At 34.7% G+C, this 144,179-nt stretch overlaps 2 protein-coding genes across 2 annotated transcripts in view; one reads left to right on the forward strand and one right to left on the reverse strand.

Moving 5' to 3' along the window:
* Nucleotides 1–316: 316 nt before the first annotated feature.
* spel1 (DNA mismatch repair protein spel1) lies at nucleotides 317–90,198 on the reverse strand. Its single transcript, XM_090378568.1, has 27 exons — nucleotides 90,077–90,198; nucleotides 81,490–81,539; nucleotides 77,572–77,607; nucleotides 77,378–77,465; nucleotides 76,859–77,001; nucleotides 73,921–74,034; nucleotides 71,133–71,219; nucleotides 66,812–66,935; nucleotides 65,773–65,859; nucleotides 62,397–62,455; nucleotides 56,235–56,355; nucleotides 55,204–55,314; nucleotides 49,659–49,795; nucleotides 43,357–43,473; nucleotides 36,441–36,555; nucleotides 33,930–33,985; nucleotides 32,404–32,493; nucleotides 28,253–28,424; nucleotides 24,378–24,503; nucleotides 18,578–18,673; nucleotides 16,427–16,491; nucleotides 16,100–16,267; nucleotides 15,037–15,128; nucleotides 13,709–13,863; nucleotides 6,842–6,909; nucleotides 5,995–6,093; nucleotides 317–475 (listed from the first exon to the last, which is right to left on the reverse strand). Exons 1-27 carry the CDS (start codon nucleotides 90,126–90,128, stop codon nucleotides 317–319), a joined length of 2,787 nt encoding a protein of 928 aa, XP_090234694.1. The 5' UTR covers nucleotides 90,129–90,198.
* Nucleotides 90,199–98,600: 8,402 nt separating this feature from the next.
* Nucleotides 98,601–144,179, forward strand: part of IntS10 (integrator complex subunit 10) — an 86,963-nt gene continuing 41,384 nt past the window's right edge. The window contains exons 1-8 of the mRNA XM_090378570.1: nucleotides 98,601–98,756; nucleotides 109,167–109,234; nucleotides 115,091–115,194; nucleotides 117,443–117,499; nucleotides 119,733–119,815; nucleotides 126,023–126,104; nucleotides 132,496–132,637; nucleotides 139,986–140,277. Coding sequence (XP_090234696.1) covers nucleotides 98,601–98,756; nucleotides 109,167–109,234; nucleotides 115,091–115,194; nucleotides 117,443–117,499; nucleotides 119,733–119,815; nucleotides 126,023–126,104; nucleotides 132,496–132,637; nucleotides 139,986–140,277 — 984 coding nt within the window. The remainder of the gene's footprint in view (nucleotides 98,757–109,166; nucleotides 109,235–115,090; nucleotides 115,195–117,442; nucleotides 117,500–119,732; nucleotides 119,816–126,022; nucleotides 126,105–132,495; nucleotides 132,638–139,985; nucleotides 140,278–144,179) is intronic.

The following is a 144,179-nucleotide window of genomic DNA, read 5'->3' on the forward strand; positions in this document are numbered from 1 at the left end:
AAAATTTATTTGATTTGCTTGGTTTATAACTTCATTTTTTATTATTTTGTGGGATGTCTATAATTCACAGCTGCACTGACAAATATGCCTTGTTTGAACCATTACATAATTTAATAACTGAAGAGTGAAGAAAATAAAATTACCTCAAGATCTGAGGTAAGCAAGCAGCATCTTATTATTTCTTAAAACTTGCAAACAATTAGTAAATAATATTAATTTTTTAGCAAAAAGATTTTATTTCTAAAAGAAAAGACAACACAAACAGTATATAATACATGACTATTATACAGATTTTTTTTCTTCCCCATAGACACTTTTAGCACCTTGCAATCAGTGTAGAAATATGGGGATTATTTTTCATTTGGACTTCTTCCTTTAGTTTACAAAGAGCTGCCATAGCTTCTTCAGATGACAACTCATCACATGGTATTTCCTTGGCTTTTGTCAGAAACTCTTTAATGATCTGCTGGGCTTCCTGTAAGAAATATTTTCAAAACAGTTCAATGTCTCAGGATTATTCTCAATGTGAATAAAAGTATGGGAGGGGAAACAGTAAGAATACATCATCTGTTTCTCTTTATACATAAAATCCATCTGATGCTAAGCATGGACAGTGTTTAATCTGTTCTAAGTGTGAGGATAAAAAAAAAAAAAAAAAAAAAAAAAATATATATATATATATATATATATATATACACACACAGTAAACCTCCGCTATCCGTGGTATCTGTATTCGCGGTTTCATGGTCGCTGATTTAATATAAAATGAAACCTAAAAAAATGTGAATTTTAAAGTGCCATGAACATTTTCCGCCATATACATATATATATATATATAAAAAAAAAAAACATGGGCGTGGCTAAAATTATCTTTCCCGGTCAAAACAGCGCTTGGTGGGTGGGGGAGAGAGGTGCCAAAATTGCGAGCGTGGATGTTTCTCGCTAATACTTGTTCAGTATGTGTTATGCGCTTGTCATGGAAGGTTTCGTCGTTTGATTTTAATTTATATGCTTATAAATTGAATAAATTTATCAATTTATAAATTGATATGCTTACAAAAGCGATAAATCTACCGTTTTGCAGTGTAAAACAGACTTTTTTGAGTGTGTTAACGGAAGAAAGTGACTTTATTGTGGACAAGTTCTTTCTAACCCGTACAAAAATATGGCTACGAATAACAAGGGAAATGTGAAAAGATTAAAGAAGGTGATGACATTAGCGAATAAAACTGAGTTATTAGACAAAATTTCTAATGGTGAAAGTGTCTCCTCAGTGGAAAAACATTATAAAATCAATGAGTCAACGGTACGATCAATCAAGAAATCGGAAGAAAAAAATCCGCCGCAGTGTCCGTGAAAACGGGCTAATTGCTTCAAAAATGTGCTCTGTAACTCGTGATGTTAAATTATAAAAAATGGAAAAGCTTTAAATCTGTGGATAGAAGACTGAACTCAAAATAAAATTCCCTTAAGTTCACTCATCATTCGTGAAAAGGCAAAACTCCTTTATCAACACTTTAGCAAAACTGGTGATAGCACTGGCGGGATAAGTTTTTTAGCTAGCAAAGGCGCTGGTTTGAAAGATTTGTTTGAAATTTCTAATTAATATTACATTTAATATTAAATTGCTTCTTATTTTAATTTCTATACCATATGCTTGCATTTCACTATGTACTGTCTATGTACATAGTCATATTATGAAGGTACATATAACACATACAAAATTTTAGACTAGTTTTTTCTTATATAATTCATACTTTGGAACAGAACCCCTTTATTACTATGGGAGCCATAACTCAGTATTCGCGGAATTTCTCAGGAACATAACCCCCACGAATAGCATGGGTTTACTGTATGTATATATATATATATAAATTTAAAAACAAATTATTGTAAGAGGGTAACACTAAGACATTTAAATCAATTTTATTTTTGTCCCCCGTTAATCCACAACCTAGTTAAACTTCCCCCCGATAATAGGGAGTCTAATGTATTTAAGTTATTTTCTATTGAACTTAATTGTACTAATGCATATTTTAAAATAATCTTTAAAATAACAGTAATTGGCCTTAGGCGTGACATTTTAGAATGAATCTGGCACTTAACTTAGAAAGTTTGCCAACCCTAGATATAACTGCTGCACAAATGGGTTTAAGCAATTCACTACAATACAGACCCCACTGTGCACCTTACTGTTTGTGTGTTTTTCTATAGTACTCCTACTAATTGTTATTTTATTGGCACATTTCTCTGGTCACATAATCTTCATTATACTGCTGTCACAAATGTCCATGATGCTCAAACAAGTTATTGTGATAATTTATCTTCAGCTGTTCAATCTTTTACATGTAGATAAATACATAATCTTTATTGTGGTAAGAAAAATTATATACAAATCCTTTCACGGCACAGGAATGCCAAGGAGTATATGCTGATATGCCAGTGAATGTTGGACTCCTATAGACAAGGTCAACTTCTGCTTGTCACTTTCATTTCAGAAACCTTCTGCCTTTGCAATGCACTAAGAAGGGATCACAGTGCATTTGACCTAGCCAGGGAGCACTGTCCACTATAGACTATCAAACCTTTGCACTCACTTATGGACATGATCTTTAGTCAATCAATACCCCAGATGACTTTTACTCTATGATGAATGTCTAGTTCATTGCCACCTTCACCTGGTAAAATTAATTTGCACCTTGAATCTTCACCTTGGTGTATGATACAACCCATTAATCCGAAACTGTGATGTAATGAATATGGGCATGCTACCAGTCCAATCTTATTTTGCACGTTTTAAGTCAATTTTAAACATCATCAGTCATTTTCAATCCACTGCAGGATGTAAGTCTCTCCAGCAAATTTCCAGTTCCTTCTGTTTTGTGCAATGGCCATTCATTTACTACCCACGAGCTCATGAATTTCATCTGTCTATCTTTGTTGTCTTCCAGGTTTTCTTTTAGCTCCTCCTGGATACCATTCTGTTATTTTCTTAGTCCATCTGTCATCATGTCTTCAAGTATGCTCAAGACCATTTCAGTTCTTTAGTTTTGATAAGATTGTCCTTTATTTGTGTTTGCTGCCTAATCCACGTGTTTTTCTTCTTATCTAACAGTCTGATTCCTAATATAATTTGTTCCATTCTTTGCTGTATAGTTTTCAGCTTCTCTTCCATTCTTTTGGTGAGTGTCCAAGTTTTATTTCCATAAGTCATGGTGGGGAGTATACATTGGTTCATTATTTTATGTTTCAGACAAATTGGGATATTGCTCCTCAGTATGTGACTTTCCTGAATGCTATCCATCCAAAATTTATTCTTCTCTTGACTTCCAGCCATTTATCATTATTACAGCTAATGACTTGTCTCAGATAAGTAAACTTGTCTCAGATAAGTATACGAATCCACCTTTTCAATTACTGCTGCTTAAATTATTATATCCCTTTCTGTGGCATACTTGTTCATCATTAACTTTTGTTTTATGATCTGCAAATTGTAAATGGTTTAGGTACTCTCCATTCACATTGACTCCTTTCTGTAACCAGTCCAATCTTCTGAAAGCTTCTTCAAGGGCAGCAGTAAACAACTTCGGAGATAGTGTCTCCTTGTTGAACTCCTTTCTCAATTTTAAATTTGCTACTGTCTTTGTCTAGTCTAATAAAGGAGGTAGGGTTCTCATATATTTTTTCATGTTTTATATTAATTTGCTTTCTCTATTAGCAGTGATATTACGCGAAGGTGATCCATAGTTGAGAATCCTGTCCTAAAGCCAGCTTGCTCTTTCAGTTGATTCTCGTCAAGTATTCTTTCTAATCGGTTAGTAATGACCCCTGTGAACAACTTGTAGATGTGGGAGAGTAAGCTAATTGGTCTATAATTTTCAATTTCTGATTTATCTCCTTTCTTATGCAGCAAAATTATGATTGCATTATTCCACTCCTTATGCATCACGCCTTTCCTAATGTAGTTTGTGAAGAGTCTTGCTAGTTTCTGTCATGTCTCTTCCTCCCAATTTTAACAACTCTACAGTAACTTCATCTTCACCCCAGGCTTTCTGATTCCTCATTTTCTTCAATGCATATTCTACCTCATCAGGAAGGATATCAGGTATGTTGTATGTGTTACTAATTTGCGGTCCATCTTCCCCACTGCTGGCATCATTCCCTCGCTCCTTGTATAATTCTCTATAGTAGTCTTCTGCTATTTATAAGTACACCAACGCTGTTCTTCAGTTTCAGTATCATTTGTCTTTCTGTATTACTGCTCATGGCTGCTGATTTAAATCCTTTGTTTTCCCTTAATGCTTGTTCTACTTTTCTTGTGTAAAATCTTATGTCCTCTCTGAGTCTCTTTCTATCTTTCTAATGGCTTTGCATGACAGACAAAAAGAAAAATTCTGGTCTGAATGTATTACAAAAAAATGCTTTTATATGATTCATTCTCACAAATTCTCATTATCCATATGGAAAAAAACAGCAACATTTGAGTTAACCTATATTTTGTTTTGATACTTAGAAAATAATAGCCATGTGATTTTATTAAACACAATTAAACAGGTAACAGAATAATTTAATGTTCAATCCTGTTTTTTGGTCAGTGAGTTCTAAAGAGTGGTTTGACAGACAGATAATTCAGTTTGGTAATGTTCCTGGTAGAAAAATGTCACGTTCATCAGGAACTATTTTGAAGAGCAATATCTACATAATAAGAGGTAAGAATGGCACTATATGGCAAACAATGGCACTATATGTAACCTGAAATAGTGTTGAGATAATCAATGCTCATTTAAAAAGGGTTTCTGAAATTGTTCAAATAATCAGTATTTCAGATGATCAATATTCAGAAAATGAACACAATTATTAAAAGTCCTACAGGTTTGTAATATGAAAAAGAACTTGAAACTTCACACTTTCACTGTTGATGTAGGCTTGGGTTTAATCCTTCCATGTTGGATACCAATTGGTACTTTCTATACAATCATTGTTTACTGTGGTCATATCAATTCTACCATGGTTGGGTGAGACTCGTTTTATCTGCCAATAGTTAAAGGTATAGCAAAATAATTTATCAGTTAGTTAGAATATTTTTGGTTAAAATTTATTGTGTTTACAAGAAAAAGAAAAAGTTGCCAACATAAGAAACTAAGCAATATGTGGCAAAATACAAATTCAGTTAATGGAGAAATAGAAGATCCTTTTTATGAAGGTTGCAATAATAAAAAATTCACTTGGATTGAATATGAGAAAGAATTTCTGGTTGCTGCCAAATACACCAAATATTGATTTCATTTTTGTTGCTAACAATCTGTTGACACTGCCAAATAGTGGCCTAATGTTTTTTTTTTGCTACTAATTAGTGCTGGGACTGAACCGGAAAGATATTGAGAAAAACCTTGGATGGCCTGTGTTTCCTTTGGTAAAATCATTACTACATGTATTAAAAGACCTACTGATACAAACAAACTCACAGATCCGAACAAAAAGTACTTTCATTTTCTCAGGTGCTTTCCTTTCTCCCTCTCTCCCAGCCTGATTCCACCCCTAATCTGCTGATGTTATCAAATGATAGCTGCAAGTTTTTTGCTACTAAATCAGCACCAAACCAGACCAGGAAGATACTGAAAAAATTCTGAGCAGCTCTCCCAGGTCACTATTTCCATAGAGATCCAAAGGAAGGTATTTCTGTTTTCTTGGGGAACCTTTTCTTTCCAGTCTGACTCCATTACCAATCCACTGATATCACCTCCATCACAGACCCTTTGCTACTTACTAATCTGCTGTATAGTGCTGATATGATAATACGAACAGCACAGGTATGCTAAATAATACTAAACAGTGAAAGTGTTACCTTTGCAGAAGCTGAGTTTCTTTATTTTTTTTAAAATTAAGGAATACATGCTGATTCAGAACATCTATGAAAAAAATTTCAGAATGTGGGACTAGTGTAAATTCCATAGGTTTGATTTCAAGTTTAATCTTGTTACAAAAGATACTTGCCTCATATTCCAGCTTTTGTTTCTTAGCATCTGGTTCATCATCTGCTGATGGTACTTGTACTCTGAATTCTTCAAATTCTTGGACTTTTTGCTTAGCAAACTTAAAAAAAAAAAAAAAAAAAAAAAAAAAAAAAAAAACTGATTTCAGAACAGAAACGTTTCTTGCATCTGCACCATCAAGGAAGGAAATACTAATTTATTTGTGTCTATTTACATGTAGGTAAACCTTTAATGAGTAACTTTGCCAAACATGTAATTTTTTTCTTATTTAGATTTTTACTGCTTAAACACTAGAGTAAAATTGTTAGAAATCAAATTAAGATTAAGGGGAAAAAAAAAGAAAAGAAAAGTAAATAATAATAAATAAAATAAAATAAAATAACAGTAGGAACTCAATTATCCAGATTGCTTAGGATAAATACATAATAATATACTACGTTATATAGAAAAATAGATGTCACTTGGGATACCTTAAATTTTCTCCTAAACAATGCTTCTTTGAACTATTTTGAAAATGGTTGGAGAGAGCTTTTGAACTAGATGAGGGTTATATCAGAGAGGGGAATAACCATCAGAAGCTCATTGTAACATTTTATATTTTGTCCCAATCTTACTTAAAAAAAAATCGTTTCCTCTTAAATTAATTTTTTCATATATAAATTTTAATAAATATATGCTATCTATGACATTTTGAAATATCATTACCAGGCCAATAAAATCATCATATGCCTTGCAATAAAAATTGTTGTTCAGTGAAGGCAAAGAGCTAGCGTAAAATGAAGCAAAAATTCCTTCATAACATTATGAAACTCTAAAAGAAATAAGTAACATCTGAAAGACTTTCATACCTCTATTATGTGCTGCGGAAAATGGGCCATTTCTGCTACATGTATTCCAAAGCTCTGATCACAAACTCCTATAGAATGAATCAACAAAAAACCAATTGTTATGGATAGTGACATGTCAGCTGAACAAGAAAATGTAAACATACATACACCCTACAAAACGTAATATACCCTACGAGTATGGACTTTTGTGACACAGGGTGTCACAAAAGTCCATACTCGTAGGGTATATTATGTTATTATTGATATATTGTTAATAAACATTATGATTATTATATTTTAATTTTATTTTGTAGATATTGAAAAATGAGTGACTATACACCACACGAGAAGGTAGAATTGGCGTTCTTACACGTAACGGGCAAGAGTCAGAGGGAAGCATGCAAAATATTTCACCAAAGGCATCCTGATAAACATAAACTATCAGCAATTTGTTGGGAAACTATTTGACCATTTGAAGACTGGTAGTTTTTTTTTTTTTTTTTTTTATATGTGAACCCCAAACACGAGAGGTATTAGAACCTATAGTACTTAATACCGTGCTTGGGTTGGAGGTTGAGAAGACGAAAGAAGATATTTGTTGACATTGGACTTGAACGTCAGTAGATTGTAATTTTCAGGAAATACATATGAAGGAAGGTTGTTCCAGAAAACGGCAGTTGAATGAATAAATGAGGAAGATGAAAAGTTGGTTCTGTGGGTTTGAAGTTGGACAGTAAATGGATGTTGGCTGGTGGCGGCACGTGTTCGGACTGTTTTGAAAGAGAGAGCGGGAATTATAGAAGCCAATTCAGAAGAACGGTGCCCATGGAAGTATCTGTAGAAGAGGCATGCAGCAGAAACAGTGCGTCTATGAGAAAGCGAGTGGAGAGACTCTGTTAGAGATGAATCATTAATTAACCTAACTGCCCTCTTCTGAATGGAATCAAGAAGCCTGAGAGAGGTTTTGGGGGCACTACCCCAGATGTGGGAACAATATTCCATGGCAGGGCGGATTTGCGATTTATACAGAGTAAGTAGCTGTTTGGAAGAAAAGTAATGCCGAGAGCGAAAGAGAAAACCAAGTTTTTTAGATGCAGAGGAAGCAATATTTGTAATGTGTTTGTGCCAAGAGAGATTAGAAGTCAGGGTAATCCCCAAAAGAGATATATCATTTTGCCTAGAAATCGGAGTGTCACTAAAGATAAGCATAGGAGCAGAAGAATCCTTTTTGCGAGATATGAGACAAGACTGAGTTTTAGAAGGGTTGAAATCAACTAAGTTGTCTTTGCCCCACTGGAGAATTACCTGAAGATCGGCATTTAAGGAATTGGTAGCAGATTTTCGAGAAGTTGAAGCTGATTGAGCAGGACAAGGTTTCTCAAAATGAAAAGTTGAATGCAATGTGCTATCATCGGCAAAACTATGGATAGGATTTCCAGTCAATGGAAGAAGGTCATTGATATACAAGAGGAAAAGAGTGGGGGAAAGAACTGAACCTTGAGGGACACCGGCATTAGTAGAGAAATTAGAAGACAGAGAGCCATCTACCATCACCCTCAGTGAGCGATCAGAGAGAAAACTGGATAACCAATTACTAAAAACAGTTGGCAAACCATAAGATGGAAGCTTGTTTAGAAGACCTTTATGCCAAACACGATCAAAAGCCTTTGAGATGTCAAGAGCAACTACTTGTGTTTCACCGAACTTTTCCATTGAATTAGTCCATAAATGGGTAACATAAGCCAGAATATCACCAGTGGATTGACACTGACGGAATCCATACTGGTGATCGTTGATCAGACGGAAGGTTTCTAGGTAGTTTAAGAGTTGGCGGTTAACTGATTTCTCCATTACTTTAGAAAGAGTAGAAGTAATTGCAATGGGACGATAATTGGATGGGAGGGATTTGTCACCCTTTTTAGGAACTGGCTGGATATGAGCAAATTTCCAAGCAGAAGGAAAAACACCTTTGGAATAAGAAAGTGAAAAAAGGCGGCAAAGAATAGGAGTAAGTTCAGGAGCACAGGTTTTGAGAACAAGTGGAGAAATACCATCAGGACCTGGAGCTTTCTTAGCATCAAGATTCATCAAAATCCTTCTGATATCCTTTTGACGGAAAACCACAGGAGGCATTGAATGGAGCATGTTGGGAATGGTGGGAGGTGTTTTACCAAGATCATTAATACAAGAACTAGAAGAAAAATGGGATGCTAGCAGGTCAGCTTTATCCTTGGCTGAAGTGACAACAGAACCATCTGGTTTGGACAGAGGTGGGAGCAGAGATGGGCAAAAGTTGCGGCCAATAGCTTTGGCAAGAGACCAGAATGCTCGGCTACCATTAGGGCAAGAAGCAAGTTTTCTACTCTTAGCCTGTTCAAACTCTAGTTTGGACTGATTAATAACTGCTTTACAATTGTTGCGGGCTTTGGTGTAGGCAGAAAATGAAACTGAAGAATTAGAAACAAGCCAATTACGGTATGCAACATTCTTCTCTTGGACAGCCTTAGCACATTTATTGGAAAACCAAGGTTTAGATAAAGGACGAGATTTTAAAGTGGAGTGTGGGATAAAGGATTCCATTCCTGCAAGAATAATTTCACTGACACGACCTGAGTAAACGGTGACATCGGAAGTTTTGAAACAGTAATCCGACCAAGGAAAAGAAGAAAAGAAGTCTCGCAGGTCATCCCATTTTGCATTATTGTAATGCCAAACAACACGAGGTTGGGAATAGCCATGAGATAAAGGTTCCATTGGAGAAGAGACAATCACCAAGTTGTGATCTGAAGTGCCTAAAGGACCTCTCACTTCGACCGTATACTTAGAAGGGTTGTTTGTGAGAAAAAGATCAAGCGTATTGGCTGTATGATTAGGATTGTCCGGTATTCTTGTAGGTAAATGAACAATCTGTGCTAGGTCATTACTAATTGCAAAAGCCTCAGCATCTCGACCTGCTGGGTCGGTGTGACTAGAAAACGGAAGCCAGCTGGAGTTGTGAACATTAAAATCACCAAGGAAAATTACCTCACTGTTAGGAAAGTTGGACTGGAGAAAGTCAAGTTGCAAAGAGAGGAAGTCAAAGAGCTCCAAGTGATTAGTGGAGTTGGGAGAACGGTACAACAGATGAATTTGACACAATGAGGTAGAGAGATTTTAAGCCAGAGAAGATTAAAGAGAGGAGATTCCAAATTGCCAAGTCTCTGACAGGGAATATCAGAACGGACATATGCACAAGTACCACCTTTGAGGCGAAAGGAATCATACAGCAAATAATTTGGGCATCTTAGATGAGCAGTAGTTGAATCAACCGATAACTGAGATTCTGTCAGAAAAAGTACATGGGGTTTGGCAGACTGCAAGTGGAAATGGACATCGTTGAGATTAGAATTGAGACCACGTATATTTGTGAAATGAATTAGGAAGTCCTTGGGAGGTTTAGATCTTTTCGCAGATAAGCTTGCTCTATTAGTTTGACAATTCATGGTGTATTCAATAGTAAGAAAAAGTAGGTGGGACATGCTGTATGAAGTAATGAAATTTTTGGATATGGTGTACATGTGGTAAGAATATACCCAGATCCTTGACATAACGTGGCCTCGACAATGCTCCCGGCATACACACTACTCGGACTCCCTCCAGTAACTATCTGGCAGAGTAGAGGTAGCAAGATTATACACTAGCTGATCCGGAAGCCTCCTAGAGAGTTACCAATAGGTTCGGTCCGGTGTACTAACTAGCGGCCAGCCTGCGAACACCGTTTTAGAGCTGTACCCTCGAAATGTAAGGAATATTGGATCTCGCCACGACATTCATCAATTCATAGTATTTTTGCTGAGCTATGTAGTGGTTGTCCTTGGACATCTATGGTGTGTAAAGTGTATTGATGTCTAGCGGCACCAGGGGTTTCCCCCATTCCCACATTGCTTTCATTGTTGGTGTAACAGTTCGCTGGGAAGGCCAGAGATTTAAAAGTGTGTGGATTTTGTATACTTGTAGTGCTGTGTATCATACTTCATCTGGCTGTTTAGCCACTGGACCCCTGCTGAGGCCCAACGCATTGCCCACTCTTGGCCCTGTGGAGGCAGATCAGGTACCCAGTAGTTTGAAGTTTTTATTCACTCTGGCAGGACATGCCAACTAGTTTACTGAGATTTCAGTGAATAGAGCCTTAAAAAAAAAAAAAAAACCACCCCAGTAAAAGATGAGCACTGGAATTAGAAAAGCCAAATGAGGTTTATGCGGTTTAATTTGGACAAAATTAAGTTTTTGCAGTTTGTGTGGGGTATATGCTGGCATATTAGGCAGAGTCGGGGGAAGACACCTATGGTGATGAAGCCTCTGCTATTACTCTTGAAACCATTAACAGGTATTCCCAAAAAAATCTTTGAGGAAACTTGGCCAGGAAGTTGGCATTAGCCAAATGTCTGTTGCAAGGATTTTGAAATGAAACAAATTCCATCCTTTCAAAGTACAATTGCTTCAGGAATTATAAGAATATGACACCAACATATGGGTGGAATTCTGTGAGTGGGTATTACAAACCTTACGTGTGCATCCCACTTTGCTGTCAAATGTTATGTTCAGTGATGAGGCCTGATTTTACTTGAAGAGTTCTGTTAATTGACATAATTTTCAAATTCTATGTTGATGATTTTGTTCTGCACACGCACACGAGTAAGTGCCGAATATGTGATCATGTTTGCAAATCGAATTTTGATTCTAATAAGCGAAAATCAACGAATATTATCCAAAGGCTATAAAAATAAAGACAAAGCACAAATTTACACTTTATTACCAAAAGTTGATCACCAATTAAATGTGTGAAAATCAAAACAATATTATGCACAGGTTAGCAAAATAAAAATAAATTTATACTTATATAAATAGCTTAATTAAACATAACACTCTGCAAAATAATTATAATTTAAAATAGTCACTTATTTTAGATTTCTTTAAATTATCACCACAAAGTTTATTTATAGATTTTTTCAATATTATATAACAGTCTATATTCACAATCACTTGCACCAGTTTCTTCCAACGTTCTCCTCAGGATGGCTATAGCTTCACGAGTTTGTCGTTTTGAAACTGGAATTTGTTCGGGATAATCTTCATTTTCCTTCTCCTTGGCGAAATTATCAGTAACATACTGGACAATTTCTTCATCTGTTAAAGCTGTAGTAATTTGTAGGTCACCATTTATGTCCACCCAATCATTAAACTCCTGTTCACCCATGTCTTCAGGCTTTTCAACGTGATCAGTATCGTGACTTATCTGACCATCATGAATAATTAATCCACATTTTTTGAAACAGTTGCTAATGCAGGTTTCGGTACCTTCATTCCAGGACTCACTGTCATATTAAGTGCATCTAGAACAGTTATCTGCTTTGTAATATCGGATGTTTCCAAACCATCATCTATAAACTGGATGATTCTTCGCCTCATATCCGATCTATAAAAGGTCTCAAAGGTTGTCATTATTCCCTGGTCAAGAGGTTGAATTAGTGATGTGGCATTCGAAGGTAGAAAAACTAATTCAACTGGGCAGTTGTCCAAAACCAATGCAATTTTGTTTTGTTTTTCATATTCAATTGCAAATCCCATTTACAAAGATAATCTTCAAATAGAGAAGCTGTCACCAAAGTGTTGGCATTATTGGCATATTCAACAGGCAGCTGTTTTAATCCTTTAAAACATCTAGGTGATTTATTCTTGCCTATAACTAATGGCTTCATCTTAATGTTGCACGTTAATACATGTTGCACAATATGAGAGATGCCAAAAGGTGTATGTGATAATGTTTAAGTAAGACTAAATGCAGTTGGGCATAATACACCGATATTACATAGATAAATATAACTCTTAAAATATTATGCCCAGATGCATTTAGTCTTACTTTATAAACATTATCACGTGTACTCTTTGGCATCTTTCATATTGTGGGATTATCTTCACAACTGGGTTGTCATGTTTGCAATACCAGGGGGCCTGCCCACCCACCGATGAAAGGCCAACAAGCCTTGAAATGGTGCCATCTGGATGGTGGTACCAGTCCACCGAGAATAGTCTTCTCTATTAGTGAAGCATCACTTATTCGAGGCAGTGCAATACATGGTAACTCGTTGTGAAGGGTGTGCACAATATGAGATACAGTTGAAATGATGCCCATTACACTACTATCATAATTTTCCTTTAAGAGTTGTCTATGGTGTCTTTACACTGATATTATATAGATATTACACTATTATATAAATATAACTCTTAAAACATTATGCCCAGCTGCATTTAGTCTTACTTAAATGCTATATATGTTTTTGTAGAATGAATGTTCCACATAAAAATGAGATTTAACAAAGATATTCACAAAATTACATGAATCAGTTATTTATTTTGACTTTGCTGTTCCTATCTAAAATCCACTTATCAGCAAACATCTAAATCCAACATAAGAACATCTGACTTTTCAGTGTTCTTAGTTAAAATCTAGATGGCTTAGTTATAAGAAAGATATGGATTTAGATAGGAAATCCAGGGACAAAATACTCTCTCTCTCTCTCTCTCTCTCTCTCTCTCTCTCTCTCTCTCTCTCACACACACACTACAAAAAACCTTGAACAATTGAAACAAATATATATGGTTACTAGAGATTTTTAATTAAAGTACCTAAATTCGTCTATTCTGTTATGGCACATGGTGAATGTTATTAGTCATTATTACTTCAGTTCAAAAATTTGGACATTTTACATTCTACTTCCCTAACTTTAAATCCCAGTTATAACAATTTATAAACGATAGTTTTAAAAATTTTCCTATATTTTACATGAATTGCTAACTTGATTATGTTTATTAAAAATATACTTTATCATAATGAAGGAAGGGGAATACCTGGTTTAACTTTATAAAGAAAAGTCAGATTATCTTCTGAAGTAAGGGCAGTAACATGGAGATTATTGACATTTTTAGCTTCTTCAGCTAAAGCTGTTAGCTCATGAAAGTGGGTAGCAAATAAGCAACTGGCCTTAATTTTTGTAGCTATATGCCTACAAATAAATGAGGAAAAAGAAAAATAAGTCTATAATGGTGTTGGTAAAAATCTGACACAGAAAACAGCATGCTCTATTTCCAGGCATGGCATTAAATACTGCTCAACCTATTAGTCATCGGAAATAGAGAATGATTATTAATAATTTTTATTAATTTATCTTTAATTTTAGATATCAGCAAAAACAGCAAATCATAAATAAGGGCTGGCCAACATCTCAACACAAGGGAGCCAATATCACTTATGAGCCTTGATACTAAAATTGCAAATAGAATATAATGATATTCATAAAACAATTTTTGGAACTCTCCTAAAACTGCACATGGCTGTTGACCACCAGTTGGACAGCCCTATCATAAATAAATAAAATTAAAGGAATTAAAGACTGGTTAAAATTACAAAGAACTAAAAGGGCTAACTTTTAACCATGTTACCACATATATGATAACTGAATGATAAGTTATGACAGCTGCAAAAACAAAACAGCAACTTTTGTACACACAGTACATTATGTATCATGGTACAATTGAATTTCTTCACAGTAAATGTTCTGTAAATTGATAAACTGCACACAGGTTATTCCTTAAGAATAATGGTTAACTTTTTTGTCCTGCACTGTGAACTTATTTTTTCTCTAAAGCACATTCACTGATATTCTCTCTCTCTCTCTCTCTCTCTCTCTCTCTCTCTCTCTCTCTCTCTCTCTCTCTGATACTGTTCTAGGCATGCATTTAAAATTGAATTACAAAATATAACATTTGCCATGACTTTGTTTATTGTCATTTGTTTACATTTAACAAACTGAACTGTTATTTGCCTTTTTAACCGCTAACTCAACCTTTTAGTCATCATAAATGTTACAGGTATAAATAAGCTCAGTTACTGCTTAACAGCCAATTAAATATGCTTCTCCAAAGCTACTCAACCATGAAGTACACCTCTCTGAAGTCCATAAAATTTTAAAATCAGAACATCTCAATCCCTGAAGGTGTTGGATTTTAAAGCACTTTCCGTATATAAAAATAATAAAGTATTTGTCACTTCTTTACTGGGGTATGAATTCCATGTTAAACATTTCAGTTAAGGCAAAAATTATTTCTTCCTCCAGTAAAATTACATCAGTTATTACAATAATTGGATTGAATACAAAATTATGTTGCTAGATACTTACTCTGAAATGGCCCAAGCCAAACCAAAACCATCATATGTAGAAGTTCCTCTTCCTAATTCATCAATAATGATCAAAGAATCTTGAGTTGCAGACTAGGAAAAATCCACACATTTACGAATTAGTATATGAGGCAATTATTTAAGTTTGAGAAAAAGAAATGAGTAGAAAGTGCATTATTGGCTGGGTATGAAAATAATGTCAGACTATTTTTATTTATAATCAGTGAGTTTTCAGAGTACAAAAGTTTTAGTGCAATTTTTATCTAGACTACTTGATAAAATCTTTTTGGAATGAGACGATCAGTTCTACTACTTCTAGGTAGATAGGAAATTACTCCCTCCCTCAATATTAACATATAATACTCTCAGGAAACTGTATGTGCCTGTGTGTTCTTGACAATTGGGTCATGTCCGTTAGTTGAGATGAAAACTTTCAAGGTTCCTGTCTAAATCTGCTAGAGAATCAAAGCATCTCATATTGGGTAATGAATGGCCATTCATTACTCAATATGAATTCATAAATTGAATTCATTACTGGGTAACTAGGAACCAATCAGTATGCACGCTTTGTCATCTCAGTGATGATTTCTTTTTGCAGTATGGAAAACACCAAAAAAAGGTATGGTAATTCAGAATGCAGAGCTATACTGAAACAATATAGCTATGTACAAAAATAATGTATTTGCTCTACATGTACACAATTATATAGCTGTGTACATGTAGAGCAAATACATTATACCTGAAGCTTATTAATAACTATGAGATTTGATTATCTACATCTTTTGGTATCTCTCATTTGTAGAAATGTGCCATAACTGGATCTCAAGTGTGCATTAAGATAATCTGTGAAATAACCAGCTGGATAATGGCATACATTACAAATAAATGAAGTGTACTCCTTTTTAGAGAGTAGCGCTATTTATTTATAGTGTAAAACTGGGACAATTTTTGGTGATTTCCTTCATAATGAGATGTTGCTTTTGTATATTTGCCCTATCATATAATATTTACAACAAACCCAAAGATTGTAATTAAGTAGTTGAGTTAAAAAAAATTATCTTCACCCTCAATATTGATGATGTTTCCAACATCTCTGCCATGAAAGTGGATACTCCCTTTAGTTGCTTGTCACCTGCTCCCACTCTTGTTAACACTGCATCCACTAGAGATATTGTGGCTTCATCACATGCTACAAAGCTACCTATCTGAGCCATCAACACATTTAATGCTACCTGGAAAATAACCCAATACATAAACATAGCACACAATATAAGTATGTATATTATATAGCTAAAAAATACATTTATAATTTTACCTTTCAAATTCAATTCATAAATTATAATATTCTGCAAGAAAATCATTAAGCATTTCGTACATTTAAACATACTTACAGAACGAATGAAAGTTGATTTCCCACCCATGTTTGGTCCTGTTATGATGTGGAATGTCTCTTTACCTGTACATAAAAATATACATATATTGAAAAAACCCTGGAGATACAAACTGAAACACTTATAAAAATGCAATATTTAATAATAATATGTAAAAAATACTATGTTGTTAATATGTTAAAGAAAAATTTTTCAAATCAAGCATTAGTCTATTAGGTTTATTTATAGATGTGCAACAGTCAAGTTAATTTAATTAGATGCAAAATTCTTATCTAAAATCTTATTCTTATTTTTCATAGGAATTTTCCTTCATATGAATTACTCAATATAGCATCATTCAATATAATACGATATAAAGTTGCTTCCTTTTGCCATTATAATAAAATATTGTGTATACAATTTATAATAGCAGAACTGTTCCTGAAAGCAAGAATAACTTATTTAATTGATATCTACCAGAGAAGTCATCATCATTCAACATAATTATATACAAATGAGGTGAGTGTGTGTGTTTCTATATGTTTGTAAAAATCATTGAAGAAAATTAGAATCTAGTGACATTTAAGAAATATTTATTAATTATTATTAAGCAGTTTATTAGAAAGTAATTATTATTATTATTTTTTTTTTACTAATGAACCAAGTAAATATTTTGTAAAGAATTCACAAAATTCAGTGGCAAACCAGGAAGTAAAAGTTAAGTGTTTAGAAATAATGAACATGTTTATAGAAACCAACCTATTTGCAGTACTGAATCAAAATGATAATTCAAAATATAATGACACTGATAAGGGTGTACAGGGGAAGCTGTCAAAATCTGCTGATGATTTGAAGGATGGTTAACAACCCGAACCAGACAATATTGTTTCAAAAATGATTTAGACTGGTTATGAATATAATAGCTAAGGTTTAACAGTTTAAAACGTGAAGTCTTATCCGGAGAAAAATTCAGACTGAAGGGGGGAGGGTAGAGGAGTTAAAGATGAATCAGGATGAAGAAAATTTAGGAAGGTTACAATTCAGTATAATATGAAGTTTGCCATGCTGTGTAAACAAGTAGCCAGAAAGGAAAATGGTATCCATAAAATGATTTATTAAGCTTTTGCAATTAGGGAGAAAGATGTTATATTTTAATATAAAATAATGGTGGGATTATCTTGGAATGTTGTATATAGGTCTGGAGGCCACACATACTCACATGAAAATATTGAAGAGGTATGGATATTCAAATGCTGAGATATACTGAAAAATACGGCTGCATACAAAAATAATGTATTTGCTCTACTTGAGAGAGAAAAAAAAAAAAAAAAAAAAAAAGGAACCTCCAGAGAAATTTCAAAGAAGTTCAACTGGCTAGATTGGTAAGGCCAATTATTTTTATTATCATGAGGAATGGCTTAGAACATGTTTCTCAACTTTTTTTTTTTTTTTTAAACATTATGACCTAGGGGCATAGAAGAAATTATTTTGATTTAAATTTTCCACATTCAAAGTATAAATTTAATTAATGTAAAAGTACTTTATCCATTAATTCATATATTTTATTCAATTACTCAATTTTCCATATTCATATTATCAATATAATTTACAAAAAAAAAAAAAAAAAAAATACTTATCACGGAATACACCATCCTAAGGTGGTTTAAGCAGCAGGTTTAGTACAATCCAAGTAAGAATTGGATGATTACTTTTTGGTGATAGGTATGATGTGCATCCAAAATTTTTATGCAGATGCAGAAAAAATTTGCTTCCTTGGATCATCTGGCTATTCTAATACTAATCTATAATATCTAATACATAATACTAATATGAATGAGAAATATAATATTTTTCAATGGACAAAGGAGAAATTTTTATAATGGAAAAATTTACATCCTCATAAAGCATATCACTTCTACATATAAAAATACTTGATTTTGAAAGCTAGAATTGAACTTTCCAACATTCAAATCTTTTTAATTAAAAACATTTTAACTATTTTAATGCTATCATTAAATAATGCCTGAAATATCAATAGATGACCTCAGCTGATGACAACAATTGCAATGCATGTAGAATAGAAACTTGATTTGTTTTGTTCTAATATGCCCTGGAGAATTAAATATATTTCTCAACTTCCCTTTTCTAAAAATTATGCTTTAGCTTTCTTACCCTGCTCTAAATTTATACTATTTGGAATAAAGTCCACCATCTCTTGCACTTCTAAGCATGGATGACGTGCTTCTTTCAGACATATAAGTCCTGTTCCTAATATATATAAAAAAACAAAAAAAAAAAAAAAAAAAAAAAAAAAAGAAATATGAAAAATTTAAATTATTTGAAATGGTCTCGTACTCAACAGATTGTAAAACAATGTCAGAAGAACATCATGTAAAGCTATGATGCTGAAATCTTTTGCCTGCATGCCAAAAATAAGTTGAAACAAAACCAAAAAATAAAATAAAATAAAATAAATAATAAATAAATAAAAATTAAAAATCACATGCTGTTGGATGCTAATTATTGTGTCCAACAGCACTGATATAAAATGGTAATGAGACTTCAATGTTTCTAAGGAGAATTTTGTTGATGCATATCTCTGTGCACAATTACACTTACAGTTTTCATCACCAGATATTGCTGATAGACCATACAACAAATTTGTCTTCAAATAAAAAAAAAAATATATATATATATTCTATAATTCAACTTCAAACAGCAGTTGTTGGCCATGTTGCACCAGTGCACATCTTCATAAGTACATGTTTATAGGTATATCTGTGAGCTGAAAAACATGAAATAACTCATGGGGAAAATCTCACTGCTAACATGAGATTGGATAACTATAAGATTATGAAAAGGCCTTCAAAGAATTTCTCCAGTCTCTAGATTCAGATACAGATCCTCTAAACAAGTGACTTCTACACTGTCAGTAATAATTATGGAATGATGAAAGGTTATTATTGTTTTTACAGTGCATGTTGTGCAGGCTGAAAAATCCAAAATAACTACTCTCTCCACATTTAAGATCGGCTAACTACAAACCTTATTGAACAGTTTTTTAAGAATTTCTCCTATCTCTGATGGGATGCCCCAGGGGCTAATCTTGGGGCTTCGAATAAGTGACTTATCTGAAGTGTGATTTTGAGAAATTTGACAATAAATTTCCTTATTTGATTTGTTACTTTTTGAAGTTTATTGTTGCACTAAGTGCATAGATTAGCTGCCCTACGTTCACGACGTCTGGGGTGAGCGGTTAGGGGTTTATTCCCCTGACCGGCCAAACGGGTAATTGATTTGATTGTGGCAGAGTGAATTTCGTTTTAAAGTTTGCATTTTTTGTGCTAAATTGAATTTGTTTATAAATTTTTGTTTAACGTTTAAAAGTTAAAGTTGTATATAGTTTCTGATATGAATCGGAAAAAGTCGAACACTGGCTCTCTTTCCAAGGGAAAAGCTATTGTGCAGACAGAATCAAGTGATGATTCAGAAAGTGAAAGTTTGGAGGTAGAGATGGAAGAAATGGTGACTGAAAAAACTATAAGAACTGGGAAGTCACAGGATCCTTCTCGTAAAAGAAAAGAGCAATTATTATGGACACCTGAAAAGTCGTTAAAATCTATGAGATCTTTATTGAGTGATGTGGTTGCAAGCAGTGGACAGGAATCAGGTTCAACTGGTCTAGATAAAGTATTGAAGGCAAGAGGGAAATTAAGGTCTCTTTTGCTGCAAAGAGAAAATAGGGTATCTGGAAGTGTAGCGACTAAAATAATGGAAATATGGGATGAACTGGAAATGGCTGTAATTGAGCTGGAGATTGTATCTCAAATTAGTAAAGCAGAAAAGAAAGAAGCTCAAGAACAAAAGAAGGATTATGCAACAGTAGTTAAAGAAAAGTGCGTTGCAAGGCCCAGAGTGGCTATAGTTTCCACTAAGAATAGTAAACATAAATGCAGCGATGACATTAAAAAAGACCTGATTAGTAAAGTTAGACCTGAACTTCTCGATGTAAGAGTACAAAATATAAGAACTGTACAAGATAAAAAGATAGTCTTAGAAGCAGAGACGGAAAATGATATAGACAAGTTGATGAATTGTCCAAAATTTAAAGAACTAAAGTTGAGTGTTGACAAGATTAAGAAAAGGAATCCCAAGATTCTGATCTATGATGTGCAACAAGATATGAACAAAGAAGAGTTGAAGGAACAGCTGTGGATCAGAAATTTAAAAGATTATGGAGTTAGTGAGGAAGCTTACCAAGAAAGCTTTACTGTAATATCTGTGAATAAAGCCAAGTCCAAGAATTTAAATAATTGGATAATACAGGTAGCTGGCCCAGTTCATAAGTGGTTAATAAGAATAGGAAAGGTGTTCTTGAATTGGTCTGCCTGTCGGGTTCGTGACATTATCACGGTGGCCCAATGCTATAAATGCATGGCTTTTGGCCATATAGCCAAGTTTTGTAAAGCGAAAGTGTTTTGTGGCTATTGTTCTTTGGAGGGACACTCTTATAAAGACTGTGTTAATAAAGAAAAGTCTCCCTGCTGCATTAATTGTAAGCGCAGTAAAGATACAGATGGACATACTGCTGTTGATCATAAATGTCCTGCATATGAAAAAGCAATGGCCTTGAGCCGGAAAAGAACAGACTACGAATAATTGCATCTAATGTTATCAGTGGTTGTGGTTTATGGCTGAGGGCGCCGTGGCTTGTCTCTGATTCGTGGGTAAGGGGCCAATATGAGAGAGCTGTACTTGGAAAGAGATTTAGTGTGAGACTGCAGTCTAACTTGTTTTTTATAAAGGTAAAATTAACAAAATTTTAAACTTCTTACGAGTAGAGGTCTTCCTCCTCGAGGAAGGGGCGGTAACTGTTGTCACACAGGATATTTATTTATCTCTGTGTGACAACAGGCTAAAGACCGAAAATAACGAGTCATTTAACCAACAGAAATGTCTAGAAATATATTTTGGCGTGAGTACTAGTATAGTGATGATAAATCACAAAAATATAATTGCATGAAATTCTAAATTTAAAGTCTTTTGCGCATATGGGTAGATTGCCCAGGTGGCGCACTGAAGGTTCTGTTGTTTATATGATGATCTCTGATGGGATCTGAACCCAGCCTCTCTGAAACAGTGACAAGTGGAGGACATGAAATAATAACAAAAAATGAAATATCTTCTGTTGGATTAGCCAGTCACCATAGCTAGAAGATATTTTTCACTTGCATATACTAATCAGTTATGTTAAGAATTAATCAACTAAAATAAATTAAAATTGCTCTAATTCCTATTAGACTGTGTTATGAGCATATGGTGGAGCAGTCCTACATAATTATTAACACAAGGTCTTATATCAATTGAACATACCAAAATAAAGCCTCACAGTAATTTCTGAAATGTTGACCATGTGACTCAAATTTTGCCATTTTCATTCATATTACAATTTTGCCATTCTGATTTCTTTTTTCTCTTTAACATATCTGCTTTTTTGAAAGAAATTTTTAATCATGATAGCATTTTTCAATTGTTCTGAAGCACATGTTCAGTGGAATGATGTGAGATTGAATTCATATGATACAGAAAATGATGGCTGTCCTAAGTAATTATCAAAACTGTAAATTCTTTTTGGAGAGAATTCTGCCAAGTTTTCTGGTTTCTTTCATTATATAAGTTTTATGTAAATTTGGGAGAGCACTGCAGGTGCCAAATTGTGCCTTATGTTCCCTAATAATTTCTAAAGAATTTACATATTGACCATATGCAATTGTTAGTATGTATTTCAATGCATAAATTCATTCATTTTGTTATTAGTATAGCAGTATGTATTTAGTTTTTAAAGTGATTCAATTCCTGAAATTATATTGCACTATTTACACCTTATATTGAAAAAAAAAAAAAAAAAAAAAAATGGACAACTCTAACACCCACACTAGAGGTGGAATTTGAAAACACAGTAACTTTTATTCCTCAGGCAGGTACATTACCTACTGGACCAATTCAGCCGTACTGGTTAATATTTTGACTTAATGCTGGTGACTGTCATTTTGTGGAGATTATGGGGATCAGAGTTATTGTATTATGTAATAAAAATAATGAATTACCCCTGAATACTTAGGCTATGTGCATAACCTTAAAAAAAAAAAAATTGGAAGGTTCAAAAATTTGGAACATGCTATGTCTCTTTGGATGCTGATTTATGAGGTTCTACTGTAGCTAGAGGTTAACTATTGTGTTTTTTTCCCCCCTTCCAAGTAATTCTTTGAATGTATTTACGTAGTCATGTCCTTTTCTGACCATGTCAGATTGAAGGTACACTTCTCCCACACTATTATATAAGAGTGCATACTTGTATTTTCCAAATTTATTGCTTGATTATAATAAAAGTAACAAACTCAAGAATTAATATAATGCATTCTACACTACACTGGATAAACACAAATTTTGATGCATTTTTGTTTCAAAAATTATAATACATATTCTCAATGTCAGTTTGACCAAGTTATTCTGATGATGAGCGTTGCTAAACAAGTTAGTTAATGTATGTAGGTGTATCGCATTTAAGGCATAATAGCAATTAACGATTTATTTATATATATATATATATACACACACATACAGGCTGGCCTCGATTAACACAATTAATTCATCCCGCGAGCGCATCGTGCAAAACGAATGTAATAATCAATAGGAAAAATTATAATTGGTCTTTGACCTTCTGGAACGTCCATAAAGAATTTTAAAAATACCTTTTAAATAACTTTTTAACTGTATACAATGTAAAAGATAATGAAAATAATTATGGAATTAAATGTTTATTGCATAAAACAGCGGTTCCCAAACTGTGCACTGCGGAATATTTTAAATTTTCGAGGGAAACACAGCATTACTCGACATCTGTTGGACACTGCACGAACTACTAGCTCGAGGTAGTTCACAGTTTCAGCATTTCTTATTAAGTTGTTTGGATCTAACTACTAAACGGAACTGTTAGGTATTTCTTTTGGTCTGGGTGCGCCTTGAAAAAATTACTGAGGCACTAAGGGCACCGTGAACTGAGAAAGTTTGGAAACCTCTGACATAAAATACACAATGAAGAAATGACTGTTGCGGAAATATTTGAACAGTGTTGACTTTCTCTTTTCGTCAATCAATTTCCGATAGCCGACAACAATCTTTTCTGGGCGAAATAAATATCGCAGAGAACCTCAAACCTTTTGTTTGAGGTTCTCTGCGATATGAAAGATTTCATCTAGTTCTTTTAGCGTTATCTCCTTCACGGTAACATTTTCATCTGGCTCATTTAAAAATTTGAATTTTTATGCAAGTGTGCATTGACTTTATTAGCAGGAGACAAACAAGTAACACGTCTTCTTCCGATGGTTGATGGAACACACCAAGGCGGGCAGCAGGCAAACGTTTGTTTATTGACCGTACAACTCGCGGTAAGCTTAACGCCCGATTCAAATCTTTTTCAACTATCGCATAAAAAAAAAAAAAAAATAATAATAAAAAAAAGATCGCGTTAACTGGAAATTTGCATCGTGTAAAGTGAAAAGTGGTATAATTTTTTAAATAGCGTTAACTGAAAATCGCGTTATGCAAGGCCTGGCTGTATATAAAAAAGTAATAAAGTTATTTTTGAACATTAGAATCAGTATAGTACAAGTTTCTTGTTAAAAAAAAAAAAAAAAAGAGAGAGAGAGAGAGAGAGAAATGGAAAAAATTTTCAAAAAGGGATCCACTGTAAGCATTTAAAAAGGGTGAGGGAGATTTCACTGATCACCACAGCACCTGCTTAGGCAGAGTATTTAATGCATGATTGTGAAGAGAATGCTAGAAAGAAAGGAAAAAAATAAAAATAAATGTAACAACAGTTTTAAGGTCATTATGTGTAATGATCTGATTAACTAAAAAAAAAAAAAAAATGGATAAAATCACACTTGTAGAAATTTAACATTGTGCTTACCTTTCTCCATAAGCTTTGGACGAATATAAGGTTTTGGAGCACTGACTGCAACAAATGCAAGTGCAACTAGTACATCCAGTTTGGCAATAATGTCACTCAACCGCTGCATTGGTTCAGAATAACCAGCTAAGGAAGACAAAAGCATAAGTACACATTAAAAAAAATTATTACCAAATTTAAACTATATTTATTGTAATGAACAATTTTGTCTTTTAAAAGTGTGGTGTCTTCTGTATTTTGTAAAAAAATAAAAATATATATAAATAAATAAAAATAAACAAAATTTAAAAACTGATATTTTTGTCCAAATGCTACAGTCTTAATAGGAATAAGGGCTGTCGCATTCATCCACTCTTTGAAGCGCTTATCCTAAGAAGAGATGAACGGTTTAGAGTGGCCTGTCCAATGCACCAGAAGTGGACCGTTGCCATAGTTCGCGTAGCGGACCTGCTGAGACGTATGTATATGTGTGTGTGTGTGTGTGTGTGTGTGTGTGTGTGTGTGTGTGTGTGTGTGTGTGTGTGTGTGTGTGTGTGTGTATATATATATATATATATATATATAGATTGTCGGTAAACCTGTAATCATTATTGCTGATGAAGGTGGCTGCCGCCGCCGAAAGCTCCTATTTTAGTGGTTTTTAGTGATTTTAACTTTTATATTTTATCACATCATTTTATTATATTTTATTTTATTATTTTAAAATACAGTTCATACAATCAGTACGCATATATTTTATTATAATTTTATGTTATTTTATATTATTATAATAAAGGCATTTTATAGAGTTGAGTCAGTGTTTTTAGTAGCATCACAGATGAATTATAGAGTTCCTGACTCCAGAGGCCTCTTCAATGAATTAAGTGGTTATTACTTATTAGGCAGTTCCAGCTGACAGATGAATCCCATCATCTGGTGGAATACTCTGATCTTATTTGCTGCAGGCCTGAGGTGTCCAAATCCATTTTCTGCACTCCAGAGTAAACCTCTGCTTTTCTTCATTTTTTTCCACCATGAATTCAAAATGACTCAGGTTATTTATAACAAGCATTTATTTATAAACAGATTCACAGATCGCCACAAAATAGTATACTGGACTAAACCTAATGGTTCAGTACTGTCCACTATCTAATCACAGGTTTTTATGTTAATGCTTTTGATGAGATGATGAGGCTATACTTTGTTAAGTATGGCCTCATCATGTCACTGCTGTGCAAATTGGAGCAGTGTGACATTAAGGGCAGAGTACTGCTATGGCTAAAGGGATGATTGAGTGGTAAGAGAGAGAGAGAGCAGTTATCAATGGACACTGCTCATTGTGGACTAATGATATTAGAGGAGTGCCCCAGGGACTAGTGTTGGGCCCATTGTTTTTTTCTGTATTTCTTAATGATACTGATGAAAGTATATCAGGCTTAATGTCTAAGTTTGCAGATGATACAAAGGTTGGCAGGGTGGTTAATGACAGTAATCAAGGGATGCTATTGCAACAAGATGTAGAAAAATTAAGCAGATAGGTTGAGAAATGGCAGGTGAAGTTTAACATTTGACAAATGTAAAGTACTGCACATGGATAGCAGTAATCCTAGATTAACATACCAACTGTATGTACTCAGGGTAGTGGAAAATGAAATTCTCTGAGCAGTGCAGGCAGACTGCCAGGGCAGCTCATGGGGTTTTGTCAATAATACACAGGAATTTTGCTAGCAGGGATAAAGAGGTGATTATTTCCCATTGTATAAGGCAATGGTTAGGCCACATCTTGAATACTGTACAGGTCTGGAGGCATAATTTTATGAAGGATGTAGAGCTGCTGGAATGGGTGCAGAGAAAAGCAACAAGACTGGTGAGGGGAATAAAGGGATGCTCTTACCAAGAAAGGCTTCAGTTCTGCAAATTGCAGAGTTTGAAGACCAGGCACCTGAAAAGTGATCTGACAAGCTCAATGATAATGGGATTCTTCCTCTTGCTCAAACTACACAAGGCATTGCATAAATGTGAACTGAGGAAGGATGGTTGTTTGTTGGAACAAAGTTCCATTGTTAATTGCAGAAGTGGACAGTTTGAATAAATTCAAGGAACTAGACAGACTACTGGAGGGGATGGATGATGTTGGAAGGGTCTTGTTTTCTTTCATCATTTCACATACTAAGTACTATCCAAAAATTTGATCACGATTACACTTCAAATTGTCAAGGTGTATATGCAATGCTTCAATTGGTTCTTGCCTATGTATCTGAATTATATAACACTGGTATCAAACTCATGCTAGTATATGGACCAAATGTATTTAAAACACTGCATTCATGAGCCCTTGCATGCTGCTACTACTATTCAAGACCTTTGAGCTTATCAATGAACACACACACACACATACTATTATCAGGGTCTAACTCAAACTCAGAATGTAATCATTACTTATTTCCCAATGTTAGATTTTACTTTTCTGATTTCAGAAGCAGTAGAAAGACAGAGTCTGGGGCACTTTTTTCTTTTTGAATCCTTCCAAAAGCAAGAATGTGTATGACTTTGGAACAGTGAATTTTCCCCTCTGTAGTGAGTGAGTTGATTCATGAAATTTTGTAAAAATGGAAACTTTGTACATAAAAACTTTAAAATATCAATGTTATTATTTTAACTCAACTGTAATAGTGGCATGTGATGCAAGAAAGCAAGTGTATGAGCTTATGTAGCATCAGCCAAAAAAAAAAAAAAAAAAAAAGATTCACACAACCATTCCCTCTAAATGCTTGTCCAGTTCCTCCTTGAATTTATTTAAGCTATCAACTTCCACAATGACAGATGGAAGTTTGTTCCAGCAATTAACCACCCGCTGGCTAAAGGCAAATTTCCACACATTATTCTACAACTGTCTTTCCTCAATTTGAATTTATGCTTCCTTAGGTTCATAATCTGAGCAAGTGGAAGAATTGCATTAGAATTCAGCGTGCTCAACCCATTCAAGGCCTTATACACCTCATCAGAAGATCACGTCGCAGGTGCCTAGTCTCAAGCCACTGCAATTTGCAGAACTTAAGCCTCTCTTGTTAAGAGGATCCCTTCATTCCCCTGTCTTGATATTAGATTGAAATCACCAAAAATCAATTTTAAAACAAAAATATATTGTAAAAAAAAAAAAAAAGTTTCTTCAATTTATTGAATTTTGGGCTGAAATAGACAACTGAAGCTAACAACTGCAATATCCACCTCTTCTCTGATTTTCTTATCTGCAATCATACAATAAAAGGATTGTATGATATCACATAATATATAGTGATACATTACAATTCATTAAAGATTGGGTTGAAATGTTCAGGACATCTGTTGCTTGGCGATTACTGGCATGGTAATCATTGTGCTCATGATTATTGTAATATTGTCTTATCAGTTTTTGAGGTAAAAGGTGATTTATCTTTTTTGTAGGTTCATGAATGCTGCTCATTCCTCTTTCAGCACATTGCCAGCTTCTGGATGGATCTCCTAGTCAACATAACTAAGGTAACTTAAATTATGTGCATAAGGTATGCCTGTAAGAATTATTACAGGCAGTAGCACTGTAGACTTGTATATTTTTATGGGATGAAAAACCTGAGTTTATAGGAGGAGAAACCTATAATTATCTACCACTTCCAAGTCTCTTGAAACTCCTTCTGATCGTGATGGGAATAAACCATTTTTGTTGGCAATGGTTATCAAACCTAGATCTTTCCAAACTGGTACAATACTTCAGGCCATGTAGGACAGAGCATTTAAGAAAATGGTTAATTCAAATGAATATAAATTACTGAGCACATATGAAAGACAATGTGCAAGTAATGAAAATAAATAAAAATTTGTACAAAAAAAAAAAAAAAAAAAAAAAAGCTATAACTTACCAGAAATTTCAATAATTAGCTTCACAACAGATTTTTGATGGTCTTCATAATCATTTCGCAAGGCTACATATTTCTCATTTAAGTGACGAAGACTTTCATTACGAAAACGAACACCACTTTGCTTTGTGTCAATAGTAAAGTAATTCTTTTTATTTCTTAATACTTTCTCTTCCTATACATAAAAATCAAGAGCTTTATACACACACACACACATACAAAATACATGCAAATCACAAAAATTTATTCTCAGCTTTTCTTGGACATTATTTTTAACCCCTGCCCTCAACCCTTAAAATACAATCATAAAAGCTAAAAAATGCATAGGCCTATCACATAGCACTATTATACATCATGCTATCACATTTTAGATACTATAGTGTAGATAATTTTTGATATGACAGTCTAGTATTGCAAATCTGAAATTATGTCCAGCAAGAAATACACTGCCTTGTCATATGCATGTGAAATAGCTCATTATGTGTTAGATTGTGTGGTATAATAGCCCCGTAAGAAGAGCTGCAGTGATCTCAAGAAAGCATGATCATAGGTGATCAGTGGAAGAATTGTTACAGGCAGTAGCAAGTTCATCCATGTCTCAGCAAACAGTATTCAAGCTCCTCAAGCAGCAGCTACTGTGATATTGCAGTCCTTCAAACTGTTCAGTTTGAAGGAACCTAATCTCCAATCCTAAGTCTATTGCAAGAACAGAACAGAAGGATCTGTTTGGAGTGGTAATGGCAATGGCATTAGTCAGAGAATTGGAAACAGTTCAACACTGATGGATGAATGGGTAGAGAAAATTGCATGAAGTAATCGATCCCAAATCCATTGTGCACTCTATGAAGGGACTGTTTCAATGGTGTGGCATGGGTTTTCTCATATTGGCAGGCCCTGCCAACCAGAGAATGTACAGCATCAGCATTATGGTATGAATTTGGTTTTCAAACTGAACATTGTAAACCAAATTTATACCATAATGTAGATACGGTATACACTGTTCCAAGCCTGTGTGATTATCTGGCATGCACCAAAGATAGGCCTAAGCAGCTTGATGAACCTAGAAGAAATTCTTAAATAAGAATGGAAAAACACTACCAAGGACACCTGTGCATTCCTAGTTAAATTCATGCCATGCAGGAATGCTACTGTCATTAAAGGTAGACCTATATGCTACTAGTTCTGTCGTCTAGTATTGTAGTAGGATATTTATGTTACATCATTACCCCTAACTAGAACAGAACGTTTACAAGTAATAGGCATAAGCAATTTAAGGTAAGAAACAATATTAATCTACCCTATATATTCAATTATTTAAGCAATTTAAGGTAAGAAACAATATTAATCTACCCTATATATTCAATTATTATGCAGAAAATTTATGCATTCTCTTTAGTTTTTCCACCGGTTCAATTTCTCTGAATCATTTTTTTCCCACACTATGATCCACATAGATAAAGGCACAAAACAAAGTCAGCAGAATAGCTTCATTTTATGCCTTTACCAAATTTATTTACTAACAAGTAAGCTAAATACAGATGTTTCTCACTTTAAAAAGATTTGGCATTACATGCACTAAACTGACTAAAAATAAATAAATAAAATTAATAATGCCACCATGAACAAGAATCACAATTATAATGTATATATAATTAAGATTAAGTAACAATGCACACTTGAATATATATCTTTTTTAAGCAGGAAAATTTTAATATCACATTCAAAACTCAATCAGTTTTAAATAAATGATGCAATATAACTTTGCAACAGGAATTCAAAAATTAAGCCCTCCCAAAATTTACTGTGTGCAAACATTAATAGCACACAAGTTTTCAAAGCAAGCTAATACCAGCCATCAGAAAACTGTCTTCTATGGCAGCTTAGTCAGCATGTCACTGTCTCCCACTCACTTGGAGAAGCTTGGGTTTGATTCCTGTCAATGACTCAAAGAATCTCTAAAGTCCTCTTCAAAAGAGGGAGATAGTTAGCCATCTTCAAGCAGAGGAAACCCTGAATAACTCATGGGTTTTTCCCAGTGAGTTATTCTGGGTTTTTCAATCTGCAAAACATGCAAATTGCCCTGTGAACATATTCTATCTACATAAATGGTATACAATGCATGTATACAGTCAGTCCTCGTATAGCACGATAGTTTGTGTTCCTAGAAACCCTCGTGCAATGCAAAATCGTGCAATATAAACAATAGGCCCTATGGGAAAAATAGGGTTAGGTGCCGACCACCCAAGATTGAACACACATTTGTAACCAAAACATTACCAAGCACAATAAATAATCGTAATAAAATACTTACGTATTTTATTACAACTATTACGTAATAAAATATTGCTAATGCTTTTGCTTCTATCGTAAGCAAACTTGTTTTTTGTTTGATTTTCTATCCAAATAGATGACAGCAATTCCATCTCTTCCAATTCTTTGTGTCTTAATCTAATGGATTTTAATTACACTGAGTTGTTCCTGCTATGAAAGTTGTTTTTATTTTCTCTGCATTCTTTGTAATTCTCGGGGTTGCCTCATTTAGGTCTGTAGCATGTGCAATATCACATGGTCTTTCATTTCGCTCAAAACGTTTCACAATTTCATATTTTTTCTCTATCGACAAATGCGGACTGGCTGTAAGCTTTACCGGGGAAACCCTGGTGGGCCGGAGGGATTTTGGCCATAAACCATAGTATGAGGCCACTATAAATTTTCCCGGGTAAGAATTTTTGACCCAGTCTGCCTCTGTTTATCGATATTGCTTTTCTCTCTCTCTCTCTGAATCTGTAGTGCCTTCACCAGGACGCTTCCTTTTCATACCTTTTAAGTATTTTACTCATTTTTAGGGAATAAAGCACAATTACAAAATGAGGAGGCGCGCTTGATACACGTAAACAAAGCTGTGCGCATGTAGCAACTGAATAAACAACACCGTAAAGGCAGAGATACACTATTAACACCTCACATTCACCAAATACGGAGGATGCGGAAAGGTCAGGGAATGACCACCACATATCCCCGGAGCAATATGGCCTTAGTTGCTAATGCTCCTAAAAACCAAATAACAACAACACCTCACATTTTACTAAAGCACATTTCTAGGGGTTACTACCATAAAACAATAAAAACAATTTCCAGTTGCATTGCTGCTAGTGGAATCTGTTATAAACTGGTAGTAAACTCGATCTAATTTCATTTTCAATTATACCGATAGCTGGAATTGTTGGTTTTTACGTTATTATGGTGAAATGTGTTTCCCCTTCACTGATATGAAAAACATAAATAAATTTTCAGAATCTTCTCTTCATTCCTATCGTGTTGCGTTCGGTTGGGGTGATTCTGCGTTTGACTGCCATTTCTTGTAAACGCAAATCGTGCATAAGCGAATTCGGTTCGTGTTATATAAGATATTGTTCCCCTATTTATAAATCGTGTATGATTGAATTTGCGTAGTGTAAACACATGTTATACGAGGACTGACTGTACTACATATGTAGACAGTATACAATTTCTGCACCTTTGGCAGGACTAAATGTCACTGACAGAAATACCCATCAATATATCCCATGTTATTATTATTACTATTGGAACGCTGAAATTCTATTAATAAAACAAACACATTTTTGTGCAACGATGCAAACAATTTTTACATATTCAATCCTACTAAACTTAGACTTTCTCTGACATCAAGATAAATTTTGCGGGACTGACTGAAAATACACCCAAATACTTAATACATAAAAAAAATATTCAAAACTGCATATCTACTTTTGGTACCAAGTTTTGCCTTGATGCAATCAAGCACAGACTATGGCAAATACCAGAGTATCAGGATCTCTGCATGGGCATGCTAAGCAACTACATTTGTGTGCAGAATGTGCATGATTAGAAGATATTATGTTCTGTTATTTCCAATTCAATTCCTTAGTACTTCAATGATCGTAACATTGTTAACATGTCATTTGTTTTGTGCAGTTTCATCATAATGAACAAGTTTCACCCCTACCACCATGGACTGTTTATATCAAGTAGCAATTTAATTACTTTGATATATACACCATGTCAGTTCTGACGATGGATATATCAGTTCCATTTAGAGCAGAGAGTAAATGAAGTAAAACAAAAAATGAAAGCATATATTTTAAAACATATACCTTTCTTGTCACTCTAAAATAATAACCAATTTGACTACAGTTTTCCAGCTTCACACTTTTATCAGCTTCTAATCCTAAGTCTTTGGCAACCTAAAACCAGACAGAAAAAATAGTTACCATTTTTAAATGTTATCATCAAGGATAATAAATTTAATCAAAAACTTATAGTCATTTAAAATGGAAGCAAAAATAAATGGAAGGCAGACATTAATATCAATTTCTTTACTTAAACTTACTAAACTCTGTTCTCTTCCACTGAGCAGCAAATGTCTTTGCTGCACACTGATAATACTAATTTGGGACAATCTAAATACCAAGATCTTGGTGGAATGGGAAAGGCTAGGGAGACCTTAATTCTCCTTATCAGTTCTCAAAATTACTTGTTCAGATCAGGAAAAAATAGTGTTATATCATTTCAATAAAGTAACATGTAGACAAAAAAAAAAAAAAAAAAAAAGTAAATTATTATGAGCTTAATTGCATGATTCTGATCAAAAATTATGGGGGGGGGGAACACCTTTATACTATTTTTCCTGAAACTTCCTCACCATAACTCCAGACCGACAATCAGCCTGTGATCCCCTTCTTTGAGCAATGTCAAGAATTTTAATTCATAGCAAACTTTACCATTATACCTCATTTTGGATGTTTTTTGATTGTGAAGCATTTTTTACATTATGTAAGCAATGGCAGTATCATTTTCCACTTGCTGATTGCAGCAGCCAATTTTCCCCAATTTTCATTTTTGGGGAAAGAAGGCTGCTATATTGTGCAATATTCTTACTTAAAAGTAACATCATTATTATAAGTAGTAGAGGCAAATGATGCAAGAAAGGAAGCTTATACACTATCAGCAAAAAAAGCCAACTGTTCCCACTTCATATGCATCACAGATAAAAATCCCATAATCACCTTACACTGACAGCCTGTATTGCAATTACTGCTAAAATATTTTTCATTATCAACACCTTTAAATTTTATCCACACTTCAGTTTCAATGGGCATAATTCTAAACTGCTTTCTCAGAATGAGTACGGCTGTTCCAACTGACTCTCACAAATTTACAACATAAATGGGCTTTATTATTGTTGAAAAAGGCAGGAATTTTAATCAAACCATTATAAAAATAATAAAATGACATCTATAAGGGTTTAATATAATTTACTATAACTGAGCTTATACCCATCATCTATCGGCATTCGATGTTATCTCTATGAATATAGATATGTACTGTAATCATATTATTGTTGGAAGCATTAAAATCCTCCTCCTGCACAAGACACTAATTTGTCACAGCCTGGTTAAGCAAGCATGGGCAGAGAAGTAGAATGCTGGTTTGTTGCTCTCAAAAAAACATGCTGTCTGATGAATGAATCTGCTAAATGAAACCAGGTTAAACAAGGTGTTTTTTTTTAATCCATTCTCCAAAACACAGAGATAAATGAATGGAGAAAATTTTTTTAAAGAAAGTATAACTGACCTTCACAGATTATTTCACAGACTAACAGATTATTTTAAAAAATTACCTTACTTAGCTGTTTACGAATGTCCTGCTCAATTTCTATCATTTGGTCTTTAAGATCTGAAATTATATAGATTTGCAAGTTATTTCACTTAAGTTTATATTGAAACATTCATTGAATTCCCATTAAAACTTCAATAATCTTGATTTAGTTAAACGGTATTAACGTGCATATATATCAAGGGCAACAGCCTCAATTTTGTACACGGCTATGAGAAAGTTACATTTTATGCACTGATTTGAATTCATAACAGAATTTAAAATTAAACATGACAACATATGTGATCAAATTTCTACAGTTAACATAAAAATCATCTGTTGCAATTCCAAATCTTGGCACAAAAAAAAAAAAAAAAAAAAATCACAAGCTAAAATACCTTATTTACTTTAGGTTATAAATGTTCTAAATAACCATCCCAAGGAAGTGATTATATTACTAAATACCGAAGGAATTTCACAAGAAAACTGAACTTTTAACGTACTCAAGGAATGTGTTATCCAAGTTTTGGACACTAACAAAGATTCGGTGGTGTGTAGGTAAATTGTCTGTTTATACTCCGGCACGACAACCAAGTCAGTAGAGTTTACAATAAATCGTCAATACAAATATTTATCGTATTTAGTAGTCACGGGCTTGAACCCCGGTCCACTCAAGGAACGCGTGCTCTGCACTCTCGCTCCTGACCACTGGGCTACGTCAGGCCTAGTAGTCCTATACAGAGGCCAACATCAAATGAACCTTGTGATTTCATTGGTGGCATGCTTTGTTAAAGGAAGATCATAACTGACTAATCTAATTAGTTAGTATGAGGCTATCACTAAACAACTGGATGAAAAAAATTGACATCACTTATTCAGACTTCAATGAAGCTTTTTATATGGTTGCACATGTACAATTTACTATATAAATTGGAGCAATGTCTTATTAGGGACAAAATACCCACTGTGGATAAACAAAGACAGGGATAGTTAAAAAATGACTATTACTCTTCTTCATGAGTGGAGTACTACATGTTTCAGTGCTGGACCCCTTACCGATTTTAATATTTATTGATATTCATGTAGGTATTTCAAGTTTACTATACAAAGGTGAAGTAGCTTATCCTAGCTTGTGGCTGCTACTAGGATGGCAAGGCATGGCTTTGCCATCCTAGAAGCAGCCATAAGCTAACTAAAAATGGATTAAGAAGACTGCTAGAAGATTAAATATTATGGGCTGAAAATGGCAATCAAGATGTAAGGTGATAAATGCAAGGTACTGTACTTGGGTAATAGTAATCCAAATTTTATATACCATTTGGGTGGCACCAACCTCAAGGTGAAAATTATCTGGGAGGTAATTAAATAATACAACATAAAAGTCTGAGTAGTAGATTGGCTGCCAGGACCTCTCATGGGATTCTGTCAATGAAATACAGGAACTTTGTGAGCAAAGATAAAGATGTGTTATCTCATTGTGTAAGGCCAAATCTGTAATGCTGAATACAGATTTGAAAACCTCAATTTAGTAAGAATGTAAATCTGCAGGAAAAAAGGTGCAGAGAAGATCAACAAAATTAGTTGAGGAGCACAAAAAAATTCTTACCAAGACTGGAGTTCTGTAAATTACAGTCTCTGGAAACTAGACACCTGTTTGGTGGTCTAAATGAAGTATGTAAGGAAATAAAAGAGTTAAGTAAATTAAATGCTGATGGCATCTTTAGTGTTTCTCAGGAGACACACAAGTAGATATAAATTTCAATTGCAAAAAGATGGATGTAGAATAGATGTGTGCTATGAAGTAACTTAACCATAACATTCATCTGCTGGAATAAACTTACATCTAGTATTATAGGGATAGAATTATGAATAAATTTAAATACATTTTCAGAAAGTTCATTCCAGGTGCCAAAATTTAACGTACTAATATCTGGATTTGCAACACAAAATAAAATATACAATAATTCGCAAAATTTCAATCTCATTTTCATGCCCATATTACATTATTAATGATGCTAATATGAATTGTTTACACTTTGTTTGGCAATTTACTTCTCAGAATATTGCATCTCTTCTTAGTAAATTAATGTATAGTCCACTATACATTAAGCTTTAATTTTATGCTGTGAGTTGGTTCATTTATATCTTCAAGATAATGTTGAAAAGCAAACCCATATAGTATTCTTTAATCATGGAAGGTCACAGATGATCTAACTGATTGATTGATTTATCTAACTGATAAATATTACTTCCCGGATATAATTTCTGCACAAGTATGGTTCTGGAGAAAATTAGGAAGAAGAATAATTATGTATTCTCTTCTTACAAAGTGGCTGGAAATTTCACTTTCATGCCTATACAGCAATTTATTTAGTGGCTAAACAGTTTTTCAGAGTTCGGTCAGTTCAAAATTAAGCATCAAAATAAATATGGTACATTGTCCACAGTTACTGTTTAATATAATTAATAAAATAAAAGCGGGACATCTTTTTTTTAAGGAATATTATTCTAAAAACAGATAATAATAAAAAGCAACCTTTTAAATCTTGATCAAATTCAGCTTTGACTAGAAATTCTCCATTCTCAATTTGATCCATGTCAAGGGTTGTTTGCACCATCTCCTGGAATTTGGAGAAATCTTCTTGAAGTTCCTTTCAAAGACAAGTAATAAAAAAATGCATTAATAAAATAAGATCACCATTTAAGAAAAAAATTTCTTTTCAAATGTTATGTAAAATTAATTTTTTATAATTATATATAAAATAATATATAAAAACTTAGTTCTGCTTATTTATGTCCCATTTCAATTGCTTCCTCATTTCTGAGACTAATAGAGAAGAAACTACTCCTATCCTTAACAGACCATTCTTCCATGCTGTTCAGGGCTATACAGAGACCACAACCAACTCACTTTTGTGTTCTATAATTGAGATACGGAACTGAAAGAGAGAATATAGGAAAACATGGATATCTTTGTTTGCCTTTGATGTCACTGACCTCAATGCAACTCAGATTCCACAAAGCTTCTTTAAAATGGATAAACTAATAAAATTCTCTAAAACATCTGTTAGGAATGTGTATATTCAATATCACAAAATAAGGATAAATCTCCATTTTATGTATAAAGTACCATGAAGAACACTCTTGGGTTTCATCTCTTCTCTTAAAGTATATTTAAATTATTTGTGAAGCAAAGTGAAGCATTCATATTACATGGTAATTATCCAAAAATATTGATAGAGATCACAGGATAATACACAATAAGATGTTAAAATTACATATCATACACAAAATTTACTTTCATAGTATAGGAAGTTGAATGAATCCTGGTACATATTAATTATCATTTGGACTTCTTCCAAGAGTCTCACTCAATCTGATATATATTAACTCACCAAGTAGCTTGTCACTAAAAGGCAGGTTACCCATCTGCCAAATGTAACACAGAAAAATTCTGGATTTTTACTTTAAATTTTTATAGATATACAGGCAACCCCCATATAACACGGTACTTCTATAACACAGTTTTGCTCTAACACGATTGATAAATTGCAGTAATCTTCATACAACACAGTATATTTGATCTTTTGTGCTAAGAAAACCCTGCTAATATGTTTAGATGTAATTTTCAACGTTTCCGTTCCTTTTTGTGAATTCCTACCATTGACTCACTAGTTGTTATCGCCTTCATGGTATTTTCCAAAGCACATTTCTGGAGGTCGCTACCATAAAACAATAAAAGCAATTTACAGTTTCCGGTTTATTGGTCTTTTCTGTTAGTGTAATCAATTATAAATGGGTAGTAAACTAGACCTTCTTGCATTTGCTATAGTACCGATAGCAGGAATTCTGTGGGTTTTCACGTTATTATGGTGAAATGTGTTTCCCCTTCCATGAAATATTCAATCATATAAAAAACAAACTCATTACTCCATATCTCACTTGTGCTTATCGTGTTTGTTGCAACTTGTGCATGTCGTGTTCTTTAATTAAATGAACGTACATTATCTGACATATAAGTATCACAGTTTGCAAGGTAAGACATTTGTTCAGTTATTACTACTTTAAAAATTAAGTTTCCGATAGTTATATAAAAAAAATGGTGTATTTTTGTTAGCTTTTGGAACATAATCCCCCCTTTTTTTTTTTTTTTGATTTGGTAGTTGTTGGCGCATCGGCTTCTGTGGCCATATTGCACCTCCCAAGGTTTTTGCAGTACTTTGATCCAAGCCCGAGGCGGGAATCGAACCCACGACCTTTGGGTTGCCGGGCAGGTACTTCACCCACTCGGCTAGCCCGGTCGGCTCCCCTTTTTGTACTGGTTCTTAGTCCCATATAACACAGTTTCGCATTACATTACCTGTAAATTACTAGCTGAAAAAAAAAATATATATATATTGCCACCCACCAGAACAATAATGAAAATGACAACTGGGGACAAAGTTCAGTGTTGTTTGTGATTATGGCAGTCTCCAGAGTTTCCCCTATATGCCACTGTCGCATCTGTAAGGCAAGTGTGTGTTAAGTGTAGGTGTGTTAGTATTTGTGTAGGTTATGTTGTGTGTTGGTTGTCGGCTCCTGGAGTCTTTACAGCAGGGAGACACAAAGTTTCGGGCCTCCTGACTCCTGTCCCTAGCTGCATGGAGGCGTTCCAGGGACTACTATCTGGACCATACAATTGGGGACAGTGACCCTGAATGCATGGGATGAAGAAATTTGGCATATACAATCACCAAAATTTTTTAAGTTCTACAGGACAATATCAAACCAAAGCCAACTTAAAATAAATATGAAAAAAGTTGAGTAAGTTTAGAACTTACTGGTTTCACATCAGATAGTAGGTGGCCTTTATCAACAAAATTCCCAGACAAATTTACCAATGTTTTTGTTACGAAATTATCACTAGTGACCTCCTATTATCTGATGGTGGATAGGCCCCAAAATAGCTATTTCTGGTCAATGTTCCTTTTAAAAAATCAGCGTAATGGTGATGTAATTTGTTTAAAGATAGTGCAATATTAATACAACTCATGGCAAGGGTAAAGTCTATTCTGGCATTAGACCACTGCATTTACTAGGCAGTTTAACTCCTGCAAACCACAAAGATGCAAGAGAGAAGTCCTACTTTTCATAATTAAGAAAAAGTTCTGTAAGAACAGGTCGAAAGTGACCTCTTGTTCAGTTTAAACTTAACAACAGTTCACAAGGACATAATCCTCCACTCTCCAAAAAGTGCAATGGTTTTATTTTTAGATTGAGAGTAGTCCTCTACTCAAAGGAAAGCACAATGCTGTGCTCTGGTTCAAATATGGAGCAGCTACAAAGAGAATCTTGGGAAGGCTACCATACCTGATAAATTTTGTACCAAGGCAACTAAGGCTATTAGGTGTAAGCATATTGCTGCACACTATATATTTGAAGGTCAATTTTCATAATGAAAAGCCATGTAACCCTTATCTGAGAAGACCAACTAGACCAGTGGTGGGCAACAAACTAACAACCAAGACACGCTTTCAACTGATCTTCCAAATTTACAGCCAAATCTTGGAATCTTCAAACAATTGTTCTCAGACTTAGTTGAACATCTTGCACCTTCTGCATGATACTAGCTTTCACTTCTAGTTCGTAATCCTGTATCAAAATTCCTATAACTAAGATGATTTGTTTCACCAATTCTGCATCCACAAATGGTGGTTTTTCTTTTTTCAGCCAGAATAAATGCAGCTTTAGAGTTAGAAAATGTTACCAGTTCAGACGATGAAAGGAAGTGTTTCAGGTTGCACTGCTGCTCAAGAACAGATGGTTTCAATCAAGCAATTTCCTGGAATGTTTTTGAGTACCAGGTCGTGCACCTTTTTGAAACTGCTCAACATTGTACTTCTTGTTCTCTGGAAGCACTTTCTTGCAAAGAAGGCACACCGGTTTTTCTTTCATTTTCATTACTGCATAATAAACTCACAAGCTCCCTGAAAACTTTGTGGAACAGTTTTCCAATTTTTTTTCTTTGAAGAACTGTCCACTGTTGAATCTGCTTAGTTGTTAATTTTTGGAGCACTTTTTATCAGACTCCTTCCGTTTTGCAGTTCTTAGCGAAAGTTTATCCATGTCTGAAAACAAGAATGACTAAGTTAATGTATCACAATTTTTGCCTATATTGGCTGCTAATTCATCATCATCAAACTCTAAAGGCTTCGCCTTGTCGCTGCAACCATACATCTCTGTCTTCTGCTGAATGTTTCATTTCCTCATATCCCCTAAAGTTCATTTTCCTCAGCAGGTTTTCCAGAATTTTCTTCCTTGGTCGTCTCCTTCCTTTCTTTCCCAATATTTTTCCTTCTGAGCTATTCACTAAAAATTTGTTATGTCTTAGGGTGTGTCCTAAAAATTTAGATTGTCTGTTTGCTGCAGTTGTGAGTAGCTGCCGTTTTTCTTGTATCTCGTTCAAGACAGATTCGTTGAATCGTCGCTCAGTCCAGGTAATCCTCAACATCCTCCTCCAGACCCACATCTCCAAAGTCTCCAGTCTCTTGATATCTTGCTTGCATAATGTCCAGGTTTCACTTCCATACAGCAGCACACTCCAAATGAATGACTTTAGCAAACTTTTTCCTGGTCTCCCTGTCGATGTGTCTGCTGGTTAGAATATTTTGCTTGTTACTGAAAGCTTGCTTGGCAAGGGTGATTCTTCTTCTGATCTCTGCAGCGCACCGGTTGTCCTGGGTAATGAAATTCCCCATATAAAAAAACTGTTTTACTTGTTCCACTTTGTTGTTCCCCATTTTGATGTTTGTTTGAGGTTGTTCATCATTCTTGGTGACGACAAGTATTTTAGTCTTTAGATGTGAATCTCATAGCCTTAATGATAGCCTTTCCAACATCTTACACAGCTCCTGCTCTGAGTCAGCTAATAATGCTATGTCATCTGTGAATCTGATGCAGTGAATCTGTTGTCCATTAATTTTGATACCCTTTGCTTCCTGCTTCATTTTTGTTATGGATTCCTCGATGAACACGTTGAAAAGGTACAGGGATAAAGAGCAACCCTGCCTCACACCTCTCCTGATCCTTGCTTCCTTTATGGTACCATTAATATCTATTTCAGTACGTTGTCTTGTACAGATGCAGCCGTCTGTCTCTCCAGTCCAGGCCAAAGTTTTTCATGACTTTGAACAACTTCTTCCAATTTATGGTATCAAAGGCTTTTTGTATATCAACAAAAACAATGTATATTCTCCTATTCATTTCCATTCTTCTTTCAAGGATTGTACTCGTTGCTAGAAGTGCCTCCCTTGTCCCACATCCAGTTCTGAAGCCAAACTGATCTTGATCGATGACCTTTTCAATCCTTTTCTTGATCCTGTTCTTTACTACATTCAAGGTGATTTTGGATGCATGGGACAGTAGGGTTATAGTCCTGTAATTGGCACAGTCATTAGCATTTCCTTTCTTTGGAAGAGTGATTGTTCTGCTTTTATTAAAGTCATCTGGGATTTTGCCACTTTCAGAGATTTTCTGTATCACTTGATAAAGCCTATCTTTCACGTCTCCTCCCATATTCTTGAGTTGCTCCACCTGGACATTGTCTGGTCCTGCTGTTTTCTTGTTTCTTAATTGACTTAATGCTAACTCAAATTCACTCCTTGTAATTGTCGGGCCTTTGGTGTCCTCTTCCACCTTGTCTTCTGTTTCAATATAGTCATTCTCATTGATTGTTTCTTCTCCACAGTAGAGTTCTTCTAGATATTCCTTCCAACGCTTGCCAATTTCCTCTGGGTCCACCAGTAGGTTCCCTTCTTTGTCTTTAATCATCGTGCTTCTCATTTTGCAATGACTTAATCTTCCTATACACTTTGTCTGTTCTTCCCTTTGTCGAGTCCTCGTCAATGTCTTCTGCCATTTTATTCGTCCAGTCTTGTTTTGTTTCCCGACATTTGGTTGTAATTAGGTTCTTTGTATATCTATAGTTCTCCTGACCTTTCTCTGTGGATATTTTTCTATATTTGTTATGTCTTTGTATGAGTTCTAGTATTTCTTCCGTGATCCAGTTTCCTTGGACCAAAGCTCCTCCTTCCTAATGTATCCTGCGTTACTTTTAATATACCTTGCTTTATCAAATTTCTTTCTAATTATAGCATCAATATTAGTAATACTAAAAGGTATACTAAACTTAAACGTATTTCACCTTGTGAAAAATTGCAATTTTGCTTTACAAATGTACAACATTCTTTGCATCAACAGACGAAATACATAATAAAAAGCAAAAAGATCAAAACTGTAATAAACAACTTACTGAAAAGCTCTTGGCTGGAGCACATCGTCTATGGTGTTAACATTTAGCTTCATGCCAAGCAGTCAGATGGCAGTACTACTGAATGTAGGTGTGCCCCAGTGAAAAATAAGTTTTTTGAAAGCCGTGGATAAGTAGTCTGATAAACAATCCTACAATGACGTACACTCATACAGTAATTGAAAAATATTTAAACCATAATAATTCAGTTTACCTAAATCGAGTTAGCCACACATTTTTACAAAATAGTCACTTGTGGACAATGGGCTGCCCACCCACCACTGAACTAGACCATAGTGTGAAAAATGCCCATAAACATTCTTCCTGTCTAGTTTTGAGATTGGGTCTCAATCTCAAACTAGGACAGGTTGCTGACTTGCTGAAATTAGTTTCTTAATAAACTAATGCTGTTCTTATAATATATATATAATGTACTTTTTTTTTTTTTTTTTAATGAAAACCCCAGACACGAGAGGTATTAGAACCTATACCTATACTACTTAGTACCGTGCTTGGGTACTGTTTTCACATTTTATCTTAAGCTCCTATAAGATAGTAATAATGTCTGCTCAAAGAAGGGAAAATAATGTTAAAATAAATTTGTACGAATGGGAAAAAATCTAAAAGAAAATACCTTAAATTTGTTGTACTTATTAGTTTTTTCAGTATTTTTCAATTTACCAAAGAGAGGAGTAATTTTTAGACAAGTGCACACGAAGAACACTATTGGCTAAGTGTATTTGTTGCTATGAAAGCTTTACTTCTATCATATATAACATGGTGCTCATCTTTGATTACCAGTCTGAGCTCATATTTCATTTGTTAAATATGCCTGAAATATAACTAAAATTTACTTATAAAACAGAAGTTGATTTATATTTTTATTTATATTCTGAGGTGACTCTAACTGGCTGAGATTTGAATTGATGTAAGCAAGGAAAAACTAAAAACATGAGGAATCACTATACCAATGTTTGTAAACTGTGTATATTAGCATATGGTGCAAGGAAGTCCTGGACTTTTGCTGCACCAGAAAAAATAAATAAATAAATAAATATGCAAACTCATCACAAGCTCAATAGTATAAAAACTGACAAGAATATGAAACAATAAAATTATATGGCACATTTAAAAAAAAAAAAAAAAAATTAATAACGAGTTTTACCTGTAAAGGAGAGCAGAAAGTCTCCTGAATAGCCAATTCATGATCACCTTTGTGTGCTGCCAAACATTTGTGTAGATGTGGCAACTGTCCAATCATTAAGTATATTCGATAGCAATCCTGCAAGTAAGTAATAACACTCTGCTTTAACTAAATGATTGTGCTTATTAAGTATGAAAAAATTAATACTTCTTTGGGGAAACCCTCAAGCTTCATTTAAAATTCAATATTAATAATTATGGTAAAACCTTATTCCATTTCTGAAATTATGCTTTGTAAATGAAATTACAGCTTATACAATAATTGTTAGTTTGAATGCATTTTATTAATCGCATTCTTTATTAATAAAGAGTTTTAGATTTATTTACTCTTAAAATATCAGTCTTAAATTATTAGTTAACTATAAACTACTAATTATATTTTTGGATATTATAATTTCATAATATTCAAAGTCTAACTTTGGATATTATTAAAGAAACTGCTCTCTATAACAATTTGAACATCAAAAGATTATTATAGTATTATTTATTATTAATAATATATTATTCTATCATAGAAAAGTCTGAATTTTTTTAGCTATTAGTCATCACCCTTATGTTCCTTACAATGAATCAAAAATGGCTGATTTATGTGATAAAAATGTATTGCAATTAAGGCATATTACGCACATTTTTTCTGCTCCTTCTGAAATTGTTAATGTACATAGTAGATTCCACAATTCTTAATTTTTGTAATCTTCATTCCCATTAAGATCAAAATGTTACATTTTGTGTGTGTGTGTGGGGGGGGGGGATATTTCACAAAAAAATAATCACGAAATCCTAACTCTTCACATTTATTTGAAGGTAACTATCTGCCTTTATAATCTGTTACAAAGAAAACCAGTACTATATATTATAACACGATTTTCACGCCATTTCTTATTTAACAAAGCTGGCAATATTTTTTTTTGCTTTGCTAGCTACATGTAAATTCAGAACACAGCGGCTTTGAATGTTCAAAAATGCAGACTTTTTTATTCTTGAAAATTTGCACATTGCAAAATGTTGTTCTGACATTGAAAGAAGATGGCCAACACTGAAATGACTACTACACATTTAGAATGCTTGCATGTGAAGTCTGATCTATGTACCTTGAGAGGAGTATTTTTATATATTATTTTAAAATGTGTCAATTATAAGCACATCGCCACTGATGACTCATGTTTAGAGTACAGTTCAAATTAAGCTGCCGACCGGGCTAGCCGAGTGGGTAAAGTACCTGCCCGGCAACCCAAAGGTCGCGGGTTCGATTCCCGCCTCGGGCTTGGATCAAAGTACTGCAAAAACCTTGTGAGGTGCAATATGGCCACAGAAGCCGATGCGCCAACAACTACCAAATCAAAAAAAAAAAAAAAAAATCAAATTAAGCTCACACTATAGAGAAGAGGTTTTAAGGAACCTTTAGCAGGGTTCCAACATTGACATGTTTAAAGTCCAATTCAAACTACATTTATGTTGTATGGGAGGCATTTTAAGGTACCCTTAGATTACTTTTTATTCCAATCCAGCATCCTGATACAAAATTGATAGATGTGGAAAACAAGCTTCATTAGTTTTACCAGAACTTTTGTTTTAATTAATTTATTTACATAATATATTACAGGTTTTCCCACCACCATGGCTCTGTCTCATCTCTATATGAAAACATTTATATTCATTTTTGATTTGGCAAATACCAGTTTTATCTATGATTCAAAAAGTGTTTGTTTATCATATGATTCTGGTTAAAGGGAATTTTACAGAATGCTTATTCTTGAAGTTATTTAAAAATCAAATATTGTAGTACAGGTCAACCATCACTAATCTGGCATCGTTGGGACCTGTGGGGTGCCGGATCACTTGTGGTTATTTTAGCACATACAGTTTACCCAACAGTTAACCACCTACCTTTAACACGTTGACTGCCAAGCCAGTTTAAGAAAAAAATTCCCCAGGGGCCAAAAAATATTTAGCAAACAATTTGATTAGTAATTCTAAAATAAATATTGTAACGTCAGTGTTGTTTTTTCACGACATTTTTCGCAAATATATATATAAAAAAAAGGTGTTTTTTTTTATGTCACATATATGTGGCCAACATGGTCCAGTAGGTTACTTTATTTCTCGAGAAGCTGTGTCAGCCACATACGTGTGACGCTATTACGGCATACATATGAAGGTCATTTGTGATTAGTTTATTGCATGCGTGGCTAGCGCTGCAATAAAACTAATTGCAATAAAATAAACTCTCAAACGTCGCAATAAGTTTGTCAGTATTGTTAGAGATTTTGTGAAAACAAGTTCGTCAGCATGCTGTATTATCCATCATATTGTGTTGTGTTTTTCCATAAGTTTGCATAAGTATGTTAAATAAATATACATATATCTAAAAAGGAATGGCTAAAAGAAAATTAGTAAAATAAGAGGAACTGAGAGAAATTTCTGGAATTTACAATTAAGCAGAGTTAAACTTCTCACAGGAGTCGAGTTTTTTCAGAAGTTCAACTTTATCTGTTATGGACAATGTACGGTGTTTGCGCTTTACACCACAAGAGGCACTTATTTTATGCATTGGAACCACGGTTGGGGCTAAATGTGAGCAGGTTATAATAATAATAAATGCAGAAAAACAAGTGGGAACGGCTTTCCAGTGTTTACAAGTTCATGCCAACAGCTGATGCTGCAACCAACACCACCAAAACAGTAGCAGCAGGCGGTGTGCTGACCCGGGAAATTTGAAATTACACTCGCAGAAATCATGTCCGAATTAGTGATGGTTGACCTGTACTTGAATAGTGAATTTTAATTTACTCTATTAAAGTGAATTTCATTAGTACATCAAATTAAAATTTATTTTTGCATGCACAATTCAAAATTGTAGTAATGTTTTCTTCGTTCTATTTTTTTATGTTTTGGACTTCAAAACAGAATCCCAAAGTGGATTCAGAAACAAAATCTGTAAGTAAATAAGTAATTAGTTTATTTTACTTAATTTTCTGGATGTAGGTTTTCTCAACATTTGTCAATAAACAAATTGCTGCTTTTAAAACCTGGAGTTAAGCATTTCAATTAATTTAATTTTAATTAAGTGTTTTTTATTTTCTAGTTTAACATGTTATAAGTAAATGAAGATCAGGTCTGCATTATTTTGTTTTGGATTATCATCAAAGGAACTCAGACCACAAAACAGCAGGTTCTCATTCTTATAAATTTTGGCATGGCAACTATTCAAGCCACAGAAGTAGTAGTGGAATGTGATGCAAGAAAGGAAGTGTGTGAACTTATGCAGAATCAGCCAAAAAAAAAAAAAAAAATCACACCATTCCCAAATGCCTGTCCAGTTCCTCCTTAAATTTATTTAACCTATCAACTTCCACAACGACAGATGGAAGCTTGTTACAGCAATTAAACACCCGCTGGCTAAAGGCAAATTTCCGCACATCTATTCTACCTCTGAATAAGTGGAAGGATCCCATCAGAATTGAGCGTGCTCAACCCATTCAAGGCCTTATATACCTTATATATTCAGATCAATCAGACCCAACACAGTGCCCCAGTTCTTGTGTTATATTCTAGTTCATACAATTTTGTTGTGTGTGTGTGTGTATAGACAAATATATTATTATCAGTTTAGATTTCAAAATATATAAGAGAAATAAAGCTCAATCCTTCCTACTTTAATACTATTTGTAAAATATAGAGATTAACTCATACCTTTTTATAGGAAATTCTTTGGCCCGACGCTCACAAATTAATCCAATTAATACATTATATAAAACTAAATTTGACACGATATTATGATTTTAAAATTGTTAATATATAGGGGTTTCTTAAAAATAATCCTGTACTCAATTTCCATAATCTACTCACTGCCAAAAGGAAGAGCAAAGTGAAGCCGATGCACATCAACCCACTAAAAACTAAACCATCCAGCAATAACGGACTGGAAATTGAAGACAATTGTCAAATTTACTAAAATATTATAGACTAAACTTCTTCATAAATTTAGTTTCATATAATGTATTAATTGGATTAATTTGATGTGAGCATCAGGCCGAATAATTTCCTATAAAAATTATTATCAGTGTATTAGGTGGAGGTGCTGAACTGTCAGGTGTAATTACAATTGAAAAATTGAGAACACATACAAAGGTAAAAACAGATTACCTGAAATAAAATGAAATTAAAGTTTAACATAAAAATAAATGATTGTACTTAAAGCCATGGGTCCTAGAACCTTAACTAGTTTTAATCTGTTTTTACCTTGCATGTGTTCTCGATTTTTCCATGGTAATTACACCTGACAGTTCAGCACCTCCATCTAATATACTGATAATAATATATTTGTCTATATTTCATTATGGTTGCTGGTTTTTAGTATTAGTAACGGCCGCATGGTGCAAGAAAGCCTATGGCTTATGCTGCACCAGCCAAAAAAAAAAAAAAAAAAAAAAAAAATCCGAACAAAACAATGATAAAAACAAAAATTAAATAAATAAATAAATAATAATAATTAATAAATAAATAAAAATAATAAAATGAAATTAAAAATTAAATAATAATGAAATTAAAAATTAAATAAAAAGGAAATTAATCCTATCATCCTATGCGCTTCCATTACCCGAAAGTACTATCCAGATGACCTTTGAATTTCCCCAAACTGTCGGCCTCTACCACCCATGAAGGCAACTTATTCCAGTAATTTATAACTCGCTGGCTAAAATAAAACTTCCTGCAGTCCAATCTAAACATTTCCCCGCGTAACTTGAATTTATGTCCCCTAGTTCTAGCATCATTTATAATCTTGAAAATTTCGTCCTCATTCATTTTACTGATGCCTCTCAGAGCCTTAAACACCTCAATCAAATCTCCTCTAAGGTGTCTAGTTTCCAAACTCTGCAACCCACATATTCGAAGTCTTTCTTCATAAGGACGCCCTTTTGCCGATCTCACCAGGCGAGTTACCCTTCTTTGCACCCTTTCAAGAAGCTCGATGTCTTTCTTTAGGTGCGGTCTCCATACTTGAACACAGTATTCCAAGTGTGGTCTAACATAGGCCTTATATAATGGGATTATCACGTCCCTATCTCTACTTGCAAAAGTTCGATAGATCATCGATAGGACACCATGGGCCTTCCTTGCAACCTGTTTACAATGCTCAGAGAATTTCATGTCTGACCGTATCGTAACACCCAAGTCCCTTTCCTCCAGTACTGGGTTTAGTTGAACTCCACCAAGTGAATAAGTTATTTTGGGATTACTGTTTCCCAGGTGTAATACCTTACACTTTGTTGGATTAAAGCACAGCTGCCATTTTTCTGGTATAACTAGTAGTATTAGCATTAGCAGAGGATTATTATGCAAGAAAGCAAGCTTATGCAGCAAAAAAAAAAAAAAAAAAAACACACGCTCCCAGTTCACCCCTCCGTTCGTTCCAAATACCTGTCCAGCTCAGCCTTAAATTTATTTAGGCTTTCAATTTCCACAACAAAGGATGGAAGCCTGTTCCACCAACCAACTACCTGCTGGCCAAAGGCACATTTATCCTACATCTGTCTTTCCTCAATTTGAATTTATGCCCTCTCAGGTGATTATTCTGCGCAAGAGGAAGAATCCCATCAGCATTGAGCATGCTCAAACCATTCAAGGCTTTATACACTTCAATCAAATCACCTCGCAGGTGCCTAGTCTCCAGACACTGTAATTTGCAAAACTTAAGCCTTTCTTTGTAAGAGCAACCCTTTGTTCTATTCACTAACCTTGTTGCCCTTCTGTGTACTAGTTTCAACAGCTCTACATCCTTCTTAAAATTAGGCCTCCAGACCTGTAACTCTGGTACTCTGGATCCATAACCCAGTTTAATATTTTTAATTTTTTAATACCCTTTCTTGTTTACTAACACTTTCAGTAATCTGATTATATCTTATTTTTATCAATATCATATATATATATATATATATATATATATATATATATATATATATATATATCTCTCAGTCTCCAAGACCAAACTGGTCTGTCCATGGAATGGGGGGGGGAACCCAAAAAGAGCCATATTTGTTTCCTAACAAACATGGCCCTTTTTCAAATCAAATGACATTGCTATTTTCATTCCATGGAGACAGGTCTAAGAAATACTGAACTTTTGACTATCTCTCATAAATTCAATAATTCTTACCAAATTTATGAATGGTGTCTTTTAGTATCATATTAAATCAATTTAAAGTATTGTATCTCCTCGAACTGATTATATTTATTAAAAATACAGTTATATTTGAAAATTACCTGTAAATTAGCTTTCATTTTCTGAAACTTCTTCGCCAACCTTTGCAGATCTGGAACTTTCAACAAATGATCTTCATAGAGTGCATGACGAAGTTCAGTATTTTGAACAAATACTTCCACAATGTTTAGCCTTTCTTCTAGAGGGAAGAACAACAACAAAAAATAAATAAATAAAATAATAAAAACCAAATGTCTAACTTTTTTGTATATACAGTATAATAGTGTGCAAGCTTAGGTGGAGATTATGATCTGAATTTATACTACCTGATTATAATCTTCAAAACTAATTCATGCTGTCTTTCAGTTATATTAAGTTGGATTTATTATCTATCAGCATTAATAAATATTGAGAAACATAAGGCACAATAAATCACACCATTTGTATTGCTGATGGTTGTGCTAGATCATCTTAGGCTTATTGAGATGTCATCCAAAAATAAACCTAGTTGTTAATGTCTTTTTAAACAAATGCTAATGTTGCAGCTGAACTAGTTCCTAACATTTTTTAAACACACCGATCCTACCACTTACCATTTTTTTAAACACCATTGTGACAGCTATTCTAAGACTACTGGTGTCTCATCAATCTGTATGCCAGTCTGTGAGAATATGTACTGAGCCTCCTAAGTGAGTAACCAAGCAGTGTATGAAAGAAAAACTTTCAACTGAACATGTAAGAGTTGTGTACCTTATTTATTAGATCGTATGTATAGCTTAGCTTAATTTTCAGCACTCACCTCATAGTAATCCGCTTAGCTGGTGGAGAGTTTTACCACATACATAGTGGTTATAGGATTCTAATACTTTACAGGGATTATGGGTTTAAAATTAAGTTATGGGCTATAAAAAATTTTTAAGAAAGGAAAGTGCACCTTCCATGGTTGCCTAATTGAATTAAATTAAATGAAGAGAAAAAAAAGGAAAAAAAGAAAAATATAAGCTAATAATCGCGCACGAGCGACTTTCGAGATTCCTCGTCTTCAGTTAGCTATAGTGGAGGGGGGGAAGAGGCGCGCTTGTGTTATATACGGGTTGGGTTCCCGAAATGCATTTCAGTGCATGTGGAAACTTAATACGTGCTAAATTCCAAATGGGGGAGAAATTGGCGGGAATCTTTTTGTTTAACACGTTGAGTGATGTATGGCGCTTAAACCATTCGATAACGAGGGCTTCGTTTTCAAGGATTTTGTAGCTAGAATTTAATTTAATTACTGTGATGGCTGAATCGATGAGTGGGTTGTGATTTTGAGATTGGACGTGTTGTGTTAGTTCTGTACTTGCTGAATTAGTTTTGAAACTATTAAAGTGGTAGTATGCACGCGTGTTGGAAATTTTTGATGTCCCGAATTTTACCACTTTAATAGCTTCAAAACTAATTCAGCAAGTACAGAACTAACACAACACGTCCAATCTCAAAATCACAACCCACTCATCGATTCAGCTATCACAGTAATTAAATTAAATTCTAGCTACAAAATCCTTGAAAACGAAGCCCTCGTTATCGAATGGTTTAAGCGCCATACATCACTCAACGTGTTAAACAAAAAGATTCCCGCCAATTTCTCCCCCATTTGGAATTTAGCACGTATTAAGTTTCCACATGCACTGAAATGCATTTCGGGAACCCAACCCGTATATAACACAAGCGTGCCTCTTCCCCACCAACCCACTATAGCTAACTGAAGACGAGGAATCTCGAAAGTCGCTTGTGCGCGATTATTAGCTTATATTTTTCTTTTTCTTTTTTTCCTTTTTTTTTCTCTTCATTTAATTTAATTCAATTAGGCAACCATGGAAGGTGCACTTTCCTTTCTTAAAAAATTTTTATAGCCCATAACTTAATTTTAAACCCATAATCCCTGTAAAGTATTAGAATCCTATAACCACTATGTATGTGGTAAAACTCTCCACCAGCTAAGCGGATTACTATGAGGTGAGTGCTGAAAATTAAGCTAAGCTATACATACGATCTAGTTATTACATTACAGCACATAAGGACTCCTTAAAAAATCAAGTACCTTATTTATTTATTTAAAAATGGGCAATGTTTACTACACAGTTCATAATAAAGGTTGCAGAGTCAATTTCAATGCAATGTCAACCCTTATTATTGATTCTTTTTTTCTCTTTATGAATAAAGTAATCATCATCTGGAACAGGATTATTTTGAGGGGAGGGGGGTAATAAGAAGCATATGACAGCTTATTTTTTATCAACTGGTAGGAAATACAGTTTCATTGATAACACCAATGAAACTTAACCTAACTACGGTTAAGTCTGATTGATGTTATCATAGATATAATGCAGATTGTTATTTTCAGATTAAGTTGAAATGGTATTCATTAACAAGATATACTATTCCTTTGTTGGGGGATAAAGAAACGATTAATTATTAACCAAGCTGTTAAGAACTGTAAAAACTTTTAAAAATATTAAACTGATCAATTAATGATGAAAAGATAAAAAGAGCTAAGGATGGGACACCTCACATTATCATTGCAATGTCAGGACCTACCTTGATAATCATTTCACAGACCAGTTTATATAAGCTGAAGAGGACGTTCTGTTTATACTCCTGCACAACCACCTCAGTCAGAGGAGTTTACGACTAATCATTCTGACAACTTCATTACTAACACTTTCAGTAATTTGATTATATCTTATTTTTATCAATATTATATATATATATATAGAAAGGTGCAATAGGCGGGCTCAAACAGTTAACTGAAATGCATGTACTACTGTACTCCTCCGCTAATCCATTCAGCTATGTGTTAGTTGTTGTTGTTTGGTTTTTAGGAGCATTAGCAACTAAGGCCATATTGCTCCAGGATATGCGGTGGTCATTCCTTAACCTTTCTGCATCCTCCGTATTTGGTGGTGACGGGCTCGAACCCCGGTCTAATCAAGAAGCGTGTGCTACGCACTGCTGCTCCTTCCCACCTGGCTACGGAGGCGCCTTACTATGTGTTAGTATCCCATGCTCACCTGGTTTAACCCTACCGGACTCCTACCTAGGGAGCTACTTGAAGGATATATGGTAGAAAAACATTCACATTTCAACAATTAAAGGATGAAATTAAACAAGCACGATGCTATCCCAGCAGTTATATCAGAGACATTTATGGCTGTGTTCAAATTGTTACCATTCATTTAGAAACAAACAGTGGATAATTTGAATATCTGCACTAGTTCACAATGTGCCACAAACTATTCCTTCTATACATGCCCAATAAATAGGTTTTTGAGACATTGTTTTATTGTATTATTTATTAAAAAATGCAAACTTTTGTCCTAGAATATATGTGTGTGTGTGTGTGTGTGTCCTAGGACAAAATGTTTTCTAGGAAGATGTTATACTTCCATGTCTATTACATGGAAGTATAATATCATCATAGATATAATAAAAACATAGGGTTATGGTTGGTGCAGCTGCAGTTACTGCCATAATCTCAAGATAAGCTGTAGCATTTTCATTGAGATTTTAGTTAGTTGGCTACACTACAAGTTACTGAAAACTTGTAGTGTAGTCGAAGCGCTGGATATTGTCTGTTGTGTGCACTGATTGGAGGAATGAATGGGCAATATGACAGAGCTGCAGAAACAAAATGTTTTTGTTTCATGCATAACTAGGTTGTGGTTCAAGTTTTACCCTCTTATCATTATTCTTCTTGCCACTAATGTCTATTTGCTTTCTATTACAAGTTTGAGATAATTACACATAAATAAATCATTGATTTAATTACTATCAGAAGACCCTTGTGAAACGTGAAAGTCTGCGAATCAGTTTGAAAATAACAGCAAAATGTCAGTCATTTTTAAAATTTGGACCAGAGAGAACATATAGCCTATTTGTATTTTAAGTGTTTGATAACCATAAATGTTAAAAAATATTTAAATAAAGAAATAAAAAGATGTATGTAGGTCAATATTACTCAAAATTTGACACCGGGAATACGGCGTACAATGGTTTTTGTATGTTCATACATGGTAACATTCCCAGAACTAGTTCATTTTATTATTAGTTGTCTGAAGTAAGAAAATGATAATACCCTCTACATAGAGTCTCAATCAGACATATTTGATTAAATTGCATTGAAAATCCCAACTACTGTTCATATTTTAGCAACAGAGGTTGCTCAAATATAAATTTGTTTTGCTGGTTACCCTTGGCTGACTAACAGTTGTTATTCAAACCATATTTCATATAACCTCAGGGGCTCACGTCTGGTGAGTATGGGCTTGGCACATACAGGGTCCTGAGCTGGATATCATCATTCTTCTCTTTCTTGCTAATTCCCTTCTATCTATTTCTCTCTCTCTCTCTCTCTCTCTCTCTCTCTCTCTCTCTCTCTCTCTCAGGGTAACTCAAATTTTTTTTTTTTTTTTTTTTTTTTGGCTGGTGCAGCAAAAGTCTCAGGCTTCCTTGCACCATATGGCTAATTGTAATAATAATAATAAACTCAGAGAGAAAGCAGTTTTTTGGGACACACACACACACACACACACACACACACACACACACACACACACACACACACACACACACACACACACTTGTTTTCTTCTGTCTGTCCTCTGTGTAATAACTTGAATCCCAATGGATAGATTTCGCAAAACTTTATATTTGTGTTTTCAGAATGATTTTTGGAACATCCCAAATTTCATTAAAATCAGACAAATAATTTTCTTCCCCCCCATATATATCACACAAGTAGCATATATTATGGCTAAAGTAATGGACGGATTTTTGTGAATTTCATATTTAGCACCTTTAGAAAGAGTTATCGAGTAATCCCAAAATGTCATTAAAATCAGAAAAATAGGAATCTGGTATTTATTATTATTATTTTTTATACATATATAGGTTATCCGTATACTTGTAGTGTAGTCGAAGCACTGGATATTGTCTGTTGTGTGCACTGATTGGAGGAATGAATGGGCAATATGACAGTGCTGCAGAAACAAAATGTTTTCGTTTCATGCATAAAGTCATTTCTTTTTTGCTTTTTTAAAAATCTATTTACCAAATACAGAATCATGAATTATTACTACTTGCTTATTAAATGCTAAAGCAATTATCATTTGCTGAAGAAAATGTATTTTTATATTAATCATAACAGAAACATTATTTAATGTTATATTATATTTAAATTGACATTAAGTATCCAGGAAGAATGTGGAGTGAATATTACATTGTGTGGTATGTGTAGTGAAGTGAAAACTTTTATATGTTATCAGTTAATTAATAATTAATTAGTAACAGAATAATTTGTTATTTACTCTTAAACAAATACTTTGCATACATTAACTAATGTACTCAGCGTGTTACATTTCAGGATGATTTGTTCGAGCACGTGATGTTGGAAAACCTTTTAAAGCAAAGGGTACAAATCAAAGTCAAGTTGCTAGATTTATGAGGTTCTATTGCGCACGCACGCACACACACTTATTTAACACTAAATATTATTTACTGTTTCCTAAATCTTTGTTATTATAAACTTGAAAGACTAAACAAATTCTAACAGATTTTAATAACACTAACCTATTTTATTAATATCCATTAAGGGCTGTTTCACCCACTGTGCCAACAGACGCTGTCCAGGAGAAGTCTTACATCTGTTCATCAGGCCTAGTAGACTTTGGTTCTTGTTATCTAAGATAAAAACATTTTAATACTGAATAAGAAGAAGAACTATAATTATAACTATTAAAATGGTTTTGCTTTTCACCAAATTATCCTCTCAAAAGTAATTTACTTTTTACCAGATGCTGAAGGAAATGGTTTTTATTAAAGGTTGGTTGGTTGGTTGAGTTTTATTGGTGCATCATCAACGGTTTTTACTAAAGAAATTAACAACAGTGGCCTACCTTTGGCTGTAATAACAGCAAGACTGATTTTTGAAAGATATTCAACTATACAAATAAATTAGAATAAGGGTTAAAATAAAAATAATGCCAGCAGTATGGCAAGAAGAAAAAAGGCGAAATTAAACCTAACTTAAATCAAACCAAGCAGGGAGGGAAGAGAGGGGTAACAAGAGTTAAAATATTGCAGCAGAAATTCTCTAAAATAATTTAGAAAATCTAAATGTACGAATAATAATTCATTAAATTTTAAAAGCCAATTAAATAGAAATTTAACGGTGCCCCCTCTGACGGGCACCAGGTCCAAAATTATGTGAAATATCACCAACAGAGATGTAAACCACTACAATAAAACAAAAAAAAAAAAAAAAAAAAAAAAAAAGACCACCGCTGTTCAATTCCCCTGAATTGGTGGTTTGATCTGGGGATCGGGTGGCAGACTGATCTTTCGATCTATTCGTCTAGAGTTTGAAATGCAGCGATTCCCCGACCATTATTGGCCTTGTGGTCCTCTGTCGAGATGGGGCGTATTGGTCAGTCTATTTTTGGTTTATTTTTGTTTGCAAATATTTTAAACGTTATTCAAATATGTATAATTAAATATATATATATGAGTGGTTTAAGAATGAAATATGAAAGGATAATGATAAAATCATAATAAAAGTTCAAATATGAAACAGAAAACTACTACAGGTGAAATATATTTACCATCAGTAGATGCTGGAACAATACCCAAAGCTCTTACAGCAGCACCATCTAATCTAACATATTGACTAGGGTCAAAGGTATCCAGAGTAAACTGTCCAAAATTGCTTTCATCTCCTAACAGCTACACATATAATAAAAGTATAATGTAATATATAAGTGACAATGACATTTTCACAAGTTGAAAATGAATAAAAATTGCACTTGAAAAACTAGACACATGTAAAGACTGCAGAAGGAAATAATAAAATAAAATAAAAAAAAAACCCCAGCTATTTTAAAACTTGTTAATTATTCATAATTATTTATTTCAAATTAAGAAAGCAAAGTTTCAACAAACTACAAAATCTACGAAGGGTCATAACCATTAATTGCGTGAGCAACATATACTTTTTTTTAGGAGACTAAATGCACAAGGCATAATGTTATGGGTTGAAATTAATTATATAATATTGGTGTAAATGTACCATAGTTTACCCATATTGTGGAATTAACTTCACAACCGTGGGGGCACGTTTGCATTACCAGGATACCTGCTTGCCCACCGATGAGCGAGCCAACAAGCTCGGAAATGGTGCTCTCTGGGTGGTGATGCCCAGATTTTTTTTTTTGATTTGGTAGTTGTTGGCGCATCGGCTTCTGTGGCCATATTGCACCTCCCAAGGTTTTTGCAGTACTTTGATCCAAGCCCGAGGCGGGAATCGAACCCGCAACCTTTGGGTTGCCGGGCAGGTACTTTACCCACTCGGCTAGCCCGGTCGGCGGTGATGCCCACTGAGAATAAATAACAGTAGTCTCCTCTATTAGAGAAGCATTGTTTATTCGAAGTAGTGCAATACCTGGTATCTCGTGAAGGTAGCCACAATATGAGATAAAATCAAATGATGCCTTAACACTACTTATGTAGTTAAACTTATGGGTAAACTATGGTGTATTTACACCAATATTATATAAAAAATGAGCAATATACAGGCGGGCCTCGATTACGCGATTAATTCGTACCGCGAGCGCATCGCGCAAAAAGGAAATGCGTTAATCGAATATAATAACCAATAGGAAAAATTATAATTGGTCCTTGATCTTCTGGAATGTCCATAAAAGAATTTTAAAAATGCCGTTTAAATAACTTTTTAACTGTATATAATGTAAAAGATAATGAAAATAATTATGAAATTAAATGTTTATTGCATAAAACAGCGTTTCTTAAACTGTGCGCTGCGGAATATTTTAAATTTTCAAGGGAAACACAGCGATACTCGACATCTGTCGGACACCACGCGAACTACTAGCTCGAGGTAGTTCACAGTTTCAGCATTTCTTATTAAGTTGTTTAGACCTAACTACTAAACGAAACTGTTAGGTATTTCTTTTAGTCTGGGTGTGCCTTGAAAAAATTACTGAGACATTAAAGGTGCCGTGAACCGAGAAAGTTTGGGAACCTCTGACATAAAATACACAATGAAGAAATTACTGTTGCGGAAATATTTGAACAGTGTTGACTTTCTCTTTTCATCAATCGATTTCCAATAGCCGACAGCAATCTTCTCTGGGCCCTGGCGAAATAAATATTGCAGAGAACATCAAACCTTTTGTTTGAGGTTCTATGTGATGCGAAAGATTTCATCTAATTCTTTTACCGTTATCACCTTCGCGGTAACATTTTCATCTGGCTCATTTAAAAATTTGAATTTTTAAATGCAAGTCTGCATTGACTTTATTAGCAGGAGACAAACACATTTTCTTCTGATGGTTGATGGAACACACCGAGGCGGGCAGCAAGCAAACGTTTGTTTATTGATACGACTCGCGGTAAGCTTAACGCGCGATTAAAATATTTTTCAACTATTGCATAAAAAAAAAAAAAAAGATCACGTTAAATGGAAATTTGCATCACGTAAAGTGATATCATTTTTCAAATAGCGTTAACTGAATATCGCGTTAATCGAACTCGCGTTATGCGAGGCCTAGCTGTATACATATTTGGGAAGTTAATGCTACAGTAGGATGATTGGCATGAGAAGTTTATGCAAGATAATAAATAAATAAATTTTTCTGTTTATACTCTGGGATGACCACACGATCAGGGGAGTTCACAAGATAGAAATCATACAATAAACAGCACCATATTTAGCAGTCATGGGCTTGAACCCTGGTCAATCAAAGCATGTGTACTTATGCACCCTCGTGGCTGACCACTTGGCTACGGCATCTTGTCTGACTATCCCTGAAGTAATATACAAAGGATATATTATTTACTTCACATCAAAGTGGATATTTTTTTATTTTTTAAATAAGGAATTAATTTCCATAAAAAAAAAAAAAAAAAAAAAAATCACACAAATAACTGATGGCTTTCATCACCATCCTATGCCAAGTATACTCCTATATGAATATAAAAATTTAGTATACATGCACTTTTTTAACATAATTCAGCATGCAGGGAGTAACACCCTTATTGGATGTTTATAAATCAGAATAAGGATATGTTTCATAAAAAAAATTTTATTTTTTTTTCTCTGACTAAAATAGGCGCCTCCATAACCAGGTGGGAAGGAGCAGCAGTGCGTAGCATGCTTCTTGATTAGACCGGGGTTCGAGCCCGTCACCACCAAATTCGGAGGATGCGGAAAGGTCAGGGAATGACCACCGCATATCCCGGAGCAATATGGCCTTAGTTGCTAATGCTCCTAAAAACTAAATAACAAACAAACAACCGACTAAAATATATTCTAAATGCTGTTAACAAACACACCATAGTTATTCATCATGGTGTGCCTGCGTGTTATGGGAGTTTAAATGTTGCAAATCTGTTTTGACAAAAATACACCTCTTCATCAGGGCAATATTAAAAAAAATAAAAAAATAAATTTGGTTCTCGTTATCTAATACTTAAAAGATAAAAGCATTTTAATACTGCATAAGAGGAACTATAATTATAACTATTAAAATGTTTTGCTTTTCACCACATTATCCTCTCAAAAATAATTGATATCAGACACTAGATACTGAAGAAAATGGTCTTTAGTGGCCTACCATTGCTTGTAATAACAGCAAGATTGAATTTTGAAAGACGTTCAACCATTAGTGATATATACAGCAATCCCTCGATTAGTGTGCTCAATGCATCATGCAAAAGCGGCGCACTAATTGAAAGGTGAATTAATCAAACTTAATAACCTATGGAAAATAATATAATTGGTTCAGCGACTTTTTTATTTATTCTCGAAAATATACAGTACAGGTAACTCTCATAACACGGCAGTTTGGTTCCTATAAAATAAAATTTCGTGTAATGCAAAACCATGTTATACGGGACTAAGAACCAGTACAAAAAGGAGGGGGTTACATTCCAAAAGCTAACAAAAATACACCTTTTATTTTTTTTTTTAAGAAAAACTATCAGAAACTTAATTTTTATAGTAGTAATAACTTAATATTTTCACTTTAGTTTTATAATAGTAGTAACTTAAATAGTAATAACTGAACAAACATCTTACCTTACAAACTGTGATACTTATATGTCAGATAATGTACGTTCATTTAATTTCCTTCCTTTTATTGCTGCTAGGCACAATCTCTTCTGCAGCATCTAGATTTCGTGTACCTTCTGCTCTCTGTCACAATCTGCATGTTTCGAAGTCACAATTTTTTATGGTCTCAAATAAGCACAAGTTCAGTAGCACAGAACCTAACTCTGGGATCTTCTAACAAAATACAGTGGACCCCGCTTTAAAGATATAAAGCACAAATTTAACTTTATTACCTTACCAATTAACAAAGTTAAATGATACGTGAAAATCTGGAGAATATTTTCCAGTTAGCAAAATAAAAATAAATTTACGCTTATGTAATTAATACGTACTGTAATATGTACATACTAACTAATTGATATATCTGTTTACTGACTTTTTTTTTTTTTGGTTGTAAAATATAAAACAGTAAAAATGATAAGCAATTAATAACAAAGAAAACAGCGTGCGCCAGTTGCAACAAACACGATACGCACAAGTGAGATACAGAGTAATGAGTTTCTGAAAATTTATTTATGTTTTTAATATGATTGAATACTTCATGGAAGGGGAAACACATTTCACCATAATAGCATGAAAACTCACATAATTCCAGCTGTCGATACTTATAGTAAATGCAAGAAGATAGAGTTTACTACCTGTTTATAATTGATTACACTAACAGAAAAGCCCAATAAAACGGAAAGTGCAAATTGTTTTTATTGTATTATGATAATGTAACGTGATTAAAGAATGTGCTTTATAAAAATATCATGAAGGCAATAACAACTTGCGAGTCAGCAGCAGGGACTCACAAAAAGGAATAGAAACATTGAAAATTACATCTAACATAATAGCAGTTTTCCCAGCACAAAAGCTCAAAAGTACCGTGTTATGCAAGATTTCCCACAATTCTCAAACTGTGTTAGAGAAAACCATATTGTAGAAGTACCGTGTTATAAGGGGGTTGCCTGTACTGTATTTTTAAAATTTTTCCAACAAATTATAATTACAAAGCACAATAAAAATTAAATAAAATTAAAAGTTAAATAAAGGAAAATATTCTACTTTTTTAAAAAAATTTTATAAGTGCAGTTTGATGTGTATTCTCCTTCTTCCTCTTATCATACATCTGTCGATAAGGGATCAAAGCCTTTCCCATGTTTCGACAAATTTTACTGCTGCGTTCTACATCAGGGTCAGCATCTAAGCATTGCTGCTTAAAAACTTCGATAGCACGAAAAATCTCATCAAATTCCGTTCGAGTGACCTCTTTCTTGTGGGTAAGAGTTGCATCACCTTGACAATCATCGACAGCTTTATACGCTCATTGGGTATCTAAATTTAGATCACTATTGCTCAGTTCTTTGGAATGGGATTCAATTAATCCTTGAACTCATTAAAATCAAGGTCCTTTCTGATGTGAGTTATTTCTTCAACAACACCTTCCATTTCTTTTGGAAAGCCTTTAAATTCATTTGCACAGTGAGGAAGAAGATGCTTCCACATGGCTCTCATATTGCTTGATGTAAGTTCAAGCCATGACTGGTGAATGTTTTCAACGGCATCTTTGATGCTATACTTTTTCCAGAATTCTATCAATGAAATTGCATTCTCTCTAGATGTTGCTTGAATTGCTTGTTTAAAAGTGCTTCTCAGGTAGTAAGCTTTAAAAGTTGCAATACACCCTTGATCCATCGGTTACAGCAAGAAAGTTGTATTAGGTGGTAAAAATATTGCTTTGATATTTTCACACAAGGAATCAAGAGCAATGGGATGACCAGGAGCATTATGCAAAATTAATAAAGCTTTAAAATCAAGATTATTTTTTCTGCTTTGTTTGTTTTTTGTATTTAGGAGCATTAGCAACCAAGGCCATATTGATCCGGGGATATGCGGTGGTCATACCCAGACCTTTCCACATCCTCCGTATTTGGTGGGCATGGGCTCGAAACCCAGTCTAATCAGGAAGCATGTGCTATGCACTGCTGCTCCTGCCCACCTGGCTACGGAGGTGCCATCTTTTCTGCAATAATTTTCAACTGTTGGGCAAAAATAGCCTGTGAACCATTCCTCAAATAGAGCTTTAATTATCCATGCTTTCTTGTTAGATTGCCAAATTACTAGGAGTGATTCTTGATATAAGCCTTTAAGAGCCCTAGGATTCTGTGCACGATAAACGAGCATGGTCTTTAATTTTAAATCTGCCTCAGCATTTCCCCCTAATAAAAATGTAAGCCTATCTTTGGTGACTTTATAACCAGGTTGTGGTTTTTCTGTTTTAGCTAAGAAAGTCTTAGAAGGCATTTGCTTCTGGAACAATCAGGTTTCATCAACGCTAAATATTTGTTGATCACTATAACTTCCTTCTTCTGCAATTTCCTTCAAAGTGTCTGAATATTTTTGAGCTGCCTCTTTATCTACAACCTGTGATTAGAGATGAATCATTAATAGATGAATATTATTTTAGCTCAATATGTTGCTAACATTAGTAGTAACATTAGTTTAAACTAATGTTATTACTGGCATGAAAATAATAATTACAGTGAAAATTTTCAAATAATATTCACAAACTAAGTCTAAATCTCAGGAATATAATTTCTAATTATTAATAATAATGATATCTGTATAATAAAAACCAGAAGTAAATGATTACCTCTAAATATTTGATAAGAGCAGAAATTCCACCCATTGCAATATTCTTATCTACTTCAGCTGCAATAAAAAAGAGAGGAAAGTACTGTATAAAAACTGAACAGAGATTATATTAGAGAGAGAGAGAGAGAAAAAAGCCCCCCCTTCAATATTTAAGTAAACACACTGACGCTGATTACACACACCAAAGCAGTCATTTTTAATGTTTGCTATTGACTGGCAAAAAAAGTCTCCTCACTAGTGGTAATCCAGTGGTTATTCCTAGAGACAAAAAAATATCTGCATAAGCTACAATTTATGTGTGCAAGATTTTCCTCTCAAAGGAATATGGAAGTAGATAGCTTAAATAAATTTAGACAAATATTTGGAACGAATGGATCGGTGAAATGGGAAGGTGTGTTTTTTTTTTTTTTTTTTGTGGCTGATGTTGTATAAGTTTGCTTTCTTGCATCATGTGCCAGAGATCTAAGCAGTTTAATTCACTGGCTAATGATAAACATTATAATTAAAGCCAAAAGTTCCTAATTTTAAAAACAACTAATGAAAAAATATCAAATGTAATTATAAAGCATATACTTTACATTTCAATTAGGTCATACTACCTACTTCCCAGAGAATGGAAGAATTTACCTAAACTGAATTATTCTATTACCTGACATGTTTTGGTTCTAATTGGAGACATTAGGAAGCCCAACCCCATCTCTGGTAAGCTGTAAAGACTTTAATCTGAAAACACCAAGTTTTTTTTTTTTTTTTGATGAAAACCACAGATGGAAAAGTATTGGAACCTCTAGTTCTTAGTACATAGGCTAATATCATCTCCGCAGTTTGAGCACAATAGGATGGAATGAGTTTCTGTTAGCTTAGGCTTTCTGCTTAAGGCTTAACATTTATTCCTATTAATGGTCTAAATCAAACAATGCGATTCTGTCAATCTTCTAGAAAGTACTTCCAACAAGAAAAAACACTGTAGTTCCTTTACTTAATAAACTATATAAACAGTGTTACTTAAGAATGACAGAAACTTTCTTACACAATGAAATAAACAGAATCTACAGCCCTCAAAATTTCATATAATTTATTACTGATCATTTGCTACAAACATTACATAAAGAAAGAAGTACAGTTAAATTATAGCAAATGGACTATTAATACATAAGTCAAACGAAAGTCAATCAAGGCATAGGGTTCACTTTTACATTTATTCCACTGCATCAGCATCCTTTTTTTATTATTTTTTTGTTTCCTCCATAAAACATCCATATTTTGTTTATAGAAAGAAGATTTTGATGGCAGAATTCATGTATTACTGTCCCCACTTAGTGCTCTTAATTGGGACTATAAAAATATTCTTTTTACAAATAGTAAGATATACTATAACTTCTAAATGGCAAATAGTAAGCATTAAAATTATAACTGATTTAGATTAACTTTCCTTTATTCATGTTTTCCAGCATTTTATTCCAACTGCTTTTTTCTTTCTTTTCTTTTTTTTTATAATAATATTATGCAACTTTCATACCTTTTATATTCATCTACTTTCTACTGGCAGAGTGTCACATATAAATGCTGTTGTTGTTATTTGGTTTTTAGGAGCATTGGCAACTAAGGCCATATTGCTCCGGGGATATGCGGTGGTCATTCCCTGACCTTTCCGCATCCTCCGTATTTGGTGGTCACGGGCACATATAAATGCACCATGAGTTTCAAAAGCATAACTCTGACACTGTTCCAATTGTTGCATTAGGCTAACAATTCAAAATGCATCACGCAGATACTGTAATAAAAACTGCCAGTTTTATCACGGTATTTCTTTTAGTAGCAAGACTCGCTTTACAGACAATTTAACAATAAGCCTGACCCTATTCCAATTGTTGCATTAGGCTAACAATTCAAAGTGCATCACTCAGATACTGTAATAAAAACTGCCAGTTTTATCATGGTATCTCCTTTGGTAGCAAGACTTGTTTTACAAACAATTTGTGATGCTATATCTATAAAAGACAAATGTGCAGCCTACTAAGTATAAAATAAAGCTTGATGCTTTGCACGTTTTACTAATTTCAATTTTCATATCTCTGACAGAAGATCCTTAACTGCCATTTCAGTCAACTGTCCAGAGGCCTAGGCTTGACAAAATTAACAATGTATAGACATAGCATCACACAACTTCCCTTAGAAAAATTAATAATTATTCAAAACTATAAAGGTATTGTGGAAAAAATTGTAAAAAACAATAATGCAAAAAAATTGTTTTAAAGAACTGATTGAAAAGGTGCAGGAAATATTACAAGTGACCGATGTGCAACATTCCAAATGATTTCAGAAGATCAGTGTGTTAATAAGGAAATCATTTGACAAATAGTAACCCAGGATTTGAAGAAAATGAAGGTGCATCTGTTAACAAGGTTTGTTCCACATTTGTTAAGAAATGGCCAATGGCAGGTGTGAGTTGAACACTGCAGGAAACTCACTGAGGCCACTGAAAGTAAACAACTTCCTGAATTTGATCATTACAGGAGACAAGACATGGTGTTTTCAGCACAACTCTGCAACAAAGCGACAAAGTGTGGAGTGGAAGTCGGAAAACTATCCCAAAGCCAAAAAAGTTCATCAAAGAAAGGTCAAAACCATGCTCATCATTTTCTACGATAGCAAGGGAATTTTGCATAGAGTTCATGCCCAATGGTCAAAGTGTTACTACTACCTACCACTTGGATGTTTTGAAATGTTTGTTGCAGAGACTGTCATGTGTGGCCTCAGTATGGAGAAGACAGCAGTTGGTTCCTTTTGCATGAAAACACACCAAGCCACAAGGTACTCATTGTTTGGGAATTTTTGGCTAGCAAAAACATCTGTGTAGTGTCACAACCACTGTATTCATTAAACTTAGCCCCATGTGACTTCTTTTTATTCTTGAAGCTCAAGGCATCACTGAAAAGCTATTATTTTGATGACGTTGAAACCATTCAAAGAGCTGTGATGAGAACATTAAACAGTATACAAGTCACTGCTTTCCAGTTGCTTTGTGATCATTGCATGCAGTGTGTGGACACAGGAGGAAGTTACTTTGAATAAAACAAGGTTAGTTTACTCATACATGGGATAATTTTTTCTAGCATCAGTCTCATTTTCCAATTGCCACACAAGTGTATTTTGAAAAATCCTTATAAACATGCATTTTGGAGCCACAAAGCAAATAAAGTGATTTAGGGATAAGATAAATTGATTTAAGAAATGAATATGCAGTAAAATCAATGCTAATTCACAGCATTATCAGTACTGCTAGAATCAATGAACATATTTAAGAATAATTAAACATAAAAGATATTAAGTAAATACATTACTATAAACTAATGAAACTTCAAAATCCTTACGAATTAAAGAACTTTGTGCCTGCATTCCTTTCTTAAACTTGAGTAACCGATTTAAATCTTGTGTGATATCTTTAATACTGAAGTCACCTAGTTAAAAAAAAAAAAAGAAAATTAAGCTGCCAGGACAATTTAATTAAATGAATAATAATTATTACATTCATGTATTTATAAGCACTCAATAACGTTTTTAAATTTCATGCTTTTGAAAAAAGTGCAATGTAACTGCAACTCTACAAAGTGGTAGTAAATATGCAGTTATGTAAAGTTTGCAATTATTAATTTTTTAAGATGAGATGGTACTAATTTTTTAGTAAATTTTAAATAATTTTTTCCCACTGCTACAGAATAAAGCAATGTCTTCCACCTTAAAGAAAGTTATCGGTATAATTCTGTAAGTAGTTTATTCTGGAGAGAGAGAGAGAGAGAGAGAGGGGGGGGGAGAAAAAAAAAAAAAAAAAGGGTATTAGAATAGGTTCTTGGATGCCTTTAAGCTGCCAATAGGTGCATGTGATTCTGATTATAATAGCACTTCTCATGTAGAACTGAAGTTTGTAACCACGTTCAAACTTTTAGTACCTTCCAAGGAAAATACACAATGGTTGGCTAGTTAAATGATCTATTAGAACTTCAAATGCTTACTTTAATACACTTCAAAAAAACCAACTTAGGAAAGTGTTTACTGTGTTTCCACAGTCATTTCATCTAGCTATCTCATTAGAAATTAATAGTGCAGATAATTTCTGTGCAGTTCCACATATTACATGAAGAATGTGCCCTCATAGTGCATGCTTATAACATTATAAACAAAGGTCAAAAATTGCTATTTTATACCTTGCCATTTTTCTATTTTTAATACAAACTTTTGGAAAACAAGATTTTTCATCTAATACAAGACTATTTGTGTTCCAAAATGGTGTGTAATGAAAATAGGGCTAACTAAATCAAATAAAATTTTTCTGTGTTTTGTAACAAATATATCATGTGCAACAAATTATTTCAAAACATTTAAATTTAAACATATGAAAAACAAACCACCTACTTGACTTCATTTCAGATACTAAAATATTATTTCTTTTCATGATGTCTTTCATGTTGCTATAGTTACCACCCATGTCTGTGGCTGGCAATAAACATTCTTTTGGACTCAGATGAACCAAAAGTGCCTAAAAAAAAAAAAAAGAAGCATTTTAACAATGTAGAGACAACAAGGAAATAAAGGCATTTAGGCAATTATAGCACTAATATGCAAAAACATAGAAGCTTGAAATTCTATATGGATAGAGAATGTGAACTACATGGTATATGAATTATCACGAAAGCTAAATCATAATAATGTGTGGTTATTGCTTTGATCTCTATACAAGCTTTGCTGTTTACTAATAGTTGAATGGTGGAAAGAGTATTCCTTCCAATAAGGCAATTATAGCAACAAGATGCCATGGTACACCGTATACATCCGATTTAACCTCATATGATTTCTTTTTGTTCATACAATATTTCAGAAAATTGAAATTCTATAGGAATCAAGATTGTGAACTATATGATGTACAAAGAACCAGAATCATATTGTTACAGAGTCTTGCCCCCCCCACACACCTCTCTCTCTCTCTCTCTCTCTCTCTCTCTCTCTCTCTCTCTCTCTCTCTCTCTCTCTCTGTGTGTGTGTGTGTGTGGCTATTTGCTAATAGTTGAATGCATGGAAAGAGCATTTCCTACACCACTTTAATGACAGCCTTTTTAAAGAGTTTTGGACACATTTTTAAAGATAAAAGACTTCAGAATAAGAGAAAACTTATTTATATTGCACCTACCATACAATAAAAGCAAGCTTCCACTTATTTAAAAACCAAGCAAGCAGCACACCTATATATAGTTTGCATTTTAAAACATTTTTGCAGAAATTATGGATTATCAAAACTTCATGAAAGGGAATTATTAGTATTAGTGGTGCAAATGATGCAAGGAAACAAGTTTATATAGCATCAGCAAAAATAAATAAATAAATAAAACACATGGTGTGGCAATTAAGTTCCAAGACCAGCACAATAAAAAATGGTTTTATTTTTATTCAATGTAATCACCACCTGATTGAATACAGTTGTTATGCCATTCTAAAAGTTTTTGAAAAGAGTCAGTGAAGGCATCCAAAGAGATATTCAGTTTGGTAGTTACATTTTTCTTTATGTCTCAACATCCTGAAATCCTTTCCTTTGAGGGCAGTTTTCACCTTGGGAAGTCTGCTGGTGCTATATTGGGAGAGTAGGGCGGAAGGTTGATCTGTAGAATGCAATGTTCCATTGGAAATGTTTTCACAAGTACAGAATGGGAAAGGGAATTGTCATGCAACAAGAACCAACTGCTTTTCTCTCAAAATTGCAGCCTCACCCAGGAAATGTGGTTCAATAGTCTTTGAAGCACCTGTATGTAAAATGCAACACTGACACTCTCCCCCCCCCACTTCAGTTACAAATTCTTTGTGAATCACACTGTTTGTTGAAAAACATGCTCAGCATCATCTTGACCTTGGACTTCTGTAACAAAACTTTGGGCCTTGGCAATGATTTTGAAGTCCACTGTAAGCTCTAATGCTTTGTCTCTGGGTTATACTGAAACACCCAATGCTCATCTCCACTGACAATACAGTTGAGGAAATTAGGATTGCCTTGACAAGTCTAGATGAAGTCTTTGCATGATGACACTCTTCATTGCTTCTGCTCATCTGTAAGGCTGTGCACAAATTTTACACAGACCTTCCATTTGGAAAATGGAAGGTCTATGTAAATTCTTCCAACAGAATTTGACAAATTGTCACCTTATTCATCCAACTCATCAGCCATCATTCTGATTGATGGTAAAATGACAATCTCTTGCCCGAATTTTGTGAACTTTTACGCTCTGTCCTCATTTGAGAGGTTGACGGACATCCAATTCTTGGATCATTGCAAACAGCCTCACGTCTTTGAGCTGCTTATACCAGTCAAATACAGTGATATGACTTAACATTTCATCATCATGAACAGTTTTTAATGTTTCATATGTTTCTTTTGCAGACTTTCCCAGTTTAAAGCAAAATTTGATATTCATTTGTTGCTCCATTGCAAAAAGGAATGTTAAGCTACTAATGAAACTGGTTGTTAGTTGCAATCTGTCAGCCTAATGGAGGATCTCTGTACATCTGTTGGAAGAAGTTTGAACTACAACATACCACTTAAGTTTCTTTTCAAACACATTGAATATGATCACAACAGCATCAGTCCAGGAACTTAATCACCACACCTCATCACTTTGAAAATTTAAATTTATTCAAACTACCTACTTCCACAACACCAGATGGAAGTTTGCTCTAACAGTCAATTACTCTCTCGCTGAAAGCAAATTTTCACACATCTATTCTGCAGCAATCCTTTTTCAATCTAGGTTTATTGTCCCCTTATGTGTGTTGTCTGAGAAGAATAAGGATGCCATCAGCATTTAGTTTACTCAATCCATTTCAATAAACATTTCAGTCAAGTCTCCTTGCAGGTGCCAACAGTTTCCAAGCTTTCAATTTGCAGAACTGACATTTTTCGTGGTAGGCTTCTTGTGTCCTTGCCTCTGCACCCATTCCAAGAGATCCACATCCTTCTTATAATGAGGCTTCCAGACCTGTATTCAAGATGCACATAACTATTACTTTATGAAATGGAGATAATCACCACTTTATCTCTGCTGACAAAATTCCTGTATATCACTAAACAAAAAAATAAATAAATAAAACAGTGTTATTCTGGAATTACTGCTTCCTATATGTATGCAGTATTTTGCATAAATCAATCTGATATGTTTTATTCCGAAACAAAACTCAATTTGTTCATATATTACCATTCTTATCTGCAGAAGCTTTTTTTTTTTTTTTTTTCTTAAAATGCCATGGCAACTATGTGAGAATGACCATATTTAAAACTGTAAATTTTAAATATGTTCACTTTAAAATTTAGAGTCAAATGCACTTATTTCATTTTTCCATGTAGTAGTAAAGGCATGTGATGCAAGAAAGCAAGCTTATGTAGCAACAGCAAAAAAAAAAAAAAAAAAAAAAAAACAATTTCACACATCCATTCCCTCTAAACATTTGTCCAATTCCTCCTTGAATTTATGCTATCAACTTCCACAACGACAGATGGAAATTTGCTTCAGCAATCAACTACACGCTGGCTAAAGGCAAATTTCCGCACATCTATTTTATAACTGTCTTTCCTCAATTTGAATTTATGTCCCCTAAGGTTCGTAATCTGAGCAAGAGAAATCCCATCAGAATTGAACCTGTTCAAGTCCTTATACACCTTAATCATATCACCTCCCAGGTGCCTAGTCTCCAGATGCTGCAATTTGCAGAACATAAGCCTTTCTTGGTAAGACCGCCCCTCACCAATCTTGTTGCCCTTCTCTGTACTCACTCAAGCAACTCTACATCCTTCCTAAAATGAGGCCTCCAGACGTGTACGCAGTACACAAGGCGTGGCCTAACCATTGTATTTCAGTACCAGAGCTGCTGTGTTATACAATATACAGTTGAAAAATGGATAAATGAGGATGAGCATAGAATATTTAATGGCTGAAGCCAATGCATACAAGAAAGGAGGCAGGAATGAAACCTAAACCTTTTAATAAATTCTAAGGTTTGTAATCAGAGATAGTATTAATCACACCTGGTTGCATTATTTTTTAGAACTTAAAAAGTTCATTGTAATATTTATTATTGACTGGAAAATGTCATATGGTATTACTATAAAGCTATTTTACCTACATTAAAGACCAACTAACTAATAAACAATGATGCTATACATTTTTTCAACTATCATGTCATAATGAATGCAGGAAATCTTGTATTTAAATTGACACTGCACTATATGGACTAAAGTTGTTTTTTTTATATGATGAAAGCAAATTTATTATTATATATTTTTTTTTATTGTTCCTTACCAATTTTTGGAGAGAAGTTTGCAGCCATTCAGGGCTTTCTCATATTTTAATGCTGCAGTTTTAGCTGTTTTTTAATATTTTTGGTTTATTTCTGAGTACAATATATGTTGTAGGTTCACTACCTACAGTAACCTTGTTTTTATTATAAAAACTTAAGCCTATGCAATGCAGTATCATATTCCAAAGTTATAAATTATTGGCATCCATCCTTTCAAAAAACTACAACTCTGTAAACAAATAACTAGGGTAGCCAACATCTGAAAAGTTTTCGAAGGTGCTACCATTGCTGATGGGTATAAATCTCAGGTCTGGAGGTAAGAATCAAACCTACACCAATTCAAACAGGAGACAAGTGTTCCATCTGGAACACATTTCCATCCATTAAAAGAAACACCTACCTGAAGATTTGAGAAATAATCATTGTCCACAAACTCACATACTGATAATTTTCGCAAGATAGCATCACCATAAGCAACTCCAACAACCTGGAAAATACATTAAATTATTAATAATATAGCCTTCCAAGATTTTATGCTATATGATGTTGTACACTTACAATAAACACATCAGCTAGTAAAGGTTATATTTCAACAAAGGTACTGAAATAATTGAATTAAATGTGTTTTTGCATTAATTTTATGCCTTGAAAGACTTTTGTTTCTCCGTTGATAGGGGCCAAATTTTTGACATGAAGGCTTGGGTTCATGCTCACATTACAGATGATGGTATCCAGGAATTAATGTAAACTTTTAATATTATTTTATGGTGATTCTTTCTTTCTTAAAACTAGATAACACTGTCAAAGCTGTTTTGAAACTTAGTATAGACCCTTGCCATCTATCTCTCATTATATGGCAAGGGTCTACATTAGCAAACTTTTATCATGTTTAAGTGAGCAGTCAAGTGGTACATAGAAGAAAAACTTCCAATTTATTAAAACATAATAAATTCTTCAATTATTTTCATTGAATAAAATGTTTCACACAGATATTTACAATTACACAAGCATAGACATTTGCCTTTGTAAACAATAATATAAAACTTGTGGTCCCACATCATACTAAAATAATAACAATACATTATTTTTCATTACAGAATTCTGTCATTTTACCCTACATTTTTTTCCCTTTAAAAAATAAAATGTTGAGGAGTCAGTCACTTCTATACATGATTAAAAAAAAAAAAAAAAAAAACGCAAAACAAAACACATTTGTTATATTCAAATTCCTTCACATGAATATAACAAATGTGTTATAATAAATTTCTTCAATATATATATATAGGATCAAATTAATCCAAAAATTAAATAAAGAGATAGAAATTAATAAAATATATGTTAAAATTAATAAGAAAAAATAGTAGGAAAGCAAACATCAGTGGCAGCAGAAAAGCACAATCCACTACATGTTGCTTATAATAAGCTAAATTAAAATAGGATATTTGCCAGTAGCATGGCAAACCAGTAGAGTGAAAAAGAACTTAACCGAATAAAATAACATAACAATAACAGAAAAATATATATGGGAGGGGGATAAAGAAGAAGAGGGTAGTGTTGAAGCAACATTCCTAAAATAATTTAGAAAATTAAGCCAATTGAAAGACATTTAGCAGCATCCTCTCGATGGCACCAGTTTCTGAATTATGTGAAATCTCACCAAGGAGGAAACGTAGACTAACAACATTACATGACCAAATAAATTGAAAATAATAATTAATAAAATGAAATAAAATAGACTGACCATTATGCCCCATCTCGACAGAGGACCACGAGGCCAATAATAGTCAGGGAATCACTGCATTTCGAACGCTAAACAAATCCATGCAACGACAGAATGATACTAAGATCAGACCGCCGGTGCAATTGATTTGCATAGTGGGTGGTCCTTATGCAGCGAAAAATAATAAAACAGAAAGCCCAGTACTTGCATGGCCAAACCACACCACTGACAAAATAATAGTTGAACTGAAAATATATAGAATCAAATTAGGCTATATATATATATATATATATATATATATATATATATATATACACACACACACACAGAATTTGTTTATAGTATGCAAATAATAATGAAAAAAGGATAGAATGTTATTTTTTTCTTTTTAAAAAGATGAAGAGAATGACAAAAAGAACAAAAATTGTAACAAAATAAAAAAGACATGCATGAGTGCATAGAAAAATCTTTGGTAATGCATCCTACCACTGGTAATGATTTTCCTACCACTGAAACAAAGGTGTTTGGAAATAAAATTCTATATTTATTCTTAGCCTTATAAATGAAAATCAAGGGATAAGATATTTACCTGTTTGAAAACTGGCTGTGTACATAGCTAGCATAAAAGATGGCTCAAGACATGATGAATCCATTTATCACATTTGTAAATTGTATTTCTTATAGATATCAATTTGTCTTTGTCTTACATTGTATGTAAAGTATTTCAGTGGAAAAAGTTTATTCCCTAAAGCTGTTTAACTCAGCAATGGGCAAAAAATCTTAAAGAATTTTTCTAGCCATCAGCAGAATGTGAATGTAACCTGTTGTATGATTTTTTTTAATGACAGAGGTCTGCTGACCACTTATTATCACTCTGTCAGCTTATTTTAAAACAACAGCTTCCAATATTTTGCCTAAAGCAAAAAAATACATACATAAATAAAAACATAAAAAAAATATATATAACATGAGATAAAAGATGCAAAAAAATCGTTGGAATTCTTTTAAAATGGAGTTATGAAGCTTATAGTACTATGATGAATCATTTTTTATCACTTTTTTGAAAGATATAATCACTTAGCTGTCGAATAATTGATTATCTAATTCTCTTTTACTCATATATGTTTACCTTTTCTTCCCTATTAAGAATCTATTATAAAAGTTAATTATCTTAAGATTCTCTTTCTCTCTCTCTCTCTCTCTCTCTCTCTCTGAGTTCTTAAAAGCTGATCATTGTAATTTCTGCAATACTGCTTCACTTTTATTCCTTGTTATATTAAGTTAAATTAATATGTATCACAGCTGTAAATTGAAAGAATGGCATTTCAAATGGTAGTATATTAATCCAATTCAGCGAAAAATTGGAATTGAAGTCTTTGTATTCAATAACTGTTTAGGAAAAGGCAGAAGAAATTTGAGCAAGAAATTTAATTTTACTTTTCTTTTAATAATAAAAGAGGAATCTTACCTGCTGTTTGGAGGAATCAGATCCACATTTAACTGCTATTACACCTTTAGAATCTGTCATTTCAATATTCCCAAACAATGTTTCTTCAAGATCTGTTAAGTCTCCTGGAGAGGCCTAGAAAATATATTTATAAAAAAAAAAAATATATAAGAGATGATTAAATATAAGTGGTTTATATCCAGTTCTCATTTATACTTCTGATTATTTGGATATGCTTTATTTATATTTATACGAGGGGTAATTCGCGGACTGATGCAAAATCTTATCTTAATTGCAATCATCTGAATCTTCTATGGATTTCTCCTCCTTGAAATACTATCCCTAGAAGTTTACACACTTTCACCACCGTCGCACTCCAGCATTAAATGCTTCTTGCAAATCATTTTTCGAAAGGCTGCAAAGTGCTTCCATTGTGGCTCTGCGCACATCGCTGTCGAATGCAAAACGCTTGCCTTTCAGAGCTTTCTTCAGATGTGTAACAGGAAGAAATCACATGGGGCGAAGTCTGGTGAATAAGGGGGATGTGGCAGAACCTCGGCACCTATGGCAGTGATCACTGGCTGCACAATATTAGCTATATGTGGCCAGACACTGACTTGGTGGAGAAACCACGTTACACCGGAAAGTTATTGATGTGTCTCAAAAATGGCGTGGTGAAGTTTGACTCTGAAAACCTCAGAGTATGCTCCCTTATTCACAGTTGTACCACAAGGCATAAAATGTGGTAGTCTTCCAAGAATGCCTTTTATGTCAAAAAACACAAGAACCATTTGTTTGTCAGCTGAACTAGAAGGAAATTCCTTAGGTTTTGGTAAATTAGAATGCTTCCACCTGCTCAACTGTTGTTTTGTCTCTGGATCATAGTGAAAAATCCAAGTTTCATCAAAAGTCACTATTTGATTTAAGAAGATTTGACCCTGTGTTTCAAAATGATCAAGCATTTCTCTGCACAAGACTACTCTTTTCTGTTTTTGTTCTGGAGTCAAATTTTGTGGAATCCAGCAGGCACAGATTAGTGACATTTTCAGGTCAATCATTCACAATATTGAGCACTAACATATGAAATGGACATTCTAACAGCTCATTCACAAAGTGTAATTTGCTTGCCTTCATCCTTGCCTTAATGGTTTTTTATCCCTCAAGCAACAGAGGAAGGATCGATAAAAATATATTTCTAAAATTCCAAATAAATCATTTTTAGAACAAAATGCAATATTGTATCATACATTGCAAAATTCAGGAGTAATACTGTAAGGACAGATGAGAGAAGATTGTGACTTAACCTTCTGCTACTTACATGGTTTCAAACAGATGTTACTTTTTAATTTATTTTAGTTTATTTTTTTGAAATTTGGAAATAAAAATCAAATCCTTCCATATACCTTTCTCCACTAATAGTCTCTAAATCAGTATTTTCTATTGTCATTTTGATATAATATGAAATATGTGATGTCAATTTTTTTTTTTCTTTCTCTTTTTAGCATTTAATAAATGCCAGGTAAGTGATAGCATTTTTTTCTGTGTGACAGCTCCTTTCCTCCATAGCTTTGGGTGTGAAAACCAATTAAATTAATATACAAGATGGAAAAAAAAAAAAAAAAAAAAAAGCAACAAAAATTAACTAAAGATCATTACCTATTACTTCACACTAGTGAAGGTCCATTGAACAACACAGGTAAGAAACTACAAACTAGCACAATACAAATCCAAACAATTTCTTTGTATTCCCTAGACTAGATCAGTATGAAATAACAGTTAAACTTTCAGTTAAACTATGTCCTCATATATTAATTTAATGGTTTTTTTATCCCTTAAGCAACAGTGGAAGGAACAATAAAAATATATTTCTAAAATTCCAAATAAATCATTTTTAGAACAGAATGCAATATTGTATCATACATTGCAAAATGCAGGAGTAATACTATAAGGACAGATGAGAGAATATTGTGACTTAACCTTCTGCTACTTATATGGTTTCAAACAGATGCTACTTTTTATTTTTTTTTAAATTTGGAAATAAAAATCAAATCCTTCCATATATCTTTCTCCACCAATATTCTCTAAATGATTAAACAGTATTTTCTGTTGTCATTTTGATATAATATGAAATACGAGATGTCAATTTTTTTCCCTTTGGCATTTAACAGATGTCAGGTGAGTGATAGCATCTGTTTCTTATATTGTCTGTGAGGCAAAACAAGAGAGTCCAATCTTTCCATAGCTTCAGTTTTGCTGGGCAGAAATTAAATATGAGCAACTGGCAAAATATACATTGATGTGGTGTCTGTGTCTCAATTTGGGAATGAGTGACCTTGAAAATTCTAAGAAATATGATAAAAAAATATTATTATTGGTTTTATCTTCATTATTGTTTTTCAACATTTTGTAAATGAGTTTGGCAAAATCATAATTAATCACCATTTTCAAATCAGTAAAAAGCAAAATAAAATGAATATTTTATAATTAAAACAAAAAAGTCTCATGGGCATCAATCACACAAGTGTATTTATTCCTTCAGGGTACAAGTGATGGAGGATTAAAACAATCTCTTTGTGCACAACAAGCAACCAATATTTAAAAGGATAATCATAAGCAAGCTACAAATAAGCAATTACATTTTGCTAAAATAAATAAAATTAAATCATTATAATTACATAAATATTAAATATATAATTATTTTGATATGACTAATAATCTATTAATAGATATGGTCTACAGCTCCACATGCAAAAGTTTCACCATCCCATTTAGAAAATACAGAATTACTTTCAATAAGAAAGTCAAACTATGTATATTGAAAATGTTTAAGGAAAAGTAAGCTGAATGCTTTATTGCAGCCTGGTATCTGAAGAGGCCAGGCTGCAAATTCTACAAATTTTACTATTTTATTGTGTCTGTGTACACTGAAGCAAGAATATTTTAAAGATATATCAGTCACCTTAGCCTCCAATATCCATTCACTTCCTTTTCCAGCTTTGGGTTTATAGATTTCAACTCTATAATGTCTTACAAGGAGTAAATCCCTTAGTAGTGACTCAAATACCAATTTACTGAGACAGGTTGATTCAATTTTTTGTGGCCCTGTAATGTATCAAACAAATTCAATAAATTCATTTCATAAACGTTTTTCAATCTGCACACTACTCAAAACATTAAATATTAACATAAAAAATTATCAGAAATAAAAATTTTCATAAATGTAATATATTGCACATCTTTATTACTGATAGGCTGTTCCTTGGCACCTAGTACATGATATAATTATCAAGACAAAAATGAAGTTTAACAATAAAATTTAAAAAATTTCCAATTTATTGAAGTCATTTCTACTATATAAATAAATAAAATCATGAAATTACACATTATTATGAATGTAGTTAATAAAATCCCTGATGTAAAAAATTAGAACACTAATTTAATTTAACATAATTTAACTGCTATTGTTAAAATTACTTACCAGACCCAATGTATTTAACAACTGAAATGGTTTTAAAAACTTCTCTGGCAACGAATACTGCATCATTTCCATGAACAGTGTAATAATCCTTAGGGAGAGAATTTTTTTAAAATTAACCCAAAGAAATAAAAAATAAAAAAAAAGTCAAATTATATATAAAAAAATAATAATAAAAATAAAAAATTAAAACTTACGCCTCTGTTAAAAAACCGAAAAGTTGTTGTTGGTTTCTGTAAGATAAACAATTTTAAGAAAGAATGTGAGAATAAATGTTTGTACTCGCATAAAATAAACCAATACTTTGAAAGAATTATAAAATTACAATAAATAAAAAAAAGGGCATTCAGTTATAATTATCTCACATAAGATATACTAAAGATTTGCTAATGTTATTGAAAAGTTTGTATTAAATCATGACATTCAGAAAAAAATGGTCAATTGCCACAAAAAAGCTAACTCAGTGCTGATAGCACTACGAAATTTTGAAATGAAAAGCTCTAATGGACTTTTTTTTACATAAAGGATGGTTGAATGGGAGAAGACAGAGTAGTTAACAATGGGCACAGCTCTTCTTGAAGTAATGTTATTAGTGAAATTCCCACAGATTCAGTGCTGCATCCATTGTTGTTTTCAGTATTTATTACTGATATTCATGAAAGCATATCAGGGTTTATGTCAAGTCTGACGATGATATGAAGGTTGGCAGGGTAGTTAATGACAGTATCAGGGTATACTACTGCAACCAGATTTAGAAAAATTAGGCAGATGGGCTGAGAAGTGGCAATTGAAGTTTAACATTAACAAATGCAAGGTAAGTGCATATGGGAATCAGTAATCCCAGAATAACATGTCGACGTTGTAGTACCACACAGAGTATGGAGAATGAGAAAGACCTGAAATAATTATGTATTCAGACACGATGTTCTCTGGACAGTGTAGTGGACTGCTAGGACAGTTTATGGGATTTTGTCAATGATATATTGGAATTTTTCCATTGGGGATAAGAAGATGATTATCCCATTGTATAAGGAAATAATCAGGCTATATCTTTAATACTGCATACAGGTCTGGAGGCCTTGTTAGGAAGGATATGGATCTGCAAATCTGCTGATTTGGTTCTGTAAATCGCAGCACTTGAAAACTAAAGACTTGCAAGGAGAGGTGATTGAGATGTTTAAGGCTTTGAATGGATTGAGTAAACTCAGTGCGGATAGCATCTTCCCTCTTGCTTAGACAATGCATGAGGGTGTATAAATTTAAAGGGAGGAAGGATGAATACAGGATAGATGTGCAGAAATTTGCTTTCAGCAGAGGGTAGTTGATTGTTGGATCAAAGCCATTGTAGGACCAACTGGTGCTATGGAAGTTAGTAGTTTAATAATTTTTTTTTTTTTTGGCCGCAGCTGTATAAGCTTACTTTCTTGCATCATTTACCACTACTAATATTGATTTCAGTGTTCTCCCCAGAAAATTTTGCCAACCTGGTGGCAATTATAAAGTAGCTTGGTGGGGAAGTATAATACTTTGCAATATTATAAAATTTTCTGTTATTTATAAATTTGACTTAAGCGATTAAGAGCAAAAATTAATTGCATAATTTAACATTATATGCTTCTGTCACATTTATCTCGATTACATAGTATGTTTGAATTAATATTGATCGATATCAGTGAGCAGTACCATATGGTACCATGAGAATTGCTTAAATTTTAGCCGGGCGGTGTACCCATTCAATAGATCCTGGGGAGAACACTGGTTCCTAGATCAGGGTTGGACTAGTGCCACCAAAACCTTACCCAAGCATTTAGCTGTTCAAAAGAAGCCAGTTAGGTTAATTGACGACAAGTCTCTCTATATTCTGTCTTCTAGACATTCAATTTCTGCTGGTTGCCTTTTCTTCAGATACTTCCACAGGTATCTATAATTCCCCACTTCTCTTCCAAACACCTGTAGCTATCAATCAGCATACATTCACTGTCCAGCTCAAAAGTCACAGAACCAACTTTTCCTCTTCCCCATTTATCTCTTCTACAGTACTCAAGGCCACACCTTGAGTACTGTATACAGGTTTGGAGGCCTCATTTTAAGAAGGATGTAGAGAAGGGCAACAAGATTAGTGAATGGAACAAATGGTTGTTCTTATGAAGAAAGGCTTAAGTTTTGCAAATTACAGTGTCTGGAGACTAGGCACCTGCAAGGTGATCTGATTCAGGTGTACAAGGCTTTGAATGGTTTGAGCATGCTCAATGCTGACAGGATTCTTCCTCTTGCTCAGAATAAACACCTGAGAGAGCATAAATTCAAATTGAGGAAAGACAGTTGTAGGATAGATGTGCAGAAGTTTGCCTTTAGCCAGTGGGTGGGTGATTGCTGGAACAAACTTCCATCTGTTGTTGTAGAAGTTGATAGCTTAAATAGATTCAAGGCAGAACTAGACAAACATTTGGAGCAAGTGGATGGGTGAAATGAGAAAGTTTTTTTTTTTTTTTTTTTTTGGCTGATGCTGTATAAGCTTGCTTTCTTGCATCATATGCCTTTACTAATGCTAATGTTCTCAGGAAGATTCCTTCACGTGTATTTCCTATAATTACAATCCACAGAAATTCAAGTGCAATGTCAACAAGTATCTTCTGTCTTCATTTTTTGATGAATTATTATATACAGTGGCAAACAAAAAAACTGCATCACCTTTAAAAAAGTAACATTTATAGTGAAATGTATAAGATATTGTTTGTTGCAAAGCAAAGGTGTTGCATCAGACAGTAATTGCAAAGTATTGCACCAGCCGTTTCTATATATATACAGCGTTAGAAGGGTATACACGCTCATTAGTATCCTGTTTTGCAGAGGTGTAAGCATGGCTACATATGTTCAGTTGACATCAAGGAAAAAAAAGTGTAGCTGTTGCTGTCCCAGGAAGGGCTTTCTACATGTGCTATTGCTGATAAAATAGGCTGCCACCAGTCAACAGTATCCTGGGTGCTGAAATTAAAGCGTGAAACTGGTGATGTGAATACCAGACCTGGATCAGGCCCCTAAGAGAGTGACTATGCCTTCCCAAGATCGATATTTGAAACAGCTATGCCTTTGTAATCACCATGCTAGTGCTCCTGATATAAAACTGGACTTTGATAGGGCCTCTGGTGTTGAACCATATGCACGAACTATCCAAAGACAGCTTTCGGAATGTGGTCTGCATGCCTATCGGCCCAAGAAGAAGCCTTTGTTGACCCAACAAATGAGAAAGAAGCGACCTGCTTGAGCTAAAACGCATGTTTCATGGACAAAAGGGCAATGGGACAGCGTCATCTTTTCTGACAAATCGAAATTCAACCTGCACAGCTTGGATGGGAAGCAATAGGTCAGAAGACAAAAATCGGAGGCATACCATCCTGACTGCATAACACCGACTGTAAAGCATTGAAACTTGTACAAAATTGCTCAGAAGCCAACAAGTAAGATTCAGCTGCAGGAGAGCATTGTAAGGGTGTGGTACCATGAAATTCGGCAACCGTATATCCAGAAGTTGATTAACTCCATGCCAGATCGTTCCAAGGCTGTAATTGCAGCTTGAGGAGGAACAACAAAATATTGAGGACTTATTTTGCTGATTTACAGTACATAATACTATTACGTTAACTTGTCATTTCTGTTTGTACACTGAAATGTACTATTATAAATATGCAATAAAATTTATGTTTGATTGTCACGATTGCCATTTGCATGATTTCTCATTAATTAATTACGCATTTTACCATTTGGGAAGATATTTATGGCAATTAGGTATATCAGGTGGAGTCTTTTTATTGGATTTCATTCACAGATATATATATCCCATCTAACATGCATTTCAACATTTCTGCAACCACAATGCAGCGCAAAACCCATTATTTGCAAAATTCACAAGTGATGCAGTTTTTTTGTCTGCCACTGCAGAGTGAAATTAAGATATTTAGGTTTAAAATAAAGTATCAAACAGGTGTTCAATTAAATTATTATATACATAATAGAAATAATATTAATCACAATAGGTAAACAATCAAATTTTTTTGTTAGTTTATATGAAACATAACTAGCATTGAAACTTGTATTTCTAGAATTAATCTACTTACTTCAGGAAGAGATGACAAGAAAGACAGGAACCCTTGGTCTTGTGGGATATCTGGAAAAAAATATATTAAAAAAAAAAAAAAATTACTGGTATGTCAGCATTATTGCTAAGAAGATAACCATTTGTATAAGAGGATTTATTGCTGTTTTTTTAAAGAGCTGGCAAAATTAAGCAAAAGACAAGTCCTTTCAAAGGCAATGGAAAATTAAAGAACTTGTAGCAACAGCCTCACAATTAAGGGAGCAATCTCTTTGAAAGGATTCTTCCTTGTTTTTTCTGTTCTGTAATAAATAGACAGAATCCTTCAACAGAACAGACCGCAACAGATACCAACACTATGCAAACCTGTCTGAAACCAACTAGGAAAAATGTGAAAATGGCTTACAATATGCCAAAGTTAGTCCATTCAGAGGATGGGCAAGAGCTCATACCCACCTCAGGTATGAGCTATTTGCTATATACTGCTATACTGTTTAGCAGCTTCAGGTCATAATAAGGAAATTACAATATAAACATCAAGACCTGTCCATTTACTGTTAATCCTTCAAGATACCTTCACAGCCCCATTTTTCACCATCCATTTTTTTTGTACAGAAATAACAGTTGTAGTCAAGGAGGACCCCCCCCCCCCAAGGATTTGTGATTTATTTCATATGTCCAGCAATTAATAAAGCTTTGATTTTTCAGATAATTTAGTTTTTAAAGGTTAGGCAAAATTAAGAAAAAGACAAGTACTTTCAGAGGAATTGACTTTTCCCCTCACATGATGTAATCAATGTTTACTGAACTTAAGCTTGAATATTTGGCACTCAGCTTCCCACAAAAATACTAAATAATATCATAAAAAGCAAGGCTGCTGTTATTTATTTATGTCAAAAGACCAACTTGTGGAAGTCCTAAAAGTGATGATTTCATAAAAATAATTCTTAAAAAATAACAAATTAAGTCATGAACGTGAAATTTTATGTTTGAATTGAGTCTGCAAATAGTACTATAAATTTTGAAAAAAAAAGGGGGGGGGGGGGGAAAGAACCCTAATGTGATGGCACCATTATATAGCTTACTAAGTTTTTAAAAATTCATAAAAAAAAAAAAAATCTGAAGTTGTAAATACAATATTGCAATCATAGGAGTACTTATTAAGTAAAAATAAATCAAGCAATCACAAATAACCTCTCAGGGAAGTGGAAAATAACTGGGGGTAATTGTGCAGTCAAATATGAAGTTTGCTGAGCAGTGCAGACAGGCTGGCAGGGCAGGTCATAGAGTCGTGTCAATGATATATAGGAATTTTGCTAGCAGGGACAGGGAGGTGATTGCCCCTTATACAAGGCAATGGTTAGGCCACACCTAGAGTACTGTGTACAGGTCTGGAGGCCTCATTTTAGGAAGGATGTAGAGTTGCTAGAATGAGTACAAAGAAGAGCAACAAAGATTGGTGAGGGGAACAAAGGGATGCTCTTACAAAGAAAGGCTTAAGTTCTGCAAATTGCAGCTCCTGGAGAGTAGGCAACTGCGAGTTGATCTAATTGAGGTGTATAAGGCCTTGAAAGGGTTGAGCAAGCTGAATGCTGATGGGATTCTTCCTCTTGCTCAGATTAAGAGCCTGAGGGGGCACAGTTTCAAATTGAGAAAAGACAGTTGTAGAATAGATGTGTGGAAATTTGCTTTTAGCCAGCGGGTAAATGATTGGTGGAACAGACTTCCATCTTTTGTTGTGGAAGTTGATAGCCTAAATGGAGGGGTGAAATGGGAGGTTTTTTTTTTTTTTTTTGGCTGATACTGCATAAGCTTGCTTTCTTGCATCATATGCCTCTATAATGCTAAACAGTGACAAGTAATTATAGACCTTTTAGTTTGACTTCTGTTCCAGGAAAAATAATGGTTAAAGAAGCATCACAGGATTATTTAGACAAGACTGCAGCAATAATTCAGACACAGCATGGGTTTGTCAAGGGTAAGTCTTGTCTGACCAATTTCATTGGATACTATGATGTGGTCACAAAGGAACTTGATGGAAAAATAATTTTGATATCATACATATTTGTATACTTGGATTTCAGGAAAGCTTTTGATACTGTTGCACATGGAAGACTACTGTACAAACTGGAGCAGAAAGACATTAAGGGCAAGCTGCTAAAATGGATAAAAGGATGGTTGAGTGGGAGAAGACAGAGTAGTGGTCAATGGGTACTGCTCTATGTGGACTAATGTTATTAGTGGTGTCCCTCAGGGTTCGGTGTTGGGCACATTGTTGTTTTGTATATTTATCAATGATATTGACGAAGGCATATCAAGCTTAATGTCAAAGTTTGCAGATGATACAAAAGTTGGCAGGGTTGTTAATAACAGTATGCTGCTGCAAGAGGATCTGGAAAAGTTAAGGAGATGGGCTGAGAAGTGGCAACTGAAGTTTAATATTGACAAATGCAAAGTACTACATATGGGTAGCAGTAACGCCAGAGAAATGTACCAACTATGTGGTGTTACACTCAAGGTAGTGGAGAATGAAAGAGACCTTGGAGTAATTGTGCAGTAAAATATGAAGTTTTCTGAGCAGTGCCAACAGGCTGCCAGAGTAAGTCATGGGGTGATTCTAATGATATACAAGAATTTTGTAAGCCGGGATAAGGAGGTGATTATCCCCTTGTATAACGTATAACGCAATGGTCAGGCCACAGTTGGGTACTGCGTACAGGTCTGGAGGCCTCATTTTAGAAAGGATGTAGAGTTGCTAGAACGAGTACAGAGAAAGGGCAACAAAGGGTGCTCTTATGAAGAAATGCTTAAGTTCCGCAAATTGCAGCTTCTGGAGATGAGGCACCTGTGAGGCAATCTGAGGTGTATAAAGCCATGAATGGATTGAGCGGGCTTAATGCTGATGGGATTCTTCCTCTTGCTCAGATTACAACCTGAGGGGGCATAGATTGAAACTGAAGAAACAGTTGTAGAATAGATGTGCAGAAGTTTGACTTTAGCCAGTGGGTAGTTGATTGCTGGAACAAACTTCCATATGTAGTTGTGGAAGTTGATAGCTTAAATAAATTCAAGGCAGAACTAGACTAATATTTGGAATGAATGGATCAGTGAAATGGGAAGGGTTTTTTTATTTTTTTGGCTGATGTTGCATAAGCTTGCTTACTTGCATCATGTGCCTCTACTAATGCCAATGTATATTATGTCTGTGAATACACTGATGAGTCAAAACATTATGACCACTTACCTAATATGATGTTGGTCCTTCACATGCAGCCAAAACAGCTCGTACCCGACGAGGCACGGATGCAACAAGATTTGTAAATGTGTCTTGTGATATCTGGTACCAACAAGTAATCAGCAGATCCTTTAACTCCTGTAAGGTCCATGGTCGAGATGCTGCAGTTTGGAGTTGCTGTTCAAACACAAACCACAAATGCTCAATGGGATTGATGTCTGGGGATTTTCGAAGCCCGGGCAATACCTGGAAGTCTTCCTCATGTTCCGCGAACCAGTCTCGAACAATCCAGACAGCGTGGCATGCCATATTATCCTGCTGAAAGAATGCACCGCAGAGGGGAAGACCGTTGCCACGAAAGGGTGTACCTGGTCAGCAATGATGTTTAGGTAGGTGGTAGACGTCAGAGTGCCCACCACATGGACTGGACCCAGGGTATCCCAGCATGCCAAAAAGCATGTCACTGCTGCCAATAGCTTGTTTTCGTTCCACCATCCAGGTGCCATCACCTCCCCAGGTATACGACGCACATGTACCCAGCCGTCCACATGGTGCAACAGGAAACGTGATTCATCGGACCAGACAACTTTCTTCCAATCACTCAAGGTCTAGTTTCGATGCTCGTGTGCCCACTGTAGATGCTGTCACCGGTGAACCGTGGTTAGCATGAGCACTCAGAGTGGCCTGCTGGTAAACAGCACCATTTTCAGCAGGGTTCGATGTACTGGGTGTTGTGACACATTACTCCCATCACCAGTGCATTCCAATTTCTGGCCAGCTGCGCCACAGTCGCCGTTCTTTTGCCATGTACCATCCAGAAGAGTCTTCATTCACCTCGAGCATCGATGAGCTGTGGTTGCCCAACATCTCGCCAGTGGCTTATGGGTTCCCTCTCCTCAGACCACTTTCGGTAAGTACTAACCACGGCTGACTGTGAGCATCCCACCAGCTGTGCCGTTTCAGATATGCTCTGACCCAGTTGTCTGGCCATTACAATTTTGCCTTTGTCAAACTCGCTTAAGTCTGCTGCCTTTCCCATCTGAAGAAAAAGAGTAACACTGATTAACGGAACTCGGTATCAGGTGTTTTTTATACTGTGTCCCGACCTGTGCCGTAGTTCACCTGCAGTTGCTTTGATTTGCTTAACGACTTGCTGGTCATAATGTTTTGGCCCATTGGTGCAGCACATGTTCTATAGTCGATTTGTCTGTTTGCTGGATGAAAAACCTGAGTTTCCAGGAGGAAAAAATCATGACATTCCAGCCTGAGACCAACTCAGCTACATTGTGAAAAAGACCCATAAAAATTCCTCATATCATCGACGGAATTCGGATTCAGGTTTTTTCCACCCAGTGCGGGGAGGAAAGTGATTCTACCAACTGTGCTACCTGCAAAGGCATTTTTTTAAGTTAACTGCTAACAACATATAAATGACATTTGCTTAGGCCCAACAACAATAAAAAAGGGAAATAATCAATGAGTACTGTAAAGTTGTAGGTTAGTGAAAATGCATCATTTTAACATAGCTATCTATCAAAGTAGTTAAATTAATTAATTAAATTGGCATCGTTTTGGTTATATCTCATATTGTGACTGCCTTCACAACGAGTTGCCATGGTATTGTACTACCTCGAATAAATAACACTTCACCAGTAGAGAAGACTATTGTTATTTATTCTCAGCGGATACCACCACCCATCAATAGTCTAAATAGAATAAATAACAATAGTCTTCTCCACAGGTGAAGTGCTATTTATTCGAGGTAGTACAATACCATGGCAACTCGTTGTGAAGACAGTCACAATATGAGATGTAACCAAAACGATGCCAATTTAATTAATTAATTTAACTACTTTGGTAGTTAGGTATGTTAAAATTATGCATTTGCACTAACCTACATATTAGTCATTCTACCTCATGGCATGAGGCCTTTGCCCTTAAATACTTTATAGTACTGTAAAGTTTTCTTTTTTGAATGACTGATCCAGAACTACAATACTGTATTTATGTTTTAATGGCTCCCTTCCTATAGTTTAATAATATTCAATGTGATTTTTTAATTTATGACATTTAAACTTATACGCAGTGTGAAGAGTTCATTTTAAAGTAAATTTTTCTTTATTCATAAGGTGTCAACACAAGTTGACAGATTTCTGATAAAATACTTTTTTTGGGGGGGGGGGGCGGGGACATAAATAAGACTGCACAAAGGCATCTCATAGGCACAATGGCATCCTCTGCCAGGTTCCCTAACAATTTTTTTGCTTGAGAAAGCTGACCTGATTTGACTCCCCCCCCATGCTCTTGGTGATTGTTTACACTATTTTCTTGAAAAAAGCAAAGGATATACCCTCCACTACAGCCATAGTGATATACAGATTTGAACATTTGAAGTTTGCAGATGATACAAAGGTTGGCAGGGTTGTTAATGACAGTAATGGCAGTGTGCTACTGCAACAGGATCTAGAAAATTTGGAAAGATGGGCTGAGAAGTGGAAACTGAAGTTTAACCTTGACAAATGCAAAGTACTGAATATGGGTAGAAGTAACCCCAGAGAAACATACCAACTGCGTGGTACTACACTTAAGGTGGTAGAAAATGAAAAAGACCTGGGAGTAATTGTGCAGTCAGATATGAAGTTTTCTGAGCAATGCAGACAAGCTGCCAGGGCAGGTCATGGGGTTAAGTCAATGATATATAGGAATTTTGCTAGCAGAGAAAAGGAGGTGATTGTCCCTCTGTAAAAGGCAATGGTCAGGCCACGCCTTGAATACTACGTCCAGGTCTGGAGGCCTCATTTTAGGAAGGATGTAGATTTGCTTCAGCATGTACAGAGAAGGGCAACAAGATTGATGAGGGGAATGAAGGGATCCTCTTACCAAGAGAGGCTTAAGTTCTGCAAATTGCAGTGGCTGGAGACTAGGCACCTGCGCAGCGATCTGATTGAAGTGTATAAGGCCTTGAATGAGTTGAGCACGCTGAATTCTGATTCAGCACAGGATTCTTCCACTTGTTCAGATTACGAACCTAAGGAGCATAAATTCAAATTAAGGAAAGACAAGACAGATGTAGAATAGATGTGCAGAAATTTGCCTTTAGCCAGCAGGTGGTTAATTGCTAGAACAAACTTCCATCTGTCGTTGTGGAAATTGATAGGTTAAATAAATTTAAGGAGGAACTGGACAAACATTTAGAGGGAATGGTTGTGTGAATTTTTTTTTTTTTTTTTGGCTAATGCTGCATAAGCTCATACACTTGCTTTCTTGCATCACATGCCACTACTACTACTCTAGAACAGGATATAGGAAGTATCTCGATAGTATCATCTGTGAGAACACATGATACTATCGAGCCAAGGCCAGAGTGTCTCGATAGTATCATCTGTGAGAACACATGATAGTATCGAGCCAAGGCCGGAGTGAAAACTTTAAAGGATAAAGAAACATCAAATTATATATTTAATTACTAGTATAGTAACATATCCTTAAAGTGACCAGATCCTTAGCATTCCAATGTGGGACATCTATGGGGGGATTTTTCAACCCCCCCTAGAAACAATATACTCCTATTCTTAAAAATTTTTTATATATACAAAATACAAATTAAATACATTGACTTCTTTGAACTAAAATTATAAAATAAAATATGAAACTTCTTAAAAAAACAAATATAATGTGTATATATATATATATATATTTTTTATTTTTTTTTATTTTTTTTTTTTTCCACAGAAAGGCTGAAATTCAGTATACGGTACCCCTCGTGTTACACTACATAACGAACAGAAAGTTGCGTGAAGGATGTGAACTGAGAAAAATAATTGTAATTAGAAGGGGAGAAAAACACTTATTGGAGGGGTCATGTTTTAATCGATTTTTATTTTTGTTTAGTGAAAAAAGGTTAAGTTTTTTCTGTGAAATAATACTAATAATAAAAATGCATACTTCTTTTAACAATAAAAACAAGAGAAATTAAATAATATAATTAATATATTTTTCCGGTAGGTGAATTTTTCTTCATAATTCTTCATTATTTGCTATTTATTTGTAAAATTCTTCACAATAATTAGCAAAATTGCACTTAACTTGTAGAATTGCATTCAGTGTTTCTACTGTCAGTTGTTTTTGCTGACATCCACAGCATATTTACTTCCCAAAAAACTGTATCTGTTGTACCACTGGTTCCTGGTAAACATAATACAAATGATTTTCATTATGTTTGCCATTAAGTATGGAGGCTACATGTGCAATCCGGGACCAGTTTGCAATGCGGGGCAAATGACTGAAATCTAGGATGTCTGGTCACTTTACATATCCTCCATAATGCTATGTTATACAAGCTCTGCCATTGATCACCTGCTTGGAAAGGTCTGGATTTCCTTCCCATTGCCCAATAGAAGTGTTTTGTTCCTATACACATATTAATTGCTAGTGACAAAGTGGATAGCATCAATTTTCTCTCACACTGAGCATGCCACTTTTACCAAGATTTACACAAAATTAATGAAAGGTAGTGAATAAAATAAAAAAGTCGCACCTGCTCCACAATTAACAAAGCTCAATAATATTGCATCATATAAAAAGCCTTTGTCAATTCAACCTGCTAAAATCCTGAGGCCAAAATGTGTTTGAAATTTTCCTTTACAACCAACAGTAAGAAATATGTGAGAGAACCAGATGACCCAAATGTTCATTTAGATAGAGGTTTAGCAAGAAAAAAAATTTTTTTTGTCGATTATTAAATGTTTGTACCACTTCTTTCTGTCAATTTAACTTTCTCTCACATATTTTGCATATTTTGTCATATATATAGCATTTTGTGTGTTTATTAAATTTTTGTCAATAAAGAGATTTTAATAACTATTTCAGATAACTAACTACTTAAAACTCTCTTCTATTCGTAGGCAGAAGAGGCAAAAAAAATGAAAAAACATTATTTACATATTGTAATCTTCCATTCAAATGTTTATTTATTTGAGTAGTAAACAAATATGATTAAAATACGGAAAAGCCGAACATTTTATATGCATTAGTTTTCAAACAAGTCCAAGAAGTTTTTTTTTTTTTTTTTAATTCTGGAAAACTACTCTACGGTAATGGAATTTCCCTTGCACCCTTCAAATGACTTTTGTAAAAAACGATATCCTATGGGGATCGTAGTGAGTCTCCCGGGGCCCTCGGTGAATTGTTTCAGTGTCGTCCCTGGTCGAGTCTTGATTTGCAGCCATGCTTACAAAGACCAGCAATTGATAATTTATAAACATTACATCAATCAAAATCAATATCCATTTATAGTAAAATGTACATTTAGAACCTAATCAAGAATTATACTCGATCACAATGACATAAAACTACTTATTTAATAGGTGCATGCCTTGATTCTGAAGGGCTTCGACATTAGCAATCTTCTCCTTCTGAGAATTCATTTTGAACACCAGGAGACAAACTTAACCACTAAATTTCCCGCGACTACTTCAGTATCACAGATACTTGTCAGTAACAGTGATAATGAAAGCAATTGGCTCTATCGTATGGAGGGCGCCACTAATAAGGATTTTTTTACGTACTTAAAAATATAAAAAATAAAAAAAAGGAAAAATGCTGTTTATTTTTCGGGAATAGTCATAAGAGTAAATAATAAATAAATTTTCATTTTCCATTTATGCTTGGGAGTAAATATATCAGATTAGGGACCATCACAGGATAGAGAAGATAGGAAATAACAACATCACCCTGGTTGGCTATAGAAATGAACGGGAAATAATTCAGCATTAATCATAAATAGTAATCATGCAGCTTGAACCATTTAAATGCGTATACTTCTGTACCCTCTCGCGCTTGTAAACAACTTTATTAATGCGGCGGCTACATAGAATGTTCTCAGGTGAAAAGAGACCGTGCATTTTAAGTGTCGCATTCAGTTGTAAAAAAAAAAAATTTGTTGATAGGTTTTAGGAACATCAGCTACTTTGGCCATACGGCGCTGTATACGTTAAGTCTGTAAAATGCGTGTGTTCTGTGGTCGATTTGCCTGTTTGGTGAACGAAAAACAGAGGAGATTCCGGAAGAAGAAACCATGCTACCTCGCCTGAGACCAACTAACTCAGCAACATTGTGAAAAAAAAGGGCCCATAAATAAAAATTCCTCACGTCATCGACGGGATTCGAAATCAAGTCTTTTCATCATCTTGATTTCATTGAAATCAAGCCTTTTCATCTCCTGTGTAAAGAGAACAGCGATTATACCCAATGCGCTGTCCGCGAGGGCCATTAAAAAAATCAGGACGTGATATCAAAAAATGGAGAGAGTACATCGCAAGTAAAACTAAAATACCCATGCATATAGCAATAATTAAGGAGATGGTCGAGAGTCAGTCCTGCACTTCACCTTACCCCATGGGGTGCAGGACTCCACTTCAAGGTGATTTCTCTCATTTTCGAGGGAGGGGGAACTCTTCGACTGCTTCCCTCACTAGACGTCCCTGGCGACGTTATACTGTGTTCCTGATAAAAGCAGAAGGTATATCCTCTACTACGGGCATGGTGATGTATGGATTCGAACACACTGTGTAAATGAGTACGAATATACTACTCTTGAGGCAAGGTCGTCACTCTTTGAAGTTTACTTCAAAGAGTGACGAAAGATTGAAGTGTGGACTTAATTACTAGTATTGCGTCTAGGTCCTCAATTACTATAGAAGTTTTGACATTTATGAACTGTTTAGAAAGCATTGTAATTCATTGGGTTATTCATCTCAGTGGGGTGATTTATTCCCTAAGATAATATGATCCCTGACGGTGATAGTATATTCTATAGTTTATTTCTATTCTCTCACCTCGCGTGTAAATGAGTTAGATTTGATTGCTGGTCCGGCCAAAGGGTAAACCTTCAAGATGAATGGGAGGAATCTTTATAGGCTATTTTCATTTCTTGACTAAATTAATCAGCCTTCAGCTAGGAGGTTGTGGTCCCCATCTTAGAATTTAGTTTATCCGACCATCTATTTGAGAGGGGATTATTGCACGATGGATAAGTTATGGTGTGAGCGTTAGATCACATTCCCAGGGAGATCCATTAATCAATGATGGTTGGAGATTCTAAAGGATTTTTCAAGCAAAGCAAAATTTTGAGGAGGTACAAAAAGCTCAAATACAGATTATTATTATTAAAAAAAATTCTCCTTTATGGGATTTTTCTGCTCATGAGAGGTACTCCTACAAAGTGCAAGGGGTGGTTGTGTCCGGTTACTATTACTGCATTTTTATTGTTATTACTGATGGTTGAGGCACTGTCCTACAGGTGTTTAAAAAAACTATTTATTAGGGTCACCCAGAATGTTAATCCAACTACCATGTGTATTGGGTCTGTAAAAATTGCGTGTGTTCTCTGGTCGATTTGCCTACTTTGTTGGAAGAAAAACCCCAGTTTTACAAGTGGAGAAACCTTGCTATCTATGCCTGAGATCGACTAACTCAACCACGGATTGGAAAAAGCCCATAAAAGCTCTTTCGTCATTCAAACCCAGGCCTTTTGCACTCGTTGTGGCGAGGACGGTAACAATACAACTGCTACCAGCACAGATCCCTACAGGAGTTAAAAAAAACAAAACTATTATTTTTAAGCCATCTGAATAATTAAATGCGTCTGCCATGCTGTGTGTCTTATGTCTGTTAATTACGTGTGTATTACGCTAATTACGTTAATTTCGCCCGTTAATTACGTCTCAGGCGTAATTAATTACGTTAATTACGCCTGAGACTGACTAACTCAGTCATGGAGTGAAAAAACCTATTAAAGTTCCTCGCGTAAAGATACTACTGTGTTATCTGCGCAGACCCTACAGGCGTTTATGTAGACATTATTATTATTATTAATATTATTAGCCACATAGTGCAAGGAAGCCTGAGGCTTATGCTGCACCAGCCAAAAACAATTTCCGAGTTACCCTGTGTGTGTGTGTGTGTGTGTGTGTGTGTGTGTGTGTGTGTGTGTGTGTGTGTGTGTGTGTGTGTGTGTGTGTGTGAGAGAGAGAGAGAGAGAGAGAGAGAGAGAGAGAGAGAGAGAGAGAGAGAGAGAGAGAGAGAGAGAGAGAGAGTGTCAGAAGTAGAAGGGAATCACCAAGAAAGAGAAGAATGATGACATCCAGTTCAGGACCGTGGGTGTGTCAAGCCCATACTCACCAGATGTGAGCCCCTCGGGGTATGTATAGTATCTTCTGTACAGCGACTCCAGGAACATTAGTTCATTTCTCCCATGTTATTCTGTGATGATATAAAACTCTGTAGAACGGCCAGAAACGTGTAGTGTCATGTTTGCATATATTATGTGTTGTTTAGTTGTTTCTGGCCTCTTTGCCACCGGGCAGCAGGCGATCTCCTGGAAAGCGTGCCCGGTACCCGTCTACACCACGAGGAGGTGGGCCACAACTAGACATATCCTTAGCCAAGTGGAGATAGACTATTATAATCTTTGTCTGCCCTGAAGAGGGCGAAGTCCCGTACCCACCAGGATGTAGTGCTATACCAGTGGGTGCCAGCAAATCCCACAGCTACCCAAACCTAGGGTACCTGCATAAAGAAAAAAATAATAATAAAATTATAATTAAAAAAAATAAATAAGTTAGTTAAAAAAAAAAGAAAGTAAAATAAAATAAACTAAGATAAAAAATTATAGATAAGAGCAGAAAAAAAATAAATAAAACATTATTAAAAAAAAATAAATAAAACATTATTAAAAAAAAAATAAATAAAACATTATTAAAAAAGTAAAATAATAAAAAATATATATATAGATACAAAGTAAAAAATAATAATAATCAAATAAATAAAAAGAAGGTAAAGTAAAATGAAATAAAATAAAAAATAAATAAAATAATAAAAAAAATAAATAAAAGTAAGAAAAAAAAATAAGTAATGATTGTGAAAATAACACAAAACGATAAATAAAATAAAATAAGATAAATAAAAAAAAAACAGGTTAAAAAAAACCCTGTGGGGTTTTTTTTAACCTGTATAGTTTTTGCTGGTTTTTGAATTAACCTGTATAGATCTGTGATCAAAGTAGGCTCGGATAGCTTGATACAACTGAGAGGAGCATGAGATGTTCCCAAGTCTTGCGAGGGCGCTGTCCCACCAGAGAGAGTCAAAAGCACCTTCGAAGTCTATGAAGATGGCCATTTCATATTTTGATGTGGAATTCTGGATGTAATTTTTTAACGCAAGAAGTGCATCTTCACGGGACTTGCCCTTAACGAATCCATATTGATGAATTGAAAAGATGTCTCGAGCTTGGAAAAGATCATAGATTCTTGGGGCGAGTAGTCGTTCGTAGAGTTTTCCCAAATTCGGAAGGAGAGAAATGGAGCGGAAGGCTCTGGGGGTCTGATGAGGGTTCGTTGGGTTTTCTTAGTAGTTTGACTAGTGCACAGGAGTTTAGGATTGCTGCTTTCAGAGTTCCATATAAGTGTTCTCTGTTCCTGTTAGGTTCTTATGGAGTCTCTTTGGCACCACGCCCGTAGTTGACATTGTGATCGAGATGGTAATTACTTATTTCATGTGCCACATCTCTTTGACCTCCTGTCTTAGGTCTATGTACTTCCTGATTTTTTCCTCGCAGGTTATCAGTGTTAGGAACCGCTATCTCGATCAGGAAGGTTACATAGGTAACCTTTTCCGTCTTGTCAATGAGGGTTATGTGCGGTCTGTTGTCCGTTATTATGGCGCGGTCTCAGCACAACTTGTGGGTTGGGGTCTCTAGCACAGCCTGTGGTCTGTACTTGTAATACGGTAAACTTTCTTCAATCTACTAGCATTTCCTTGCTAGGTTCTAATAATAATAATAATTATTATTAGAAGTTGAAATATGGTGCAAGGAAGCTTGAGGCTTATGTGGCACTAGCCAAAAAAAAAAAAAAAAAAAATTCCTGAGCTACCCTGAGAGAGAGAGAGAGAGAGAGAGAGAGAGAGAGAGAGAGAGAGAGAGAGAGAGAGAGAGAGAGAGAGAGAGAGAGAAGAATGATGATATCCAGCCTGGGTGTGCCAATCTCATATTTACACCAGATGCAATGTATTATCTTGGCAACCTGTTAGTGTCTATGAGTGTACTCTGTCTGGGCGATCACCTACATCCTGCAGTCATGTGTTGGTCCTCAGAACATACGCAATTTACAGACAATATACAAACATACAAAGAGAAGTAGGGCTTGCATAAAACCGAGAAATTTCAAAACCGAGTTTAACCGAAGTTTACTCTTAAAACCGGTTTTAAAACCGATTTTCTCAGACTTAGGGAAAATAATTAAATGCTTATAACACAGGTATTTATTTTATCTTGGGTAGATTGTACAAATCGTAATCAAATCTTTTAAACAAAATCTATCACCTCTTTTAGTAAAAAAATTAAAATGCTCCAAAAAAGTAACCAGCTTGAGATTACACAAAATTACAAATTGTATTCAAATCTTTGAATAAAAACTATCTTCTCGTATAGTAAACAAAAAAATAATAAGCCCTATAATAATAATAATAATAAATAAATAAAAATAATGTGAAAAAAAACAGCTTGGGGAAATTACTTTACTATTTATTGCTCAGCTTTTTTCTGAAAATGATCCTTTAAAAAACACAGTATATTAAGCATTTTTCCTGATAGATTTTATTTTTGTGTTAAAGAGACCAGTGATCGAAAACACTCTCTCAGATTGGACACCTCTTGGTTTAATGGTCAGCAGTGCTCTATAAACTTTCTCCAGCTTTTCACTTCTACTGTTAGTTGCCTCCAAAATTTTAAATTCTTTGCTGATTTCCAATTCACTCGGATATTTCGAAGGCTCTTCAGTTAATCTCTTTATTACACTATCATACTCTCGCATGAGTGTATCTCCAACATCGGAACTAGACGAGTCTTTGTTTTCTTCTAAAAGAACAGTTCGTTTTTTTTCAGTTTCTTCATTCAACGCTAAGACTCCTGATAAATCTCTTCAGCATGCTTTTTCAAAACTTGCTTACTTGAACGTGAGTCTTCTTTCCTAAACTTTTTGGGGTTGTGTAGATAGCTCAGCAAAGCCACAGTTTGGTAATTTCGTCTTGCATTGTAACGCTGCAAAAGGCTAAGTAAGTCTGTATCTTCTGAGGTTATAGCCTTCAGAATAATTTCAACTGGTCGCAAAGTTTCACGTAGCAATTCAAGTGTTTTCCAGGCATCGTCAGACACAGCTTCAGTTGACATTACTGCACATAGAGCATTTGGAATGCAATTTTTCAATTTCAAAAATCTCTCAATCATATAGAATGTGCTATCCCATCTAGTCTTGCAATCTAATATAAGTTTATATTCTTTCCCTTAAATTTTGCTTTAACAAAATTTTATAATATATCATTTTTGGTAGGCGATTTTCGAAAAGGTTTGCAAATTTTTCTGACTTTGTTAATAGTTTGTGCAATATTGGCCATTGGATTGAAGAAATAAATGAGCTCATCGGTAAAGTCGGTTTGATAAAGCATGCCTTGCTGCCTTTCTTCAACTTCTTCATCATCACTACTTTCTTCATTATTTTCATTGTCTTTGGGAGACTCAGACTGTGGCACCATAATTGATTGCTTTTTCATAAAGTACATCTATAACTGACAGATGTATATAATGGGCTATACATTGTTGATGATTAGGCGTGATTTTCTTGCCAAACTTAATCATCATTGCTGCTCCATCGGTGGTGCAGGCAACAATATCCTCATCCAAGTTCAAACCAAATTCCTTCAAGTGTCCATTCACAATTTGCTCAGTTCTTCTACTATCAAGTGAACCATTAATCTCAATAAGACCTAACGACCAATGATTGTCTTTTGAATGCACATTTATATTCATATACCTTTTATTTTGTATAGACGTATATTTGTCTAGAGTCAATGAATACCGTGCACCCAAAACCAATGCATTTTTGAAATGCTGAATGAGTTCTTTCTTAGTTTTATAATAATTCAGAACCATATTTTTAATTCCATTCACTGAAGCTGGTGGTAATTTATCGTATTTATTTCTCTGAAGGTGAAGGCTTGATTGTATAAATTCACTCTTGGCAATTGAATTAAAAGAAAATCCATCTAAAGCAGCTAATTTTGATTTTTTAACGATAAAGTTTTTTAATGTTCTTACCATTTTTACGGGAGGTTCACTGTTATCTTGTTTAATGTCAATCTGATGCATTTTCTTTAAATGCAACATCAAAGATGATGTAGATCCTCCAGACGACTTCATTATCCTCTGACATTTCGAACATTGTGCTTTTTCGAGCAAAATAATTCCATACATTTGATTTCATCTTAGACATATTAAGAGTAATAAATATTAATTAGTAGGAATTTATATCAGCGACAATTTTAAATAAAAATATTGAAGATAACAAAGGCACAATACTATGAGTCACTCCCGCAAGCACTGAATGAAGAGTCTAAACGAGGCAAGTTTCAAAATTTTCACGAAAGAAATTTTTTATTTATTTACTCGCAATTTTTTCCCCCAATTAAATCTATTGTATTTTCAAAACTACATAAAAGCTAAATTTGGTGAAGCTGCTTTTTGGAGAACATTTGATCGCAAATTTAATAGGAATAAAGAAGCAAGAAACTTTCTACGATTGAAATTTGATGCAATATTCAGCGAATCTGTTTCTAGTGGGTAACTATCAATAAGGCGCTTTCCATAACTTGCCTGGCGAACAAGTTAGATGGAACGGAGAAATGTTGAGCATTTTCTTTTACGCTATCGCTCCGACTCACTCAGTCGTAAATGAGTACACCTGCATCGTGCCATGATACAGGTGGTAAGATAAAAAGGTACCCCTCCTAGATTTGGGCCACTTGCCCGTGAGATTTGTACCTAAACATAAAATAAAATAAAAAACATGTTTAAAACATAAAGCAGTTCAACGATCCAGACAAACGAACGAACAAAAGAAAATGTGCGTAACAAAAAACTATATTCGAGGGCTAACTAAGAAAATATTCGAATCCTGTTTTAGAAGCTCGGTTTCAGTTTTAACAACTCAATATGAAAACCGATTTAACCGGTTTTATAAAACCGGTTTGCAAGCCCTACAGAGAAGTATGGCTTTAGCCGCTGATGCTCATAAAACCCTACAACAACAAATACTACCTCCCCTCTTGTGTACACCCTGTACTCCCAACATTATTATTAGTCATACGGTGCTGAAAGCATGAGGCTTTTGCTGCACCAACAAGAGAGAGAGAGAGAGAGAGAGAGAGAGAGAGAGAGAGAGAGAGAGAGAGAGAGAGAGAGGAATCACCAAGAAGAATGATGATATCCAGCTCAGGACCCTGGGTATGCCAAGCCCATACTCACCAGATGTGAGCTCCTAGGGTACAACAGAACGCATTATGATATTAGGGTCCCCTGTAAATGATTACATCTACCCATATATTTATTTTGTCTGTAAATTGCGTGTGTTCTCTGGCAACAGACCAACACATACACTGCACACTCACATAGTCACACTTGCCAGTTTGGCTCGTGCCTTACAGACGCAACTAGGGGAAGCCCTGATGACCGCCAAAAATATAAATACATGTACACATAATACTTTGTACTCCCAACACTCTAACTTTTTTTTTTTTTAACTTGGTCTCCATCCAGGAAGCTTAGGCCACTCTGGCGGAGAGTAAAGTAATAGTTAAAAATAAAAATAAAAGTAATATAAAAGTAAAAGGAATTACCATTATTTAAAATGAAATCAACTTGAAAAAAAGACCATTACAAGTCCTTGTGTTTTGAAAAAATGATAGCATAATAAACTCGTTCTTAATTCATAATAATCCGAAAACAACTGACAGGAGAGATTTTAAATTTATAGTTATCCGCCGCCTTTATACAACGTTGTTTCAAAATGGCGCCCGTAACAAACGAAGACGAGCAATGCGCCATTAGTGATGAAGAATATTTAATTTTAATGGCAAAAAAATGCCAACTTACAGATCCTCCTGCTGCGAAAGCATGGATGATTACTGCTAAATCGCTTTTTCCTGGAAATTTTAGCATTCAAGTACGTCTGTATCAAACGTTTAACCACCCAAGATATGGTAGGGGGTATGCACAGGTGCTAGCTGGGACCCCAAAAACATGGTTCATAGTTGGGTGGGTTTGGGAGGATGCTGGTAGGAGGGGATTATCTATTAACTTTGTGCTTCGGGCCCTGTAATACAGTCAGAATCCCACCCGTCATGTGGTTAGATCGCATTTTGACAGCACTGTGTATAACCCTCCAACCTCTAATTTTCACCATTTCATAGTTAAAAATTTCGAGTTACATAATTTTTCATCTTCTCCATTCTGTTTGGTAATAATAAACTGATTTGTAGATTTGACACGACAAAAATGTTAATTGCATTCTCTTTTAGTTGGAAGAATAACAGTATTTGTTACTTGGATATATGAAAAATACTTCAGAATGTAATTTTAATATAATTAATAACATATAAACATAAAAAAAATAGTTAAATATAGTTTCCACATGACTTTTTTTTTTTGTGAAGAAAATTAAGTCAGGGGCTCATATCTGGTGAGTATGGGGTTTGCAAACCCAGGGTCCTGAGCTGGATATGATAATTCTTATCTTTCTTGGTGATTTCTTTCAACTTCTCTCTCTCTTTCTCCCAGGGTAATGGAATTTTTATTTTATTATTATTATTTTTTGGCTGGTGCTGCATAAGTCTCAGGCTTCCTTGTACCATATGGCTAATAATAATAATAAGGCAAACAAAATTTGTTGAGTGTTTTCTGCAATATAGACAGGGAATGGAAGGGTACATTCAGCCACCTCTTTGAATTAGGCAGTTTATAATTAGGCAATATATTAGCAGACTTCTTTAAACAATGCAGCATTTCTTATATATTTTTTAATAGTGTTGAAATTACTCTTTTTAATATGGCTTAAACAAATAACCATCCCAAACCCTTGTGGTTTTTATGGGGGTTTTCTGCCTCTACTTAAGCCAATATTGCACCGCCACGTCCCTGGTCAAAAATTTTATCGGCTTTATTAGTAGCAAAACTACAAATTATGGATCCCCTATGAAATTCTCTTGCTGTAACAGCCCTGGCAGTGTGGTAGTTTTGCCACTGGTTCTTATGTACAGAATGATTCGGGGGGAAGAATAACAGGAACCATAGTTTTAGCTTTCATTTCTGTTCATATTCCTAAAGCAATCGTTTCTGCTGTTGTGCAATACCACTCACTGATCTATTCCTGTAGAACTTAACTGAATAAGTAGGTATTTTTTATCTTTAGAATGAAGTGATGTTAAAGCACATTCTACTTCTGTCTTTAGGTTCTCTTTTGTATTTGCCTATTGTCATTTTAATTATAATGTAATATCCAACAGAAATGTTACAGCCACTGAAACAGTATTCTTTTTTTTTTTTATTAAAGCCGCAAACACAAAAACTATTAGAACCTATAGTACTTAGTACCATGCATGGGTTGAAGGTTGAGAAGACAGAAGATACTTGTTGACATTAGACTTGAATTCTGTAGATTGCAATTTTCAGGAAATACATGTGAAGGAAGGTTGTTCCAGAAAACATAAGTTGAAGTATCTGTAGAAAATCCATGCAGTCGGGACAGAATGTTTATGAGAGAGAGAGTGTGGAGAGAATTTGTAAAGTTGGATCATTAATTAACTTGAATGCCCTCTTTTGAATGAACTCTAAAAGCCTGAGGTTTTGGGTGCACCACCACAGATGTTCGAACAATATTCCATGGTATGGTGGAATCTGTGATTTGTACAGTGTGAGTAGCTGTTTAGAAACAAAGTAACACCAAGAGAAAAAGAGAAAACCCAATTTTTTAGATGCAGAGGAAGCAATATATTTGTGATGTGCTTATGCCAAGAAAGATTAGAAGTCAGGGTAATCCCCAATAGAGATATGTGATCTTGTCTCAAGCTCTGAGTGTCGTTAGAGATAATCATAGGAGTAGTAGACACCTTTTTACAAGATATAAGACAGGACAGAGTTTTAGAAGGATTAAAATTATCTTTGCCCCATTAGAGAATTACTTGGAGATCAGGATTTAACCATACTAGAGAAGATGAAACTGTTTATGTAGGGCAAGGTTTCTCAAACTGGAAAGTGGAATTAATGTGCAGTCATCAGCAAAACTGTGGATAGGATTACCATTCAGTGGAAGAAGATCATTAATATATAAGGATAAAAGAGTGGGAGAAAGAACTGAACCTTGGGGAACACTAACATTAGTGGAAAATTTAGAAGACGGAACCTACCATCATCTGCAGCAAGTAGTTGGAGAGAAACCTGGATACCCAACTGCAAAAAACATTTGGAAATCTATAAGTTGGGAGCCTGTTTAGAAGACCTTTATGCCAAACATGATCAAAAGCCTTAGAAATGTCAGCTTAGAGTTTCACTAAACTTTTCTATTGAATTTGTCCACAGATGGGTAACATAAGCCCGTATATTACTAGTCGAAAGACTAATGGAATCCGTATTAGTAATCATTGATCAGATGGAAGGTTTCAAGATAGCTTAGAAGTTGGTACTTAATAGATTTCTCCATTACTTTGGAAAAAGTAGAGGTAAGTGCAGTGATATGATAACTGGATGGGAATGATTTGTTATTCTTTTTAGGAACTGGCTGGATATGAGCAAATTTCCATGCAGAAGGAAAAACACCACTGTAATAAGAAAGTGTAAAAAGACAAAACTGAACAGCAGCAAGCTCAAGAACACAGCATTTGAGAACAAATCGAGAAATGCCATCAGGACTTGAGATATGTGATTGTTCAGAATTCTTCTGACATCCTTTTTGATGGAAAACCATTAAAAAGAGTGTACTGGGAATGGTAGGAAGTAGTTTACCAAGATAATCAATACAAGAGTTAGAAGCAAAGTAGGGTGTTAAGTGGGCTTTATCTTTAGCTCTGTTAAACCATATGGCAATATAACAGAGTTGAGAGTATAGATGAACAAAAAAGTTGCAACCAATATTTTTAGCAAGAGGTCAGAATGCTCAGCTACTGTTTGTACAAGAAGCAAGTTTTATACTCTTAGTCCATTGAAAATTTGGTTTTGGTTGATTAATAACTGATTAACTGGTTTACAAGATAAGTAAAAGATAAGTTACAAGACAAGATAGTATAACTGGATTTTATGTTCTTTTTTAATATAACTAAAGCAGGCCAAAAATACCTTCCCCCCCCCCCCCCCCCCCATTACACTACCTGGTCAAAAACACTATTGGTTTTATCTATGGTCTTGAGTGATATATATATATATGGTTACTGGCAAGTACTTGCAAGATTGAGCATGTACACTGCCACAAAAAATGCATGTCACCTTGTTAACTGTTGTCAGTTTATCTGTTACAGTATAAAAGTTATAAAGTTGTAAACCCTTCTGGCTGCAATGACTGTATGGTAGAATGCACAGGAATTTATTTATTAACTGGAGGAAGATACTGTGTGACATTTGAGATGAACAGATTTATCTAGCAATGTTTGTACAAATATAAAGGGCATTTTAATAATGAAGATGCTTAGCATTACCTGAGAAATAGAAACTGATCTATATGAGTACATGTGACAACCAATTTTTTTTGGTGTTTTGTTACTCTTTCACTCAAATTATTCTTTCTGTTTCCTTTATTACTAATGAAGCATATATTGTTACTTTAGTTAATTCTATGAAAGAGCTTGAGACACCTATTTATGTATATACACTTAATTATGTATATTGGCATCTTCTCCAATGGAGCCTTTCTCTTCTGGCCATTCTCTATCTTGAGTTGTTTGGTATTACAAGAATGCAAAATGGAATGATCTGCAAGATTTCTTTACCTTGGTTGGATTACAGTAATATCTTCTGATGTCAACATTTGCCCAGATTGTCAGTGAAATTATTCTTGTAGGGATGAAATCCTTTATTCCACACTCCACATTAAAATCTTGTTTTTCATCTAAACTTTGGTTTTCCAATAAATGTGCTAAGGCTGTTCAAGATAAGAATGTTGCATATTGCAATTGGCTTGTATCCAAATCTCCAGGTTCATTTTCTGTCTACACCAAAGCTTGCAACAATTGTAAAGCAGTTATTATTCAGTCCAAACTAGAGTTTGAACAGGCTAAGAGTAGAAAACTTGCTTCTTGTCCAATTGGTAGTTGAGCATTCTGGTCTCTTGCCAAAGCTATTGGCCACTCCTTTTGCCCATCTCTATTCCCACTTCTGTCAAGACCAGATGGTTCTATTGCCACTTCAGCCAAAGATAAAGCTGATCTTCTAGCATCCTGCTTATCTTCCAACTTGTGTATTGACGTTCTTGGTAAACCACCTCCTACCATTCCCAGTATGCTCCATTTAATGCCTCCTGTGGCCTTCTGTCAAAACGATGTCAGAAGAATTTTGAACAATTCTGATGCTAAGAAAGCTCTGGGTCTTGATGGTATTTCTTCACTTGTTCTCAAAACCTGTGCTACTGAACTTATTCCTGTTCTGTGTTGCCTTTTTTGCTTTCTTATTTCAAAGGTGTTTCCCTTTCTGCTTGGAAATTTTCTCATATCCAGCCAGTTCCTAAAAGGGTGATAAATCCCTCCCATCTAATTATTGTCCTATTGCACTTACTTCTACTCTTTCTAAAATAATGGAGAAATCAATTAACTGCCAACTCTTAATGGAGAAATTCTGTCAGTGTTGATCCACTGGTAATATTCTGGCTAATGTTACCCATCCATGGATAAATTTAATGTAAAAGTTTGGCAAAAATTCAAGCAGTTGCTCTTGACATTTCAAAGACTTTTGATCATGTTTGGCATTAAGGTTTTCTAAATAAGCTTCCATCTTATGGCTTGCCATCTTTTTTTGTAATTGAGTAACCAGTTTTCTCTCTGATCGCTCACTGTGGGTGATAGTAGATGGCTCACTGTCTTCTGATTTCTCCCCTAATGGTAGTGTTCCCCAAGGTCCAGTTGTTTCTCCCACTCTTTTCCTCTTGTATGTTAATAACCTTCCATTGACCAGAAATCCTATCCATAGTTTTTCTGATATTAGCACATTGCATTCCACCTTCCAGTTTCAGAAACCTTGCTCTACACAAACAGCTTCTACTGCTTGAATATCCACTACCAATTCCTTAAATTCTGATCTCCAGGTAATTCTCCAAAGGGGCAAAGACAAGTAGTGCAGTACTAGGGCAAGTTCTGCTGTGAGAATTAAAACTACATTATCTATGTAGTTTACATCCTGCTGGCTGCAAAAAAAAAAAAAAATAAATAAATAAAAACAGGTGAAAGGGCAAGATTGTCCTGCAGATATCTTATAATTTATCTGAGGCCACAGCTGTATTATTTAATCTTGCAAATTATAGCTATGCAACTCATCATTAAGATTTCACATACCTTGTAATACAGCACTTGCATGAGCTGGTTACTAGTATACAGGGTGTTTCAGTTAAACGTTTCAGAACTTCTAAGAGGGGTAGGGTACATCCTGACAACTCGAAATCATATAGCAATGTGGGGTCGGAAATGCTTTCCTGAAGCGGTGTTGTACACAGAAGCACCATAAAGAAAAGAGACCGTAAGTGAGAAATCGTTTTAATAATACATGAAAAGAAGCAAAAGGTACATGGATTAAAGTAAGTGTTCGAAGTTTCTTCCACGGGCTACAATGCACGCCTCACATCTCCGACGCATGGACATCCGAACATTCTGGAATACTCCAGGCGAATTTCGAATTTCTTCGGCAGCTACTGCGATTCTTGCAACCAGCTCCTCAGCATTGTCAACAGGGGTGTCATAAACTAGCGATTTCATATGACCCCAGAAATAAAAATCAAGACATGATAGGTCGGGTGACCGAGCAGGCCAACGCACGGGACCACCACGTCCGATCCACTGTTGACCAAATGTGACATCCAGGTAGTTACGAACATCTCCGCTTAATGGGCAGGGGCTCCATCGTGTTGGAACCACATTGTCTGTTGCGTCGATGCAGAAATCTGATCATCTCTCAAAAGTTGTGGCAATATTTGCTGCAGAAAGATCAAGTAGATAGGTCCGGTTAGACGACACGGTAACAGGTAAGGTCCGATGAGGTGATCTCCCATAATACCGGCCCATACATTGACCAAAAATCGAATCTGTGCTGCACGACGTCGCACGACGACTTCTGTGTACAATACCGCTTCAGGAAAGCATTTCCGACCCCACATTGCTATATGATTTCGAGTTGCCAGGATGTACCCTACCCCTCTTAGAAGTTCTAAAACGTTTAACTGAAACACCCTGTATATGCCTGATTAATTTTGTGGTTAAACTTTTCCATAATCAGTGACTTACTGACATGCACAAAACAGTACATTTAATTCTGCAAAACCAGGTTTTTATATCTGTTGTAACCAATCATGCAGCTTGTTAAGTGCATGAGTAAAGCAAGGAGAAAACAGTAGGGTTACTCACTGGGCTTCCCACTCTATACTAGTACTATGGAAGAGAAGGCATAGTGGGTGACTCTTGAGTTGCCTGTTCTTTTTCTTTCTCTGCTATAGTTATAATGGTGGCAAAAACAAAACATATTGATCCTTGTTGTTACTTGCAAGGAATTGATTGAATTGAATTTCTCCGTAGTATATTGTTAAAAAAAAAAAAAAATATATATATATATATATATATATATATATATACACACTGGTGTTCAAAGAAAGTGCATTACCTAGGAATTTCACATTTCTAACCCTTTTTCACAATGGTATGTTCCATTGAGGACTAGCATCACAAAGAAATATAAACAAAACATTTATTAACAGTTAAGGCAAGTAATATTTGATAGGTATTCTCAAAATATTCCAAAATGAGCATTTGCAACCTTTATACAACAGCTTTGATAAACACAACAATTATGGCTGAAATGTTATCAGAAGCCCTCAATTTGCTTCAGTTTATCATTTTAAATGGAAAACAAAATGAAAAGTTTACAGGTGCAAACTAATATTTAGTTGAACTGCCTCTGGCCCCGATGACAGCAGCACACCATCGAGTCATTGACAAGATCAATTTCTGAAAGTAGTCAACTGATAGTTCGTGATTCCAAACATGAATTATGGCTTCCTGAAGTTCACGAAGGGTCTTTGGTTTCTTTCTGGCAACTGCAGATTCCACACGATGCCAACAATTCTCTATAGGATGCAGGTTCGGGCTGTTTCCTGGCCATCTAAGAGTTCTAATGGACTGTTCTTCCAACCATTTTTTCAACTGAAACAAATGTAAACACATTACTGTTGAACCTCTAATGCAAAAATGAAGCTAAAGTAACTACAGAAGTGTGCCTACTTACACTTTTTGCAGAGTCATCCTGAAAGGTGCAGTTACTTGGCAGGTTGAAGTGGTCTCTAATGGTTGGCAGCAGTTTGCTTTCCAATATAGCCAGGTATCCATTGGCATTTATGGAACCTTTTATAAACTGCAGGTGACCTACTCCGCAATATGAAATGCACCCCCATATCATTTGGCTGGTAGGGAATTTCACTGTAAACACCATACAGTCTTGATGGTATTCTTCACCACGTCTACAGTGAATCATTTGTCTCCCATCAGAGCTATGCAGGTTGAATTTCTTCTCATCCGAGAAAATAACTGACTTTCACTGCTCGGGGGTCCATTTTACATGCTCCGTATACCAAATTAATTGGGCCATTTTAATTTTTGTGTGAAAAGGGGCTTCTTCTTAGGACAGTGGACTACAAGTCCATTTTTGAAGAGGTGTCTTCTGACTGTTACTGCACTTGCTACCACTCCTGTATTCAAACAAAAGAGAATGTTTCCCATTCTCTTTTCAGCTCAGATGAAGAAGCTTTACAGTTGGGGTTTTCTTGAGTTTGGAAATAAATCTGCTCACTATCGACTGATTACAAGACACTATAAGCAATATGATGGGAAGAACATCCTTCCTCACGTAAAGCAACAATAGCACTCTTTCTTCGTGGTGTCAACTGCATGTAAGTCACCATCCTGACACAAGTAAGGAATGACTGCAACTCCTGCAGAGCGTGCTTATATAGCTGAAAGTAACGGCTGATGCAATAATATGTCATCACTACATGTGTCAATCTTACTTGATGCAATCTGTAAGAAATATTGCCATATACTTACGTTATTCAGACAATAATTACAATTTTAATTGGTGTTGCACTTTCTTTGAACACCAGTGTATACATAATGTAAATTGATAAAGATTGCACATTCCTCTTTATAATTATTCCTTAAGAAGAAGATTTAATTTTTTTTATCCTCTAATGCAAAGGTATTTTTTCTCTGAAGCACATTCATTGATATCCTGCCTGATACTGTATTAGACATGAATTTAAAATTGATATTAGTATGCGAACATTTGTTGTGACAATGTTTATTGTCATTTGTTTACATTAAATAAATGGAATTGTTACATTTTGATCATTGGTATATATATATATATATATATATGCACACATACACACAGTATATATTTTTTAGTATAAACCAGAGCTGTGATGCTCAGTGCGTTCTTTGTTGATTTTAATATTTGTAGAAGAATAAGAGAAATTTACCTCAATATGATACGCAGAACACTTCCATTTGCTATTCTCCTGAAATTAAAACGAATATAACATTAACTCAAAATGATTACAGTAAAAAATAATAAATTGAAAATAATTAAAAAAACAATTAAAAAATTAAAAGAAGTTTAATGCAAATTTTGAAAAACAATTTTCCTTCTTTAAATGGATAAGATAATGTAAGGAAGGAAAATCGTTTTTCAAAATTTCCATTAGACTTTAATTTTTTAATTGTGTTTTAATTATTTTCAGTGTATTATTTTTTACTGTAATCATTTTGCAGTAATGTTATATTTGTTTTAATTTCTGGAAAGTAGCATACGGAAGTGTTCTACATATCATGTTGAGGTAAATTTCTCTTATTCTTCTACAAACACAGTATATATGTATGTGGGGGATGAACATGCAATGGAAGAAAAAAGTTATATCATTTGTGGCACTTGGGACAGTTTTATAGTAATGTATATGGGGTTTTCAAACTATCCCATTGGCACAAATAATTTTATTTAAACATTTGGGCACTCAATTAGCTAGATACAGCCGAGGGTAAGAATGACTGCTGTCTCACTTAGTGTAGAAAAGGCTCAGTGTTAATTTGTCACCAGCCAAAGCTGAAAAACACTTCCTCGGAATGGGAGAAATTTTTTTTCACATTGTCTCACACTGTGTCTAAGTTAGTTGTTCATGGACAAGTACAAAGTTTTCCTCCTTGATGTTCAAGTTTTTCATCCTGCAAAAGAGACATCCTAATCATAGAACATATGTAATTTACAAGATGGGATAAATTGATGCCATATGATCTTAAGTTTCATAGTAAAATTCCTAAAGAATTTTTCTATGACAACTTAGAAAAATTCCTAAAGAACCATGTATCCTAAGTTAATTTCAAAGTGTAAGATCACGTAAACATATTTCAAAAGCCTCAACTCACCTGACATTTTGCAGAATAATGGTAGGTGATTTATTTATCACCTGATTTTAAAAATCTATCTCTGGCTCCTAATACAACATACCAGACTGAAGGGAATGACCAGCGCATATCCCTGGAGCAATATGGCCTTAGTTGCTAATGCTCCTAAAAACCAAATAACAAACAAACCAGACTGAACCCACCACTTAAGGTTCCATGGCAAAATGAATCCAGCATACCATCAGCAAATATACAGGGGTGGTATGCTGGTGGTACAAATCCAGTATAACATCCCTGTATGTTTTCTAACTCTTATGCCGCTATAGCACGTGGTGCCTCCGTAGCCAGGTGGGCAGGAGCAGTAGTGTGTACCACACGCTTCTTGATTAGACCGGGGTTTGAGCCCATGACTACTAAATACGGAAGATGCGGAAAGGTCAGGAAATGACCACCGCATATCCCCGGAGCAATATGGCCTTAGTTGCTAATGCTCCTAAAAACCAAATAACAACAGCTATAGCACTTGGTTTATGTTTGTAAGCCTATTGGGAAACCACAGCTGAGTCAGGTGCAAGGGTACAGAAATACAAGTGACCACAGTTCCTGCCCGTGTGATTACTAAATACTGTGATGTTGTTCTTATATTATCTACCTTGTGGACTCCTCTGATGTTATTTGATTGTCCCAGAATATAAAGAGAAAATTTATTTATTTACATACAAACAGTAAATGAAGTGGTCCCCTATAATGGAGTTGGGTGTGAAGTGGTCTAAAAAGTTGATACTGCAGTATTAGCACACAACGCAAAACCATTATGGAACCCTATAGTTTATTTTAATGACATTAAACAATGTGTTAATTTCAGATTAATTCTTTGATATACTATTCCTAAACAGTTATTTCTCTCCTAAATTTGCCTTTTTTTTTTTTTTTTTTTTAAGTATGAGGCCTATTGTATGGCAAAGGAAAGTGGAAATATTGCAGAAGCTGCTCTTTATCTTGAAGAACTGTAAGTATACTCCTTATGGTGTTTATCAATGAACCAAAGCATTATAATCACGAAAATGTTAATACTTTATTAATTATATTATTAAATATGGGCTATTCTAAGTTTATTTTAATGAAGAGCACTGTATTTATATATCTTGGTAAAAAAAAAAGTTCAGTACTGTTAAAAAAAACTATGTAAAACCAGTATTAATGAGCTTCTGTGGTTCAGTGAATTTATCATTGCTACCTGGTTGAAGGTTCTCCTTTCCATCAGAATGAAAGTTAACTAGACATGAATTGTCTTTGGAATGTTCAGAACAGTTGCTAAGTTCACAGTATGGAAATACTTTCTATAACTGGAGTAAAAATTAAACTTAAGACTTTCTTCAAAGTGGAGTTTAAACTTTGCTTCAATAAAACATGATTTCCTGTTAGTATTAATAACAGTATTGTCAAAGCAATTCAAAGAAGCAAGCAAGCTTATGTCGAACCAGCCAGAAAAAAAAATAAAATAATAAAAAAATAAAATTAAATAAAAAAAATTAAAAACAAATAAAATTTAAAAAATAACATCAAATAAACTATTACCAATATTACTTTACCCATTTCATTTACCTATTTCCTTTAAGTATTTATCAAATATCCTTAAATTTATATAAATTTCCAACCTCCACAAGGGTAGGTGGGAGTTCATTCAACAGCCAAACTCTCTCTTTGACTAAAGGAAAATTTTTGGGTATGTAGTCTAGTCTACAGTTATCCCCTCTCAATTTAAATTTATGCCCTCTTTGCATATATTATGTGAGTTACTATAACAATTCCATCAGTATTTCATTTACAAAAACCTTTCAGTGCCTTAAACACCTGGTCACCTTGCAGATGCATAGTTTCTAAACACTGTAGCTTACAAAACTCAAGTCCCACTCGATAAGAATAATCCTTTTTGCCATTAACTAGTTTTGTTACTTTTCTGTGTATCCTTTCAAACATGTTCATACCATTTCCTAAAATGGGGTTTCCAAGCCTGCATGAAAATAAATTTAAATATTAAAAATGTGACCTAACCATCGCTTTATATAATGCAATAATCACCTTTTTATTTCTTATTGATAAAGTTATTCTATATCATTGACAAAATTCCACAAGCTGTCCTAGCAGCTTGTCTGTAGTATTCAGAAAACTTCATGTCAGATTGTATAATTAGTTGCTCCTAAGTCATTTTCATTATCTATAACTCTGGAGTTTGGTGGAACCCAAGTGGTATTTTACTCTAGGATTACTGCTACCCAAATGCAAGACTGCATTTTGCAGTGTTTAACTTCAGCTTCCATTTCTCAGCCAATCCAAATAATTTATCTAAATCCTGTTGAAGTAGCTTACCTTGATTACTGTCATTAACTGCATTTTTGTATCATCAGCCATCTGACCACCTGTTTAATATTTACATCATATGTAAATATTAAACTTTTAATATTTACATCAGTATTATTAATGAATATTAGAAACAGTAAGGCAACCCTGTGGAACCCACTCATTCCAGTCCATGTAGAGCAGTGGCCATTTTTAACTAAACTACTCTGTCTTTTACCACTTAACCATCCCTTTATCAATAGTAGTAACTTGTCCTTGAATAATTGCTCCAATTTATACAGTCATTCATATGGAATTGTATCAAAATCTCTACTGAAATCTAAGTAAATGATTTCAATCATTCCTTCTATCCAGTAATTTTTATTCCTTCTATCCAGTTCTTTACTGACAACCTCATGGTAGCTAATTAGATTAGTCGGTCCTGATGTGCTGTTAACAAAGCTGTGCTGTGATTCCCTTGTAATACCATACCTGTCTAGATGATGTGTACTGCATCCTTAACTAATGACTCTGTAATTTTCCTGGCACAGAGGTCAGTGCTTATTTCATAATTCGAGCTGTCTTTATGAATAGTAGATATTTGCCCATTTCTAATCTATAGGGTCTTTTCCTGAATCCAGGGATGATGTTCTGATTATTACTGTTAAAGGTTTGTGAACATCTCTTGGTACTTCTTTTGATAATACTGGGTAGATTTCATCAACTCCTGTTGCACTGTTCACTTTTAATTGTAATAACCTTGCTTCTAGCCTCTGTGAATGGAATAGAGCAAGGTTATAATAAAATCACACTCCCAATTTGTATTTGCTAGATTATGGTATCGTCAACTTTAAAAACATTCCTCACATGTGAATGCAAAAATATTCATTTGGTTTATCAACTGCTTCAGAATCGTCTATGTTTTTACCACAAATATCATATGGACTAATATGGTTGATTCCTTTCCTTTTACTGATAACATAAGAAAAGAATTTCTTTCTACTTTTTTTGTGTTTTAAGAACTTGTTGTAATCCATCTTAGCATGCCTACTCCTCACCAATAACTTACTGAATAGTGACTCCCACTACTTGCTGTTGCATTACTTTGTAATTAGGTTTTCAAACATTTGATTCAGTTGCAGAGATTATACAGGGTGTTTCAAAGGGATGTTCAAATTTTCAAGAGATTAATTTCCTAGAACAAATATAGGGGCATATTCTATAGCTAAAAATAAGCAAAAAAATTCCTATAAACATTTTTAAAAGTATTTATTTTTGAAAAATTAAATGTTAATCATAAATTACAAAATTTAGGGGTGGGGAAATTTAAGGGGAAACATCTAAAGCAACTGTTCAAAGTAACTTCCTGTTTTTTTTTTAAATGCAGCATTGAGCATGACAAATCCATGATTCCCTGTCAAGCCTTATTGAAATTACTCTTAATAGTTTCAACAGCTTCCAAAATGTGATTTCTTAAAAAAAGAGAAACTGAAATAAATCTCTAAAAGCAACTATTCAAAGTGACCTCCATTTTTTTTTTTAAATGCAGCGTTGAGTGTGACAAATCCACAATTCACATTGAAGCCTTATTGAAACTACTTTATGTAAACCTAATTTTTTTATTTAAACCTTGGTTTTCCAATAAATGTGTTAAGGCTGTTCAAGAGAAGAACGTTGCATATCATAATTGGCTTGTTTCCAAATCTTCAGTTTCATTTTCTGCCTACACCAAAGCTCACAACAATTGTAAAGCAGTTATTAATCAGTCCAAACTAGATTTTGAACAGGCTAAGAGTAGAAAACTTGCTTCTTGCCCTAATGGTAGCCAAGCATTCTGGTCTCTTGCCAAAGCTATTGGCTGCAACTTTTGCTCATCTCTGCTCCCACCTCTGTCAAAACCAGTTGGTTCTGTTGTCACTTCAGCCAAGGATAAAACTGACCTGCTAGCATCCCATTTTTCTTACAACTCCTGTATTAATGATCTTGATAAAACACATCCCACCATTCCCAACACGCTTCATTCAATGCCTCTTGTGGTCTTCCTTCAAAAGGATGTCAGAAGGATTTTGACAAATCTTGATGCTAAGAAAGCTCCAGGTCCCGATGGTATTTCTCCACTTGTTCTCAAAACCTGTGCTCCTGAACTTACTCCTGTTCTTTGCCACCTTTTTTCACTTTCTTATTCCAAAGGTGTTTTTCCTTCTGCTTGGAAATTTGCTCATATCCAGCCAGTTGCTAAAAAGGGTGACAAATCCCTCCCATCCAATTATCATCCCATTGCAATTACTTCTACTCTTTCTAAAGTAATGGAGAAATCAATTAACCGCCAACTCTTAAACTACCTAGAAACCTTCTGTCTGATCAACGATTGCCAGTATGGATTCAGTCAGTGTCGATCCACTGGTGATATTCTGGCTTATGTTACCCATTTATGGACAAATTCAATGGAAAAGTTCAGGGAAACACAAGCAGTTGCTCTTGACATCTCAAAGGCTTTCGATCGTGTTTGGCATAAACGTCTCCTAAACAAGCTCCCATCTTATGGTTTGCCAACTGTTTTTTGTAATTGGTTATCCAGTTTTCTCTCTGATCGCTCACTGAGGGTGATGGTAGATGGCTCTCTGTCTTCTAACTTTTCCACTAATGCTGGTGTCCCCCAAGGTTCAGTTCTTTCCTCCACTCTTTTCCTTTTGTATATCAATGACCTTCTTCCATTGACTGGAAATCCTATCCATAGTTTTGCCGATGATAGCACATTGCATTCCACTTTCCAATTTGAGAAACTTTGCCCTGCTCAATGAGTTTCAACCTCTCGAATATCTGCTACCAATTCCTTAAATGCCGATCTCCAGGTAATTCTCCAGTGGGGCAAAGACAACTTAGTTGATTTCAATCCTTCTAAAACTCAGTCTTGTCTTATATCTCGCAAAAAGGATTCTTCTGCTCCTATGCTTATCTTTGGTGACACTCCAATTTCTAGGCAAAATGATATATCTCTTTTGGGGATTACTCTGACTTCTAATCTCTCTTGGCACAAGCATATTTCAAATATTCCTTCCTCTGCATCTAAAAAACTTGATTTTCTCTTTCGCTCTCGGCATTACTTTTCTTCCAAACACCTGTTGACTCTGTACAAATCGCAAATCCACCCTACCATGGAATATTGTCCCCACATCTGGGGCAGTGCCCCCAAAACCTCTCTCAGGCTTCTAGATTCCATTCAGAAGAGGGCAGTTAGGTTAATTAATGACTCCTCTCTAAAAGAGTCTCTTCACTTGCTGTCTCATAGACGTACTGTTTCTGCTGCATGCCTTTTCTACAGATACTTCCATGGGAACTGTTCTTCTGAATTGGCTTCTATAATTTCCACTCTCTCTTTCAAAACAATCCGAACACGTGCCGCCAATATCCATTTACTGTCCAACTTCAAACTCGCAGAAACAAGTTTACATCTTCCTCGTTTATTCATTCAACTGCCGTTTTCTGGAACAACCTTCCTTTATATGTATTTCCTGAAAATTACAGTCTACAGAAGTTCAAGTCTAATGTCAACAAATATCTTCTTTCATCTTCTCAACCTTCAATCCAAGCATGATACTAAGTACTATAGGTTCTAATACCTCTCGTGTTTGGGGTTTTCATAAAAAAAAAAAAAAAACCTCTTAATAGTTTCAGCAGCTTCCAAAATGCAATTTCTTAGTTCATCTTGCATGGTACATGTAGAATAAACCATGAAATTTATGTGATCCCTTAAAAAACTAATCTGAGGGTGTGAGGTTGGATTAAGATGGTGACAATTGCACAAGACTCTTATGATCAATCTCTACTTGTATATAGCCATGACATCTAACAGCCAAGATAACCTTAAAAAAATCTGAAAGTTGTCCTTGCTTTATATTTTATGATTCCTGAGAACTAGAAATATTTGTCAATCAACAGCTAATTAAATTGTTCTAGGTTTAGCTTGCATAGCATGCAAATCAGCTGGGAATACACATTTTTACAGATACACAATAAACTATACAAACTGTGTGAACTGTAACCAAAGCAGACGTGCCAAAAAATATCCAACCAACCAATTGCCTGTAGTTATAGCAAATTGTGATTTCTCTTTGTTACTTTACTATAAGAGATTACTTTCACATATTCTATGAAAGATTTTGTTAGGATTTGCTTTGCTGTTGCATCAGAAAAATGGTAGATTTTTCTGATGCAACAGCAAAGTAAATTTCATAAATTTTTAAAAATGAAATTTACAAAGTAAATTTTGTAAATTTCATTTTTTTCCCCTTTATAATAATATGGCTAGTATGGAACTTCTTCCATATTTTTTTCAGTATTTTCATTGTTCAGTATTAATGATGCCAACATGGATAAAAATGCCTCCTCTTTGTGATATATTACAAAATCAAAAAAAGTATGTAAAATGCTAATTATGTAAATTTTCTAATTAAATAAATATATTATTTATATAAATAAAATTTGATTTTTTTATAAATTAGCAGTCAATATTTATGTCTTTCAGGATTAAAGTCTTTCTTCAGGAACCTACATTGAGAACAGAAATGCAAACAATTACACATGCTTTGCGATTTGAATCTCGAGAGGGCACCATGGAGTTTTTAAGAGGTAAAGTTTAATTTCTATGTAAAGAAATGTAAACTACCAGTAATCAAAAATTTAGTAGTAAATGACTGAGTTATTATTTTGATTACTCTTCTGACATTTTCACTGTACAACTGCCATATCATCCACTCTGGTGCCATATAATCTTACTCTTAATACTGTAGATAGATTTCCCAGAATAATGTTTGTGCAAAGAAAGTTTCTCTTTCCCCTTTTTTTAATGACGAATGTTTTCTGAATTCCCATTTTACATTTAATGTATTGCTCGAGAAAAAGGATTAGGGTGTACTGAAAGTTTATTGACACAGAGCAGTAGAGAATCAGTCAACAAGTAACCTAAATGTACAGAATAAATTTATTTTCATACATCATGGGGAGTTAGTATTGCATATCCTCTTTGAGGCTATTGATATTTAGACTTATTAAGTTATTACGAGATGTGGTACTTCATTTGTTGAAGTTGGTAAACTGCTAAAAAGGAACATCCTAATAGTGAGGCTGTGGTGCAACTTTTGTTCAATCTTAGAAGCCCTAGAGTGACATTTATGGATATCTGATTACAGTTTACTGGCTGTGGATGGCAAGTAACTGTTTATAGTCACTGAATTGTTGCATTAAAGCAATTGGATATCTAAAATACCAGTGGACCATAAAAAAAATAACTATTTTATTTAGTTTTGCTTATTAATATTTTGAGGTAAGGCATTTAGAACCACCTTTCTGTCATTTAAAGATGAATGCAGTTTGGCGGAACAGAAGTTATTGATTTAGAATTTGAAAAAGATATTATAAATTTGTCTAACATATTAGGAGCCACTTTGCTTCTTTCTTTAGAGGCAGATTTAAATTAACTATAAAGTGTGAACTATGTTATTGGCCGAAAATAAAAATACGAAAAAAATGTAAAAGTATTTAGAGACATTAGCACTACAAATTAAATGGTGATATAAAAGAAAGGTACTTGCTACCTACTGGGGCAGGAGAGAAACACATGTACTTCCCTTACTGCTGGGCATAGGAAGGAATCTAAAGGTGGTCCCTTTCTAAGTTAGCAGTAAGGACAGTAGGCATATGTTTCTGTCCTGCCCAAACAGGTAGTGAGCACCTTTATACAATTTTACTTTTCATATTTTATTTTTTGTGATCACTAATATACTTCACAGTTTATAACTGTTTTTAATTTTTACTCTGAAGAAGGAAGTAAAATAGCTATCGATACATTAGACAAGAGGCTTGAAAACTGGTTTGCAGAGAAGCCAATGGAAGAGTACGAGATGTTTGGCCTTCTGCTCATTATGTGTATCACAAATGAGTTAAATGGCAAAAAAAAAAAGATATAAGCTCACTCTAATTCTAAGATTAAATCATTAAGATGTTTTTTTTTCTCTCTCTCTATGCTTTCGTATTGTATTAAGCAGACTGCATATAGGCAGACAGTTTTTTAATTTTATTTTTTAAATCTGTGTACTTTCAGCATCAAATTTTGGTCTACATTTGCCTGTTCTCTTATCTTTGAACAATTATTCCTGTGAAGTTTATATTAGGCATAAATGCTTGTTTAGTGAATACTGCACACATTTTACATATTTGGGCTCACTTAGTGAATGCATTATGCCTTTTCAGCATTTGTGTTCTCCATGACTGTATTGTTTAGCCTGGAAGGAAACACAGGCTTCTGTAAAGCCTTTTTTCTGCTTGAGGACATGCCTGCAACTCTACCTTTACCAACCAACTGTACTTTTTCTTCTTATCTACTTGCAAACCAATCTAGAATATACAAACCTCTCAGATGTGAAGTATTGATGTCACATATCTTTTAATTGTTGTTGCCATTATTTTGTGGTAATGAAAGCGCCTTAATATGCAAAGAAAAGTATAATGGAGAAAATCAATTGTGCAGTAGATAGACTGATTTTCAAACACTACATTATTTAATAATTTTTTTGATTTGGGTTGACCACAGCAGAATACGGTTAGTTAGAATGTTAGTCTGTTATAAAAATAATTTTTTCCCATCACATACAAACAAAATTTATGTTTGTCCTACAAGTAAGGAAAATGCAATTTTCAGTTTTGTTTAGATAAACAAGCTTTTTTCAAATTATAGAAATAAATTTTATTTCTATAATTTTTATTTCTATTTATTTTTTATTAAATATTAAAATTAGAAATTTACATTTTAAAAATCCAATTTCTCTTTAGTTATGACCTATGATTTATTTGTATTAAAATTACTTTTTTTATTTTTTAGAACTTTTTTCACATTTATCTGTGGAAGTCAAGCATAAAATTTTACTCTCAGTGGCAGGTAAGTTGTATTAATTTTAAACAAAATAAATAAGTCAGATAATAATTGAATAACTTCAGTGGATAAGAAATATTAAATTTATACATTATATCTTTCATGAGTTCCTTAGGTAATTTTGTTTATCTTGAAATGCTGATTTGTGTAGACCGGTTTTTCTAAACTGTGATGTTCTCCCTATCACATAATTTTCCTATTTATGTTTGTTTGTATGCCCAATTCCTTGTAGTGGCTTACTACTGAGATAACTGTCATGGTAGTGATACTCATTTTAAATTAATACTCTTTTTCATAGAGTGCAGGCTATTTGATGGTAGTACCTGGGCAGCAAGTTGTCAATAAGCAAAAGTTGGTTAATTGTGGGAAAACTGAAACCATGTGAAAAGTCTGATCTTTTTCACAAGCTTTCAGTAATAAAAAGGGATGGAACAGTTCCACTATTATACATAAATTTAAATTGTACTTTCATTTGTTATATAAAGCCAGTAGTATTTTTTTTTTAAATTTCACTGTAATATATTTTTTATAATTTATTTATATTGGTGGAGTTTTCATGCAAAATGCAAAGGGTACTAGGAAAGTTTTGCAATACAGCTTTGTTTATTTAATTTTTTCAAAGTAATTTCCTCTACATTCAATACACCTCTCCATCCTCCGAAACCAATCTTTAAACCAGTTCTGCCAAGTTTCACTAGGGAGTAAAGCACACTCGTTGTCCCAAGCCCGTAGAAGGTCCTCATCACTGGAAAACTGCCTCCCTTTTAGCTTCATTTTCACATGCGGGAACAGTGCAAAGTCGCAGGGAGCAAGGTCTGGACTGTAGGGAGGGTGCTCGAGAAGTTTCAATCCTGTCGTGGTCAGATATTCGGTGCAGGCTTTGGCGCGGTGAGCTGGAGCATTATCGTGATGGAGGTACCAGGTGTCCATTCTTGACTTTGGCCGCAGGTTCTTCATAGATCCAATGACTTTAGGCAGGCATTGTTCAGTATACCACTTAGCTGTGACTGTCTTCTGCGTGTCCAAAACGACACGTTCCACAATTCCACTCGATTTGAAAAATACAGCTATCATTTTCTTCTTTACAGATCGGGATTTTCTGACAATTACGGGTGTGTCGTCATCATCAAAGACCCAAACTTTGTTTTGAGCCTTGGTCGGCAGATCGTAATAGTACAGCCAAGTCTCGTCACCTGTCACGATGTTGTTCACATACCGAGATTGTCCCTTATCAAACTTTTTTTAACATCTCCCGGCACCAAGTCACACGTCGTGTCATCTGCTCTTCAGTCAGTTGATGCGGCACCCAGAGAGAACAAAGTTTCTTCACGTGCAAATGATCTTGCAGAATCGAACGAATTGCTGGTGCATTTAGGCCCAAAGTATCCTGTATCTGTTGGTAGGTCACTCGCCTGTTTTCGTCAAGCATTTTCCTCACAGCAGTAATGTTTTCCTCCGTAACTGACGTTCGTGGCCTTCCCGGCCTCTCAAAATCCTCCAGAGTGAAATTTCCCCTATGGAATTCTCTATACCACCTGAATATCGTTGTACGATGTGGACAATCATCATCTAGTGCAAGAGTCATTTCTTCTAAGCAGTGGTCTATGGTTAAACCACGCACGAAATTATACCGCAAAACTGTCCTATCTCATTTCGTGACCACGATGCCATCGCAAGCACTTTACACTCTCACTACTAATGAATAACTGAGCCCATCGACTTGGCGCGGCGGCTACTATGCACGTATGAACATGTCTCAACATGCAGCAACAAGCAGCTTCCTGTGATTCATTGTTGCGTCATATTGCAAAACTTTCCTAGTACCCTTTGTATATTTGCATAATTTTACTATCTTGTGCTTTTAGGGCCTAAAATATTGTAAAAAAGAAGAGATACAAATATGTCAGTGAACACAGTATCACATCTAGTACTCATGCCCTATATCTTTAATTCTTTGTTGCTACATTGTGTCCCACATGCAGAGAATTTATGAACTAACTTCTTAAAACAAAAAAAATTCTAGAGTTACTTTTTTGTATTGCTGTTATTATAATTGTCTTAAAACCATGATTCCCTGTCAAACCTTATTGAAATTACTCTTAATAGTTTCAGCAGCTTCCAAAATGTGATTGCTTAAAACAAAAAGAAACTGGATTTTTCTTCTGTAATCTATTTTTATTTGACAATATTTATAGAGTCATTGTGTGCTAATTTGTGCATTTCAAAATGATCTTTTTAGATAGTAGTGATAATACAATGGAACACTGTCGCCTAATTTTGCTAATGTTACAGAAGTTTCCTGAGAAGATAATGGAACATGGTGTAAGTTTCTTTATAATAAATCATCGAAACCAAATTTTGTATATTTCTTCATGTCATTGGATATAAACAGTATAATTATGTTTCTTTTATTATATCTGCTCCTTATACTTTATAGAGGTATTAAAAGAACAGGGAAAAGCCTTCATGCAGGATTTTATGGCTGTATATGTAAGACATAATCTATCCTCATTATGAAAAAGCCATTACATGGGGAGGAGGAGAACAGATTAATACTTTAATGGAAGTATGTGTAATTAGAAGTGAAATTGAGATCAATTTCAGACATAATAGGGATATAAGAAACATTATGTCACTTAGGAAAAGGGGGTGCAGAATTTCAATATGGTGAGTACAATGTGCACAAAAAGGACAGACAGGATGTAGGATAGAGGAATTAAGATTCTGTGCTTAAGAAGCACATAGAATCTAAGGCAGTGTACTCAATTGATATGGATTTCCAGTGTAATATTTAGCCATTCTGGGTTGGCATAAGCACTGGGAAAACAAAAATGAGAGTGGGAATATGTTATAGGCTGAAAGATTGTGACAGGGATGAGTATAATGAACAGCTATGCAGACAAACAGAGTGCACCAGTAAATCAAGCCTTATTATGGAGATTTTAACTTTCAGGTATTGATTGTAAATGTGGCGTGGTCATTCACTCACTAGTAGAACTTTTCTGGATTTATTGGGTGACTGTTTTCTATACCACTAGGTTAGAGAGGCAACAAGAGAAAGCAATATTCTTTATCCGATTATTAGCAGACTCTTCATGCATTAGGAATCTTCAGATAAAGAAACAGTGAGGCAATAGTGATCATAGTGTATTGATGTGGGATTCATTTAAAGATGTAACTACTGTAAATGGAAGGGATTTTGCTTCTGAAAGGTGACTGTAATGGTCTTAAGCATGTTTAAATGTTTTTCAGTGGGACCAACTGATGTTACACAACTCCAATTCTAAATGGGAAGCATTCAGGGAAGTAACTGTAGATGCTACTAATGTTTTTATATCAAGTAAGAGATATTATACAAGGTTTAGACCTGAATGGATGTTAGATTAACTGATTAGATGAGTGGTAGAGAAGAAAAAATGCATGGACTAATTAGAAATTATTGGAGGACACAGAAGCCTACAGTTAGTAGGCACATTATAGCCACACCAGCTTATGCGCCATCAAACCCCCCATAACAAGAAAACAGCCTACAGTAAGTATAAACTAATCTGCAATAGTTACTATAGGGAATTAGGCATGATTACTAGAAGTTGTCTGAGAAGGCAAAGAAAAATAGCAAGGGATTCTTTGCTATTTATCACATTGATCTGCTTGATATGATTGGCATAACTACTGATGATTCTATATGTTGCTGACAAACTGAATAAATATTTTTCTTCATGTGAAGGAATTTTTAAGGAAGGGGATACTAGAAGTATACCTAATTATAACTGGGAGTTAAATGATTTTATGATAACCGAGAAGAAGGTGGAATAGATATTATTGTAGCTAAAAGTAAATAAGGTAACAGGGACTTATGGAATATATCCAATTACAATAAAAAGCAGCAAAAGAGGTAAACTGACCTTCAAAAAACAAACCTGATTATGAGTACATCTGTGGATTCATGGGTGGACCCCTAGAGATCAGAGTTGTGTAAATGTCTCTCCTATTCAAAGAGGGCAATTAAAGGGTAAAGTGAGTAATTATAGACCTGTAAGCTCTTGACTTCTGTTCCAGGGAAAATAATGGAGCCAGTGGATAAAGAAGTAATGCAAAGTCATCTTGACAGGAATGCAGGTATGTGGCACTCATAACATGGATTTGTTAAGGGAAGATCTTGCTTGACCACTCAAGCTACTGTGAAGAGATCAGCTGTACTGTAGGAACAGCTGAAAGTTTTATTTCCCAAGCAGCTCTCATCTTTTATAAAGACACTGGATGCAAAACTAATTTTGATCATATAAAGGACAAGTTACTGTTATGGATGAAGGGATGGTTGAGTCAGAAAACAGCAGCTGGTTATTATTATTATGCATATGGTACAAGGAAGCCTGAGGCTTATGTTGCACCAGCCAAAAAAATTCTGAGTTGTCCTGAGAGAGAGAGAGAGAGAGAGAGAGAGAGAGAGAGAGAGAGAGAGAGAGAGAGAGAGAGAGAGAGAGAGAAGTAGAAGGGAATCATCAAGAAAGAGAAGAATGATATCCAGCTCAGGACCCTGGGTGTGCCAAGCTCATACTCACCAGATGTAAGCCCCTGGGGTCAACCTGTCGTTATCCCTCAAGGTTCAGTGCTTAGGCCCCTTACAATTTTCAATATTTATTAACAATATTGATGAAGGCATATCAATTTTAATATCTGAGTTTGCTCATGATACAAAGGTGGGCAAGGATGGTTAATTAAGCAGATGGACTGAAAGTGTCAATTAAAATTTAAGATCTATAAATGTAAGGTACTGCACATAGGTAACAGTAATCCCAGGATAACATACTAATTGGGTAGTGCCACACTCAAAGTAGCAGAGGATGAAAGAAACCTTGGGATAATTTTATAGTCCAACATAAATTTCTTTGAATATTGCTGACAAGCTACTAGGACAGATCATAGGGTTCCTTCAGTGATATGCAGGAATTTTGCTATTAGGGAAATAAAGTTGATACAGGGAGAAAGAAGCAGTCGTTGGGCTATATCTTGAATACTGTGTACAAGGTTTGGAAGTCTCATTTTAGGAAGGATGTAAATCTGTTGAAACAGGTGAAAAAAATTGCTGAGAAAAGCAGTAAGATTAGTCAAGGGCATAAAAGGATACTCTTATCAAGGAAAACATGAGTTCATGAGCAAATTACAGAATCTGGAAACTTGGCATTGCTAGGAGACTTGGTTGAATAGTTTAAATAAGTCTTTAAATGGTTTGAGTAAATGCCGATGGCATCTCTTCTCAGAAAACACGAGCACTCACGTGTGCGCGTGCGTTCACACACACACACACACACACACACACACACACACACACACACACACACACACACACACACACACACACACACACACACACACACACACACACACAGGGGGCACGAATTTAAGTTATAAAAGAATGGTTGCAGTTTATGAATCTGTGCACATCTGTGTGGGATAGACATGTATGTGGAAATTTGCTTTTAGCCAGAAATTAATTTATTGTTGGAACTAACTTCTACCTTAATTCATGAAAGTAGATAGATTGAATAAATTTAAAGAAGAATTGGAACAATTATTTAGGATGGATAGACAAATGAAATAGGCAGTGTTTTTTTTTTTACTTGATTCTGTATATAATTTTGCAACTGTTAATATGACATAATGTAATTCATGTGTATAGTTATCATTTCTATTCTTTGCTTCTCTTCAGGTGATTATTTATCATATCTGTTAGTAAAGTATTTATAAATGTTACTGGCCATGCACCTGAAACTAAAAATTCTTCCCACCACTTATTATTTGTTTTCTTCCATGCCATGTTTGAACCATCTTATGCTGCTGCTAGTTTGCATTAATGCAATGTTGGAATACAATGGTTTTGTATAGGAAATACAACTTCATTTGTTTCCCTTACACATGAAGTGCTATGGAGGAATTTTATTATAAAATCCTACTTTTGAACTTGAGACTATAAGAATTGTTTGTATTTCTGTATTCGGTTTCTGTTGCTGGGATACCTCTGTTCCTCCTGTAATGGTGGGCAACTGGCCATGAAGGAGCTTAGGCTTATTCTTGCATAGAGATTCTACTACTGTCATTGAATCAACATAACTTGCTAATTTTATTTTATACAAAGAGCATCTGAAAAGTGAACTTTCTGTTTGTTCAAGACTCAGCATACTCTTATGTAATAACTGTTTCAAGATTTACTGGTCTCTCATTATATGATAGTGGCCTCTATTAGCAAACTTATGCTGACTTGTGAATAATGTAATGTATTGATGTGTATAAATTGTGAATAATGTAATGTATTGATGTGTATAAATTGTGAATAATGTATTGATGAATCTAAATGAGCAACCAATTGATGTATGGGGGAAAAGAATTAGTTAAGCACATAACAAAGGTTGTGTTCCTTTTACTCCTTATACATTAATTTTTCCTACACAGAAAAGTATTAAAAGTTGAAGGGGAGGTTATATTTTAATCCATCATTGAAATCATTTAAGAATTTTATGTATTTCTGCATTCAGTGTTAGCTGCTAGGCAACAAAACCACTTCTGAGATTGCAATACCACTGTTATGATGAAACTGGTTGCCACTCAAATTTCAAGTGCCCAAATGAAAATCTTATAGAATCAGTTCAGGTCTGTAGTATTGGCCCACTGTTCCAGAATTATACTAGAGATGCTTTCCAGTGCTTCTTATAATTTGCTTTTAGTTTTTCTATAAGTGAGGTTTCAACATCTTGATTTCCAGAATAAGTGCGTAGCACACACTTCTTGATTAGACCGGGGTTTGAGCCAGTGACCATCAAATATGGAGGATGTGGAAAGGTCAGGGAATGACCACCGCATATCCCCGGAGCAATATGGCCTTAGTTGCTAATGCTCCTAAAAAAAAAAAAAAAAAAAAAATCCCAAACCAACCAGATTTCCAGAAGCCACAAACCATTTGAGGTTCAGTGCAGTAGCCATCTAGGCAAGGAATATATCTGTGGTGGTAACTACATGGTATGAATTTTGTTGCAGCTTTGTATATATATCAGTTGTAAATCTATATGATTGAAACTTTTGTTTCACGTGTCGAAGTGTGGAGGACAGGAACCTAGTTCCTATACTTAAACCAAATATCAAAACAAATAATATTTGATAAAAGAAAGTTGACAAAAATGTTAGAGAGAGAGAGATTGCAACAAAACATTAAGAAGACTGCACAATAAGGAATAGTGATGCCTGAGACCAACTGAGTCAGTTGGTCTCAGGAAAGGGTTGCATAATTTTTTTCTCCTGGAAACTTGGGTTTTTCATTCTTCAAACCATATAAGGAATACACAAAACTGCAGACACAATATGCTGACATCTTTAGCTTTAGTTGCTTTGGCACTTAATACACACCTAACCTAATCTAATCTTTAGACCTCTTTGTGGAACCCTTAGGGTTACAAGGAATTCAGTTTGAGAAACACCATTATAGATATAGATAGATATAAATAGTTAGATATACAGTCAATTTACTGTTTCTTCTTCAGCCAATCTGTGGAAACATTCAGTAATCCTGCTAGCTGCTGGGCAGTAAAGCTATGCCAGGGATTGAAAGAACACTGATGTTCTGATAAAATTGATTACTGCTCAATTTTGGCCTGTTCAAGTGAAAATCTTAACATCAGTTCAGATCTGTAGTGTTAGCATACTGGGTCCCAAATTGTACTACAAATACTTATTTTCTTGCAGGTCTGTTTTATTGCCAGATATCATTATTTTACAATACAGTGTCCAGCCAAGATATATATATTTTTGTTAGAATGCTTAAAGAGTGAGCATTCCTCTTAAAATACCTACTATGGCGTATTATATATAACACATGCTGGGATGATTCATCCAGTAGTAAGTGTCTGGGTGTGTAGGCCTAGTGGTAAAGTGAGTGGCTACAAAGCTGGAATGAAGCCTGGTTTGGCTTTCTTAACTGATTCCAGGTGCTATATAAAGTGAAAATAAATTTATGTGAATATAAATTTGTGCCTGGTAAAGCTGCACTGGTTGTACATGTCTAATACTGGCACTCCATGGCTGTATACTTCAAAGTATTTGGTCTCTTTCTACTTCATGTTCTGATGAGCAGAAATGTTTTTTATCACACTCCCCATCTTACAGATTTGCAAAAGGTAATTTTGAATTTTTTTATTACCAAACCATTAGAGTCTTGCTTGGTAACTATTAGTATGTAGAGTAATTCATCCATAGGTCACCTGGTGTGGCACCCTATCTGTGGTTCACTGTAGTTAACATTTAATTAGTACAGATATTAACATTGATTAAGCATTATATAAAAACATTTATTTTACATCCAAACACACTATAAAATTAACCTCATGCTTTTATTGATTTTTATTTTATTTCTGAATTTACTACCCAGTGTAAACATGTTAAAGATTTGAAATCCATATGTAGATAAAGTCTAGTTATATTACCTTTTATAAGTTTATTTGCATAACTTACCAGTATTTATATTTTACATTCATAATCTAGGTAAAATTGATAGAAACCCTTTTTGCTGCAGAAAAACATGGCCATTGTCAATTACCTGTAAACGAATATAGAAGACTTCTTGGTGAGTATGTGACTACATGTAGATACCTAGATGAAACCAGGTCGCTTTTTTTTTTATTTTAATTTTTTAAAGGCAGATGCTGAATAACTCTAGCTTCCTTGCTTTGATTTGCCTTTTTTTAAAATAACTTTTTTCTTTGTTTATAAATTATTCTTTTTATTACAATGTATATTGCTATTAATCAGCAAAATACATATTGCTGAGCAATAAAAATAGTAATTTTCATATATATTTTGCATTGCTTCCCCTCTGTTTTTACCCTTGTGGTTGTTGGTTGGTTTTAATTTTGTTCAAGCAAACTAAGGCTATGCAATGCAACATTAGTATATCATGTCTATAAATTGGTGTAATTTTGTGATTAGTTAATCTGTCTGTTTTGCTGGATGATGATTAAAAAAAAAAAAAAAAGCATGCAATCCTCCAAACTAATTGACTTGGTCATGTTTGAAAAGAGCCCATAAAAATTCCTCCCACCAAGATGGAATTATGGAATTCAAACCCAGACCTTTTTGACATGATATGGAAGTACAGAAATTATAACCATTGTGCCAACCTTAAATTGTTTTCATGACTAGCACAGTGGCTACAATCACTGCTCAATGCAAAAACAACCTAGGATTTGATTTCTGTCTAGGTGGAAACAACTTTTTTGGACTTTTTTTTTTTTTTTTTCTCACTATGGCTGAATTTGCTATTAATCAGCAAAATACATATTGCTAAGCAATAAAAATAGTAATTTTCACATATATTTTGCATTGCTTCCCTCTGTTTTTACCCTTGTGGTTGTTGGTTGGTTGGTTTTAATTTGGTTCAAGCAAACTAAGGCTATGCAATGCAACATTAGTATATCATGTCTATAAATTGGTGTAATTTTGTGGTCAGTTAGTCTGTCTATTTTGCTGGATGATGATTAAAAAAAAAAAAAAAAGCATGCAATCCTCCAAACTAATTGACTTGGTCATGTTTGAAAAGAGCCCATTGGAATTATGGAATTCAAACCCAGACCTTTTTGACATGATATGGAAGTACAAAAATTATAACCACTGTGCCAGTCTTAAGTTGTTTTCATGGCTAGCACAGTGGCTGCAGTCACCTGGGGTTGATTTCTGTCTAGGTGGAAACAACTTTTTTGGACTTTTTTTTTTTTTTTTCACTGTGGCTGAATTAGTTAATTTTGGGTGAGAGTTGCATAGCTTTTTCATCCATAAATTTTGGTTATTCATCTTGCAAACAGGCAAAAATTATAGACTATCTTGATAAGATTTTCATTATTATGGATTTTTCTTCATGCCTTTCATTAGAATAGGTCATTTTAAAACTTTTTCTAATGAAAAGCAAATGAAAAATGGTAAAAATGGTAAGCATTAGAAACAACTTCACCCAGAGATTGGATGCTGCAATTAACATAGAGATAAAAAGTAATACTGAAGAAACCTACGAATATTTAAAAAATATTGTAAAAAAAATAGCTCATGAAATCCTAGGCAAAAAGAAGAGCCAAGGACCAAAAAAGACCTGGATTACAGAGAAAGTAAGAGCTGCTGTAGAGGAAAAGAAACTTGTATATCAGAAATGGCTGTGTGATAGGAATGATGCATATAGGAATATTTATGTTGAAAATAAGAAAATAGCCAATCGATTGGTAGAAGAAGTGAAAAATGAAGAATGGGAAGGCAAATTGGGCTTCAAGCGATCAGTGGAATCGTGGAAGGTCCTTAAAGACTTGAGAAAACAGAATAAACACAATGCTGGTTTGCAATTAATACCTTTGAAAGACTGGATGAAGTACTACGAAGGACTTTTAAAAGAAGACTGGGAAGAGTTCAAGACAGTGGAGGATTTTGGTGTAGAAGACTCGGGCTTAAAAGTTTCTGTTAGGGAAGTGGAACTCTTGCTGAAGGAAGGAAGGAAGGAAGGAATGGCAAATCACCTGGACTTGGAGGAGTTTATATGGAACTTCTGAAATATGGAGGAAGAGGAGTGGCTGTTCTAATACAAAAACTGTTAAATGGTATACTGAGAGGAGAAGAAATGACAACAGGATATATTACATCAATTGATAAGAAGGGCGATCGGAAAAGCTGTTCAAATTACAGAGGAATATATGTGTCCTGAACCCGCTGTTATAAAGATTCTTGGAAAATGGATCAGGAACCATTTAGAAGCCCGAATCGAGGTGTCAGAAGAACAAAGTGGTTTTTTAGCCGGGAGGTCAAGTATAGACCATATCTCAACACTACGACAGATCAAAATGCCAATCGAAAGGAAAAGAAATCTTTATGATTTTCATTGACCTTGAAAAGGCATATGACAGTGTTCCAAGAAAACTCTTATGGGAAGCACTGAAAGAGGCAAATATTGATGGATAACTGGTTAACATTATTAAGACAATTTGCAGGAATAATAGATGCAGAATTAAAGTGGGATCAGCTTTGTCACCTGAATTCCACACTTCAAAAGGCTTATTACAAGGCTGTTGCATGTCACCAACACTTTTCAAAATTTATATCGACATCTGCCTAAGGTCCTGGTCAAAAAATGCAATAAAACGGGATTGCCGATTAATAAGAATACCTATATTCACAATTTACCTTTTGCAGCCAATCAGTTGATGATAGTACAGCACTTAGAAGCTGCAGACTATGCATGCCATCAATTGTTTGAGGAATATAAACAATGGGGTCTAAAAATCAATTTTAGCAAGACTGAAATGTCTTCAGGATCAGGACACATTCTAAATATTGCAGGTTTTAAAATCAAACAAGTCGATAAATTCAAATATTCGGGATCAATCTTATAAAGTGATGAATCATCCCAAGCAGAGATCAATAAGAGAATTGCAGATGGCAGAAAGGCTATCGGCATGTTAAATTCTGTTCTGTGGACAAAAATATCCTAAATAAAACAAAGAAACTTTATATTTCAAACGATTGTACGAAGTCTTCTATTGTATGGAGCGGAAACCTGGATGTTGAATAGGCGAGTGGAAAACAAATTGCTCTTCACAGAAATGGATTTTTGGAGACTCTCAGCAAGAACTTCTAAAAGAGACAGAAAACGGAATGAAGACATAAGAGAGAAAATGGAAGTGAAAAAGAATATTATTGACGCTATCAAAGAAAAGTGTTTAACATGGTATGGACATGTAAAATGGTGCAAGAAACAAGATATCCAAAGGCTATCCTGGAATGGATACCTCCTGGAAGAAGAAGAGGAAAACCTAGGAGGACATGGATGAATGGCATATGGTAGTGCATGACAGCCCAAGGCTTAACTGACCAAGACACCTTGAACTGCACTTTATGGCGGGAAAAAATTCCTACCAAAAAATAACTTGTAGGCTGAGGAAACCCATTTTAAATGGAAACGCTCCTCTTGAAGAAGAGTCTTAATTTGTTTTTTTTCTTACAGAGCTGAACGTGTGACAAAGTAGCATCATGGACAAAGTTGAAGCCAGAGCTGTATCCGGTATCTGTTCTTGAAGGGGAAATCTAAAGAAATCCACGAGGAGATGACTGCTGACTGCTGTATATAAGGATGAAACCTCATCCTATGGCATTGTGAAGCTCTGGCATAGACAGTTTAGATGTGGTCGGACTCAGTATAATCTGAGCCCATTCCAGGTCATCCCCATTCAGCCATTGATGACAGCACGATCAGAAAAGTGAAGTCGTTAATCATGGAAGATTGCCGGATATCTGTGCATGAATTGTCCCAGGAGGTGAAGATTAGTGTGGGCTCTATTGAAACAGTCCTTCATGATCAACTCCATTTATGAAAATTGAGTGCAAGATGGATTCCCCGATTATTGACTGGTTTCCAGAAGGCTGATCAACAACAAATCACAAGAGTTGTTAGCCCTGTGCCAAGAAAATGAGGAATACTTTTTCTCTCGTCTAATCACTCAGGATGAAAGTTGGATACACCATTTCAACCCTGAAAGTAAAAAGCAGTCCATAGAATGGCGACATCGTGGTTCCCCACCCCCAAGAAGGTAAGGGTCCAAGCGTCAGCAGGAAAGGTCTTGCTGCTGACAGTGTTTTGGGATGAGAAAGGCGTAATAATGACTGATTACCTGCTGAAAGGTAGAACAATTACAGGTGCCTATTATGCCAACTTACAAAATTACGGGAGAAAATCAAAACGTGTAGGCGTGGCATGCTGTCCAAAGGTGTGAGAATGCTTCAAGGCAAATGTCCCAGTTCACACTTCTGAAATTGCAACAACATAAGTGGCCACTTGTGGATACGAAATACTGCCCCATCCTCCAGCCTACTCACCCAATCTTGCACCATTGGACTTCTTGTTTCCTTCCCTCAAATCATTTCTTCGGAGGGCCCACTTCCCTGACGACGAAACACTCATTTCTGCAACAGAGTCATGGTTCAAAGACCAACTTCGACACTTCTACAAAAACGGTATCCGTAGCCTCATCCATCGATGGGAAAAATGTGTAAATCTGCATGGTGGCTATGTAGAGAAGGACTGAAATCTGTGCCAAGAATCAACAGGCTAGAACCTCTGCAGCTAGGTCAGGGCAATTTTTTATTGAACCACCTTCATATCTATTATTGAAGTAGAAAAGGTCATGGAAAATATCAAATATGGAAAAGTGGCAGGTGTAGATGAAATTAGATCTGAAATACTGAAGCCAGAGGGAAAAATAAGTGTAGTAGTTACATCATATTATTCAGAGATCATTTCCTGAAAGAATGGTAGTGTAGTCAATGCCTTGCTCCACTCCTCTATATGCTTAGAGAAGGGCATTAATTGCATGAATATATTAGAAGAAAATAATGCTAAATGTGACAGATATAGTTGAATTTTACTTCTTAATGTACCAGCTATTCTCCATGATGGCATAGTGGTTTTTTGCCACTTGCCACATTTGGAGAGGTCTGGTATTGAAGCCTCAGAGGATATCAATTCCAGAGGGAGGAATTCTTAAAGGACTCTTCATATGGAGCTATAGCTGATCTGCGGAAGAGGAAAAAGGTTTTCCTTGTGAGTTATTCTGGATTTTTTAGCCCACACAAAATGCAAATTGGCGTGTAAATAACAAGAACCTGTATTTAGGCTTGACCTTGGAAAAAAAAAAATAATGTAATAAAGTACTTAGAAATTTGCCCTTTCAAATTTAGAAAAATATACCATCTAGGATAATCATTTAAAAGGACACTTCTTTTCTGATAATTGAAACTATAAAACTATGCACAATTAATTACATGCAAACAGATTAAATATAATTGACAAAATATGAATTATCATATTATGATAGTTCATATTTTTTTAATGTTGAATCTGTTTGAGCCCTGTTTGGCTTATAGGGTTGATGATAGACCAATGTGGATTCTTTCAGAAAAATTTTCTTGTAGAGCATGGGTCAGCAACCAGTGGCACTGGTACCAAAGATGGCACCAGTACTGTCCAGGATGGTACCATGAAACAATTTCATTTAACCATCCAAAGAAGCAGTGCTGTTAAAGTCACCACAGAGATAGATAGGCATGGCCATGTTCTAATTTAATTCTAAGACAAAATCCCCCAAATCATTTCAGAAACCTTCACTTACTTTATATGCATTTCTTCTTCTTCTTCTTTTATTTTTTTCAAAATAAGAACAGGTGATTTCTTTACGCATAGATCTGAGGTCATTTCAAAAATTCACCCAGAGAGCCAATCAGAGACAAACTTGGTACTGTGCTCCTTCAACAGAACTCATTGCCAACGTCTGTTCTACAGTGTAAACCTTATATTTTGGGATGATTTCATTTTATTATCCCAATAAGGCAGTGCCATGAAATTCTCCACAAAGAGGAACATCCATGTTTTACAATAAAATATGTACTATGTAACTTTCAGGCAGTTAATTCCTAGTCCTTTTTTAGTGGTTTGCTAATAGTGATTGGAGTTTAGGTTCTTTGAATGATTGTATATCAATCATAGGCAAGTTTGTGCTGGTTAAGAAAATGTCCTAAAGAATTTCCCATCATACAGATACAGTAATCAAATGTTCAATGGTGTTGTTAGTGGAAAGATCCATAAAGCTCTTTACATTCTTTATTTACCCTATAGCCCTAACTACTTTTCTGAAATATCTGTAAAATTTCCTTTCCTCAAATAATTTCATGATATTAAAGGACTGTCTTTAATGTTATATCATTTTATAGATATTGAAGCAAAATTCTTTCATATCTGTAAAATTCAACCCCTGGAATTGATTTTGAAGCAAAAATAGTGTCCTTCAATATTCCAGCATCTATGCAAGCAAAGATGTTGGAGTACTGATAGATGAAAACACTTGGGTATTCATAAATTATGCTGCTTTAGATTTTTTTTGGCTACTTATGAGTGTCCAAATGACAAGGAAATGTTTATTATTATTTTCTAGTTTGTGATGTTATACCACTGATTCTGAATTCTCATGTCCAGCTACCAACGAAGCAAATGTTTAGATTGTTACAAAAATCTGTTGAGTTTTATATCTGCTATATTACCCAGCCAGCAAGCAAAGATGTTGAACAGTCAAACAGGTAAAAAGGAAGAATTAAATCTTTTCTTAGTCATGTATATATCAAAATATTGATTTTTTTTTCATAATTTTAAAATTATTTTAAAAATGTTTTAATTTTATTAATATTTTATGAATAATTTAAACTTTTGTGATTATCATAAGGCTGTGCCTTAAGAAATAACACAATATCAAAAACTTAGACTAATTTTTCAAACTCACAGAACCAACTTTTCATCTTCCTTGTTTATTCATTCAGCTGCCGTTTTCTGGAACAACCTTCCTTTATACGTATTTCCTGAAAATTACAGTCTACAGAAGTTCAAGTCCAGTGTCAACAAATATCTTCTTTTGTCTTCTCAACCTCCAACCCAAGCACGGTACTAAGTACTATAGGTTCTAATACCTCTCGTGTTTGGGGTTTACATAAAAAAAAACCATTTATTAGAATTATAAATCATAATCATTTATAAATGCAGTATTATCATTTCATTGAATTAGGATAATTTTTCTGGATGGTCTAACTGTTTATTAATTACAGACCATTGAGGTATTATGGAGGAGGAGGTGAGTGTGAGAGGTTTGTTAATAGACATTTGAGAGAAGTTTGGTGTTTATTAATAGAAACATCTGTTAAAGGCAAGTACAGAAAACTTACTGCAATCACAACTATATCTTGTACTTTTAATAAATATAATTATGCAGAATCCATTAGCTTCTTTTATGTTTCTGTATTTTCAAATTCCAAAGTAATAGCCACTGGATTCTGGCTTGCAGCTTTGTAATTTGCCTAGTAAAGAAGAACTGTTATTAAGTTGGTTGTGTTAACATTCAGTATCACTAACCATTTCCTCTGGAACCATTATGAGATGGGCTCCAGTGATCTGTGTTCTGATTCAGTCAACTTGCTAATACAGTTGGTCGTCGACTTACGACCGACTTCCGTTCTGACTGACAGGTCGTAAGTCGATCTGGTCGTATGTCGGCCATATATTTATTAACAGTATTTTTTAACCTTTCTAATCTTTTTATCATCTTTATGATTTATTTTTATAATCTTTTATTTTTCATTTTAAATACAGTAATGTTTTTATCTTTTACTTAGCGATACTGAATATACCTTCGTTTCTACGCCTAGGCTATCTCTCTCTCTCTCTATGAGGTTAAATTCAAACGTTCTCTACATTTTAATTGGTTTATTATTCATACTGTTTATAAAAAAACAAAACTACAATCTATAATTATATTGTACTGTAAACACAAAAATACAATCTAAAATTAATGTAAAAATTAATACAAATGAAATTTACGAAAACAATTTTCAATCTTTGCTTGTGCTGGGTTGTGCATCGTCAGGGCCATGTTCTTGGGTTGAGGTAGGAAATGTTTATTTATAGAGACATTATGCAAAGAAAATCTTTTTTTAAAAACGCTTAAACCACCCAGTTCTGTGTAATTGTCTCCGGCACGTGATTTTAAACTGAAACAAACTTCTAGCCTTTGTTTGCACTGTGTGAAGGCTCATGGGTGTATTTTTTTGTATTAAATCTTCCATCCACATAAACAACAATTTCTCCTTTTCATGGATGGGTTCCTGTCGTTGTTTGGTTAAAATTGTAGACTTAATAAGTGCAGAACCTTTCACAGCTTCCCGAATTCTTTCTTTGTCCTTAAGTATCGTCAATACCGTGGAATGTGATAACTTCAAGTCACATGCTATCGTATTCACTTTCTTTCCGCCTTCATACTGCTGGATAATTTTCATTTTACACTCTAAATCAATAGTTTTCCTTGACTTTTTAGCTGGCGTATATGTAGATGAAGTCATTTTCCTTTTACTAAACATTTTATGCGTATTTCAGTAGAATTTTAATTAATACACCACACGCAACAGATACTTGAAAGCGACTGGGTGTATGTGAGAGAGAGTGACTGGGTGTATGTGCCTGGTGCTGTCTTCAGGCCTCCCGTCATCGATTAATTAATTTATTATTATTATTATTTTTTTTGTGGTCGTAAGTGCGGCCGGTCGTAAGTCGCATAGGTCGTAAGTCGACGACCAGGTGTAATTATGTTATTCCTTTTTATTGCAGTTGACTTGTTAAGATTAGCTGTCATGATGATTATCATGCCTACTGCCAAAAAAAATCTTATAATTAATGATCTTTTTCATCATGTGAATGAGCTGTCTCTTTCATTTTTAAATGACAGAGATAGTCTCAGTTCATAAGATTCAAAAGTTCACTTTTTATCGCTTTATTAGGCATCATATTTTATAGACATAGTCTGCCACTAGATAGTCCACTAGACTGAACTGGTTATCGAATTGGTAACTCTCTACGAGAAGGCTTCCAGATCAGCTAGTGTATAATCTCACTGCCTCTACTCTGCCAGGTGGAGGCAGTTCGGGTAGTGTGTATGCTGGGGGCATTGTAAAGGCTGCATTATGACATGGAGCTGGGTATATTCTTGCTGTGTGTACATCATATCCAAAAACTTCATTACTTTAAACATGTTCTCCCTACCTTTTCTTACCACTGAATAAATCATGAATAGTCAAACTAATAGAACTTATCTGCAAAAAGATCTAAATGCTTTCTCGTTCATTTCACAAATATACGTGTTCTCATTTCCAACCTCAATGATGTCCATTTCCACTTATGGTCTGCCAAACCCCACATACTTTTTCTGACAGAATCCCAATTATTGGTTGATTCAGTCACTGCTCATCTCAAATAATCTAATTATTTGCTGTATGATTCCTTTAACTTCAAAGGTGGTACTTGTGCATATGTCCGCTCTGATATTCCCTGTCAGAGACTCAGTAATTTGGATTCTTCTCTTTTCAATCCTCTCTGGTTTAAAATCTTTCTACTTCATTCCGTCAAATTCATCTGTTGGATATATTGTTCTCTCAACTTCACTAACCACTTGGAACTCATTGATTTCCTCTCTTTGGAACTTTAAAATGTTCACAACTCCAGCTGGCTTCCATTTTTCAGTCATATGGACCCAGCTGGTCAAGATGCTGAGGTTTTTGCGATTAATAATGACCTTGTACAGATTGTTCATTTACCTACCAGAATACCAGACAATCCCTAACTACACAGCCAACACTCTTGATCTCTTTCTCACAAACAGCTTCCAGTTGAGGTGAGCAGTCTTCTAGACACCTCATATCACAACACTCGATGAAGGTCTCTTCTTCAATAGAGCCTTTCTCATGGTCATTCTCAACATTTTGTTGTTTGGCATTACAAGAATGCAAAATAGGATGATGTGAGATTTATTTTCTTTTTTTCCTTGGTCAGATTACTATTTCAAATCTTCTAATGTCAATGTTTGTACAGATTGTGTCAGTGAAATTATTCTGTAGGGATAAAATCCTTTATTCAACACCCCACTTTAAAATCTTGTATATGTTGCATATCGCAATTGGCTTGCATCCAAATCATTTTCTGCCTACACAAAAGCTAGAAAAAATTGTATAGCAGTTATTAATCAGTCCAAATAGATTTTGAATAGACTAAGAGCAGAAAACTTGCTTCTTGTCCAAATGGTAGTCGAGCATTCTGGTATCTTGACAAACTATTGGCCGCAACTTTTGCCCATCTCTGTTCCCACTTTTGTCCAAACTGGATGGTTCTATTGCCACCTCAGCTAAAGATAAAGCTGACCTGCTAGCATCCTACTTTTTTTCTCAGTTGTGTATTGTTGATCTTGGTAAACCACCTCCTACCATTTCCAGTATCCATTCAATACCTCCTGTAGTCTTCCGTCAAAAGGATGTCAGAAGAATTTTGGACAGCCTTGATGCCAAGAAAACTCCAGGTCCCGATAGTATTTCTCCACTTGTTCTCAAAACCTGTGCTCCTGAGCTTCTGTTCTGGGTTGCCTTTTTACGCTTTCTTATTCCACCAGTGTTTTCCCTTCTGTTTGGAAATTTGCTCCTATCCAGCCACAGCCAGTTCCTAAAAAGGATGACAAATCCCTTCTATCAAATTATTGTCCCATTGCTTACTTCTACTCTTTCTGAAGTAATAGAGAAATCTCTTAATTGCCAACTCTTAAATACCTTGAAACCTTCCATCTGACCAATGATCACCAGTGTGAATTCCATCAGTGTCGATCCACTGGTGATATTTCTATTAGAGATTACCCTGACTTCTGGTCTCTCTTGGCATAAGCACATCACAAATGTTGCTTCCTCTGCATCTAAAAACTGGGTTTTCTCTTTTGCTCTCAGCATTATTTTTCTTCCAAACAGCTGCTCACTTTACAAACACAAATCCACCTATTGTGGAATATTGTTCCTCCATCTGGGTGGGTTCTACTTGGCACATTATGGCCTGAGATGCCAATGCACCATAAAATAACAAACAACAACAACCCACATCTGTGGCATGCCCCAAAACCCTCTCTCAGTCTTCTAGATTCCATTCAAAGGAGGGCAGTTAGGTTAATTAATGACCCATCTCTAACAACAAAGTCTCTTCACTCTCCGTCTCATAGATGTTCTGATTCTGCTGCATACTTTTTCTATAGATACTTCCATGGGCACTGTTCTTCCGAATTGGCTTTTATAATTCCTGCTCTGTCTTCCAAACCAGCCTGAACACATGCTGCTACCAGTGAGCATCCTTTTACTGTCCAACTTCAAACTCACAGAACCAACTTTTTCATTTTCTATTCCATTCAGTTTCCATTTTCTGGAAAAACCTCCTTTCATACGTATTTCTTGAAAATTAGTCTACAGAAATTCATGTCTAATGTCAACAACTATCTTCTTTTGTCTCACCTTCAATCCATGCTCGGTACTAAGTACTGTAGGTTCTAATACATCTTGTGTTTGGGGTTTTTATATATATAAAAAAAATTATAGATTTTGCTATTTTATTATAGATCTGAGGTTTTTTTTTTTTTTTTCCTTTTCATTTGGTGTGATATCATATGGGTGTTTTTAGTTTTCACATCAGAAGCTAAATTGAGTTTTATCATCTCTGAAATATGATACCAGAGCTACAGGTATCTAAAAATAGACAAAACAAACAACAGATTAACAGATTAAGACAGGAAAACATGAAACACTGAATTTCCTAACAAATATAGCAAATTACTGCTGCAGTTACTGTCAAACTTTGCAAGGTGAAATTCTGCTTCTATGAACCAAGCCACCCAATATTCAAAATAAAAAAATATATACATAAATAAGAAAAGACAAAGTGACACTCACCTTCAGCAGTATGGAAGCATGACCCCCTGCCTCCATCAAAGAAGGTGGGTGTTTTTTTGACTTTCCTTATTTAAATTTTATTTTGAATATTTGGTGGCTTGAACATAGGAGCTGAATCACCCCTAGCCCAACTGAACCGTAACTTCAGCAGTAATTTTCTGTATTTGTGAAGTGGTTTAATGTTATTTTTCATAATTCTTAGTGATGTAACCAGGTTGGTTCCTGTAGTAAAGTTATTTATTTTTTATACAGACATAACATAGTCCATTATATTTCTTTTCCCTTTCTTCCTTCCTTTTGAATAGGTATGATTACCTCTTGTTTTCTTTGTTATGCTTTAATTTATTCTATTATTTGGTTTGTGTTAGCTAATCATTTAATTTTATTTTAGTTATTAGCATTAGTAGTGGCAAATAATGCAAGAAAGCAAACTTATACAGCATCAGCTTAAAAAAAAAAAAAAAAAGATACAGACCTCCCATTTTACCTATTCATTCCCTCCAATAGTTTGTTTAGTTCTTCCTTGAATTTATTTAAGCTATCAATTTCCACAACAACAGATGGAAGTTTATTCCAGCAATCAACCACCCGCTGCTAAAGGCAAACAGCCGGGTGGGTAAAGTGCCTGCCTAGTAACCCAAAGGTTGCGGGTTCAAATCCCACCTCGGACTTGGATCAAAGTACTGCAAAAACCTTGGGAGGTGCATTATGGCCACAGAAGCCGATGCGCCAACAACTTCCAAAAAAAAAAAATAAAAAAAAAAAAAAAAAATTAAAAAAATAAGGGCAAACTGCCACACATCTATTCTGCAACTACCCTTTCTCAGTTTGAATTTGTGCTGCATCCCATCAGCATTGAGCATGCTCAATACATTCATACCTCAATCAGATAATTTTGTAGATGTTCAGTCTCTAGATACTGCAATTTTCAAAACTAAAGCCTTTCTTGGTAAGAACACCCCTTTGTTTCCTCACAAATCTTGTTCCCCTTCTCTGTACTCGCTCCAGCAGGTCTACATCCTTCCTAAAATGAGGCCTCCAGACCTGTATGCAGTACTCAAGATGTGGCCTGACCATTGCATTATACAATGGGATAATCACCTCCTTATCCCTGCTAGCAAAATTCCTGTATATCATTAACAAAACCCCATGAGCTGTCCTGGTAGCCTGTCTACATTGCTCAGAGAACTTCATATCCTTATTATTTAGGTTAAATGTTTGTTATGATTTAGCTCAATGTTAATTTGCATATTTGCATATGATTTAGACCTGTCAAATGGCTGGTTCAACTTTTAAATTTACAATGGCCATGATATACTTTATAGTCTTGAATTTTAGTTGTTATTTTCACATAGGGACCATTAGTGACTGAAATATGATGCTTTTTTTTGAAGTTCACATGTACTGCACTGATGTACCTTTGAAAAGATAGTGTTCGTGAGCTTCCAGTTTCTATTTATTTAATTATTTACATGTATTTATTCTAAATATATTAAATTGTCTCTAAGTATAAAAGTGGCACTCATTCTTCGTTGGGCTTCAGTATACATTTTTTTGGGGTGTGGGGGAGTTACACATTTGTGCTGCTGAGGGTGAATGTTGCTTTCGTTTTTCGTATATTTATATTTTGGTTTATTTTGAATATTAATTGGCTTGGTACATGGAACATAATTTCACCTTGCCAAGTTTGACATAACTGCTGTATTTGTTAACATAGTTTTGTGTTTTATTTTTTCATAAGTTTTAGTGATTTTGCCATGTTGGTCCCTGTAGTAAAGTTATATAAAAAAATTGACAGACCATGTGACACCTATTGAAACATCTAATTTTGTCAATTAGATCATAGTCAAAATCTTTGTGTGTGCATATCCACTATTATCCTGCCTAAGTATATGAATCATCAAGGCTTGCTAGTAGCACGAAAAATGGGTGGAGCAGATCTGGAATAGTCAACTAATGTAGTGATCATTCTTCCATTAGTTTCACACCATAAGGCAGCAGATACTGTGCATACAATTTCATGCCAAAGAAGAAAAGACTAGTTTTCCAAAATTTCTTTTTAATACCTATATAATTTAATGTTAGTGTAATACTCATGTTCTTTCCTTTTTAAGATTCATTTTGCTTATTTTTATAGCTCCCAGTTATCAGCAGAAAGGTATAAAATGGATGGTCCAATAGAAGAACCATGGGATCAGCTGTTTGCTTTAATGGAAGCGGCAGGACGAAAATTGAACTGGGAACTAGCAGATATTTTTGCATCTACAAGAGGTATTTTTGCTGCTTCTGAATCTCATTGGCAGAGAATTGTGTCAGTTTTTCAGAAGAAGCCAGTATATGCTGATATGGCTGGAGTTGACATAAATATTCCTGTGGGTGGAAGCAGTAGTACTGTTGGTGATGAAGCAGTTATAGCCCACTATAAGCAGGTTTGTTTTCACAGAAATATGACTTCAGTGTTTAGCTTAAAACTCTATGATAAATGCTTAATAAGATATTAGTGATAAAAAATTAAAGTGGAACTTTCAGTGAAACATAACTTTTACATAACTATATGATTTTCAGCTTGTTTAGATAATTTGCCAATAAGTTGTCCATTAAGAGTTAAATATAAAAAAGAAGTTCAATTATATATTCTAAATGTATATGTGCACTTGGGTGCCATCAAGGTTGTTTTCCACATTTATACAAAAGGTTAATATATTTTGAATCCTATTTGACAGTATTGAAAACTTATTGAAGCCTTTTCATATAAGGTTAGAGACTTGTTTCAGGTGAATGTACAGGAGTTTCCTAATTTTTTTCTCATCTTATTTGATAAAAAGTGCATTTGGAATTGTCAGAACTAGAACTGCTTATTGTACCTCTGCCAATGAAAATGTTATTCATTTATATTGCAGTCACTGTGGAAAAAACCTAAATTTAACCTAAAGGAAACCCCCGAAGCCCTGTAGCATGAGATCTGCACCAACATGTGGGGATAATTTATTCTTTTCAACTATAAAGTTCATTGTAGAGAAATTCCTGTTTCTATAGTAAATAGACGAAAGTCCTGTTAACTATATAATGATTTTTTTTTTAAATGATGGCAACCTCCAAATACAAACCTATAATACCTTATTACTACATGTGGGTCAAACGTTCAGAAGACAGAAAATACTTATGTTGACATTAGACCCCAAAATTCTGTAGATCATAATTTTCAGGTAACACCATAAAGGAATGTTGTTCTAAAACCCAGAAATAAAAGGGATAAACGAAGAAGAAGAAAAGTTAGTTCAGTGAGCTTGGAGTTGAATTGTGGCTGAGTGTTGATTAGCCAATGGATGCATTCGGAATGCTTTGGAAGAAAGAAATGAGTTAGAATTACAGATTATAATTCAAAACAGTGCCCATAGAAATATCTGTAGAAAAGGTGTAAAGCAGAAATGCATCTGTGCAACAAGGAGTGGAGAGTTTGTAATTGAGGGATTGAATCATTAATTAACCTAACCTTAAGAAAGGTATTGGGGGTACCATTCCAGATGTGGAAACAGTAGTTCATGATGGCAGATTTGAATAGTCATAAGCTGTTTAGAAGAAAAGTGACAAGACCAAAAGAGTAAACCTAGGTTTTTTGATGCAAAGGTGTATTTTTGATATGCTTATGCCAAGAAAGGTTACAAGTAAGATTTATTTCCAGTAAAGAGATGTGATTTTGTCTTGTCAGAAATCTGAATGTTCTTGAAAATGTTCAATCATGGAACAGCACATTTTTTTTGTAAGAAGTATGCAGTTAAACAAGTTTTCTTCCCACTGGAGTTACCTCAACTCTTTCCAAAGCAATGGAGAAACCCATTGCCAACTGCCAACTCTTGTGCTGTCTTGAAATATTCCATTTTGTTAATATCAGTATGGATTCTATCAATATCAGTCACTGGTGACATCTTGGGTTATGCTACTCATCATTGAAGAAATTCCATAGAAACGTTTGGAGACACAAAAGCAATTTTTCTCAACATATCTAAAGCCTTTCATTTGTATTTTTAAGCAAGCTTCCAACTTATAATCTGTCTTCTGATTTTTTGACAAATTTTGGCTGTTTGTGTAATGCAGTGTGCTATCATGAGTGATTCTGTGGAAATGATTTCTAGTCAGTGGATGATCATTAATGTACAGAGAGTGAATGAAAGAATGGAGCCTTGGAAAACTGAAGCATTAGTTGAGAAGTTTGAAGATCCACCCACCATCACATGCAATGAGTAATCAGAAAAAAAAAAAAAAAAGCTGGCTACTCAATAAGATATTAGTGATAAAAAAAAGATATTAGTGTGTTATTGCAAAAATCCCTGTCATAAAATCCATTTACTCTGTGCATATTAAGGAAAGAGATAACTGCAAATTGTCTTGTTTATGTGACATATTCAGATTTTCTTAATTTATTTTTAAAACACTGACACTTTTTTATATTTCTTGTATTGTGGAAATATGTTCTCACTGGTTTGTTAAGGTCTGCTTTCATGGATATCTGTTTACCCTCTGATAAAGGGACAGTGATCCCTGAAATAGCTATCTGGGTAATGGCATGCATTTGAAATAAATAAGAAAATATGTAGTTTCCTTAGACAAGACAGAAATACTATTAATTTGTAGTGTAAGGATTTTCATCACATTTTTAGCCACCTAGCCAACTTTATTTAGCATTAGCATTAGTAGAGGCATACGATGCAAGAAAGCAAGCTTATGCAGCATCAGCCAAAACAAAAAAAAAAAAAAAATCCTCCCATTTCACCCCTCCATTCATTCCAAATGCCTGTCCAGCTCAGCCTTAAATTTATTTAGGCTATCAACTTCCACAACAAAAGATTGAAATCTGTTCCACCAATCAACCACCCGCTGTCTAAAGGCAAATTTCCACACATCTATTCTACAACTGTCTTTTCTCAATTTGAATCTATGCCCCCTCAGGTTCTTAATCTGAGGAAGAATCCCATCAGCATTCAGCTTGTGCTCAACCCATTCAAGGCCTTATACCTCAATCAGATCGCCTCGCAGGTGCCTACTCTCTAGTCGCTGAAATTTGCAAAACTTAAGCCTTTCTTGGTAAGAGCACCCCTTTGTTCCCCTCATCAATCTTGCTGCTCTTCTTTGTACTCATTCTAGCAACTCTATATCATTCCTAAAATGTACTCTAGGTGTGTCCTGACCATTGCCTTGTACAGTGGGATAATCATCTCCTTGTCCCTCCTAGCAAAATTCCTGTATATCATTTTTTAGGTTATGCATGCAAAAGATGTTTTATAGTCTTAATGTTATGATTATATATTAATTTTTGTATATTAACATGTTTCCTTTACTTAATTAATATATTGAGCTAAAAAATTAGAAACCTTCATTCACCATTTTAAGGTTACGTTTTGCTTGAATGACAGCTATATATGTTGTGGCAGATTCCATTAGGTGTCTGAGGGAATCTAGCTCCAGATTTGACCTTTCATCAGAATATTTGTTAGCTGCTATAATGTGGTTGTTAGAGAACTGCAAAGCTGAAATGCACTTTCCAGCATATCCCAGACATTAATTTCAAATCTGGAGTATTAGGCCAGGGTAGATGCTGGAAACCTTGGGAATGTTCTCCTAACCTTTGATACAATTTTTGCACAGTGGATAGTTGCATTTCTTTTGAATGAATCCATCACAATCTTGGTAAAAATGAAACATTGCAGGGTGAAGTTGGTCCAGCACAGAAAGGTGTTCATTGGAGGTAACATGGCCTTCTAATGGTACAAGTGGATCCAATCTGTACTAACAGAACATATCCCATACCATGATACTCCCTCCAGCTGCTTGAGTAGTAGATGTGAGACAGCCTGGATGTATGCTTCCCAAGGTTTATTACACACTTTCACCCTGTCATTGGTGCAAAAAAAGTATAAACAGAGATTTGTCAGACCAAATGATCTTTTTCCACTGTTCCATAATGCAGTCTTGGTGTTGATATCACCACTCCGGTCAAATCTTTTAGTTTTTTACAGAAAAAGTGGCTTGCATAAGGCGCATGACTACCAGATCCCAGAATTTTCAATTGCTGCCATATAATTCAGTTAGAGATGGGTCTTTCTTTGCCTAAATTGAATTTTTTAGTTAACCTTCTATTGTGATTTACAATTTGCTTTAAATTCATGCGATCTTGTTCTTGGAGTGCCAACTTTCTGCCACATTTCTTCCTTTTAGAGTTGCATTCTACTCTAGCCTTCCACTCATTGTTATTTTAGAGATGGTTGCTTTCGACACATCAGTGATTTACTTTGTTTTCTCAATTGTGACTCTTACTAAGCATGCTCCAACAATA

Source organism: Mastigoproctus giganteus, chromosome 7 (assembly GCF_048544385.1).
Source record: "Mastigoproctus giganteus isolate SK-2022 chromosome 7, ASM4854438v1, whole genome shotgun sequence".
In the NCBI taxonomy this organism is placed as follows: domain Eukaryota; kingdom Metazoa; phylum Arthropoda; class Arachnida; order Uropygi; family Thelyphonidae; genus Mastigoproctus; species Mastigoproctus giganteus.

Bases quoted from the DNA above. Each gene is read 5' to 3' on its own strand.
- spel1 (XM_090378568.1), bottom strand. From the start codon at position 90,128: ATGAATTCTCAGAAGGAGAAGATTGCTAATGTCGAAGCCCTTCAGAAT. The intron at 81,540-90,076 runs GCATGCACCTAT...ATTTTTTTCCAG, and splicing joins CGAAGCCCTTCAGAATCAAG to ATATCCCACAAGACCAAGGG. The intron at 56,356-62,396 runs GTAATCATTTAC...TTATATGTGTAG, and splicing joins CTCTTATCAAATATTTAGAG to CTGTTAGGAGATGAAAGCAA.